This window comes from Centropristis striata, chromosome 22 (genome assembly GCF_030273125.1).
Source record: "Centropristis striata isolate RG_2023a ecotype Rhode Island chromosome 22, C.striata_1.0, whole genome shotgun sequence".
Classification (NCBI taxonomy): Eukaryota; Metazoa; Chordata; class Actinopteri; order Perciformes; family Serranidae; genus Centropristis; species Centropristis striata.
Genome location: NC_081538.1, coordinates 8614133 through 8758311, shown reverse-complemented (window position 1 = coordinate 8758311; position 144179 = coordinate 8614133). Strand labels below are relative to the sequence as shown.

The 144179-nt window shown below is 38.5% G+C and overlaps 7 protein-coding genes and 1 non-coding gene across 11 annotated transcripts; 4 read left to right on the top strand and 4 right to left on the bottom strand.

The window, feature by feature from the left end:
• Positions 1-46325: 46325 nt before the first annotated feature.
• Positions 46326-54424, bottom strand: pus7l (pseudouridine synthase 7 like). The gene is made up of 9 exons (XM_059325900.1): positions 53631-54424; positions 52426-52585; positions 52039-52258; positions 51043-51141; positions 50743-50824; positions 49440-49605; positions 47661-47769; positions 47066-47119; positions 46326-46974 (listed from the first exon to the last, which is right to left on the bottom strand). The coding sequence occupies exons 1-9, from the start codon at positions 54421-54423 to the stop codon at positions 46597-46599; spliced, it is 2061 nt and encodes a 686-aa protein (XP_059181883.1). The 5' UTR covers position 54424; the 3' UTR covers positions 46326-46596.
• A 3582-nt stretch (positions 54425-58006) lies between these two features.
• trnai-aau (transfer RNA isoleucine (anticodon AAU)) lies at positions 58007-58080 on the top strand. The gene has a single exon. It is a non-coding gene; the product is annotated as a tRNA-Ile (tRNA).
• Positions 58081-58866: 786 nt separating this feature from the next.
• recql (RecQ helicase-like) lies at positions 58867-74813 on the bottom strand. Of its 2 annotated transcripts, none has more exons than XM_059326402.1 (16): positions 74701-74813; positions 72497-72582; positions 70353-70589; positions 69349-69528; positions 68563-68669; positions 68086-68284; positions 67087-67253; positions 65777-65858; positions 65500-65648; positions 64547-64664; positions 64305-64443; positions 62566-62657; positions 62241-62457; positions 60939-61068; positions 59814-59943; positions 58867-59017 (listed from the first exon to the last, which is right to left on the bottom strand). In XM_059326402.1, exons 2-15 carry the CDS (start codon positions 72519-72521, stop codon positions 59818-59820), a joined length of 1968 nt encoding a protein of 655 aa, XP_059182385.1. In that variant the 5' UTR covers positions 72522-72582; positions 74701-74813; the 3' UTR covers positions 58867-59017; positions 59814-59817. The 2 variants fall into 2 exon arrangements, with proteins under 2 accessions (XP_059182385.1, XP_059182386.1); XM_059326403.1 differs by lacking the exon at positions 74701-74813 and adding an exon at positions 73689-73950.
• A 1258-nt stretch (positions 74814-76071) lies between these two features.
• golt1ba (golgi transport 1Ba) lies at positions 76072-89277 on the top strand. Of its 3 annotated transcripts, XM_059326101.1 has the most exons (6): positions 76072-76248; positions 77729-77820; positions 79281-79459; positions 80830-80911; positions 81468-81502; positions 85727-89277. In XM_059326101.1, the coding sequence occupies exons 1-5, from the start codon at positions 76224-76226 to the stop codon at positions 81474-81476; spliced, it is 387 nt and encodes a 128-aa protein (XP_059182084.1). In that variant the 5' UTR covers positions 76072-76223; the 3' UTR covers positions 81477-81502; positions 85727-89277. The 3 variants fall into 3 exon arrangements, with proteins under 3 accessions (XP_059182084.1, XP_059182085.1, XP_059182083.1); XM_059326102.1 differs by lacking the exons at positions 81468-81502; positions 85727-89277 and adding an exon at positions 83544-83606; XM_059326100.1 differs by lacking the exon at positions 81468-81502 and having other exon boundaries at positions 76080-76248.
• A 4680-nt stretch (positions 89278-93957) lies between these two features.
• On the top strand, positions 93958-97119 carry spx (spexin hormone). Its single transcript, XM_059326103.1, has 6 exons — positions 93958-94393; positions 94643-94726; positions 94846-94903; positions 95236-95298; positions 95427-95513; positions 96899-97119. The coding sequence occupies exons 1-6, from the start codon at positions 94388-94390 to the stop codon at positions 96961-96963; spliced, it is 363 nt and encodes a 120-aa protein (XP_059182086.1). The 5' UTR covers positions 93958-94387; the 3' UTR covers positions 96964-97119.
• An 801-nt stretch (positions 97120-97920) lies between these two features.
• Positions 97921-116956, bottom strand: gys2 (glycogen synthase 2). The gene is made up of 16 exons (XM_059326220.1): positions 116716-116956; positions 112943-113124; positions 111816-112007; positions 111469-111654; positions 108680-108824; positions 106321-106438; positions 105889-106009; positions 105616-105722; positions 104589-104648; positions 104388-104466; positions 102810-102923; positions 102232-102358; positions 101176-101271; positions 100898-101061; positions 100587-100667; positions 97921-98472 (listed from the first exon to the last, which is right to left on the bottom strand). The coding sequence occupies exons 1-16, from the start codon at positions 116837-116839 to the stop codon at positions 98290-98292; spliced, it is 2079 nt and encodes a 692-aa protein (XP_059182203.1). The 5' UTR covers positions 116840-116956; the 3' UTR covers positions 97921-98289.
• kiss2 (kisspeptin 2) lies at positions 113132-123279 on the top strand. Its single transcript, XM_059326221.1, has 3 exons — positions 113132-114047; positions 120988-121131; positions 122807-123279. The coding sequence occupies exons 2-3, from the start codon at positions 121020-121022 to the stop codon at positions 123070-123072; spliced, it is 378 nt and encodes a 125-aa protein (XP_059182204.1). The 5' UTR covers positions 113132-114047; positions 120988-121019; the 3' UTR covers positions 123073-123279.
• Positions 123280-127470: 4191 nt separating this feature from the next.
• ldhba (lactate dehydrogenase Ba) lies at positions 127471-140691 on the bottom strand. The gene is made up of 8 exons (XM_059326074.1): positions 140561-140691; positions 134237-134373; positions 132757-132874; positions 132284-132457; positions 131027-131200; positions 130706-130823; positions 130022-130145; positions 127471-128375 (listed from the first exon to the last, which is right to left on the bottom strand). Exons 2-8 carry the CDS (start codon positions 134363-134365, stop codon positions 128208-128210), a joined length of 1005 nt encoding a protein of 334 aa, XP_059182057.1. The 5' UTR covers positions 134366-134373; positions 140561-140691; the 3' UTR covers positions 127471-128207.
• Positions 140692-144179: the final 3488 nt, after the last annotated feature.

Genomic DNA, 144179 nt, shown 5'->3' with positions numbered 1-144179 from the left:
GCAGGTCGTGACCTGCACCCCTCTGATGCCCCCTGAACCCTGACACCCTCCTCGGGGTGATCGGTTTACACACACACATACACACACACACACACACACACAGAGCCTGGACCACTTGAAAAAGTGCAAGTGATAAGGTTAAACCCAAACATAAATATTTAAAGAAATTTGGTTTGGTTGCAAATACGGCAGATGCGATGCTACTTTATATCCCTGTATGCAGTATGAAGATGTGTTGAATTGTTAGCTCAGCTTAGCTTAGCCCAATTAGAGGATTCCTGTGGAACTAAGTACCACAGAGAATTTGCTAAATTCACCTTGACACCTCTCCAAAGATGGATGCTTTACCTCAGCTAAGCCACCTAAATCAATAATTTCAATGCTAACAAATAAATCACACATTAGATTCGATCCAACCCCGTGTACACAGATTAACTGCCACTGCAGCTATGTGTATTTAAAATAGCATAAAACATGCCTGTACCAGTGTACCACTGAACTAAAGTCCAAAATCCCTGGTCCTTTCAGCTTTGTTTTGATAGCCCCCAATTTCAGAAAGAAATATGTTGTTTGTTAGCTGTGAGATGCTCTAGTGTGTTCACCAACTAGCTGCAAACTTTGTCTGCCTGCTGTTTGGTACTTGGCAGGAAGTATACAGCTGTTCTTTTGGGGGATATTTGCCTGAAATGGCCATGGACTGTAAAACCAAAACAATGAACTGAAAGACACAAGAACAGTCTTTAGAACCGACAACAACAGCAAAGCTGGGTGTTGAATCTCTGTGGATTTGGGTTTTTACATTAGAGAAAGTCAGCTGATCCATAGTTCCTATCATCTAAAACATTAATGACATGACATGTCATTTCTCATTTCACACTGCTGCAGAATCTCTTTGTATCTGAGCATAGCTGCCACTTGAATTGCTTCATAACTCTACTCGACATCCAATAATTGGTCTAAACTTGGCTAATCTCCCCCTTAAACAGTCTACTTCCACAAGTAAATTGCAAGCAGATACATAGAAAACAGCATCCATGAGTTTGTCTGGTGAATGTTACTGATTTTCCAATTTACCCGAAGCCAAAGACCAAAGTATTATTAAAGTCCTTTGTTGGCAGAAAGTTTGTTGGCAAAACAATTTTTATTATTCTTCAGCAAAAAAAGAGTGTTTATACATTTTTGAATGAGTTTCACTGTGTTAAGTTATGGGGCTTACTGTCAAAGTTTAAGTTATATAGTAAGTCAAGTTGATTTAGGCATGCATTACTGATGAAAAACAACAACGGTGGAGTTCTCCACTCTATCCCTTCAAAAATGAATCTATGTCCAGGGATTTAGTCAGCATTACTTATGTGTCTCCACTACAGTAAACGATATTAAGCTCAATCCTGCCACCAAATTCAATGAAATAACTTTTTACAGATCTTGAATACACAGGAGTCAATAGGAGAAGCAGGAAGAGCTAGGAGGTAAAAAACTTCTCTTGAAGAGTTTACGAGTGGTGACGCCATTGTGCTGTGCAGTTTAATTACCTCTCTACCACCAGGCCTGGTTCCCATTATGTCTGCTAACAGCCAGCTCTCCTCTGCGCTGCTCTCCTCCCCGCTGCCTTGTCCTCAGTTGGCATCTCTTCCACCACAAAAAAATACTCATCTCAACAACTCTTTCATTCCTGCATTGAGACTCGCAGTCCTGTTTTTTCTGCAATAAGTTAAAAATGTAAAGTTGCACTTCTTTAAATTAAATACAGTTGGTGTGAAGAATTTTCTAATCCTACATGTGGTGTACTTATGTAGAATGTCAGTCACGATGGGATACCTGCATCGTGCTGTGCTATAAACAGCAATAATCAGTGTGCTTTTCCATATGACAAACTTGGCACTGAAACAGGCGCTGCATGTTGTGGATGTGTTTGAAGCTAAAAGTTTGGCAGTTCTCTGGAACTCACCCAAAATATATTAAGATGGACAGTGTGTGACTCCAACCTATGTGCATGTGAACTGAACAGCGCATTCATGCCATATTCTCCACTTTTTTCTCCCCCCCCCTCACATCTTCGAGGACAGGATGTGGACACAGTGTTATACCACTAAGCTAAAGACAAACAGCAATGAGGATTGAAATCAAACCGAGGGGATTTAACACAAGCCTTTACAGAGGAGAGGATGTGGTCACAACACCCCGTCTCTGAAACAAAATAGCATTATACCATACAATATCTGGATGACGTATGTACGGATGTTTGCAACACACTCTGAAAAGAAAGACAAATGTTCATTGTCCCAAAACTCTGGAAACAAAAGCATCCTTTTCCAATGCATAGACCTACGTTGTCTCAGAATGAGTTAGCATGATGTTCTGTGTTGAGAATGTGCCCATTCACCTAATTTGGTCCAGACTGAAAAGTCTCAACAACTATTGGATGGGATGCTATGAAACATGTACATTCATGGTCCCAAGATGATGAATCTTGTTGACTTTGGTGATCCCCTGACTTCTCCTCTTGAGGAACCATGAGGTTGACATAATTTTTGTTTTGATCAAATGTCTAGACAACCACTGGATTCATTGCCATGGCATTTTGTACAGACTATCATCGTCTCCAGAGGATGAACCCCAATGACTTTTTTGATCTCTGAAGCCATAGACTATTCGGTCCAATAATGATTTAGCCTCTGGGGACAATGGCTTATATTTCTGTGGTTCTGATGTAGCTAATGTATATCCAGGCCAAGACTTCATCATCCATGAGCCGGTCATTGTTTCCAATCTGATTAGCAACTTCATCAGTACTTTTTGTTGATGTTTTAGCTGCAGATGACGTCCCAGCTAATCTCTATAAACATAAATCTACATATAAATCCAGATAATGAAACGGCAAATAAAAAGCTACATCGTCATGAGACGATTGGTTCTGAGTTTGAATTTCTGCAAATTCATTCTGCCTCACTTGCTCTCCACATGGGCTGTTTACCTGCCTTCAACCAAAGCCCATTCAAATGTGATTGGTCAGTATTACTCGTACTAAAAAGAAAGTACAAACAAAATTTGTTTCAGATATTGGGGGCACTTCCTGCTCAGACCCGGAGGGTGCTGCCTGGTTTCAATGGCAATTTTCAAATAGTTTTCAACCTTCCTAATAATTTGCTTGCAGGCACGTTACAGTTTGTGGCTGCCCAATCACATACTCATATTCAAATTAATGTTGTCATTGCTGGCAACGCTTTGTTTCTCTGTTTGCACGCTTGAATGCAATTCTGGTTCAAATGACGTCCATTTAGCATCTTGTTTCTGCAGCTGAACACACATTTGAGTACAGAGGTGAGGATGTGCAGCCGAGGCTAATTTGATGACAGGTCATGATGCTTCATTTAAAATGAGCACTGTTTCCCATTACATACACTCAGCTGGGGGGAATCTCATGAAGCAAACAGTAAAATGGTGTAATTGCAAAACTTTTCCACAGGTTAATACACAGGTTAATGAACTGGAAGAGAGCCACAGGTTAATGCACTGCAATAAATTGGAAAATAATTCCTCCTGTACAGCCCAAAACTCTTTAGTAGGAAGGGATGTTTGGCAATGAATCTCACTTGCCCATGTCATCTCCTGCTGCCCCTTTAAGAGGTAACACCCCTCTGTCTCATTACCTGCAGGGCTTTAGGGTGAAGAGGATGTGGTCTGCTTAGCCAGGATTTACTAATGTTTTCCCCCCAACACAATGTGCAGACTCCAGCTGTGGGCACAGACACGCAAGTTCATGTACTTCTACATGTGCATGCACACACAGACACACACGATTAGCCCAAGACAACTGATCAGGCACGCCAAAAAAGATAACTAAATATAGATAGGTAGAGGAAGAGGGAAGTATGTACTGGCCTCTGAAGTATTATCACAAGTAATCTCACGCATCAGAGTACATTATTAAACTGAATGTGTGTTTATCAGTGTGAGTGGGGGTGCGGGCAGCCATTAGTTATTGTACCTTTGAAATACAGTATGGTCATGGTTGGGTCAGCCCATAAAAATAGAACGAGAGCAGAATATTACCATTCAAATCAACATAGCAGGATGGTCAGAGCGTGAGATTTTTATGTTTTGCCATGTGTGACCACACTTTCGTAGGAGCTTCTGTAAAAACTGACATGTTGTGGACTCACTGAGGAGTAGAAGGAAGAATCGAGAGCCAGCCACTAAATTAGTCAAATTGAATAACTTGATGCTTTATCCAAGAGTAACAACCTTTTATCGACTCATTTTCATGAGCTGAGTCCACATGGCAGACTTAGCTAGCTACCTAGCCAGCTGTTACACTTCTTACAGAAAATGAGCCAAACAGGGTGCTGGTGGCCAACGAGATCTAAAGGTCCCTCCGCTTCACTTGCCGCCACTAGGAGACGACTTACCAGGTGGAAAGCTATTGTCATTTCCTGAGACGAACGACTTGTACGTCTCTGAGCTGCCAACCGACTTTACAGCTCCACTGACGTGACTTATCACCATAACAACTGACAACAATCACCATTTTGTTACGTACCGGCCAGATAACTGCGGCAAACATAAGTCCATTCTACTCTTTCTATGGGTCAGGCAGCAGTGTGTAGGCAGAGACAGAGACGTAACTCATATCCCTACATGTAGGGCAGAAACACTGTGAACAGTTGGATTTACACTGTGAGTCAGGGCGTCACGGGGCATTTCCTGGCTCCTTTTTCATCTGAACTGAGAGTGGGAGAAAGACAAGAGACACATGAAATGAAAAGAGAGAGCAAGAGAAAGAAGCAGAGGCGTAGGATGTGACAAATGGGACAGCGAAATGAGGAGTAGGCTGTGGGAAATAAAGGAGGGGGAAAGATATGATTAGTGCTTAGCCTTAGCTCTCTTTGTAGCTTGTCCAGGCCATCTCCTTATCTTGGTCGGTGCCACATTCCAGCCAAATGCAGCACTATGTCTCCTCGCTCTGTCTCTGAGATGCTGCTAATGTAGCCATTATCTCTGTGATTTGATGATAGGGGATGTCCAGCAACACTCTTTCCACTTAATTATAAACTAGCCAGCCTCACCCAGGTCAGTGTAACCCGGCTGTCTTGTCAAAACGCTGCATCTGAAGAAAGTAATTTTGCTACGAATGTCCAAATGAATATGTAAGTATGAAAAAGATAGCTAGCAGTTCCCACATGACAGAAACTAATCACTACACCCTCCCCACATATGAAGTATTAGCAATTTGTATGAGTCACCGGAGATGTTGCCAGTTTTTGGAAAAAGGTCAGACATGCCTAATGCAAAATTTTGAGACAACCGAGAAGTGGAAGCTAAGTGGGAAATATGGCCTCCGTGCAGGATTGCGATTACATTGGAGAGCTCATCATTCATTCCCAGGAGGTGAAACGTAGCCGTGAGCAGAAGGACCAGCTTGACCCTCCAGTCATCTGAATAATTGCTCTAGTGAGGAGTGTCTGGTTTGATACTTGGGATGGAACGAGACAGAAACAAAGAGAAACAGAGTCCAACAAATGATCTATTGTAAAGAAATGTTGATTAATGTCAAGAGAAACTGTGAGAGAGAAAGAATGAGAGACGGAAAGATAATGGACTAATGGACTGGGATGGGCCCTAATAAGTCTGCAGGTAGGGCTGATGCTATCTCTCTGGCAGGCATTTTCCTCACCACAGCAGATAGTAAATCACTCACACTGACTCAGAAATGCCTGAGGGGGTTGGCCGTCCTCAGATGCTAAACATTTAACTTTACACTGTGTATACAGTACAGAACAAGTACAGGGTGAGACCTTAGCAAACCAGTTTGAGCTAACAATCACTAACTGTGAGCAAGGAAAAACATGACTCCTTCAACTGAAGGCAGAATAACTTTTAACAAGAAACATATTCCCCAAATGTTCCCAATGATAGTTGCCCATAAAGTTGGAAAAAAATATTTTTTCCCCTCTGTGACAATGTGATTTCTTATTGACAGGCTTGAATTAATCTTTGCCAAAAGTATCACAATGAAAATGAAACCACAATTACCAGAGGATTGTGTCTGAAAACAAAATTATTCCGACTTTATGGACGACCGTGTATTATTTGAATAAGTTGTCTTCACCGGAAGGTTTTGTTGTCAGCTGTGTGCAGCAAGGAAACTAAATGGGAGCTTGATTTTACGGGGTAATCCCAATGTTCCCTAATTTCAATTACATTTTCCTCCCAATCAAAAATAGGCCCTTAGGGTTGGGGCACATCACACCTTGTTTGGTGGAGTTCTGAAAAACTAAAATCTTTCTTACACAGTTTCCAGGTATCAAGCCTCCTTGAATAGCAGGACTGGACAATTTAAGCTGTTAAGAATAAGAATAATAATTTTCTAAGCTATTTTTTTCCATCTGTGAAAAGGCATGAAAGACAGTTCAAATTCATTAATCTGAGGGAATATTGACACGGTCCAGATTTTATAGTGAATGCACATATTGAAAAAGTCTGTATTAATACAAATGTGTTATCAGTTATCTAAATGATATTTATAGTATGTTATCAGTGAAATTATAAGAGAATTTAAGACTTAATTGGCTGAAATGAAGCTATAATCTGTATTTAACTTGAAAATCTGATGTGCCGGAAACAGACTTGTGCCAAGGAGCAAACTGGATTTTGTAAATCAGGCTGGCAAAAAGGTGGGTGCTTATCATAAGAAGTTCAGTTTGTTCCTTCAACACTTTGGCAGAATTTCCCCGGTCACTCATCAGGAGGAAATGAATGGACTTCCGCTGACTGCTGATGGTGTTGTTTGCAGTGTGAACATGGAGCTGGGCCTTGTGTCCACCAAGCGCCTCTTTTTTTCTTTTTTTTTAGCTCTCCATGTTAAAAGATGCTTCTCGGAAGTCATTCGAGATAAATCATTCACAACTTAATTTTGTATGTGCTCTGTGGACCGTCAAGAACAACCAAGAGTGCCTCCTTTTCTTTAAGACTATGGCATTGTATAGAAATTCCCAAAGCAGTCTCAGAGGGGTTCATACCGCCGCAGGATTCTGGCTCCGAACCACTTCTCATTGTAACACATAAGTGAATAAGGACACAGTTGGGTAACCAACATGTGTGTGTTTTTTCAAGAGTCATGGCTTGGAGGAAAGAGTTTTCACATTGGCCCAGACCTCCTGCTGCTTTCTGAGTAAGTGTGGAAAGGCTCATTGCAGAACACTTAGGAGGGCAGTATTTCTTCCTTTCAGTCGGTTGTGAACGCTAAACTTCCAGCCAGAAACTTCAAGCTTGTGTGCAGAATTAATTTGAAAAAAGAAGGGAGGAAATAACAAAATAGACAAGATAATTTAGAGCAAGAGAGTACTGGCAGGAAGAAAGTGGAAAATGTAAGAAACAAGAGGGTGAACTTTTTATTGCTTTGATTTAAGAGGCGGGTATCCGTCAAATGGGAGGAGGATGTGGTTTTTATAAGACAGAGCAGTAAAAGTGAGGTGGATACCTGAGTGCACTTTAAATCAATAAAGGGATTTTTGCACGGAGGAATGAGGATGGCACTGCTGAGGATATTTACCTGCTGGATCATTAAGGTGGAGCTGAATTCTATCAAATCAGATTTAATACATAACACCTTGCTTTATTGCTTCAATCGATTCAACAAACTAGTTTCACTGAGCACTATGGATCATTTGGTTTGTTTTTACTTTCTAGCAAAAACGTATCAAATGCATCAATGCAATCCAAGAAGCACAGGATGAACACCAAACCATAAACATTGCACACAGAATCATAGTGGTACAAACAGAACAACACGTGTGATTCATGGCAGCAGGCACGTAGCACGGCTGAGACGTACAATGTCAGCTGCCCCTTCCCTATGTGTTGTTTTACTGCTTCACCATTCATCTTCCCATTCACACAACTATGCACTACCATTTGTCTGTGTTATGTTGGAGGATGTCATAAATCTGACCACTGAGAGTGTGTGTGTATGCACTTATGTGTGTGTTTGCATCTCTGGTTTAAATTACAAAACAGATATGACTAAATGTGTTTCCTTGGATCCTCCGATCGCATTATCCCCATCAATCAGTTACCTAGCAACACCGTCACTAATAAAGAGCATTATGCTCATTTATCCATTTGAACACAGTTGTGCTTTAATCACGCCAAGGCCAATAATTGTTTTAAGATGCTCTTGTGCTTTCTGGCCATCTTGAGAGGTTTAACAATGAAAACCCTGCAAGCTTTAAGGAGCACAGGGGGATTTGGGAAACGAGAATGGAGGAATTTTGTTCCAAATTAGAAATCAACCAAATAAATTGCTACAGCAAACCTAATTGGTGGTACTGAGTAGAGTTCTATAGTGCTTCATTAAAAAAAAAGTCTTGCAAAATGGCAACACCTAAATACCTTTCTTAAATCCTTGGCTGGCAAGCATTTTTACAGAGTAGATCATGTAAAGCAGCTACAGTCAATATTTTTATATGAACAATAGATCACATAACTACATAACGACGCCATAACTAAAAGCATCTGGCTCCTCTGTTCTCACTCCAGCTTCCAAATTGCTGAGTCCCTCTCAATCTTTAAGAAGGGACTAAACACCCAGCTCTATCACTACGGATATTAAAAAAAGGAAAGAAAAGCACTTAGACGTAAGCACTTACGTCCTATTGGACTCAAACTCAACCCATGGCACTTACTCAAGTGTTGTCTTCTGACTAGTCAAAAGAGCTGGTTCTGTGATTGGAGCCAGGTTGGACACACTGGAGGAGGTGGTGGAGAGATGCACTGTCAAGATGTTCGAGTCCATCTTGAAATACCCGGATCAACTGCTACACAAAACCTTTATGGACCAAAAAAACAGCAGTGGACGGCTCCTCTCTCTCCGTTGCAGGACGGAGAGATACAAAAGATCCTTCACACTGCAAAAAAGCCAACTTGTATTTTTTGGCCTAAAACAGTGATTTAATTTGGTAAAACTTGGAAATATTACTGACATTTAGGGCAATAATGTAAGTTAGCACAACAAAGGAAGCCAGTTGTCTGCTCAAAAACAAGTTTGTGAGTTGTTGTTACTTATATCTTTAAGTTGGGGTTCAAAACAAGGGACAATAGTTCTGCTAACTCTTATTTCTTTGTTGTGAAATTCGGTCATTAGCGAAAGCTAGCGGCTAACTGATGCTAGCGGCTAACTGACACTAGCGGCGCTTCTTGTTACAGCTACAAGAGTATCCATTAGCGTATCAATGCTAACTCAAAATTGTGGTCACAACATTAGCTGACATTTCATAGCGGTGTTACAATCGTGCCAGAGAAATTCAGAGTTGAGCAAACTCAAAAACATTCAAAAACTCAAAATATTTAGTTTAATTGTCCAACTTAAAATTTTATTGAAGTTTGTTGCCTTGAAATTTTGAGTTCACCCAACTTTTCTTTTTTTGCAGTGCACTCCTTCAGCCAACAGGCTGTCTCATTCTTCCAGAGATTCTACCAGACTAACTGAATTTCCCCTCGGGGATAAATAAAGTAATTTTGATTTGATTTGATTTGACTTGATCTATGCTTGTGTTGTATGAACTCTCAAATGTACGTTGCTTTGGATAAAAGTGTCTGCTAAATTAAGAAGGGGTTTGCTCCTTATGTACCCATAGAGAACTCTGACCCCTATATTTGTAGTTCAACTGAGCAAGCTTGGTACTGGCAGAACATTACTTCAGCCCATTCCAAAAAGCTTTATTTAAGCTTTTTGAGGATCTGGTCTGGGTGTTCATTACAAATATTGAGGGTGATTCCAGATTTTATACAGTATATTCGATGGGACGCAATACCCCATTTCAGCTATTTACAGTTGGCTGTGAACTGAATGAAAAAGGTATCCTTGTCTGGGCATTTTAATCTAATGGATACAAACAATTTACAATGCAAAATGTCCAAAGCGGAGATACATTTTTACATGTTCACAGTGTGTAGTGTGGGTCAAGTCTCCATCTGTAACTTATTTGGTTCTATGTCACTGCTTTGCATCGCTCTTCCTCTTTTTTTTTGGATTTGATGTCAACACCTAGATACCTTTTTATCTAGTTTCCTTTTCATATTTGCACATTTTAACACTCATGTTGCAAGTAACACTTGCTTCTGCAGAGATCACACTGGTGAATTACAAGTAAGGGAACTCCTATTACCTCTCTCTCTCTCTCTCTCTCTCTCTCTCTCTCTCTCTCTCTCTCCCCTAGTCTGCGTGATCGTCTGGTATGGCAGGAATGTCACACATCACACACGCAGACGCAGCAGCCGTCACGGCGACCACACACTCCAGTTTACGGTCAGTTGACAAGTGGATTATCAGACCTTGGGGTACGGGGACACCAGGCACGTACACACACACTCAAAAGTATCTATTCAGAATTATATTTTGTAAAAAAAAGTACAATAACGGGCAACCCCAGTGGATTTTTTTCCTCTGCAGTATTCCCAGCAAGGCTTACCACCCATCACCTTCACACAGAAAAAGCCCGCCAGCCAATCCTTCCTGTAGACACTTCAAATGATAACTATCTCACTCCCCATATGCGTGTTGGCTCACTGTTACACCTCAGACACAAAGCCCCTGGAGCAGGTCAGCAGACAGGGGTCAAAGATCAGTCCGTGTACCTAATGAGAGACGGAGACCGATGGAGTTACAACACCAGAGTGAGATGATCTGCTATGACATTGAAGAAAAATGTCCGAAACATGGACATGAATGGAATCTCAGATGTTTTTTCTCATGGTGAAAAGGCCACCCAATTGGAAGACTGAGAGCTAACCGTAGACATCACGGAGCTGGTCATCATCCATCCTTGTAGATATGTTGATTTTGGATTCATCCAGAGGAAATGTCATAATGCTTTCTTAAGAGTTCAGCTCCCATCTGATGAGGTGCATATAGGCCTCATGCATTAGGTTAATGTGATTTCAAGAACCACTTTAAAAACATGGGAGTGGACCGAAGGGCCAGGTCTGTTTCTCTGAACTAGAGAGGGAGGAGAGCAAAAGATACAAGAAGTTAAAAAAAGACAGATGTATACTGTTTGTAGAGAAATTAAAAGCGTAGTAGGAGCTCATAAGGGAAGGAGAGAAGACAAAGGAAGTGGAAAAAGAATGAAGTGACAGAAATGAATTTGGAGGGGGCACTCACGAAGTACAGAAGAATGACAAAGCCACAATGACATTTAGATGAGACCAAGAAAATGGTTTACTCATTCAATACTGCCTTTATGGTTTTGTCTGATATTGCATATTTCCTAATTGCCCATCTCTTTTTCCACTGCAGACAAATGACTTAATGTTTTTCACATCAGACGCATTCCTTGAAGTTGTGAGAGCTTCGCCTGTGATGCGCTGTTTCCATTGTTGCTGTTTCGATTCAAAAGAAAGGAACTGTAGCTACACTGCAAAAAAAGAAAAGTTGGGTGAACTCAAAATTTCAAGGCAACTTCGATAGAATTTTAAGTTGGACAATTAAACTAAATATTTTAATTTTATTTTAGTTTGCTCAACTCTGAATTCAGATTTTTGTCAACTCAATTGTAAGTTGTACTAACTTATAATTTACATTGTAATAACTTTTAATCCCTACTTCTGCTAACTTCTGCAATGTGCTGAATTGGCACGATTGTAACGCCGCTATGAAATATCAGCTAATGTTGCGACCACAATTTTGAGTTAGCATTGATACGCTAATGGCTACTCTTGTAGCTGTAACAAGCAGCGCCGCTAGCATCAGTTAGCCGCTAGCATCAGTTAGCCGCTAGCATCAGCAAGCCGCTAGCATAAATTAGCCGCGAGCATCAGTTAGTCGCTAGCTTTCGTTAATGACAGAATTTCACCGCTTTCCCGCATTTCACAACAAAGAAATAAGAGTTAGCAGAACTATTGTCCCTTGTTGTGAACCCCAACTTAAAGATATAAGTAACAACAACTCACCAACTTGTTTTTGAGCATACAACTGGCTTTCTTTGTTGTGCTAACTTACATAATCACCCTAAATGTCAATAATTTATATTTCCAAGTTTTACCAACTCAAATCACTGTTTTAGGCCAAAATATACAAGTCAGCTTTTTTGCAGTGTAGACCAAGACAACACACAGCTGCATTGTATGTGGCTCAAGAAATGGTTATGTTTGTTTGGTCAGTAGTCCATCACTTTGTTCCCGACTGAAATATCTAGGGTTGCCAACCGTCCCTTGAAAACGGAATCGTCCCGTATTTAGAAACAAAAGCACCCGTCCCGTATTGAGGTGAAAAGGGACGCACTTTGTCCCGTATTATTGTGACAGTCAAAAAATAGTCAGTAAATGCCAATGAAAATTTAATAACAGGGCGCTTTATATGTAAACTTACGGTAAACTTGTTCCCAGGCCCGTCCTGCTCTGTGACCAATGAGCTGACAGCATATTCACACACGAGTATGACGATACAGAATACGCTCATCCCATTGGTCGAGGAGAAGATTGCAGAAGACAACAAAGCAGCATGCGGAGGTGACAGTGACACAGACGCCAGCCCGACACTGCTTTACGGGGCGCAACACCTTCGAGCAGCAATTTGTCTAGTACCCGTCCGAGAAAAAAACAGAAAAGGATACAAAAATACTGAAGAATGGGTAAAAGGAAGCACCTGGGTGGAAAAAGTGTGTGATAACATCTATAAAGCCACTGCACGTTGTGCCGGTGTTGTACCGTATTAAGCACCCCTGCCGTGAAAAGCACCCCCTCGTCGCGGGGAGTTTACTTAGGAGTTTATATTCAATGATAAGTAGACCAAGAAAAAAAACAACACACTGACACTTCAATATACATATACACTCACACAAACACATACTTAGGAGTTTATATTATATATATTTACAAATATTATGGAAGACAACACAGTAAGCAGGCTATTAATTAATGACATCAATAACCATTTACCCGATGTTTGTTATCTGTGACTGATTGTGGGAAAGTATGACTATTGTGGAATCCATGAGCGCATTTAAACATGAATCATTAACACAAAACTGGACGCTAAACAGAACGTGACATGGAATGAGAATATAATTTTTGTCATTGTGTGTACGTTGTCATTTGTAGTAAATTAAACATGAGCATTTAGTCCTTTTTGACATTTACTCGTGAATAAGAGATCTGTGGGTAATATATGTCCGTTTGGTAGTAGTTTATAGCGTCCTCTCCACATGCGCGACGAGGGGGTGCTTTTCACGGCAGGGGTGCTTAATACGGCACAACACCGGCGCTCTTTCTCCGTAGCCCATGGTGGACTGACTGATCTGAAACAACATGCTTCCAATACAGCGGTCACGCCATCTGCACTTTAAATTTTTGTGCGCAATTACATTGCACTTTACGGCCCGATTGTCAGCTGCATGACTCCAAAATAGCCATTCAATTGTATTCATGCTGCTCCAATAAAATAAATACATCAATTTGTTATCAGCAAACTCCAGTGCATTCTTGAAGACCAGGTCCCCATGTGTTCATGACATGAATTTAATGCCTTTTTACTGAACCAATTTGGAATTATGGAATGCTATAATCTTCCAAAATGGCCATTCAATTGCATACATGCTGCATTTTAAAAGCCAACAAAGCAGTGAATCAAATTGTTATCAGCAAACTCCTGATAATAGTATATAATATTAGATAATCATTTGTTTTCCATGTATTCATGTCACACAAAAATATGCATTCAATTCAGGTTCAAGTCAAATTGTTAAAAAAAATCATTTTACTTACAAAAAAGGGGCTAAAAAATTTCCCCACGCCAGGATGGGTGAAGGCAATCGGGTCGGCCGGCCCTGCCAATGAAGTGTCCCTTATTTATTTTTCGGGGAGTTGGCAACCCTAGAAATATCTTAACTGTTGGTTAAATTGCCATGAAATTCTGGACAAACATTCATCTACCCCCAATGCTAAAATTTAATGACTTTGATGATCCCCCCTGATTCCCTCCAGCACCACCATGAGGTTCTTGCGTGTTGTTGTGAATCGAATGTTTTGAAATATCTTCATCTATCTACTTTTGTTTATGACCAAATACCATAGACTGTATATAAGTAATGGACGTAGTCACCGTGACGTCTCCCATTGGTTTGTGGCCCGTTGGAAGCCTCGAGTTCAGCGTTATACTCGTCGCCATCTTGTTTCCGATACGCGGAGCAGACCATAATTGGACTGTGGCGGAGCGCGAGGGATCTGACGACACTGACTACACGCCTCTCTACACCAGTAACCCGACTGAGAGAAGCCGCTGCTAATTCATGTTAGCATTAACTGGAGCATTAACTGGGATGTTAGTTTTGGCTAGCAAAAAAAAAAAAAAAAAAATGTATCTTTCTTACCTCAGAAAACTGAGCAGCGACTCCTTGGAGTGTCTGTTAGTCCAACCAAACGCTGAACAAGACATTTTACTGAACAAAACGTTCAAATAAACTGTCATTAAGTGAAAATATAGTGTGAAAGGGTCAAAGTTATGAGACCAAACCGCTAAACATCCTGTTTTCTATCTATATAACGTTATATATAACTTTATTGACACGTTGCCGTGGATACGCTCTGCTTCTCTCCTGGTGACGGCTCGCCTTGTCAGTGACCTGTCAATCAAAGCTAGAAACGCCCCAAATCATACGATTCTTTATCTTCTATTTTCTTCTAAATGGGGCCATTATTAGAACTATTGACATCAAATTGTCTTGAAGAAGATTTTTTACTAGCGATTGAGACCATAATGTTGTCCCTGAAAAATTTTTCTGAGGTAATAAATCAAGTGAGAAGTTTTCAAATTTAGCACTGAAATGAATGGGCAGATTTCTTTTGCAGCCAAACTTAGCACCCCCTACTGGAATTTTCGGTGAATTGCAGGCTTTATGCACTTCCTGGTGGCTTCCATGCTCAGGCACGGAGATTGCCGCCTGCCAAATACCTACAAAACTAACAGCATTCCCACCCGCCTCTACGATACTTTGTGTTAAACTCATTGTCATTGAGAAGCTAAGTGTGGTGGCTCCAGCTGTCACTCACTGCCTAACTCCTCACTTGTCAAAAAATAAGCAAGGAGGTGGAGCATGAGTGAATTGAGGTGGCTGAATGCAGTGGCTAATCACCTGCGATTGTGCCTATCTATCACTCAAAGTGGCCATTCCCTTAATAATGCATAATTTATAGCCTTAATATCATTTTAAACGGGTGAGTTATATATTTAAAAAAAAAAATAAACCCCTTGCATGGTTCTCTTGAAGAGGGAAATTGGCTATAGAGGCAAAAACGTTTTATTTTTTATTTTTTTAATTTCAACCAGGCTGCAAACATAATTATTTGTGCTGAAAGTTGGTAATTTTAACATGGGAGTCTATGGGGACTGACTCGCTTTTGGAGCTAGCCTCAAGTGGTCATTCGAGGAACTGCTTCATCACTCCGCTCTAATGATGGCCACTTGGTTAAACTAAGACAATGAGCCTGGTAAATATTATCTTTTAAACATTAGCATGTTAGTATTGTCACTATTAGCACGCTAGGTTGCTGATAAATCGACCTGCACTTATATATCACTTTTCTAGTCGCTTTGCAACCACTCAAATCGCTTTACACAGACTGCACTCATTCACCCGTTCACACACACATACTGGTGGCCGAGGCTACCCTAAACGCTGCCACCTGCCACCTTTGGGAATTCATTCACACACTGATGAACGCAGCATCGGAGACATTTGGGGCTCAGTATCAGTTGCTCAAGGATACTTCGACATGTATGTTGCCACGGTCAGGGATCGAACCTCCGGCCTTCTGACCAGTTGGTGACCGATCTACCAACCGAGCCACACCCGCATATTGTCCAGTCCAATAGAAATATTCATCATTTCATTAATAAAAATTCATTTTTTGGGGCAGGCTGGCACAAAATCAGTCTGCTGAAATGGTTCACGGAAAGATCAAAAGAAATAATAGATGTTTGTGTCTTCACACATTTATCTCCTAGAAGTAGTAAAATACAACACTGTCCACATACACATCAAGTGAATGTTGCAATTATTTCCTGATTTATTGCTAAGAATAAAATAAAACATTTTCATTTATCATAACCATTAATGACATCGAAGATAATATCATCATCTATCAAACCCTATTAAAACAGAGTCATGCTGCTACAAAGCTATTGTGTCTGCCACTGAAATAATATTCAGTGTCTCACATCATGGCAGATTTATGATAGCGGAAAGAAATAGTTTTCTGGTTCACCCGGAAACAAGATCATATACACTCACACAAACATATACACACTTGGGCCTCTTTTAGGGAGATCCCTCCAGTCTGTCTGTCATAGTGGAATGAGCTCAGATTGATGAAAGAGGAAGAGAGAGTCACATTAGAGGGCTTGTCATTATATCACCAAGGGAATCACAGAAGAGGAGAGAAAAAATTAGACAAGAAGTGGGGGAAAGGGTGAAAGGCCTGGAGAGGGGGAGACTGAAATAGCCTTGGGGCATTCCTCAAACATCTATCAAGGCAGCAACATATGATTCACGGCATTGCCAAGAGTGTCTCCCACTTTAAAACAACACCCCCAGCAGCTGCCGAGGAAAGATTCCGACAGACAGACGAGCCAAAACCAGTCTCCCTTTCTACAGGCAGGCTCACAGACAGAAATAGGTTAAGGAAAAATATAATGAGTGGCGGCGGTTAACAACCGAACCGACAACTGACAGACAGGGAGCGAGGTCAGACTAATAGGTGAGGTTTTCAGTTAATAAAATGATGACTGATGAGGTGACAGAAAGACAGATGGAGAGTGTGCAAAAGGTGACAAAATTCACTCTTTAAATCTCATAATGTCAAGAATGCAAGGCTACTATACCATGCTTTCGTACAACAAAACAATTGGTACAGTGTATTTGTTGCTTTCAGGCCTTCATTCATCCTAGTGTTTTTTTTAATACCAATCGGGGCAAAAAAAGCAACAAGGCTACCAAATCTGGTTTCCTACAACAGATATTGTTGGCGAAATTCTAGCCGCCAATAAACATTTTGACACCTAAAATGTTACAATTAACTTTGTTGAACTGAAAAGACACCATGAAAGGGTAAAAGTTCTAAAAAGGTAAACACATACACCCCTTTTCTATCAACGCAAATCTAGTTCTAGTGCTGGTTCACAGTTGGTTCAACTTTCTCAGAACCTCTATTCTTTTCCGCAATCAAGAGAGCCATGTCAATACATCATTGTTTATGTCTCTGCTCTCAAGCATAATAACAACAATGGCAGACTGCATCGTCCATCCATCCATTCTCGTCTGCTTGTCCGGGGCCGGGTCGCGGGGGCAGCAGGCTAAGCAGGGCATTCCAGGCGCCCCTCTCCCCAGCCACAACGTCCAGCTCCTCCTGGGGGACCCCGAGGCGTCTTTACAAATGTGGCTCATGGCTTTGCGAGCCTACATTGGCATCCAAAGACGACTGGTACAACACATGTGTGCTGCTTGTCTTGGGCAGCGATTACGTCCTATTAACACTGAACACAAGATGTTGATGTTAGCCTTTATTGTAAGCTAACGTTAGCCCACTAAAACTAGCCTGTATTGATCACATTGCAGTTAAACAAATTAAATTAAATGAATGATACACGTTTAAGTTGGTCTTGTTGATCACGATAATCCTGACCTTAGTGCTCCGTGGTTCAAGACCAGCAAAGAGTTAGTGCCGCTCTGGAACCAGTTTTTCTGGAGCTGGTTCTCCAGCTGTCCAGACGTGAAGAACGGCTTCAAGATAAGGCAGCGGCTCCAAACCGGCCCTCGAACTGCCTTGGTGGAAAAGGGGTAATAGAGCACTGTAGTAGTGACTAATGACAACATAGCCACGCCCTAAAGCATACCCTGCTTCATAGTCTATTTTACTCTAGATGGGACCATCATTTACAGAACTTACATCAAGTTGTATTGTAGAAGACTTTAAACCATCAATTTAGACCATAAACTCATTAGGAAAATGTTTACTGAGGCAATAAATTAAGTGAGAAGTAGGGTTATTTTTTCATAGACTTTTATACAATCTGACTTCCTTTTGCAACCAGTGGAGTTGCCCCCTGCTGGTCATTAAAAAAAATGCAAGTTGAAGGCACTTCTGCATTGACCTGAGGCTGCTGCTTGGTAAAGGTAATGACGTAGAAGTTACCTTTAGCTTGCTAGCAACATAACCATGGGCGTTTTTCCCCCCAGCCTTGCTCCTTTATCCTCTTGTATCTGTATGTAAGTCATAGAGTCATAAAGCCACCAGATCAGCACACTAGTGCAACTCACATGGACATTTCTTCACCTCAATTTCCACTTGTATCTTTGCGTCGTCTTACATGCAGCCGTGCCACCACTAAAATTCCCCTCACGTTCTGTCTGGGGGAAAAAGAAAAATCTTGTGAACTCCTGCCAGCTTTTTCATTAGGCCCTACATCTCATGCAATCCACTGCAACTTTGTGTTCTTTGTATAAACATTTACATCTTAGGCGTCTCCCTGAATGCTCTTATCCAGAGTGAGAGCAACAATTGAGCGGGCTTCATTTCTCAGATGAACAAATTTGCAGCCAGCCAGAGAGCTGAAAGTACCCTGGAATAACCAGGCAAGTAACAGAATAAATGATAGTGGAATAAGAAACAATGTCAATATGCAGTACGTCCGTATGTTCCACAAGTTACCAAAAAGGTAAAGGCAAGTAAAGTTAAGAGAGTGAAAGTGTTGCAGAACAAAAGAGCAAGAAAAGAAGATAGAGTTAAGCCGGGCAAAGCCACAGTCAACACAACCATGTTGAAATGATCAGATAGACCTCTCAGCAGACATCTTATCAATCAGGGACAGCAGACCGCAGTGTGTATGTGTGTGTGTGTGTGTGTGTGTGTGTGTGTGTGTGTTAAAGAGAGAGGGAGAGCATGTGATGCGATCTACCAAGAGATGTTTGTCTTAAGGCTGAGCACAAAGAAATGCTAACAAATGCTGTGGCAGAGGTCCGAGTTGAGTGTACACAGACTGAAGCTTAACACACACACACACCCACACACACACACACACACACACACTTAGATACACACATACACACTGCAAAACACACACATATGCACATGCATGTGCAATCACACTGGGAAATTGCTCTCTGTAGGTCTGCAAATTTGATAGAGATCTTGCAGATTCAGGGCACTTAGCCTTGGCAGCTGAACAGACAGAGTGATTGCATCTGTGTGTGTTCATGTGCGTGTGTGTGTGTGTGAGTCTTCTTACTGAAGAGAACAGGAAGAGATGATGAAAAAAAAAGATGGATGCTCACAATGATCTCACAGCTGGAAACATGCACAAAGCCAAGGACAGGCCTTGTGCAAAAAACAACTTTCTTTTTCACGCCTCATGAAAGTTTCTTTAACTTCTTCAAATAAACGTGTCATCTGCCCTTGCATCTCTAAAAAAACTAACATTACTTGGAGGTGAGCACACAGAAAGAGTTTGTCATCCTTCACATGCTGCCAAATGCTCTCTACCACTCTGGGAATCAATCACTCTGACACAGCAAAAAGAGAGATATTTAATCCTGGGATTTGGGTTTTAACTCAAAATCCATGGCTTCAATTTATCGCAGTGCAGAGCCACACTTGGCCGGCCTTTCAACAAGGAGTCCATTCTTTATGGAGGGGAATATTTTAAGAGTCTGAAAAAGCCTGAAATGCAATGCATGAAACTCTTCCACCTGAATATCATCATTCAAATACATTTCTAAGGATTAAAGAGTTATTGTTCAGTCAAAAATGAAAGGGATAAAATCCTCTGGAAAAAGTATTCCATTTTGTGCTGTCAGACTTTTGATCCAGTTTAATCCATTTATAACGATAAAATAATGTCTTACAAGAACACAGATTTTACACTTAAGCTTTGGACCACAGTATGAAGGATCGTCCTGTGTGATGAGAGGAAAAAGCTATCATCACTAAATCTTAGGGCCTAAAAAATATCTGAAAGGCAGCAATCTCCGTGTCTGAGCATGGATGCCAACCAGGAAGTGCCTTAAGCCTGCAATCCACCAAAAATTCCAGCAGGGGGCACTAAGTTTGGCTGCAAAAAAAATCTGCCCATTCATTTCAGTGAAAAATTTGAAAACTTCTGACTTGATTTATTACCTCAGACATTTTTTTCAGGACAACAATATGGTCTCAGTCGCTAGTAAAAAATTATCTTCAAGACAATTTGATGTCAATAGTTCTAATAATGGCCCCATTTAGAAGAAAACAGAAGATAAAGAATCGTATGATTTGGGGCGTGGCTACCTTTGATTGACAGTTCACTGACAAGGCGAGCAGTCATCAGGAGAGAAGCAGAACAATGCGTATCCACGGCAACGTGTCAATAAAGTTATATATAATGTTATATATATAGAAAAGAGGATGTTTACCGATTTGGTCTCATGACTTTGACCCTTTCACTGTATTTTCAGTTAATGACAGTTTATTTGAACGTTTTGTTCAGTAAAAATGTCTTGTTCAGTGTTTGGTTGGACTAACAGACACTCCAAGGAGTCGCTGCTCAGTTTTCTGAGGTAAGAAAGATACATTTTGTTTTTGTTTTTTGCTAGCCAAAACTAACTGTTAATGCTCCAGTTAATGCTAACATGAATTAGCAGCGGCTTCTCTCAGTCAGGTTGAGGTGTAGAGAGGCTGTAGTCAGTGTTGTCAGATCCCTCGCGCTCCGCCACAGTCCAAATATGGTCTGCTCTTTTCTTACTGTGACGTGTCCATTTTTTAAATATATAAAAGGCGTCTTGTCCATATTTTATTCAGATTCTCTTGTCGGCCTTCAGCTGTTACCAGGCAATTGTGCTGGGGACAGTCTTGTGACTGAAGTGCTTCTCTTTCACCATGTTTTGTTTGTTTTGCTTTGCACATGATGCACTGCTTTAAAGAGCCTCTCTAAGTCCTCTGAAGTTATTCAGTTTATCTATATGAGTCACAATGAGTCAAGAGCTCAAACCCTTCCACATTGAAAATGAACTAAAATAGTTTGAAGGGGGCACAAGCTTGTTTTCATGCCTAACATAAAATTTAGGGAAAGTTTTAAGATTTCACTCACGTCTTTACAAGTTAATGGGTATTTTATACTTGCACAATGTGAGATAGTGTGGCGGTATTGTCTGGTCATGAAAACCAAATCAAATTTTCTATTAACTTCAATCACCTCTACGTGATTTGTTCCAGCATTTGACAAGTCAAGCTAATTAAATCATTTTTTTTCTCACTCAGCATATTTTGTCTGCATGCCTGACCATGTCTTACCTGCTGATGCTGCTGCAGATTGATTCATGCTCCATAGCCTGTCATCATGGCATCCATACTAAGTGGATGGACTTAATTTATTCACAGATGGCCTCTGATATGTGGCTGAGAAGCTGTCAAGGAGGGATGGAAGAAAATTTAGAAAGCAAGGCTGAGATTTTTGGGTTTTTATTAAACGAGGCAACCGAATGTAGAACTGCAAAGAAAAATAGCGCTCTGTTTGTGCTGAGTTACGAATGTGTGGAGAATCCTGGATGTCTCCAGCAGGATGCCACAGTTTATTGAGGCCCGAGCTGTTGACACAATACAGGACTGTGATTCAACCATCTGCAGATCAGACTGTCTTTATTTTCCAGCGCTCACGTGGACCCAGCGATTCTCCACACAGCTAAATGCACCCTCATGTTCCCCCAAAACAGAACCCCCGCTCGCTTCACCACCACATTGTCTGTCTCCCTCTCTGTTGCTCGTTCCCCCACTGTATTCCAGAAATTGCAGCCATATGTCTGAGGGGGACCCCAGGTTCAAACACCTTGAGAAACAACACTATTATCTACAATTGACTTTAAACTTCAAGTGTATAAAGAGAGGGGAAGGTGGAAGAAGAGATGGAGAGATTAAAAAAAGAGAGACAGACGGGGTTAAGAGGGGTGATCTCTCAATGTGTGCATGCATGTGTGTGTGCAGTGCCCCCCTGCAGTCGTCTAAATCCCAGGGAAGATTGATTGCCTTCCAAGGATAATCTGTCCCAGACACTTTAAAGCATTGCCCCCCTCCTCTTTCTCCTCTCCACCTCCCATCCACTTCATATTCCTCTCCTCTCTGTCTCCCCTTTCCTTCTCACCCTCGTCTACCTTCCTTGCCCTTTGCTCTCCCAGTTGCCGTAACCTCCCCATCCTGTCTGGGCACCCTGAAACCTCCAGCCCTCCCTTTAGCACTTTTCCAACCTCCCCCTTATGATTTGTTTTCTTCCTTTGGACACACACCTTTTTACGGAAGAGGAGGAGGAAGTGCGAAAAGCGTTGTCCAGATCCTAAATTTCACCCTAAATCTTTAGGTGAAGCAAAGATTTATGTGACAGTTCACTGAAGGAAATGCATCAAACTGTTTAAAAAAAAAAAAATACTTTCTCTGTCTCCTCTGCTGTCTGAGAAGAAAAATATCACACTCTTTCCATGGTTAGTGTCTTTAATAACCCTTGATTTCCGTCTCTCCATGTGAACCTATGTCTCAAGAATTTATATGACAGGCTGCGTAACAAACCTCTTCCATCTGGCCTTAAGATACAAAATGAATAAAACATCTGACAGACACAGAGGCACCTTTACTCCTGCTTCCCTTGTCCTCTTTGTCCTTTTCACCCTGCCACCAATAAAGAAATAAAGAACACAAAGGAGCACCTTTAGACGAAACATAAAGTAAAGGTAGCAACTGAATCTTTGCAGTAAACTAACAATAAAACGCCGAGCTAGTGGCTCTGTAACATACTAACATGACAATGTTAACATGCTGATGTTATCAAGTATAATCTTTATCATGTTCATCATCAATTTAGCCGTTAATTTAGCTTCTTTACATTTGTTAATTGGCAAAGTAAAGCCGAGGTTGATGGGAATGTTGTGTATGTACTTGACAAACTGAAAATGTTTACTTATGATGGCACTAAATTAGAAGTCTGAGGATAACCAACTCATCCTGTGGGGGACATGAATATCTGTGCCAAGATTCATGCCGATCGAGATGTTTCACTCAAAACCCAAAATGTCAGCCTCATTTTGTGCAAAGCTGCCTCTAGTGGCTGAAATAATTATGACAGGAGTAAATGTGTCAGAGTATAAAGAGCAAAAAAGCCCATGTAGGGAGCAGATCAGGTTGGATGGATGGATGTGACTAACACAGGGGACTGCTGTTTGTTCATGTGTGCCAAATCATCCAGCAGATGTTGTTATATTTGCTATATCTCCAACCTAAACGACAGAATAGGTTGTTGGTCAATACCACCAAAAACGACTCATATGAGCGTGTGTCAAAACGGCAAAATGGTTTGCATAGTGTTATATAGATAATGCACACGTCATTATAAATAAACGTACAATTCGGTTTGTAAATTCAAGGCTGCAGATTAGTTGAGTTTATTACTAGATTTAGTAAATAAATCCCGGAAGTGAATTAGTTATGAGCACAACGTGATGGAAGTGACATAGTTATGTAGAAACATGTTGCACAGTATGTGAGGCACGGAAATGTTTAAATAATTTTCTTTACTATTGTTTTCACACGCACAGTTCTAGTATCCCACTCCATTTATTTCCATTACCCATTTACTCCAGTTTCTTTTAAATTCTTCTTCTCTGTTTCTTAACTTGTAGGTGATTCTTTCCATTTCCTCAATCTCATCTACTGTTATTTTCCATTTGTTGATGCATGGTGAATTAACTTCCAACCAATTTCGTGTGATCTGTTTTAATGCAGCTATATGTATCACTGTATACAGATATTTATCTCCTTCCTTCTCAATTTTCGGATGGAATAATACCTAAAAGAATATTAAGTGGTTTTAATGACTTCTTTAAATAAAATGTACTGATGATTTTCTCCTGAACTGCCCTCCAGAATGTTTCTAACACTGGACAGAAATAAAAAATATGTACATGGTTAGCTTCTTGTTCTGGAAAAGCCCAATTTCTGTGCTTTATTTTAGTAAAAAAAAAGGCCCCCTTTCTGTCTGCAAACACCTGAATCCACACATACAGACATGTAAGCACACCTACCACCTGCAGCATAGTTCAGCCCGGCACAAAGAAACAAGAAATCAGACAACAGGAACTGGTCACACCAGATCTGATTCCGCCTTAATGCAGCTAATGAACACTGAGTTGAAAACCAAAAGCCTCAATCATGGCAAAGTGCCTCAGTACTTACAGCAAGGCTAATTGTGAAAATGATGCCCTGCTTCCCTTGAACTCCTGCTGAACCTGCTCACAGCGTTCAAATGATGCCCCTGTGTTTGTGTTTGACCCCTGCGTGGAAACAACCCTCCCCAGCTATCCTTGGAAAATTGCAGGGTATGAGCAGAGTTAGCCGGGAGCGCACATGGCTATCGGCTGCTGAGGCGTCTGCGGGGAGAGAAAACACATTGTTGCCATTAGCGTGTGACTCTGCTTTTAACAAACGGCTGATCTGTTGTGACATGCTCTTCCTTTCCCCGGTGGATCTGTGACAGGCATGTAGCAGAGATAGGCTGCTGTCGGCCCGGCGCGGCCAGCCGCAAACTGCTGTCCATGAGATTTGTTAAAGGGGTATTTAAGCCTGGTTGATTATCTGTAAGCTTTAGGTTTTGTTTGACAAAATTACAGCCACAAACTCTAATAACCACTTATTCTTTTTTAAGTTGAGGAACTTAATATGTTTTTCCTTTGAAAACATCTGTGCCTTTTTAGTTCCAATTCCTTTATCTATGTGCAAATGCTGACTTTAGGACAGCATGTATTATGATTAAAGTTGATTTCTGTCAGTATGTGATGCTATTAAAAGTGTACATTGCATTCATTTGGGTTACAAAATGTATTTATCAGAGAGAGAAGACATATTTCTCTCTACACCTACCAGACGTGCAGGATGAGCCGCATGGAATGTCTACTTTTGATTCTGCTCCATAATGAAAAAAATCCATCATTTTAAAATAACTGAAGTGACAGCTGCTCTTACAAAATGATTCACACCGAAGTAACCTCAGTGTGCTTTCATTTTGTGCTAAAGTTGACAAACCAGCAGGAGTTTTTATAGGCTCACGATAAACCGTTTGACAGTAATTTCCCTAACAGGAATGTTAATGTACACGTGTTTCCAATTTATGAGGACATTAACTTTAAATTTTTTTTTTTTTTAAAGATTATTTTTTTGGGCATTTTTGTTGCTTTATTTATAGTGACAGAGTGAAAGGGGGTGATAGAGGGGAAGACATGCGGCAAAGGGAGCTCAGGCCGGATTCGAACCCGGCTCCACCACAGCACATGGCATACATGGCAAGCGCTCTACCGGTGTGAGCCACCGGGACGCCCATTAACTTTAAATTTAAATAAAAAAATGCCAATGGATGTTTTTATCCTTATCTAATGCGTCAAGCGTTTCAAACTACGCCGTCAGCTAATTCTATTACAGTAAGTAAATTAATGCCACAAAGTATTTTCAAGTGTAGGTGTCAGTCTTGTCAGATGGAGGATATCTCATGTTGGCATGGACCTGCATTTGGCTTCAAGCAGACAGGCACAGAAGCTTTGAGGAGTCGGATCGCAAGATAAAGCTTTGTTTTGGCCTCACTTGGGAAGCTTACAGTCAGGATACACTGCAAAAAATGTGTCAGGCCTTATATGTTTTACAATGGATGTCTATTACTTCGTTTTCTTCAGAATTAAACTGTTTGGTTAGGTTAATGGAATTTCACTTTCAGCCAAATAAAATCACCAGTTTTCTTCAGGATAAGTATTATTTTTACTAGGTTACATTTATGCAACAAATGAACTTGGTTAAGTTGAGGAAAATGTTCATGTTTGGTATTAGAATAAGCATGTTTGTTATATAAATGAATGAAATGAGTCAGCATTGACTTTTGTGAACTTTCTCGCTCTTTATACTACATCACCTGACTTGCAGGGGCACTTGCTCTGAGTTTCTAATATTGCCACGGATGAGTTTATATTGGAGTTAATTGAAAGCCGTTATCAGACGCCGAGAGCCATGACAAAAACTTTATATTTTGTTTTCGGACTGCATTTTGTCTGTGTTGGAAGCGGTTTTCAGCAAAAAGGTATAATAATCCCACTATAGGCTACTTGCCCAGCACCATCACCAACATCAGATAGACAAAGCAGTTAGCTGGTGAATAAAGTAAAACAATTAGTAGCTAAAAAAACAGATATTTACCTCAAGACTTGGTGGAGACCAAAAAAGAGCTAAAAGGAGACCTGCATTCACTAGGCAGAAAACTGCTCTCCTTATTAATGCTAATGTTGCTACGTGTCTGTTGGATTTGTAAATAGGTAGCAGATTGCTTACACGTCTGCCATATAAACTGAAATGATTATTGTGTCAGCCTTGTGCTCACAGCTTGGTTTTGTTGCTCGCATGGAACCAAAAAGTCAGTTAAAGCAGGAATAGATGAAACTGGTTTGGAATAAACTTAGTATAGACCTTGAAATGCTAGTACCTATTATCTTACTATGTTAACAACAGTGAAAAAAAAATTGTGTACCTGCCCTGTGATTCTGATCCCCTTCCAAAATTGAATGGTTCTTCCTTAATCCATGCTACACCCTTTCAAGTTTTTCAGGAAAACTGGGTCTGTAGTTTTTCTCAAATCCTGCTGACCAACAAAGAAACTGAGTCAAAAACATAACCTCCTTGGTGGACGTTAGAGAAAACATGTTTTTTACAGTATGCAGCAGGTATACAGCAATAAGCTGTTGCCCATCCCAGTTCCCTAACACATGACGGAGCTTGGCAGTGAATTCTCCTATTACTCAACAATAACATCCATTAGTGACGGAACTATTAACCTGATCCAGTTTGTATTGGCTGGCTGCAGCTTTCACATGGCCAAGAAGGAAAAAAAAAACAGAAAAAAAAAAAAAAAAGTCGGAGGCATTAAGGCACTATCACACGCTAATTTAGACGCATTTCACTAAATCCTGTCGTATGGAGTTTAGTCTGGGACATTGCTCAGGCTCTTTATGGAGATTTAATCCAGGCTGAAGGTGATGGCCTGTGACACTAATAACCAGCCACCCAGTGACACGGACCACCACTTTGACAAAATGTCCTTACACTTTTTTTTAAATTCAGACTGAATATCCAGGGAATGAGATCATTTAATTTGTCCTCCAATGAAATTTGATTTTTAAACAGCAGTCCGCCTCAGTGGACAACCAAAGACCAGCATCTAACTGCTCTGAATCAGATCCATGGGTGGAGGCGTGCAATCAGGGTCATGGTCCCTTTGGGTTAAATAAGGGTCTAATGGCCAAAAATATGGAAATTATTGTTTTCCACTGTATATATCCCTTAAGTCCTATTTAATATGAGGAATGTTTTCCTATAAGTTGCAGACAGATTCCATGCCTCAGGACTATACAATACAATCAGTGACATATCAGTAACATACAGCATAACGGGCTCCTCTTATTCTCAACAAAAACCAAGGCCTTTGTGCTATTTTAACAGCAGCTCGACTGTTTTTTTCTTATATCTTTTCTATTGTTACAAGCAGATCTGTCCTTAATCAGCACTGTGCTCTGAGGGGTGGTTCAGCAGTACTTTTCATGATGAAACTGTACGCTCAATGGTAAAACCTCAAGCCAGAGACAATAAACATCACAAACACATGTTTGTTTACTCGCCAGCCGGCGCAGAACATGTGGATGTGGTGTCGTAAACCGGTGATACTGAGATGTAGAGAGGCTGATGCTTGTGGGAAATGGATTAGTTACAGATTTAGTGTAAGTCCCTCTTTTTTTTCACTCGCTCATGACAACTAACATACACGCACACGGAGCGACTAAATCAGGCACTAAAATCTTCCCTCAAAGGCATGTCTGAAGCTATTCTTTCCAATTGTAAAATGGCTGTTGTCAGTCTATTCACGTGACTGCTGAACTTTGACGGCCGTTTCTCACCCTTTACTCTCAACCTGTGGAATACGAGTCCCATGGGTGTGTTGTAAAAGCACAGGGAGGGTCACAATGGGAGCATGAACAATCACAGACAATTCCCAAAACTCAAGGACCACACAGCAGTGTGATGAGACATGTTGTCTATCACAGAAACTTCTGCATCTGGGTTAAAAGTCAGGGACTGTTTTATAAAGGAATAGTTCAACATTTTGGGAAACATGCTGAAGCCACAGACATAAATTTATTTTGGTTCTGCAGACAACTGTGGACTTGTATCGGTTCCATTCATATTCCAGTTGGTAGCAGTAATTCACCTTAAAAATCTAAATTGAAACATGCATATTTCGATGGCATGCACTTTCAATTCTTTCAAATGTTTGCACAGTTTTTTGCAAGGAATTCAATCGTATTTGGTCGTCCTTGTATTCCTTTTAGGATGACGGTGGATCTCCTTGCACAACCTCTTTTCAAAGCATGCGCCCATTTTGTTATCGTCTTCTTCTTTTTGGAAATCGACCATAGGGTTGCATATGCCACCCATGAAAATGAGATAAACTAGAGCATGCAAGATGACAAATTTTGGGCCAGACTTGGACTTCCATTTAAGGGTCCATGCAGACCAACACAGTCATAGCTGGATGGCGACATTTACACCATGCTAACCAAAGCAGACTCTCGCAGACACTTAAATATAATTTGGCCTCTACAGTTAGAGTGTAAATGATCTTCTTGTCCAACTTACAAGAAATCGAATGAGGCTATCTCCCAAAATGTAAAGAATTCCTTTTTCTTTTTTTTATTGCTGTCTGTTTTCTCTATATTCCCATTTTTACCTCCGTCTAGAAACCTTTTTGGCCTTTTTCTCACATGGATCTGATAATAATCTTAATCTGGTCGACAGCCTCAGCTTGTCTCCTCTCTTATCTCAGTGTACATGTGTGCATGCTTTTTTTTTTATTTCTTGAGCATTTTCCATGCTGTGAACTCTTACAGTCTGTACATGCACAAGGACATCTCGAGGTGGATCATCTGCGTAGGTGTCTGCATCCCTATCTACCTGGGCCAGTTCTGACAGAGGCCACGAGGCACGTGCGAAGCCAGGTCCTGCCCACCCACCCCACTCTCCCATGCCTGACTGGGAGTGTGGGAATGTGTCATCCGATATCATACCTCCAGCAGGACCTGTGAAGACAGAGAAGGGGTGCGTCCTGATCTGATCAACACAGTAATGCAGAGGAGACGCTAAGGGATATTTGACATATTTTACAGTGCACTAATGTTCTGTGTTACAATGCAGATGTGGGAACTTGAACTATGTGTCAATTTAAATTCTTTAAAAAGGGGTAACAGCTGCTCAGGTGCTGCAACCTGCCTATTCAGCTGCAATGGAAACACCCTCTCGGCTGTCCTTGACCTCACCCCAAACACACACCAGCGGGATAATTGAAATCAGTGTCACACACTTTATATTGAATCAACGCCAAAGTATACTGAAGCAGTTTTGGCAGTTTGTAATGTCCCAGCACTCCATTAAGACGCACATGTAGGTGTTTTCTTTAATTTAGGGATTTCCTTTAGTCCAAATCAGCAGGTTACATCATTATAATTTTTTCCAATATGTAAGTGCTTTAACGCACAGACTTAATGTATAGTGTGTTTGTCATGAGGGAATGTCAAACATCCTGTTCAAAGTGTAAATGAGAAACACAAAACTTTTTAGCTGCCGCATGAAGAAATCACCTTTTACGAAAAAACTAAGCTAAATTAAAAAAAGGAAAATACTCCATGTGCAAAGTCAAACCCTGATTCTTAAAAAAATCTAAATAAAACAAAGTTTTAATTTACTAATCCTTTGTGACATATAGGTCTATCCCATATCTCTGAACCTACCCAGGCGGGTATGTAAAGGGGCCACCAGGAAAGTTTTTAGTATATGTATTTCACAATTCCAATTGCAGGAGTGGCAACGCCTCAGTGCCTTTAATTGATCACATGCCACTGCGATTATGTCATGTCATCCATTGTTAAAATCGATAAAAATATTCAGAAACTTCCCAGCTTCTGATAAATGTATATCGAAGCAAAGTAAATGCCCAACACAAGAGGTCGAGCCATTAAAGAAAAATGTATTTCCAAATCAAATTATTGGAGGATTTATTGCCTGACCGCTGCTTAACGAGATGAGAAGAAATCCATCTGTTGAAGTTTGGTCATCTGAAAACTTAGCTCATTCACAGGCTCATAACGAAGTCCAACATTTCCTCTTAGATGTGTCAGAGGAGTAATACTATCCACTTTGTAGTTGCATTATGCAGATGTGTGACAGCACCTCGAGCCCAGCCTTGTCTGCCTGACCATCCCATGCTCTCCAAACCACAGAGGTCTGGCTTTCTTAAAAACCCATTCAAAGACCATTAAGCCATTCACTTAGCAGAGGGAAGAGAATAAAAAAGGGGGGTAAAGGAATAGAAAAGACAGAAAGACAAAGACCAGAGGCCAGAAAAATCTAAATGGAGACCAAAATGTAGACAAAGAGATTCTGTTGTGGGAACAATTGTACAATACAGAAACTATATGAAGTTAAATAAGGAACAGTCAGAGGGAGTTTGGTGGGAACAATCTGGATCCACCTATTTCTTGATCCTTTCGTCCCAATGAGGCCGTCACCATTGCTAATCCCAACTGAGCTGTTCACGGGAATTAAAAAGATGAGTTACGTAATTGCTCATATGCACACTGTTTTCTTTTTCTAACCTTTATCAGCCCATTCGTTTAGATAATGTTTCTTTAACCATCAAGTCTAAATATACCCAAGTAGGGTCATTTCCCTTTTCTCTCCTCTTCTGCTTTGTTCCCAGCGGAGCAACAAGAAAACATGTGAAAAAAGGTTGATGCAATAACTCAGATGTGACAGAAGTGAGGAAACCTCAGATTAAACAGTGTTTATACCCCAGCAGATGTTCAGATGTATTCAGTCAGAATCTGCCTGGAACATCCCTCGAATGCTGGATATTTCTACACAAGAGTGTCTCTTGATCTGCTCCGACATCTTCTACATCCGAGGAATTTCATCAGAATCTGAGTCCTGTAGGGAATCGACTATACATCCACATCCACTCAGCCCTTATCTCGATAAATCACACAGACTTCACAACAAAACTGAGCATCAGAGTCAAGAGCTTCAGCCCTGAGTCATTCCTGAACTCCTGGCCATGGCCGACACATTATGAGCAGCTTTTTCCATTGCCGTACACACGGCCGTACAAAGCAAGTAAAGCTGAACAGTGCTTTTGAAATAGGCTGATGAATTTCACACCCTGGTCTATTGCCAGTATCCAATATTAAATGCATGGTTGGAGTTGACATATGAGAGTCATTTTTCCACAATAGATGTACAGTGATTTGCAATGGAAGCCTTTATTTCATTGTGTGATAGTGATTCAGCAGTGTCCCATTGATTCCCATTGATGCTTTAAGGCCGTACGCTAGCTTATTCAAGTGCTAAGAGTTTATTTTCAAAACAGTAGCCAACCATTACTGAAATAACAACCTTATCCCAATGCACTGTTTGCTTCAGAGTTCTTACATTTTTACCTTTATTTGCGAATGGCAGTCTTTGAGCTAAATGCTAACATCAGCATGCTACAGTGACAATGCTAACATGCTAATGTTTAGCAACTATGTTTACAATTATCTCTATTTTAGCATGTAGGCATGCTAACATTTTCTTATTAGAAACACAAAGTACAGCTGAGAGCATTGGACTATTTAACAAAATGTTTGACCTGTTGATGGTGCTACATGAGAAGTTAAGGCTTCACCAAAGTTATTAGACTTATTTCAGATGGGAACAGGAACATATGTCCGAAATTTCATGGCAATACATCCATTAGTTGTTGAGACAATTCCCTTCAATCACAAATACCAACCCCATTGGTGGCTGTAGATGAAAAGTCAGGCATAACCGAAGTCAATCACCTTCTTGGAACCACAAATGTCTGTATCAAATATGCCAATCTGGCTACATGAGATTTTTGACCTGCTGGTGGTGCTAGAGATTAAAAACTAAAAAAGTGGGCAAGTTTGTGGAGCCAAAGTCAGTAGGGATAATTCTCTGGTGACCATGAATATATGTAGCAGATTTCATGGCGATCCATCTGATAGTTGTTGAGATATTTTAGCCTAGAGCAAAGTGGTGGCCCGTCCGACTGATCAAAATTGACCGAAATGCATAAGAGAAAGCTATAAATAATACATTGAGAGAGATAAGTAATGATGATATTTAAATATGTTTCAGTAACACAAATCTTTAGTTTCATGTTACATTCGTAAGAATATGATTTAAGCTCTTAAGCTTCCAGTAACAGCTTTCTTCTTGTTTTCTGATTGGCCAACATGTTCTTTACGTGGTTGGTCAACATGACTTTAGTTTCAGGGTGTCGATATGCAGCCATATGTGCCGCCTGTTGGTTTAGCATGCACTTGCCAGTGATTCATTTGTTTTTGCATTTATATTTGTATGGAGAAATGTTGGTAGATGAATGACCCAAAGTCTCTTCACTTTGAATAAACACTGCAAACACTTTTCTCTCAGCAACAGTGAGAGAAAAATCTCCAACTCAAACAGCTTATCCAGACCACAAGTCAACCTTGCGTTTTATGTTTATTATTTGACAAGCAGTTTGAGAAACATATTTAGTGACATTTTCGTGAGCATTTCTCAGGCTTGAGAAGTAAAAGTTTACCTCAATTAAACTGCTTTTTCTCCTCCAACTCAAACATCCTGTCAGAAAAGGACCCGGCGTCCTGTACTCGCACTCCAATGAGACTTCTTTTGACAGGTTGATGATGTTGACATTGGAGATAAATCCATTTGGAGGAAATTGGCTGTGAAGGATGTTCTCATGTCTCGATCTGAATGTGCTGAACTCCCATTGGAGATCATTGAAACATGCAAGCGTTGTACTCATCCAAAGAATCATGTTGGTGAATAAAGAGTGCATGGCGGTCCATTGAGCCTGTGTATTTACACGAATCATAGGAAAGAACTGATAACAGCGGGAAAATGGCTGAGGTGTTTGAATCTGTCATGCCATGATTGTGTATAATGTAGCTACGGAGTTATGCTTTATCATTTCAGAAATCTACAAAGAGCAATACTCATATCTGTTCCTCCCTGTGTGGCCTGGTATGTTGTTTCCTCCAACCAGCCGCCCATCATCCCATCTGTTGTGCCCAGTTGTTTTTACTCAACAGAATTCAGTGTGTTTTCATGTTCGTTTATGATGAATGATTTTTCTCTTTGTCTTTTTTCTCCTCCTAACTGCACCAAATCCATTTCCTCTGCAGAACAACGGTTTTAAAAAGAACCACACGCACAGATGCATGTCAGGTTTTTCCAGTTGCCCCGAGACAATGGCTCCATTCTTGGCAAATGTCCCCCCATACTAAATTTAATTAGACATTGAACTGTTGCATACTCTGTACTTTCTGTTCTTGCTTCTCAAGCCCTTTGTTTTTTGTCTTCTCTCCCTCTGTCTCTGCCCTATTCAGCAGCAGTTAGTGTCATCTGGGTTTAAAGACCAGTCGAGTGATGCTCAGTTTCTCTAGAGTGAGCACACATTTAGTTATAAGACACAGGCTATTTGTGAATTTCATAGAAATGTATGGAGGCTTGAATGGAGCATCTCTGTACTGTGTATCATTATATGTCACATCACAATTGAAGTCTAGGAATGCAATCCATTTTACTAACTCTTGGAAGGGAAATGATGGTTGTCTTGCATTCTTTACATTTATGCCATTATATCGTTTTCAAAAACATACCATTTTCAACGTTTTCCACCATCCAGAAATGGTTTCAGTTTGTGACACTCAGAAAGGACTTCCATCCACTTAAAGTTCTTTTTTTAATCCTGTATTGTTAGAGGCTAAATCTGTACTGTTCTCTGCACCATACAAGAGAACCAATTTGACATTTGCACAGAGACAGAAAAATTCAAAGTTTCATTAATGGATGCCTAAGGAAAATACTGAAAAGCTATGGGAGCGTACAAACCTCCAAAGATGGAGACGCGGAAAAGGATATGGAACTGAATTGAACACATCCTACGCAGGGATTCAAAAAACATCACCAGACAAGCACTCAGGTGGAACCCCCAAGGCAAAAGAAAAAGAGGAAGGCCACAGAACACCTGGCGAAGGAGCTGGGAGGATGAAATGAAGAAAGGAGGATATAGTTGGCGCACCCTTGTTCAAGCAGCACAGAACTGACCCAGATGGAAGCAAGTTGTCTCCGGCCTATTCTCCATGAAGGAGTATAAAAGGCTTAAGTCATAGGCTAAATCAGGGCGTACTCTATACGATTTAGCCAGTTTTGGACCCACATTTTATCCATACAACTCATTTAAGGGTCGAACTGAATTTTAGCTTTGCCTCGCCTTGTTTGCAGTGCAGTGTTCCAAGTCATCCTCATCCCAACTAATCAGCCCTTGGCGTGTGATACCGACGCACACGGAAACCCTTTGCTTCGGTTTTGGACATATCAGTCACGGTGTGTCACTTTCTGCTTGTTACATGCATAGTGGCTTTTCTAAATAAACTTCTGTGTTGACAGGAAACTTTAACCAAAAAACACAGACAAAGATTCAGGTAAAAGAACAGAGTTGGGCCTAAAAACAACCACTTCTACACCTAACTACCACAGTGATGCAGGTTGACTCCAAATAACAACATGGACCCAGGAGATCAGTGTTCGAGTCGAGTGCAAAATCATGAGTCAAAGTACTCCAGACTTTGATGTGTAAAATCAGTGGAGATCCCCTTTAAGGTTTGCAATATGTTTCATTTTTCATTAACGTAGCAAGTGACTCCAAAGATTTTTGGCACCTAAACCTTTCATGTCAAAGACTACTTGAATGAATTAACATGGAAGGGCTGCCAACGGCCCCTGCTTGCATCTGGATTACTACGGCTGAAACAAAAAATAAAGACGACTTGATGCTTAATGTGATGGATTCCTGTTCTCATGCTAGTTTCAGATTTCTGCATTTCTCTGCATTTTGAAGTTAATCTAAAACAATGGTAGCCTGGAAGGAAGAAAATCAATCTAAAAAGCTATACTGTGCTTTGGCAGTCATATGAGGTATACATGCATTGTGGTTTATTGTTTAAAGACAATGGGGCATTTAAATCCTTCTTAAAAACCATGGCAAAAAGGACCATAAAGTTTCTATGGAATTTTGGAAAAACAAGTTAAATCTATGCCTTGACAACTCATTCAACTACTTTTGCAGATGATTGCACAATTTCCAATGAAGTGAGAGTTTTTTCACTTCACAGACTTTCCCATAAGATTTTCATAAGCTTTTACAGTTACAGTTTCACGTCTGTGGCAGAAAAAAGACATAAAGAAAGTAGGGTGAGATTCAAAGCGACGGGAGTGGAACAGAGATCGAAACTGGAGTTAAAAGAAAGGGAGTAGACAAACACAGGGGAGATATATGTGCCACAGGCCTGATGCCTGACTGTTTGTATAGACACAGAGAGAGAATAACAGCATAAGTGCGTGCCATATCGAGTTTTAGTAGGCTCTAATGTGTCTGTTTGCTTAAATCTCTGATAAATAGTGCTTTTACTTTCCTCAACATATTATCTAATGGTCTAAGCATGGCTGGATGTGAGATAGCGTGTAGATAATTTGGCATATGGAGATATCAGCCGGCCATATGTAAACAATATCTGTCATTCCTTGGTAAAACAGGAGGGAGAGTGAGGGGAACTGGGGCAGGGGGCTTCGTCGAGAGGACTGAGAAAGTGAAAAAGATGAAGAGGGGGTAGGGCGGATTGGTGCGGGATATTTAAGAGCATCAGGAAATAACGATGGTCCCTCAGAGCTCCTAAATAACCTCTACCAGGACAGGAAGCGGCTCCATCAATCACCACGAGGACAGCTCTCTCTCTCTCCTCCTCGGGCACTGAACCCAACAGACACACCGGTGCAGCTGCTCCAAAGTGGCCTGCCTCCCATTTTCATTCCTATCTGTCTATGAACACACACACACAGACATATTTTGTAAATGCACACACACAGCTGGGATTTAGTCAACAAGGTAATTACAGGTCTACGGCCAGCCTCCAAACCAGCTACACCACTGAGACACTGATTGATGCAAAGGAGAAAGGTTGACGGCAATGAAAGGAAACTTCAGCAATGTGCCTCTCAAGGACTGTATGTGTGTGTTTGAGAGAGAAAAGTCAGAAAAACTCCCCTCGACGTACAAGACGTGTGTATTCCTTAAAGAAATACATTTGATTTTCACACTTGCTTTCTGGTCAATACCACACTCATGACTGCATGTATGAAGCTAGAACAAGGAAGCGGCTAGTTGGCTTAGCTTAGCATAAAAACTGGGAACGCTAGTGTGGTTCTGTTCTAAGTTGTGTATTAGAAAATGAAGGTGTGTTCGGACAGAATGAAGGACAGTTTTTGCATACAAAATAGTGGCATGTCCACATGTTTTTAACTGGGGTTGCCCAAGTGGAGCACTACACACACAGACACACACACTAACACTAACATTGCTGTATCTTAGAGTTTCTAACATGCCTGTGGTTAAAATCATAATTTAACTTTTCAAACAGTTGGTTGGTTGAAGTTAAGGTCCAGCCTTTGAAAGTTTAGGATAATTCTGCATCAAAGGGATGAGGAAATACATGCATTTGACTCAAAAAAGACCAGGCAGACCAAAAAGAAGGGAAAATGGCTGAGACTCCAAAGGGTTAATTGATAGCATTGGCTGGTTGGTGGTGATTTACAAAGAATAAAAGCAGGCTAGCTAATGATAGTGTTAGCGGCTGTCCTCATCAGGCTCGAAAACCACCCTCTTGCCCAAATATGGTCACTTCTGGCTCCAAAAAAAACAAGATGGTGGTGTCCAAAATGCCAAACTTGAGGCTGTTGAAAAAACTGTAGTCCACAAACCAATTGGTGATGACACTGTGGCTACATCTACTTTGTTTATGTGGTCTGTTTTGCCAGTATTGTGAAAGGTAATCAAACCCACAGTCTTAAAGCGATTAGAGTTATTGAATGTTATACGCATTGACTTTTTCCCTGTTCCCAGTCTTTAAGATAAACTTTAATTTCCTGGGTCCAGCCGCATATATAGTGTAGAGACTTAAGAGTGGTATTGATTTTCTCATGTGCCACTTGGTACAAAAGCAAATAAGTTTATTTTCCTAAACTACAGTATAGTTCATTTAGTAAACATGACATTACGATGTGAGTTTCCATTAAAATTTCTTGTCTGTTGTGTTAAATTTGCGAAAAAATAAATGGAAAATTACATTAAGATGTAATTTATTTTGTTAGTTGAAAAACATTGGCAATGGAAAAGTTTTAGTTTTCTTATGTGACAGCATGGTTGTATATGCTTGCATACATTTCAACAAGGTCTCAGTGTTGCAGTCCGGAGCTAGCGAAGATGGTTCGTCTCTCTCTCTCTCTCTCAAACCAGTGGAGGGACGCCATTAAAAATAATGAGCGTTCCTTCACCTCCCTGCGCTTCACAGCCAGTCAACAGATTCTTCCACTCTGGCACAGAGTGCTCTCTGTACCCAGGCAGAGGTTTAACAGTTTTTTTTTCTTCACTTTTACAGTGTGAGAAAAATTCCCAGTTGTAGCGAGTAACCCATTAATGGCTCATGTGCAAGCAGTTTACCACGAGTGGTGTTTGTGCCTGAGTGTGTTAAAAGTTGGGTTGTTCGTTGGGTCACAAGCAGGGCAGGAAATTAAGTTTTTCCATTGAGTGGACGCAGTGAGTGGTCCGATCCAAAAGTCAACAGCCACTTCTTGTATTTTAGCAGCCAGACGTTTTATGGCTTTTTATTTATTTTATTATAGAAAAAAGCTGTGCTGAATCTGTGCTTCATTTGCAGCCAGAGACAGAATTTACCAGCATATGGCTTCCAGTTATAACTTTAATTTTCCATCCTGGTTGCAACCTAACTGTGCCATAGTTGCTGTTGGGAATCATGAGTGGATTATGTGACAATGGACCCCTGGACAAAGACACACCAGAGGCCCCACCATCTTCCCTATATAGGAGCAACACACACACTGCAAAAAAGTGGTGTCTAAAAATAAGATAAAAACACAAGTCTGAGGGAAATTATCTTGCTGCATGGACAGATAATTTCACTTGACAAGATTTCTTGAATTAAGATTGTTAAATTTAGAAATAAGCATGTCGAATGCTTAAAATAAGTAATAACTCTTAAAACAAGATAAATTATGTAACACTTCTAAATCTAAAGTGTTTTTCATCTTGGTAAGAAACAAATAATTTGCAATGCACTCTGCTCGGGCCAGTTCATCGCTGCTTGCAGCTTTAATTTATCTTGTTAATTAGGGCCCGAGTTAGAAGAGGCAGGTAGCAATGGTGGAAAGTAACTATGTACATTTACTCAAGTACTGGACTTAAATTTTAAATCTTGATCTGAAAAGTAATTAAAGCTGTCAGCTAAATGTAGAGGAGTAAAAAGTACAATATTTGCCTCAAAATGTAGTGGAGTAGAAGTATAAAGTTACATAAAAGTACCTCAAAATTGTACTTTAAGTCCAGTACTTGAGTAAATGTATATAGTTACTTTACACCATTGCTACCTGCTTCTTCAAACTTATACATATCAGTTAAGAGTCCTCCTTCAGACACTGTATAAGGATTAAAGGGATAGTTTGTGCATTATTATACAAAACTTGGTACAATTATTGTCAATGCCCTCCTGAGGATAACCCTTTAAGGTTTTATTGATCGGCCCCTAGGTGACACTGTGGTGGCAGTCTAATTTCATATTTGGTACCGTGGCCACACTATAACACTTAAGGCAATGAAATTCATAGGGGTGGTATAGACTGGCCCCTGTAACGCAGACACCCCGAGGGCCCGTTCAGTACTGCTTGTTTATTATTATCATCTTTTATTTTAAGCGTACAACATGCTTATTTCTAGATTTAACAATCTTAATTTAAGAAATCTTGTCAAGTGAAATTATCTGTCCATGCAGCAAGATAATTTTCCTCAGATTTAGTGTTTTTATCTTGTTTTAAGACACCCCTTTTTTGCAGTGCACATACACACTTTGTGTTGGTTTTGCGTCTTTTTGCGTCTTTTTTGGTCATTCAGTGTGACTTTGAAGTTATTTGTTTCTTTATTTTGGTTGTCTTTGTAGTCATTTTGTGAGTCTCTTTATAGTCGATAGTGTCTCTTTGTAATAATTTTGTGTCTTTCATTATCATTTTGTCTCTTTGATGACTTTTTGTGTCTTTTTGGGGGGGTTGGTTGGCATGTCTTGCCAGGCATTGTGTGTCTCTTTGTAGTCATTTTGTCTTTTTTTCGTTGTTATGTGTCTCCGTGAGTGACATTTTGCAGGTGAAGTCCAGAGGGACCCTTGGGCCTTTGCCCAATAGGCCTATTTCATAATCCATCCATGTTAGGAATAATCTTTTAAGACCACCATTAAAGACACAAAATTTGAGGTAATCTTGAAAAGTTAATTGGGCTGAAATACATGATATGAACTTGTCATGTTTTGGTGTCAAATCCTTGATCATGACCTTTCCCGGGACGGCTGACTGAGCCTGCATGCTGTTTTTCACACTCATGCAGTTAGACACACTCACACCTGGAGGCTTTCAAGTGCAACTGCGGTTTTCCGACACATCTGCTGACTTTTTAATTCTTCATTTTTTCCTCTTGAACTGGTGAAATTTGAATTAATTTATATGACATTATATCAACTGACGTCATGGGAATTTCTTATGTTTGTCCTATGGATCCAGCTGCTCTACATGTGCAGGATTCAGTGATGCTCTCAAAGCACTGCGGCATTACTTTCCCCATTAATCAATCTCATTTGAAACAGTCATGCCTTTTTCTCCTTTCCGCTTGTCAATAGCTGTGCCGCAGTTATCAGGTCAGTGTATTTTCCACATGCAGGCCTCTCACATGTGGGACACTGACTGGAGTACACTGAATGGGTGACAGAGCAGCCTCTGGGCAGCACAGATGCTTCGTGGTTTTACTTTTGAACAATCCTACCCGATAATGGAAAGGTCACAGGTCAAGTCTTGCACATGGCACATGTGTCCAGCAAGCTTTACTTGATTTCTTAATACATGGATATTTCCAAGAAGGCAAGGTCTAATATGAGTTACAATTTGGTGCCGCGTTTTTGATGTGTTTAATGTGAATTTTTATGTGGTAAAACCATTTGCAAATAATTTTAACAGCTGGTTTTGACTTTTCCCTTTCCAACAATTACAGCCTTGTTAGATTCAATCTTTGCAATCAAAGCACCAGAATCCAATCCAAAAGCCTTTGTGCACCTATTCCAAGAATGTCACTTAAATGCATCAGTTAAATAAATCACATAAATAGTAAATCCCTGCAAGTGGAGCAGTTCTAAAGAAAACACTGGACGGATATTCACATTAATGTTAAAAGTAAAAAGGCATATACTGTATATAAAAAAAACAAGTCACAACAGTCGGAGAATGTGTTTTTCTTTTTTTTACTGAGATTAGTCAAAATGCATTGCTTATGCTTCCATCCAACCTTTTCTCGCCTGTGCTCAGCCACCTTGTGTACACAGGCTGTCACGTCTGGACAATCCTCCTGCAGCAACACGGCTGACAGGGGCCCAGAAATAACACACACTCACTGTTTTGCTTTGTCTTTCGCAGGCACAGACAAGCTCACAAACACACACACACACACACACACACACACACACACACATGCGCATACATTTTTCAAAATTCCCACATGCATTGTCCCATATCAGCGTCTGCTCCAGGAAAAACACGGGGAACCACTTGCCAATCAACTGACTGGAGGAGAGACAGCTAAGGCAGGTCAAAGGTCACTGGAATGTTTATATGTCTAATCATGAACGAGGAACCGTGTGTCTGTGTGTGTGTGCGATCCTCTTACATTACCAAAAACTCTGAATAGGCTGATCAAAACAGAATATACAGCAGCAATACTGGTCATTAGTTATTCACTCACTGAACTGAAACTGATTTACAGATTTACAACAGTGAGGGAAAAGATATGTCCCTCTCTCCTCTTATTGTCTTATTTTACTTCCTCCGTATGACAGGTGTTTCCAACATCACTAGTACGATCATTTCCTTACAAACCCATCTTTTCCCTTTTGCTCCCACACTGAAAAACTTTGATTGCTGCTTACTTTGGAGGTTTTCAAGAAAAATTGTAAGAATTGACACAAAGTGTAGTTTTGAAAATAACCTTAATAAATTAATCTTTTTGTCCAACTGTTAAACATTCAATGAATCTAAAAGCTATTAGAGTGTGGGTTTGATGGCTTTTGACAATGCTGCCAAAACACTGAATAAAAGAAGTAGACAAAGGCACGGTGATCTCATTCATGGTGGCAAGGCCAGGTAGCCTTAGCACAGCAAATGCTGGGTTATTAACACGGAGGCTATTTTTGGCTACCAGAAAAACAGACTTAAAACAAAATGTAACTACTGGCAAAAAATGACTTATTAGCATCTTAAGTACAACCAAATGCTAAATAAAATATTTTTAGGTCTGAAAATGTTACAATTCATTTTCATGAACCGAAAACAAACTGCAAAAGGGTCAGAAAGTTCTCATACAAAAACACGGACAATACCCAAAACCCAACTCATGGCTGTTGTATTGGTCACAGTGTCATGGATAAGCACACCCTACTCTATTATCTACTCTGACCGGGATTATAGTTTATAAGATGAACATCATGCTGTATTTTTAGAAGACTTCAAACTAGTGTCTGAGACCATAAACTTATTAGGAAAATGTTTATTGAGGTAATAAATGTAATAAATCAAGTGAGAAGTAGGGTAATTTTCTCATATACTTCTATACAATCTGATTTCTGTTTGCAACCATTGAAGTCGTCCTCTGCTGGCCATTACAAAGAATGCATGTTTAAGGGACTTCCGCATTGGCTTCACTTTTCGGACCTGGAGGTAGCTGCGTTTTGCAGAATAGCCAAACAAGGTGTCCATTGCTATTCTTGTTGGTGCACAGAAATATGTGGCTTCAGCTTTTTCCATCTGAGCTCTGCCCACTTCAAACCAATGAGAAGAGTACACTGAAAACCCCAATTCCAGAAATCTCCCAACTGAAATGACCAAACTGTTGTAACTTTGGCAGAAAACTACATATAGAGCCTCATTGCTCATAGTAAGAGGCTGATTGAGAAAATATGTTTTGGGGTCTTTATAGGAATGCCAAAAAAAAAAAAAAACTTGGCCAGAGAAAGCCATACTGCTCTGTGTCTTTCATAACCCTCGGTTTCCTCCTCCTCCGTCTCTCTTTGCGAGGACAAATATATCACTGTACGTCCATGGTAAATGTCTTTCATAACCCTTGACTTCCTTCTCATTCTCAAGCCCTTTGCTCTGCTCTTCAACGAAGCGAGACGTGTAGTAAAGTTGTCATCTTTGCCTCTGAAGTGGGTCAACATTTATCTAGAGCCGGCTGGAGCGGGATTCGGCCCGAGGATGTGGAGAAGTCACTTGTCCATTTCTGTCAGCGTAGAGGAATTATATCCCAGCAAGTTATAGCCCCATTCTCACTATCTGTAATGTAGAATCAGAAGGACTATTTATACTTTTCAACTGCAACTGTACTCACAAGCACGCTAAAATACATTTCATATATTGTGCAAAGAACAGAAAACAAAACAATTTACTAAATAGGTGAAACAGTCATTGATAGTATCAGTGGTGCAAAATGTGATTCTAGAGAAAGATAATTCACATTTCTAAGGGTTGGTGTTTCTGGGAACAATGAACTATTTTCCATCAGAATCACATACTGCACCTTGACATGTACAATTTTGAGACTTGATTCTTAACTTAGTATTGGTACTAAAGTTGGAGTTGTGCAATACTGTCCGACTCAATTCCTTGAATGCAACATTAGATGTGTAGTGTAGTCAGTAGTCCCTTTCAGAATGTGTTCCTGCAAAAGTCCCAAAAGTGCCCTAACAAGCTCGGCATTTCACCTCAGGACATTCATACAAATTCCATTCACATTGCAATCCGACATAGCGGTGTAAGCACGCAGAGCAGTAGCACAGTAGAACAGTACACATACTGCCGTTGTCGCACTATGTGTACAATAAGCTGCGGTAGTATGTCTACGATAATCGGCAGAAGTACATGTACAATAAGCTGCGACAGTACGTGTAAAATAAGCTGTGGCAATATGTGTACAATAAGCTGCGACAGCATGTGTACAATAAGCTGTGACAGTATGTGTACTATAAGCTGCGACAGTACATGTACAATAAACAGCGACAGTATGTGTAGAATGAGCTGCAACATTATTTGTATAATAAACCACAACAGTATGTGTACAATACGTGATGGTTCAGTTTAATGCACTTGCTGCTGCCGTTTCTCACTGTAGAGATTCTACATAATCAAGCTAAGTTGTTCTGCATTTGCTTCATATTGATCCCACCTCCAACAGTCTTGCGAAATGTCACAGAGGTGTCAATATCGCAGCTTGAAACTGCAGTCTGAGTGTTTCATGTGAAAGGAAGTCAATGACGAACAGACAGAACAAAGACAGAACTACACATGGTACCACTCTTATGTTTGTGTGAGTGGTAGCGTTCCCCAGTCTCTGGCTGATGAGTGATGAGCAGGCTACAATTACTGTTACTTATTCTTTAATCTTCTTTAATCAAGACCAACATCAGACAGACAACGTACAACAACTAACTTAACTCTCCTGGAGTTCACAGCTAAAAGCCAGTATTGCATCCACTTGACTACTGTCCCCAAAAACAAGGGCAGGTAGGAACTAATTAACCTTAGGCCAAGGTGACACATAATATCAACTTAAACTGTAATTTATTTATCAATTTTCATGTGTATTATTTAAGTGCCATACATAATAATGAAATAATCATTGTATATAATAGTAACTTAAATCATTTAAATAATCCAAAAACATATTGTATCTATGAAGTGAGGTTACATTTGCATGGTACACATGAAGCCACAGCGAGTAGCTGGTTAGCTTAGCATGGCCATGAATACTGGAAATCGAGGGAAACTGCTAGCCTGCTTCTGCCAAAATGAAACAAAATTCACCCATCAGCACCTCTCAAGCTATTTTCAAAAACATATTTTACTGTTTATTTTCACAAAGACTCTCATCTTTAACTGGTTTTGTGTGATTATTGGTCGGTACATTCTGGAAATGGCCTGTTTTAGTGAAGACATCTGCAGGCAAAGTTACATAAAAGTGCTGAGGAATTAATGAGACTAGAGAGCTCAAGGAGTTTTTTACACTTTAAATATGCAGCCTTTCTACCACCTGGAGGGGATTCACCAAGCAGACTCAACTAATGTCAAAACACAAAAATCACGATAATATTATGAGTGTAACAAACGTGAAGAATTTTATCTGTTAAGATTAAGTTTGACTCTCAGGGCTAGTGCACTGATTTCAATTATCCGTCCTCCTTTCTCGTGGATAGTGTGTCATTTTGCAACAAAACTCTTCAAAGAGTGAAGAAACTCATTACTGCTAATGCGTCTCCTTGGCAGACAGTTTAGCTTACAGGCAGGCACTTCATCAACCAGCGCTATGGGTTGATGACAGACTGCATGTCAGAACCCACCTCCAACTAAAACATCCATATATTCACTTTGCTTACAGTAACGGGTATTAATAATAGCCTGCAGGTACATCCAGCGTGCATGAGGGAGGTTTTATATGCTGCTGTCTTTAAACGTTCTCATCAAAATTGCATAAATTAGTCACAGGAGGCAAAGCTGGCTCGCGTTTAATTCAGATCGAATGCTGCCCCTCAGCACCGTAATTACGCCTGAGTTTAATGCTTCATTATTTTTTATGCTGGTTCTGAAATGCCTCTCCTGCTGGTGTGCAGCTCTTTTTTTTCCTCTTTTACGTGAGAGTGGATCATATGAACAGACACAATGGATTTAGTCCCAGATTAGGAGTGTGATACGCTCCTATTAATATAATGAACCTTGTGGTGCAAATAATAAAGTGCAGGTGCTGTTTTCACTCAGATAAGGACCTCAATATAGTGCAAACATGGCTCAGGGTAATGTGGTGGACACTAAGGAAATTACACATTTTACAGATAAATTTAAATTATCTTTTTACATCAGAGGAGCAGAAGTGCCTGTATGACTTGTTATTGTGTGTTGTCTCCATCTAGTGGAGATAAGTGGGAATTACAACAACTAAAAATGAGTGAAAAGGAGAAGTGTCCCAATTTTGTAAAGTGCAAAGTGATAAAATTCAGGGGAAACACTATAGATGAATTGGATACCGTTTTAACAAATAGATGACACCATTAAACTATTCCAGTTAATTTCTTACATGAAGGCAATTATTTTTGTATTTCAAGTTTGTTGAAATGTATGAATATGCTTCTTAAATATGTGCTGAGTTAGAAAAAAAAAACAAATTTTTGAGCGCTGATGAATTGACACTGTTTTCCCACAAAGCAATGCACAAAAGATGGTCACAGCTGGAGAAATACATCTAAATGTGAATGGTAGGGAAGCATTACATTTTAATTTTAAAAATATTTTTGTTCAAAATGGAATGTTACATGGCTGAATTTTATTTATTTATTGTGGATTAATCTGACGATTTTCTCAAAACATTTTCTTGAAAATCAATGTTGTTTGATCTATAAAAAATCTGAAAATGGTGACAAATATCAGTGTTTCCCAAAGCCCAAGACCGCATCCTTAAATATATTTTTTCCATAAATCAAAGAGGAGTAAAGACACCATAAAATATTCACATTTAAGAAGGTGGATTCTGAAAATTTTTACTTTTTTATTACTATTTAACCAATTCATTACAACGTTGACAACTAAACAATTGATCTTTGCAGCGGTAGAATATATTGTTGTTATTACAATTACTAAGAAAGAAACATAGTTTATCTTGATCTTGATTAAAGTTATTTCCTGACCAATAATCATTAATTTTACAGTGAGAAATTACCAAAAAAAACGCAGTGGAAGTGCCCTCTTGGTCCCTGTAGTGATAAAACATGACAAAGTGTCCTTTTATGCGAAAGGAGCCCCATTGGAGCCCCATTGCTTATAGCAGGTGACCTTTTTTAAAAAAAATAATTTTCGCTCCTGCCCTTCAAACATCCTGAGTCAGCCAGTTATAAACATGTAGAGATGGGTCTAAATAGCGTCGGTGTGTCAAAATGAAAGAGCAAAAAGTTGCAAAAAAAAGAGAGAAAAAAATAAAGATTTCAAAAAGTTTTATTCATGGCACACAACACAGACACAGTTAACACTGTTTTACATTTAGATTTGTTCATTTATCAATTGTACTTTAGGCATTATTTCTATTGACTGTATAAACACAGTGTTATGCTCATTACTTCGACAACAAACCAAAAGGCTACTAATAATGTATAACAATGATGGGTTACAAAACAAAAAAAACAAACAAAAAAAACTCCTTTTCTTCTGCAAAGTATGTAGAAATACAGCAGGAATAATGTCCTTTGACCTCTAGGGGTCACACTTCATGGTCTCTCTGAGGCAAATTGTAGCGTAGCAGGACGAGTCCAGGTCCAAGTTTAACGTGAGGGTGAGTGCGTCCTGCTTTCCTTCTTCTGTTGTGCCATTTAGCTGCCGGTCACTATGTCTACTGCTGTTCCCTGTCACCTCTCCTCTTCCTGCCTCCCCACAGGCTGCTCTCTGCAGCTGGTAGCTGACGTTACGTGGCATGGCCAGCAGGGGGCGGTAGCAGCCAGGAAGATTTAGCTTGAGGTTGCTGACTCTGAAGCGACAGTCGCCCAGTCCGTCTCTGGCCAGTCTCTCCTGGAACCAAGTCCCCATGGTGTTTTCTGGGTACTTTACAGTGTTTCCTGGCATGGGCAGTAACACCTGACAGGATAATGAAAACACAGTAGCACCAGTGGTGAGAAAAGTAGAAACAGCAGCATTTAAAGGACAAGTATTTCCCTGCATTACGTACATGTGCCAGTGTGTACACTCCTTCTTGCTCCTCTTGCTCCGTCACCACGTGGATCTGGAAAAATCAGAGGACAGATGTACCAAGATGTGCAAACATTTGGAGATTAAACTATTTAACCCTTTATCAGGCGAAGAACCGTATTTGTTAACTTCAGCGGATATCCAAAATAAAAATATTTCGAGAACAAAGTTGCAAATTTACTAGATTAAAGTGGCAGATCTACAAGAAAAAAAGTCACAGATTTAAGAGATTTAAAGTGGCAAATCTACAAGAAAAAAAGTCGCAGATTAAAGAGATTTAAAGTGGCAAATCTACAAAAAAAAAAGTTGCAGATTAAAGAGATTTAAAGTGGCAAATCTGCGTGGAAAAAAGTCACAGATTTACAAGAAAGAAGATGGAAAAAAGCAACTTTTTTCTCACAGATTCACCACTTTAAATCTCGTAAATCTGCGACTTTTTTTCTTGTAGATTTGCCACTTTAATCTAGTAAATTTGCAACTTTTTTCTCGACCCCATTATGATATCCACTGAAGTTACCAAATATAGTTCTTCGCCTGATAAAGGGTTAATTGTGTGATGAGATTATTATTATTACCTGAGGCGGGCCGGCCTCTCCAATGTCCTCCTGCATCCACACCAGGTCCCCCCATCTGGCACTGTGGCCCAGAGTAGTCAACCTGTGAGCCACGGCCTCGTTCCATACCCTGACAATCACAAACACATTAGTGGAGCAGAGAAGCAAACTAATAATGCTCTCTGCTACACTAAGACACACATCAGCTACTGACCTTATGTCACTGCGCCGCAACGTGGGTTAAGAGATGCAGTCATGAAAACATTATTCAGTCAAATTTAAAACGTTAAATATAATGTGTTCATTTTTTGTGTGTGTGTGTGTGTTTTGGGGGTAGGTTCCCCCATTCAATATTTAAAATATTAAATATGTATAATATAGTGTAAAAAATCTTTATTTTGCAGAAGGTCTGTCTGTGCGGTGTACGTGTAATACGAGCATATGAATAAAACATAATTGATGTTTACCACTTGTAATGACTGCAAAAAAGCTAAACAAAATCAAAATTGAACAGCCTGAAATTTGTTGCCTTCTGCCTAGTACCAGGGGTTAAACCTGAAATGCCTCCACGTCTGAAAATAAACTTCATGGTCTATAGAAACCATGGAAGAAGTTTCATGCTTTAGTCATAAAATGCACAATTCCTTCCATATATAAGCTCATCTGCTCCACTATATTAGCACAATTATCGCTACCCATTTAAAAAAAAAATTTTTTAGGGGGACAGGGGGTCTTTAGGGGGAGATAGTAGGTCAACTGTAGATGCCACATAGAAGTGTACATCATTTGAAAGCTGGAAACCTGAAGATTAATTTGAGATGCAGCTCAGCACTGTTTGCGTTCTAGTCAGAAATATGTAAAACAGTTTTTGCTAGATGCCTATTCAAATGCTGAAAGAGTACAAGGCCTTTATGATGTGAGTATATGATGGCCATTATCATGCTCACTTGTGTCTCATAAGTTGTTGGAGCAATGTTTGAATATACAGTAGTGTTCAAAATAATAGCAGTCCAATGTGACTAACCAGATTAATCCAGGTTTTTAGTATATTTCTTATTGCACAGCCTTAAGAGCTGCATATCACGAATACTGGGTCTTGTTGGTTTTCTGAGAATCTACTGCACCTACTGGTACCTTGTTTGCCATGTAGCAATAAAAATACACTAAAACCTGGATTAATCTGGTTAGTCACATTGGACTGCTATTATTTTGAACACTACTGTATATACCATTTCTTACACAGATTTTGTGCCAAATCTAAGCAAAATGATCGAACTTGCTCCACAACATCACATTAAGACACCAAGATCTTGAGGAGCAGCACTGTCAAATCTATGCTGCAGCTTGATTTCAACGCAACATTTTGGCCTGGTTTTTGCACCAAACTGTATGGGATTAGCATAAAGAATAGGGAGACTTGTTGGAAACCATAAAACACATTTTCATTAAGATATCTTGAGGTCAGAGGCCCCTGAGAAAATGACGATGCCAGTTTTTACCTCGCCAAAATTAAGCCTAACTGTAGAGCATCTTTCAGTTTGGCACAGCGTTTTAGAAACAGTACTGTTGGCTGTGATGAAACATTATGATAATACATGAGATGGATAGGGATGTGTTAACCCTGAAAGCAAATAGATAATGTTGTCTCCTTTTTCAAATACCTCTGTCAAAATGTCCTTATCTCCCAGTTTCTGCAGTAGAGCTAAATAACCAAAAGTAAAAAAACTACAATATGTCTGTTTGCGCAGGGCAGGATTCCCATTAAAAAGTGTGTTTTGGGTTATTTTCCCTGCAGCTGACCTGCTGCAGTAGGCGTGTGGGTAGAAGACTCTCATGCTGTGGGGCAGGCTGAGCCAGGCCTGGGTACAACCGTCTGGACCGGTCCCGTAGCGGTTCAGGGCCCGAAGCATCAGACGCTCCCTGGCCTTCGACAACGGCATTAACGCCAAACACTCCTTAGCATTATCTGGTGGAGAAGGAGGAAAACAAGACAGGGATAAAAGGACCCAAATGAGAAAGAAAATGTTAATACTGAGGTCATTGACAGTGTATAAAGATACTAGAACTCTTATTTCTGAAACCTGTAAAAAATGTACTTTATTATGTGTTCTCAACACTACAAAAATGAAAATGAGTTTTCTCCACAATAAACGGATTTTTAGCAATTTTTTAAAAATAAATTCAGGAACTGGGTAGTTGCTTTTAAGTTAACAGGGAAGGCAGGAAATCACCCATAGAAAATTAGTTCCTCAGTCACAGTTCCTGCAACTCACCTTTTCCAGTCATGTCGCCTCAGTTACCCGGTCATGCCGCTTTGCACTTTACAACATCAGAAAAATCAGACCTTACCTAACTCAACATGCCACTCAACTCTTGACACAAGCTGTTGTCATCTCAAGACTTGACTACTGTAACGCCCTCCTGACAGGCCTGCCAGCCTGCACAATAAAACCCCTTCAGATGATCCAGAACGCGGCAGTGCTCCTGGTCTACAACCATCCAAAAAGGTCACATGTCACACCGCTGCTCATTGAGCTCCACTGGCTACCTGTTGCAGCCCGCATCAAATTAAAATCTCTAATGCTGCCTATAAAGTTGTCTCCGGTACTGCTCCTACCTACCTGAACGCCCTGATTCAGACATATGCTACCTCACGACCGCTGCGCTCTTCCAATGAACGGCGCCTGGCTCTGCCCCCCGTTGGTCCAAGGCAATCCAGACTCTTTGCACTTCTTGTTCCCCGCTGGTGGAACACACTACCAGTTCCTACCAGAGCAGGGGCGTCCCTCTCTACCTTTAAAAAAACTCCTGAAGACCCAGCTCTTCAGAGAGCATCTTCTCTCCTAGCACCACACAATAATTCTACTGCTTAAAGAATTGTCACTAGCACTTATTGATGCACTAATAGCTCTTATTGCACTATACCTTGATTGTTTGTTTTTATTCTTCCTGTAAGTCGCTTTGGATAAAAGCGTCTGCTAAATGACTAAATGTAAATGTAAATGCTGTGTTGAAAATTTCTTTGAAAGCACATTTCACATACTTTTGGTCATTCTCTGTAAAAATGAACTTGTTGAAATGAAATTGTTGTCCTCGCTCTAACCTGTTTGGAGGAAGTGTCTCTTGGCGTGGCTCTGAGGATCGTTGCTGTCGTCTGGAGTGAAGAAGAGACGCACAGCGCTCACCTGACACACACACAGGACAACACACACACACACACACACACACACACACACACACACACACAAACAGGACAACACACACTGATGTCAAAAATTTTAGTTATTTCACATTTCATCCTGGAAGTGTTTCAGGCTTCATGCAGTCGCTGATACCCCTTATTTCACAGCATTAAGCGTATTAGCATCTGGCCATGTATATAATAACTGAATGCAACACTTACCATGTCTTCTTTGAGTAAAGCCAGCCCCACACAGTCAGACTGAACACTTTGGGCGCTCCCAAACCTCTGTGGTCCGTAATAGTTGACAAAACCTCTGGCCTGCAAAGAGCAACAGACCAGGTGAGAGTCGTTTGAAAGATCACTGGCATATTTCACCATTCATCCACCATAAAACAGCAACAACGTGTTACTTTCTCTGTAAAAGCAGTCGGTCTTCCCTGCCCTATCCGTAGCTCTTAACAGCAAGTCCATTGGTTACTACTGAAGGCATAAATCTTGACAAAAATGTCACATATCTGGTGTAATTAAAGAAATTAAAGAAAAGTTTCAATTAACGTATTCCTTTAGAAGCTATATGATTTTTGGCTTAAGAACAAACATTTTAAGTTATTTTTGTGTTTTTTATAACAATGGAGCTCTATGGCATAGATAAAAAAAACTTGAAATGACTCAAATTATTGAAGTTTTTTGGTATTTTTATGAAATTTAAAAAATAAAATATAATCAGACTTCTCATTTATCGCTATAATAGATTTATAGGTTTAATTTTGTGTGAATGGAAAAGAAATGTACAGGAAGTAACACATGTTGTAATATCCCTTTAGTATACACAATAAATGTAGTAGTAGTAATAGTAGTAATGTGGGTATACATTTTTGATTGATCAGATATTATGATATAGCTACATTGTGTCTTGTTTTGATATTCCACTGCTGTATCAATGACCTCAGTGTCAAAAACTAGAAGAAACATCAAGATAGATAGATAGATAGATAGATAGATAGATAGATATTCAAGTACGATAAAATACAATAAAATACAATAGAATAAAATACTGAGGTAGCATAAATAAAAACAACAATAGAAAAAAAAACACAGAATAGAACAAGGACACTTAAGAAGTTAAAAAAAAGCAGATCAGTTGGTAGGTTGGCAAGATGATGGTAATAATTATAATTATACTGATGATATGATGAAACTGAATCTGAATGATACCTTGACGTTCTCCACTGCTTCCTTCACCAGCGCTGCCAGGCGAATGTGTGTCTCTGCATGAGACGCGTGTGCGTCGCTGGCCCCGTGTGGTCTCAGGTCCCGGACCACCAGGTCGAAGTGGTTCCCCTGCAGTCGTCCCAGTCTGAGAGGCTCGCTGACGGAGCGGATCTGAGACAGACGCATCCCTCTCTTCTCAAACTCTGCTGTCTTCTCTTTCAACCTAGGGATAAATAACATCAAATAAATAAATAAGTGGTGGATTTCTGGCATTAATTCTGAGGCTTTGAAGGGAAATTTAAGAGCCATAACATCTCAAATGGCAGCTTTTTGTCTCACCGATTTGTGAATAGGGAAAATGAAAAATCTGTAAAAGAAATGCACAACTACCGCTGAGTTGAGACCTTCTTCACCACCATGGACTGGTAGGTGATGGCTCTCTTGTCCTTGATCCCAGCATAGGTGAAGTCTGAGGGTAGGACTCCGAGAGCAGCTGCCATGTAGCTGATGGCCTCCAGAGTCTCCAGGTTCTCCTTACGCAGAGTGAAAGCTGAAAGAAGACACACACAACACAGCTGTGTTTTCTTTTCTACATGTCTCTTCTGAGAAATCTGAAGACAAAATGTTATATTATGAGTCAACTACCTAAGGGCATATAAAGTAGAAAAAGTAATTGTCCTATGTGGACATAACTTTTTTTGCAATTTTTGAAACTTCCATTTAAGAATATTTGCTGGCTTTGATTCTGTTATATGTTGTTGTAAAATATCCCAAGGAGAGGTCGACAAATTTCCTATTTTGTCCAGTTCTGAACCTGAGGACATTCAGACATTTTAAAGGCACAATGAGTCAGATTTGTCTGCAACTAAAACATTCAAAGTTGGCCCCTCCTCCCTGGCTCAGCAACATCTAATAGTCAGTGGTTTTAGTGTTGCTTAGTCTGACTCACTAGTCAGGTGTGCAGCCAGACTTCTCCACACTGACACACCACCACTGTGTTCTATGCCAGACTAGTTTGCTAATCCTGGGGAGAATAATGAGGCAGATTTTGAGTTTGAGTTGCCCCTCCCAACAAAGGACTGAATGGATTATCTGTAGGTCCTGGAGTGTAAATATGTACTAAAACAGTATGTTATGTGTGTGGTTGTCCACGTTTTTAAAATTGGTTAATATTTGAAAATCCTCCTCAGGCTTAAAGTCATGGTATTTGTCTCAAGACAGAATAACCTATAGAAGCAACAAATTGAAAAGAAGAGTAAATTAACAGACAGCAAATTCTCTGCAGACACAGACATGAACACACACTTCTCCTGGGTCAGAATAAATGTTTGCATGTTTGTTCTCCCTGTGTCAGCATCGGTTTCTCCGGGTCCTTCGGCTTCCTCCCACACTTCAAAGACATGCAGCTTAGCTTGGTAATTCTAAATTGCCCATAGGAGTGAATGAGAGGATTTGTCTGCCCTGTGACGACCTGTCCAGGGTGTACCCCGCCTCTCGCCCAATGTCAGCCTGGATCGGCTCAAGCCCCCCATGGCCTAAGTTTGGGTAAGCGGTTAAGGATAATGCATTAATAAATGAATAAATCTACACTTTACCAGTGTAAACTTCCTCTTCTTTACGTTCCTCTGCCGTTCTTTTCTTCGGCCTCCCCTGCTCCCTCAGCCTCACTGAGATCGCTGTCGTCCCCTGGTCGCTGAAGCTTTTAGTCTCCACCAGTTTCCCAAACCTTCGGCTCAGGAAGTGATGGACCGTCGTCCTGTGATCCTTATCGTCGTCAGGTCCAAACGTATAGGATGATCCTCGCACTTTGGCATCTATGAACCTGAAGAAGTCCTCTGCTTCGTCCTCCGTAACCAGCTGGGAGAGCTCCCTGTAGTCCGGGTCTTCCCTCACCCTGATCTCCGGCTGAATGGTGACAGTCATGAGGAAGGGGAAGCGGTGTCTGACTGCTCGGTGGACGTTAGCTCTGTGGTGTTTGTCGGGGAAGGATCCCAGAGACAGCTCCTGCTTGTTTGGCTTTTCTTTGAGAGTCAACACAAACTGCTCGAGCTCGTCGCTGACCGACTGGCCTAAAATCACACTTAAATCAAAACTGCCTGGACTAGGTATGGTGACATCCAGCCCACAATCAGCTGGAACATCAGAGTCCTGTGAGACTGAGGAGTGATTATTCCACTTACATTCTGCACTCATTGTTTCATTGTTTTTATTATCTGAGCAGGACCTGTCTGCTGTCTGAGTGGCAGCTGCTGTGTTAACACGCTGTCCACTGATGTCTATCTCAGTCACCACAAAGTCTTTGATAAAGTTTTTGATGCTTCCCAGAAACCCTTCATGGTTTGATATGAAGCACGCAGGGACATTGGCAGCGTCGCCGTCCTGCTTCATGGTTCAACCAACACTGAGAGTTTACTCTGTTGGGAAAGGATAAAGTTACAATGTTAAAGAATTCAAACCCAGACATATCTATTTATATATCAGATCCATACACTTAAGGCCATGTCACGGTGCTTGACATGTACTTATGAGGAGAAATACACTTTAAAAGAGAGAATGTAAAAACTAAGAACATTTATACCAAATCAGACACAAAACAGGAGATAAACAGGCGATAAACACAGTAAATGGACACAGAGCATTCAGAGTCACGGTACACCTTAAACACAATGTGAGGAGGTTCAGAGGGCTGATAGTTGCTTCATTTCTGCTTACACGGTGCTATTTCTGTTTATTTCTGCTTACACCGTGTTAAAATGTTTAAAGTCATCTCTGAATCATTAATCCTTCACAGAGCTGACACAGAGTCTGTCGGCTGTAACAAAGGAAACACAGCACATACCTGTCTGTAGAGCGGAGATATGCAGCTACTGAGAAGAAATCTTAATGAATTAACTGTTTGTTTACTCTACGCTACGGCTCCACGCGGTACGGCAGAGATGAGCTGTTGGTAAACACAACAACGGTGAAAACAACTCAGGCTGCTTCCGCGTCATGTGACAGTCATGTGACCTTTCTTAAAGGGCCCGACACCAGTTTGTTACACAACTGTTCCGTGAAACTGCAACGCTGCTGATATAACCATAGAATAAAACCACAGTCTATGGATACAACCATAGGATAAACCCATAGTCTATGGATAAAACCATAGAGTAAAACGACAGTCTATGGATAAAACCATAGAATAAAACCAGAGTCTATGGACAACACCATAGGGTAAAACCAGAGTATATGGGTAAAACCATGGAATAAAACCACAGTCTATGGATAAATCCATAGAGTAAAACGACAGTCTATGGATAAAACCATAGAATAAAACCACAGGATAAACCCATTGTCTATGGGTAAAACCATAGCCTATGGATAAAACCCACAAGATAAAACCATAGTCTATGGATAAAACCATAGGATAAAACCAGAGTCTATGGACAACACCAAAGGATAAAACCAGAGTATATGGGTAAAACCATGGAATAAAACCACAGTCTATGGATAAATCCATAGAATAAAACCACAGGATAAACCCATTGTCTATGGGTAAAACCATATTCTATGGATAAAAACCACAAGATAAAACCATAGTCTATGGATAAAACCAAAGGATAAAACCAGAGTCTGTGGATAAAATTACAGTCTATGGATAAAACCATAGTTTATGGATAAAACCACAGGATAAAACCATAGTCTATGGATTAAACCATGATAAAACCATAGTCTATGGGTAAAACCACAGGATAAAACCATATTCTATGGACAAAACTATAGGATAAACCCATAGTCTATGGGTAAAACCACAGGATAAAACCAGAGTCTGTGGATAAAACTATAGGATAAACCCACAGTCTATGGATGAAACCACAGGATAAAACCATAGACTATGGATAAAACCATAGGATAAAACCATAGTCTACGGATATAACCAGTCTATGGGTATAACCATAGGATAAAACCATAGTCTATGGATAGTATTTCATTTGTTTGATGAAGTTGCTTTCACACCTTAACTCTTAACTGAGATTACCCGAAGGACTGCAATGTAAACATTTCAAATTAAAAATACAGCTATTTGTCCAGTATTTACAGACTAAGTGAAAGGCTAGATGAAGACAGATAACCAGCACTTACCTGTGTGATCTATTGTGTGATGTGTGCAGTCCACTGTGTGGTGACACTCTGATCCCCCTCACTCTGGGATTCACATGTTGCAGAGAACTAATCGTCTTCGCTGGAACCTTTTCATTTGGATTTCCAAACTATTCCCTTAAAACTACCTTCAATAATCTGAGGATGTTGGAGTAATACACTCCTCTGCCAACGACCTTGACCATAGAGGTGAATGGCTAACCAGTTTATCACTTACCTTTCCGAGTGTGTTGTTGCCCACAGTTCCCTTGATTGATGAGTAATCCTTTGTGTTCATTTTAAAGTACAAAAATATCTTTAAGTTAGATTTTGTACCCTGTTGCATGTCCAGAACTATTGCAAGAATGCCACCTATTGTTATATGGTAGGGTTACGATGTAGGTTAGATTAAAAATGCAGATCCATGAAGGAGTGCTACAGGACGAACATGTGCAAGGGGCTGTAGATACAAAAGATATAATTAAAACAAGCAGTACTGAACGGGCCCTCGCAGTACACGCGTGTCGGGGCATGCTGCCGTAGGGGCCAGTCTATACCACCCCTATGAATTTCATTGCCTTAAGTGTTATAGTGTGGCCACGGTACCAAATATGAAATTAGACTGCCACCACAGTGCCACCTAGGGGCCGATCAATAAAACCTTAAAGGGTTATCCTCAGGAGGGCATTGACAATAATTGTACCAAGTTTTGTATAATAATGCACAAATTATCCCTTTAATCCTCATACAGTTTCTGAAGAAGGACTCTTAACGGATATGTATAAGTTAGAAGAGGCAGGTAGCAATGGTGGAAAGTAACTATGTACATTTACTCAAGTACTGGACTTAAAGTAAAATTTTGAGGTACTTTTATGTACATTTTATGTAACTTTATGCTTCTACTCCACTACATTTTGAGACATATATTGTACTTTTTATTCCTCTACATTTAACTGACAGCTTTAGTTACTTTTCAGGTCAAGATTTAAAATGAAAAACATGATACATTTAAAATGATTACCCATTTTTATAAATTAAACCACTTAAAAGTTTATTAGGTAGTTAAAATGAGCGGAGTGGAGTCATTTCACAGTGTGGTATTAGTACTTTTACTGAAGTAAAGGATCTGAACACTTCTTCCACCACTGTCTGTTTTACTTCTTTACTTTTTTTTACATTTATTTTTTTTTCTTTATTTTCTTGAATTTTTTTATTTTTTCTATTTTATTTTATTTTATTTTATTAATTATTATTTTTTTCTGCGTTTCTGCGCATGCGCTGCTTTTTGCGGTTCTGCACATGCGTGGGCTTTCTGGACAAAAAAAGAATAAAAAAAAAAAAGTAAAAAAAAAAGTAAAGAATTGTGGAAGAAGTGTTCAGATCCCTTACTTCAGTAAAAGTACTAATACCACACTGTGAAATGACTCCACTCCGCTCATTTTAACTACCTAATAAACTTTTAAGTGGTTTAATTTTATTTTTTTCTGGAAAGAAAGATTGAGGGTTCGAGTCCCTTCGTGGTTAGAAACTAGAGCATAGTCCAAAGAAACAAGGTGTGAAGGTGCTTTATTACAACCTCAAGATCAATGTTTACAGCTACACTTGTGTAAGGGGAAACCACCTGAGATGAAACAGAATTTTTGCTCTGTAGAAACAAGTACTTTGGGTCAAGTTTGGTATTAATTCCATTAATGTTCACGTCAATTCTACAGTCGAACAATTTAGCTTTCCCCCCTTAACCAGGTCAAAGTTGGGATGTGACCACATCTTACTGACATTTAAAGATTATTTTCGTGCATTCTGATTCAGTTTATTTCTGGAAACAATTTTGATGCAAAATTCCACCAAATCAGGCCGGTTAGCTCAGATGGTCAGAGCGTGGTGCTAATAACGCCAAGGTCATGGGTTCAATCCCCATACTGGCCAGAAACTTGAAGTTAACACAGCCAAGTACTTGAGGAAGCTTGATGTTTATTTTCCAATCCTACAAATATGTCAAATATCTGGGATAACTAACCAGGCCACTGCATGAAAGATGAGCCTGTGTAGATCCAGTGAGATGCCTTTTTCTGCCTCCAACGACCAGATACGCTGAGCGGAAAACCATGGTGATCACACCTTGTTGACATTCAAAAACTTTATATGGAAAATGTGAAACATTTATATAAACAGTATTTCTTAGATTTCCTATTTTTCTGCATACTTGAAATTAGTCCTTTACCATTTTTTTTTGCTTGATTTTATTTTGTTTGTAGAAAAACAAAAACAACCATGTTATTTGTAGCTGTTAGTTGTATTCATAATTGTTCCCAGGTAAGATCTGTGACATTACCACCAGGAGAATAGTGGCTTATTTGACTGTGACACCAGGAAAAACAATGTTAAATACAGTTTAACAGTAGCTGCAAATGTTTCTTGATTTATAAAAGTCATAGGAGCTGACTTAACTTTAAACCATGAAATCTCTGGTGAACCAGCTTCCTCCTCCCACTAACTGCAGGCCATCTGGACAATGGTCCCCCTTTGGGGCGGATAGAGACTCCTCATAGGCTCCAAGATACAGGCCAGTACTCCTGGCTCTGATGGCTGCCCCACATATTCATTGAAAACATAATTTATTCTCCTCTATAATATTTCCTCAGATAACAGAGCTCTTGGCTGCAGTCAAAGAGATAATTTTTATTGTCCTCCTCTTCAGGTCTGTCTGTCAGCTGTTTTTTTTCTCTCTCTGGTCATTAACATGTTTGTCCGACAGGTTCCTCTGCACTTTTAACAGCTTCTGTTTGGGTTGTGTGGGGCAGCTGTTGTCCATGACGATGGGTTTAGATGTCATATCAGTCTCCTCCTCCTTGGCTGATGTGTCCTGTAACCATGTGACAACCTAGTGTTAGTTAACTACAATAGAAAAGTGATGCCAGTTCAATAAGTCACTATGAAAGCCATTACTTACTGTCCTGTTACAGTAACATGCTATTAAAATAGGTAAAGCGACAGATAAGCAAAAATATATCAAGAATATAGCTATTTTTTTACCCTCTATGCATTCAGAATGTAGTAGATAATACCAAAGAATTATGTCAGGCACAGCCCCAGTATAAAGAATAATCTGTGATTCAACAGCTTCTTTTCTGAACTTTATCTAGTCTTGATTTGCAGTTCTCATGTGCAGTAAATATGTTAATATTTCTAATCATGTGAATGTGTCCCTCTTTGTAAAAAAGCAGCATCTGTAAACTATAGGTAATTACTATGCTATGAACTAATGGAAAATTACAGACAGAGCGATACTCCAGTATGTATGAGTTCAAAATGCAGCTGCACAATGTTTCATCAAGCAAGCTGGCTAGTGACTCCCTCTTTAAGAAGAGCGTATGGATAACAGATTAGTCGACTGCCCATTTTCTTGCAATTAGAGTCACCAAGATCAATAAAGAAGCTGAGTTGTTAATAGTGCCCTTTCATCACCAAGCCTTCTGGTTATGAGCAATTACATGATATCATATTATTTTACAACTTATAAAAGCATTTTAAATTACATAAAAACAGATCATCAGTGTTTACTAATAAAAAATAGTCAGCACTCAGACTATCTGATCCAAATCTGAAGCATGAAGTAAACATGTGAGAGAAACAGTAGTGAAGAGAATGAATGACTGTACTTTGTCAGCTCGTCTTCTCGGCGGGTTCGGAGTGATCTGTCTTGACTTTCTTGGAAGCCGCGGCGTCACCGACAGTTTGAACTGATCTCTTTCCCGTTTTAGCTTTGCCCTTGCCAGACACAGCTTTTACCTGTGGGTCATCAAAAAACATTTTTTAGCTGACAGGGGCAAAGACCTACATTTCTGAAGACATGTCCTGTGGTCTGACAAAACTGTAATCTGGCTGTTTTATGTTTCTTTTGGAGTAATGGCTTCTTCCTGGCAGAGTGGCCTTTCAGTCCATGTCTCAGGACTCGTTTCACTGTGGATAATGACACACTTTTACCAGCTTCAGCCAGCATCTTCACAAGGTCTTTTGCTTTTGTTCTTGGGTTGATATGCACATTTTGGACCAAAGCACGTTCATCTCTGGGACACAGAGCCCATCTCCTTCCTGACCGCTATGATGGCTGGACATTCCCATGGTGTTTATACTTGGGTAATATTATTTGAACAGATGAATGTGGAACCTTCAGGCATCTGGAAATTGCACCCAAGGATGAACCAGACTTGCGCAAGTCTACAATTCTCTTCCTGATATCTTGGCTGATTTCTTTTGACTTTCCCATGATGTTACACAAAAAAGCAGTGTATTCTTTTTCCACTTTTTTCTCGTAAATCTGTGACTTTTTTCACACATATTTGCCACTTTAAATCTCTTAAATCTGCAACTTTTTTTCTTGTAGATTTGCCACTTTAATCTAGTAAATTTGCAACTTTTTTCTCGAAATATTACCTGAAGTTACCAAATATAGTTCTTTGCCTGATAAAGGGTTAATCGTCGTAGAATTTAGCAGGACGGCATTTTGTCCTCCCCTCTTTTGATATAGTTTAGGTTTATGCCTGCTTAAAAAAGTAAAACATCTTTACTTTAGCAGACAATAGATCAGTGATTATACTCAAGTTGTGGCCCAGGAAACCAATTTGGCCCACAATTAGGGTGCCAGGTGGCCCATGGATGATTAACAAGAAGATTCTCAATGGGAAATATTAATAGTAATATAAAATTTTCTAGTTGTGTTATAATAGATACGACAATCTGTTTCATTGTTATGTGATACATCATTGTCCAAAGCATTTACTCACCAGAGCAGATGTAGTCCCTGTTGTCCTCATCTTCATGTGAAGTGTGTGAGTCTGGTTCTTCAACAGAGGAGCTTTCCGGCCCAGCTTTACGTAGAAATAGGTTGTGTATGGAGTGAAGCTGAAATCCTCTCTGAAGATAGCAGACAAAATAACACACCTCTGTCAGACAGATTTTGAACTGTCCCAAAACGTTTTCTTAACAACATCATATTATTGTGATTACTTACAATACAACTACTAGGAGTAGCCCAATCACCTAGTAACCGATATACCCAATATTAACATGTAGGGCACATGTCCTGTGTGAATGAAAGCAACGGGTCCTGAATGTCCAGATTAAGTTTGTGTAATAAATTATGGAAGACTCTTACATTTGCGGAATTTGTTACACTAACTGTACAGATGAATGACCAATTGGCGAAATACTATCATACAACCCCAAACTACCAGCATATTTGCTTCATTATATGTTTAACATAGCTGAGTTTTTTTAGGAAAACATCTATATAAAATGAATATATTATATACTAGGGATGGGCATTTGGAAGAAACCTCGAGCATCTATAATGTTAATGATCAATTAATTGATTAATGGCTATGTTTATATACATACTCGGGTATGCATAAAGATAAAAACATGCATACATGGGCAAAACAAAATAAATATAAATATAGTACTGTGCAAAAGTCTTTGGCCTGTTTTAATAATGGACACCTTTATTTCGAGAGGACAAAAAGAGACTTTCTGTTGATCGTAAAACTAAATCAAGATAACGTCAAGGAGTTCAATGTTTCATGTTTTAGCACCCCCCGAAGAGGCATAAGGTTAGTTTTCATAGTAATCTTACTTATTCAAGTATTTTTTGTGTTTACTTAAATCTTGGCTCACTGGCTTATTCACGTATGGCCATTCTTCATTCATATCTCTGGTTAAGTACTGAATGATTAGGAGAACAAAACTTTTGTACTTGTCTTTTTAAAGAACGAATTCTAGTGAAACATACATTAGTGTGATAAGAACTACCTTAAATGACAGAAACCATCGCTGGGGAAAAATGTATTTGACATGAATTTTGAATTTTTAGTTCAGCTAACATGGAAGGGTCGGGGTTTATGTCCTATACTGCAGCCTGTTGAGATTTCTTGGCGTAACTTATAGGTTTTATGGGGAGAATAGGTCGATGAGTCTTGTCAACGCAAATTTTGTTATCCCAACTAGAAACAAATTTGAAAAAAAATCAATAATGTAAAAATAAAAACAATAGAAATAAAAAAAAAAAAAAATAGAACATGACAACTCACCTAATGTATCCCTGCAGCAGCAGCCGCAATATCACAGCTTCAGCCTGCAGCCGACACAATGTGGTGGTCTGGATCATTTTCCTGCGCTTGGCTGGGCCTTTGCCCATCCATGTCTCAACCAGCTTTAGAGGAGTCACATTCTCATTCATTGATGTTGCTAGCTCCACTATCTGCACCACCTGCTTGGCATGCTGGGTAATGTCCACATTGGTGTAGTCTGGAGGTATAGAGATAAGATGATTATTAACTAAAATTTAGAGAATAAAGGCCTTTCACATCTCTAAGACACACGCACCCTTGAATTCTAAAAATATACGATACACACCTTTCGCATGGCGGCAAGTATCACACATCTTGTTGCATCCTTCATCGTCCCACACCTCGTCAAAATGAACAGCCATGAGAGAGCGTCTACACCTTTACACATCAAACATGAGACCAATTAGACATTTAATTTGTGGTGTATAAGGTATCATTTACACGTATTCATATGAAGAAGTGAGAATGTGTGTGTGTGTGTCAAGGTCACGTTTATTTCTAGAGCACCTTATATACAACCAAGGTTGACCAAAGTGCTTTACATAACTGAATAACAACAAAAAATCCAATCCAATACAAGATACATAAATGAATAACAATAAACTCACAAAATAAAAATAAAAGACAATTTCATCTAATAATATATGAGATGAGATGTACAATACAACACACAGAAACAACTTTCTCCTCACGCAGGTTTGAAAGCCTGGGAGAAAAAAATGAGTCTTAAAAGAAGATTTAAAAATGTCAAAAGTCTTTGACGACTGAATATGCAGCGGTAAACTGTTCCACAGCTTCGGGGCAGCCACTGCAAAAGAGCGATCGCCTTTTGTTTTTAGCATTTAGGCACATCTAGGTAGGAAACATTAGCAGACCTCAGAGCTCTGGTCGGTCTGTGAACCTGTGTGAGTTCAGCCAAATACGCTGGAGCTAATCCGTTTAAATGACACATACCGGTTGACTGTTCCCAAAGTCTGCACCGTACTCGGTAAACAGGCTTTTATGTATCGGGCTCCCTCATCCTGGAATCTGCTCCAGAGCAGCCTCAATCTGCAGGACCTTATTACGGTCACATCCTTTAAAAAACTCTTGAGAGATCTGGAAGCAGACTCGTATCGCCTTTGCACTTGTTTTTTATGATGTCATGATCTTGTGCTGTCCATGCCAATCTTACTGTGTTGTCTGGCTTGCTTGTATTTTACTGTAGGTCCATGTTTTATTGTCTGTTCTTGTCATGATGCACTGTCTGTCTTATTGTTGTAACTTTTAACCCTGCTGCTATCTTGGCCAGGCTTCCCCTGAAAAAGAGGTCTTTGTGTCTCAGTGGGACCGACCTGGTTAAATAAAGGTTAGATAAAAATATATATACACTACCGGTCAAAAGTTTTAGAACACCCCAATTTTTCCAGTTTTTTATTGAAATTCAAGCAGTTCAAGTCAAATGAACAGCTTGAAAGGGTACAAAGGTAAGTGGTGAACTGCCAGAGGTAAATAAAAAAGGTAAGCTTAACCAAAACTGAAAAATAATGTACATTTCAGAATTATACAAGTAGGCCTTTTTCAGGGAACAAGAAATGGGTTAACAACTTAACTCTATGGAGTCTTGGGCTATTTTGTCCATTTTTGAATTCTTTTCATGTCTTTGTAAGTAATTTTGTGTCTTTTTTTAGTCATTTTGTGTCTTTTGGTGTCTTTTTTTGTCATTTTGTGTCTTTTTTTTAGTCCTTTAGTCCAACATAATATGTGATTTTGAATCTTTTTTTTTTTACTTTCAAAACACTATCATGCTCAATTAAGAATTTTAAATGTTGCAAATGTGCATTAATTTAGAGTACACTGAGACATTAAACTACATCATTTTCAATTAAATTCTGGAAAAGTTGGTGTGCTCTAAAACTTTTGACCGGTAGTGTATATATATATATTTTTTTAAAACAAACATCAGGATCTTAAAATCAATTCTGAAACGGACAGGAAGCCAGTGCAGAGAGGCCAGAACTGGGGTTATGTGTATGTGTGTGTTACCTGTCAACATTCTGGCAGTAGTCGACCATTTGCAGCAGCTTCTGTTGACCGGTGTTCTCCATTACCACCATGGTGCTAATCCTGAAAATATCAGAAAAGCCAAAGTAGATGATGCAGTCCGCCTGACAGTCGTCTCGACCTGGAGACACACAGACAGAGGGATTTTATTGAGATATATATCCAAAAGAACAAGCGCTGTATCAACTAGTACTCTGTCCTGATAGAACTGAAACAGTGTCTACCTGCACGTCCACTCTCTTGGTAGTAGTTCTCGATGGACTTACTGATGGTGTGGTGGATAACAAACCTTACATCAGGCTTGTCGATGCCCATGCCAAATGCCACTGTGGCTACCACCACCTATAGGATAACATCATCGTACTGTGTCATGCCTTTTTCAGACCCTACTACAGAAATGATGCATTGCTATGTAGAACAGAAACAATAAAATTACAGAAACATTAATTGAAGAAAATGGAAAATGAAAATGAAGAGATGCATTAAATTAACCCTTTATCAGGCGAAGAACTATATTTGGAAACTTCAGTGGACATCAAAATGGGGTCCAAAAAAAAGTCGCAAATTTACTAGATTAAAGTGGCAAATCTACAAGAAAAAAAGTTGCAGATTTAAGAGATTTAAAGTGGCAAATTTGTGCAAAAAAAGTTGCAGATTTACGAGATATAAAGTGGCAAATTTCTGCGAAAAAAGTTGCAGATTCATGAGATTTAAAGTGGTGAATCTGAGAAAAAAGTTACTTTTTTCCCCCACTTCTTTCTCGTAAATCGGTGACTTTTTTCCACGCAGATTTGCCACTTTAAATCTCTTAAATCTGCGACTTTTTTTCTTGTAGATTTGCCACATTAAATCTCGTAAATCTGCGACTTTTTTCGCGCAGATTTGCCACTTTGAAATCTCTTAAATCTGCGACTTTTTTTTCTTGTAGATCTGCCACTTTAATCTAGTAAATTTGCAACTTTTTTCTCGAAATATTTTTATTTTGGATATCCGCTGAAGTTACCAAATATAGTTCTTCGCCTGATAAAGGGTTAATAAAGCATGAATTCCCACTATATAAAACAGACCTTGTCTTAAGACATTTTTCACTTTGTGGACTTTTTATTGGCTAAATAAAAAGTATTTTGATTGTTAAATCAAATTTCAAAGAGCTATTACCAGTAGGTGTTACAAATACCTGGATTTTGTTAGAAGACCAGCTGGTGTGGATGCGGGACTTATCCTCAGGGTCCATGTGAGCATGGTAGGGATAAGCCAGGATCCCTCTCTTTTTGAGTTCAGAGGACACTGCCTCTGCATCCTTCTGAGAGAACACGTACACAATCCCTGTAGCATAAAAAATATGTCCGGTGAATATACACTTCACAAATACTCTATTCAGTCATATCTTTAGCTTCAATGTGATTAATTAACTTTTATTTTTTGGGTTTATTCAGTCCTGTTTGCTGCAGTACCTGAACGATCCTTGTATCTGTTCTTTATCAGACAGGCAATGTCACTGATTGATGCATCATAGCAAGAGTCTTTAATACGAACCTGGGAAACAAGCAGACTGTTAGTGTTAATGTAACATTTCCTTAAGAGGTGTGACACTGAGTTGTTGAATTTGTCAAGTTTGAAAGGGATAGGGTCTTTTCCAAAGAGTATTTATAGAGAACAGTATTGTTTCTAATAGACTAAACCAGGGGTGGGCAATTAATTTTCCCAAGGGGCCACATGACGAATACCATGAAGGTTGCGGGGGCCGGACCAAAACTCGGAACTAATGCTAATATTAATTTAATCGCTTTATAAAATATATTAAATTATCTGGTTTTGAGCTGCTACTGATAGGAATACATGTTATGATAAGACTGTTAATGTGGAGTAAATCAAATATAGCAGTAAAATGTAGTAAATACTCCAATCACTATATCACTTTTCCATTTATAACTGTAAATGACCTTTAGCAAGGTTCCTATTGGTGTATTTGTATTATAGAGCTTGTTTTTTCATGTTTGTAAATTTTCTAGGTGTTTTACAATGTTGTGATGCTTTTATTTTGAAAAGGCGCCATCCAGTGTGAAACGGGTGCTTTCATTTTGAAAGGTAGTGACAGGAAATAACAGGTAGCCCGGTAAAAATTAAAAACGAACGGTAAATAATAACGAGTGCGTCGTAATTCATATAAAGTTGATATAAAGTATGAAAAAGGTTTCTATAGTGGTTGGTTGACAGGGGAACAAGGTTTGTTAAAGTTTATTTTCTTCTGTCATATTTATTAGTGGCTATATTTGTTGTCTTAACTATAGTAAAAGTGCTTGTTTGCTCAAGTGCTAATGCTAATGTTTGTTAGCTCTTACGGTGGATTCACAAGGTGACCAAGGAATTTCTTTAATTTTTACGTTCATGGAGTCTATGAGCTACGATTTTAAATAAATCTTGTAAACAATCAGTTAAAGAGTCGAGTTTTTGCAGGGGGGTACGTAAACCGCCTTCAAAATAAAAGTACTGCGGTTGTATTGATTTCTAATTTCTGGGTAACCTCATGCGGGCCCGACGAGGACAGCCAACGGGCCGGATGTGGCCCGCGGGCCGCCCAATGCCCAGGTCTGGACTAAACATTCAAAAACACCAGTGTGGTCTTTTATGTTTTGCAAATTGATGCAAGGCAGTGTGGATGATATTAAAGGGTCTGAGGGGTGTGTAAGCAGGTGCCTGTAGTGCATGTCAAAACGTGCTTGAGTTTAATGTGTGAGACAGATGCTGTTGCCATGGTTATCACCTCATAGTAAAGGTTGGTTCGGTTGAAGGATGCAGAGAGTGTGATTGGCTGTGGCACACACAGGATCTTCTCACAGTCCTTGAGGACATGGCTGGTTGCAGTGGCTGTGAGCCCGAGCAGCGGCACTTTGGGGAACTGCCTCTTCAGGATGCCGAGCAGTTTATAATCTGCCACATATACAAATTAATGGTAAATAGACTGCACTTGCATAGCGTTTTGCAACTGACAGAAATCGCTCACAAACCCATTCACACACTCATTCATACTGGTTGTAGTGGCAAGCGTAGATCTTAATTCGAAAGCCACTCAATTTATTAGCAGTAGGCTGGTACAGCTCATATGTTACTGTTTTGTGTTCCTTAATTACACACAAACCACCGGAGTCAGTTCGTAGTTTCGTTGGTTTATTTCTCGTTGCTGAATCCAGGTATTTCCATTAATACAAACATCATTCCAAGCATCTCTTGGTTTTCACAACGGTCCGCAAACATTAGGAAGTAACTGTAACATCTGAAAAGAACTGTAACATCTGAAAGTGACGGTCAAAAAAACTTTTTTCCCTGTACCTCTTAGCACTCTGCTAATCCACCTTTTTACCTTTTAGCAAGTCCTTCGGAACAATAATGCGCATGAGCAGCGCCTACTTCAGGTGCTGTGGTAAATTTCAACTATACAATAAAAGCAATAATGTCATAACACAACCAAAACCAATATAAAACACGCTGTAATCTACAGTAAAAATCTCAACTTTCTTTAACATAATATTGGCTCCTACACTGGTGACCGAGTATAGCCTACATGGGCCACCTGCCACCATCAGGAATCCATTCATAGCGGGAATAATCTGGGGTTCACTATCTTGTCCAAGGATACTTTGATATGTAGGCTGCCGTGATCAGGCCATACCTTTATTAACTTTAAAGATAAACCTCAAATTGAATATGAATGGGCCTATTTAGGTTGCCTTGTAGTAGTTCACCAGTGAAGAAGACCTCTCACCTGGTCTGAAGTCATGTCCCCACTGGCTGCAGCAGTGCACCTCGTCCACAGCAATACGGTTCAGCAGATTTGCGTTATAGGCTTTCTCAAGACGAGACATGAGAAGCTTACTCTTGGCGATCTTCTCTGGAGTCACATACAGCAGCTTGAAAGGGGCATTGGGATCTGTCATTCCAGCCATGACAGACTTGGCATGTTCCTAAAAAAATGTAATACATGTAGCTTTTTTTATTTTTTCACAGTATGAAAGCTGGAGCGGGAGCAAGAAAGTAAATCCAAGAAGAAAATCCTGTGTTCATGACTAGTGTACGTTTCTAAGAGAGAAAAATTGCTATGCAACGGTAGAGTTATACCGCCACTATAGCTACTGTTAAATGTTCGTGCAGTTTTGTCAAAGAATAGCATAAGAAGGGATCAACAGACTGGAAGGTGAGCTGAAATTGAATAATTAAGAAGAATATGGCTGCCACTAATTACCTTGCTGCTGGATGCATTCACCATGACTGCTGGCACATTGATGGATGATAGGTACATGTTCTGATCCTCCATCAAGGACACCAGGGGACTGACAACCAATGTAAAACCTGGCGCAAGAAAATATGCTGTGATTACAATAGTACAGACTGAGTCAATAAGCATGTATGTACTCGCAAGATACACAAAATTATCAAAAATCTGCAAAAAATGGTGAGCCTTACAGCCCATGAAAAAAAATCTTTTTTTCACACTCACTTCCTTGTTGCACACTCAGACTACCGTAGAAACTCTTTTTCTATGTAGTAGGTTGGTAAGGTACTTCTGTCCAATCTACCTTGAATTTGAAGCCGCCAGAAAATGTAGGCTTACTTAAATTTAGGTTATAAACTCAAAAAATCAATTATTTATCACACATTTTTATTGCACATTTTTTTTGGGCACGACACACACATTAAGCTGTCTTGCTCATTCCATGAATGCACAAACCTTACAAGTTGTACCTCGTTTTAAAGGTGAGTAATCATGTTAGCCAACGATATATGATACAACACCAATAAGTATTATTAAAGGGGAGAAATAATTGACCAAAATAACATTTCCAATTTCTTGTTGAGGAGTTTATGTCATGTGGTATACCAACTGTGTTAGTTGATCTGCTACTTTTAAATAATAATCTCACAAAAAAAAAGGACATTTTCTACACTGTGTTGTGTTTTGTGACCTGACTGCAGTGGCATGCATGCTATAGCATCATCTTAAGGTAATTGTACACATGTCTGAATATACCCTTGGAGCAGACTGCAGGCAGCTGGTAGCAGAGGCTTTTCCCCCTTCCTGTGGGCATCACCAGAAACACATCTTTGCCTGACAGCGTCAGGTTTATGGCCCTCAGCTGCAGCGGTCTGAATGTGGAGAGATGGAAGGACTTCTTCAGGTGCTGCTCCACTTCTATCGACCAAGGAAAATCTACCAAACATCAAAAGATTAGCACAGGTCAATAGACACAATGGGCCAAATAATGAAGCAGACAACAAATAAAACATCTATCTGTCTGTGCATTTATATATATTTTAATTTTTTTTTTTTTGTTACTTTTAATCCAAGTCCTTTGCTATAAGTTTAAAAGTCCATTCTGACCTCCTGTGTGTGTAACAGTCAGCTTCAAGCCAGAGACTCCCTGTAAAGTAATAACTTACACTAAGTTACTACACTAATTTGGGATTTGTCAGAAAAGACACAAAATGACACAAAAAGACCAAAAAAGACACAAAATAACCAAAAAAAGGACACAAAATAACCAAAAACAGATACAAAATGACCAAAAACACACAAAAAGACCAAAAAAGACACAAAATGACCAAAAAGACACAAAATGACCAAAAACAGACACAAAATGACCAAAAAAAAAAGACACAAAATGACCAAAACAAGACACAAAATGACCAAAAACAGACAGAAAATGACCAGAAAAGACACAAAATGACCAAAACAAGACAGAAAATGACCAGAAAAGACACAAAATGACCAAAACAAGACACAAAATGACCAGAAAAGACACAAAATGACCAAAACAAGACACAAAATGACCAAAAAGACACAAAATGACAAAAAAAAAAGACACAAAATGACCCAAAAACACATTAGATGACCAAAAAGACTAAAACACATGAACACTTTAACACAGCTGAGACAGAGCTGACTTCCAAAATGATTTGGCGACCCCCAGAAATCATCTTGCGACCCCAATTGAGGTAAGGACCCCAAGGTCGAGAATAGCTGATGTAGAGTACCTGTGCCATCATAAAGCTGCATATCCTTTTTGCTCATTACTGGATCAGCTCCAGAGGACTTTGAGGAAGATGATGACGAAGAGGATGATGGTTCTGCAGCAGAACAGGCCTCCTCCAGCCGTTGGAGCAGTGCATTTTTACGAGTAGTCAGATCAGCCTGCTTCTGCAGAAGCTCTGCGATCTGCAGCTCCACTAACTCCAGCTCTGCCTCCACTGAATCCAACTCTGCCTGCTCACCTAAACAGGAAAAAACACACAAGGAATGCTGTTAGGAACAATGGGCCTCATACACTAATATGTGCATAGAAATGCTTGTGACTGTCTGGCTACCCAATAAATCCAAATCCACGCAGTTGCCGTTTTGTTACATTTTAAAATACACAGACAAAGGCCATAGTTCTGGCATTAAGCTTCCTAAATCTATGTAACACTTCCGGTTTTCATTGCCAGGTATTTCAAAATAAAGGTCATGTATAAGTGTTAAAACATTACAGAAATGTTCTTACTTACGCATAAAATTAGTGCTTACACAAAATTACTGACAGATTCATGACACATGCGTATCTGCCTTTTTTTTATCTTATCGCTGTGCATATAATTTCTAAATTGACAGCCAGGTGCCCCCGATTTGGAATCAACATTCTGGCACTTTATTGTTTCTTTGGAGGAAATGCAATGAGGTATATCATGGAAAATGCGGAGATGTTGTTGCAAAAGAGAAGCGTTGCCCTAAAGCAAACAAGATTCATGTGCAAGTCACAGCTACCCGTTTGTGTGTGGTGAGTAGGTTTGCAAAGGGTTGAAAAAAAGTTCATGTACATTTTTGGTAAATTTTCAGGTGAGCTGAGCGTTAGTCAGACTGATCTAAGATTTTTCAAAATATCATTATTTCCGTGTTGCAGCATTGCGCTGTTTCCGATAGGACGCCTTTTAGGGGAGCTCCGCCCCATTGTGTGATAGGCCTACACCTGGTCAGTAACACAATTCATTCTGGATTTCCACCCTGAATCATCTCATCTGTAAGTCTATTTAGCCTACCTGTCTTTCAGAGTTTTAAAGTGCGCTACAAGGTTCGATTTTCCAATAATTTTCAAACAGTTTCCAGCGTATATCAATTCTCAATGTGTATGTGCTGGATGGTGTTGTACCTTATGAAAAGTAAGTGTTTTATGGAGTTGAAGACGTTGTAGAGGTCTGCATGTAATGTGCAAATTCTGTTATTCGCGATTAGCATGCTATGCGGAGATTTAGCTTTATTCACTTCTTCTGTTATGACAGTAACATTCAACTAATATGTTACTAATATGTTGCAATTTATTTTGTTTTCTTATTTGATTTATTTTTCTCTGCTATATCTGTAGCCGGATGATTCTTCCTTTTAAATGTTCTCTAATGAAATGATAAATGATAAGTGTATACAGCTGATATTGACACTATAGACATCTGAATTAATGATTTTTACAGTATAACATTTGTCGGGTAAATATGAATGTAGAATTTTTTTAACAGTATTGCATATATGTATTAATTGAGTTTGTTATTGTTTTTCTTGTATGTACTGTTTTTGTTTATGTTGTTTGTATGTCATGTTATATGTCTTTTTAGGGACCCCAGGAAGACTAGCAGTCGCCAAGGCGTCAGCTAATGGGGATCCATTCAATAAACAATAAACAATTCACAAGCCTGGATGATTACGCATGACTTGTAGAACTATAGTCATACATTAGTTTCCTATTTTTGGAGACAACCCTCATTTTGCAACTTTGAGCACAAAATTAAGTTATTTGGCAAAAAAATATTTGGCAAAACAGTGCTGCTCCTCAACATTATCAGAAAGTGATTCAGTAAAATGTGAAATATCATAAAAATTCCAAAATACACTGGAGAGGGGCTAAAAGCCCAGAAGATCACACCTCCACATTTAACCTAATTTATTTTCTTTGTTGCTGGAGCAGAGTGTTATCTGTCATCAGTCTGAATGGTGTCTAACTCCTCTCATACAAAAACTGCACAATTATCGCGGAGGACTGTGTGACTGCTTACATCAGCTTTATTTCCACGAAAATTTAGACAAACCTTATTTAAGCACAATGTATTCCAGTGAGTAATTATCTCAACAGTTTGTTTCTCGGCATAGAACTTACCATTACTTCTGCCACCACTGTCCATATTTTTGAGACTGATTTGCTCAGAAAGATGAGCAGACTTTCAGAGATGTTGATATGATTCCCTGCAAGACAGAGACAAGAAATTCAGGTTTTGAAGTACCATTTCCTTTTAACGTTTGAATAGAAGGCACACACAGACTTGTGGATGATGCAGACTCACCCAGGAAAGATAATTAGCTTCTCAGTCATTTATTTATAGAGTTTTATTTTACCTCTCCAAATTGGATCTTATTTATGTTTCCTAAATAGCAGCTAAATGTTAATTTCTTCTTTTGTGAGGATCAATCTAGCTGATCAAAGCAATTCATTTTAGGAAACACAGGAGGATCAAAGATACAAATTGTAAGAAATTAAGTTCAGATGCACAAAAAGAAGATCCTCTTCTGTGCATTCCTGCATTCCTCAGTTTGAATAAACTGTGATAAGGACTATCTAGACCGTGAAAAAAAAGTGGGGGCTGTGTAATTCGAATTAAATAGTGTTTGAGGCAATTTGATTTGTCGTTTGTTTTTGCTTTTTTGCTGATATATTGCCTGTCCTTGGTTTAGAAAAAAAAAAGTATACTTGATTTATATATATATATATATATATATATATATATATATATATATATAAACATTTACTCAGAGCCTCCATTTAAACAAAATCAACGTTATTAATGAACGTATATAACTAGGGCTGCAACAACCAGTCAATTAAATCGAACAAAATCCATGATTTAAAAAAAAGTTGGCAACACATTTAATCAGCGATTATTTGGATCTTTGTTATGATTTTACTCCTGAATAGAGTTGTGATTTTCAGCATTAATGTGAAAAATGTTCATTCATTCCATTGTACAACTCATGCAGCCAAGAATTCTGTTTATGGGAATAATCCAGTGTAGTTAATTCAAATTATTTTCTTAATCGGACTACTCTGTATTTGTGTACATGCATGTAGACAGAATTTTTCATTTTTTTCTCTATGATTGCAATTGAAATTGTTAATTTTTTTATTTTGTATTCAAGTTCCTAATTAAGCAAGAAAATAGTCTGTACTTTTCATTTATTTAATTGATGCAGGAGTAAACAAACATAGGCTTTACATGCGGTTATTTCTTAGACAATTCCCTTATTGAAAGCATGCAATATTGTGAATATGCATCATTATTGAGACATGCAATTACCTATATTGGTATGAAGGATTTTGGCAATAAGCCTTGATCTCTTTAATGAGAAAAAATGACTGATGCCGAGGCAGAAAGAGGGGGCCGGCTTGAATGGATCAGGGCAGTCTGTGGCCTAGAGATTAGAGATTCTGGAAGGTCGCTGGTTCAAATCCCAGGACTGACAGTCAGATCAAGGAATAGTATCATCCTCAGCATGTCCCTCAGCTGATTGCAAGACATTCAGATGCATTATTTCAAAATTGAGGCCTTTTGATTTTCACATTATCCACTATTTGTTTTTTAATATCAGATTATAATAAAAAGAAAACCGTCCGGCTTTAATTCTGAAATTATACATCAGAATGTCCTGAAATCATCTGAGGGACATACTGATGTCCACTGTCCACCTGCAGTGGAATAAGTCTTTGATTGTAGACAGTTTTCTTTTTATTGTAATCTGAAATTAGAAAAAAAAAAAAAAGTGTATTATGCAACTTTTCAAAAGGCTTTAATTTTGGACTTTAATCAGAATGTCCTGAAATCAGGCGCCACCTGAAGTGGAATGGGTCTTTGATTATTGATTGTTTCCTTTTTATTGCAATCTGAAATTAGATGGAAATACAGTTAAACCGGAAAACTGCTTGTATTTTAAAGGCCGTTGTAACACATTGGTACCGTAATGTCTAGTAAATACATGCATCGCGAAAACAGGTGGCGGGCTGGCGGCTGGCTTGCCTGTTATCAGACCTGGAGATGTATCCCAGCCTCTAGTTTGTATACGGGTCGCAGGTGAACTCATCCAGTTAACGATAGAAAACCTACAGCATCCCGCTGCACGGCGTTTCGATTAAACATGTCGTTTGATCCAAAAAGTTTGAAAATCTGAGTTTGAACGTGCCCTTGTTTATTCTTGCTTGTTACTGTTAGCTCGTATAGCATTTAAAGAAGCATCAGTTTAGCCGGCTCTCTCACATCACACGAATACTTATGGGACAACACTTTGAAAATGCATAAAATACAAATGACTAACCATTCCGCAACTCCGTCCAGATCCTTCTCTTTGTGGTAAATCCCTGTCACTACCACCACGGGTGGCTATATTTTTTTCCTAGGATGGCGAGAGCAAGTCTTCTTCTTCTTCTTCTTCTTCTTCTTCTTCTTCTTTTGGGTTTTTCGGCAGGCTAGACCCAACAGAAGCTTCTTGCTGCCCTCCACAGGTCACTTTAGTCATTTAGACTGTATCAGATCCTTACATAGTAGTGATGCTTTTTAGTGAGCCGGATCATTTGGCTCAGCTCACCAAGAAGAGCTGGCTCTTTTGGCATCCAATGGCTCTTCATTTTACCACTTATACCTTTCATAATTCAGCCAAATTTAGCGCTGTTAAGAGCCTGTGTCTTTATTCCCAAGATCTCTGCCTCAGGAACTCTCCTCTTGCATCTCTATGCACCAGAGGTGGCCAGTCTCTGTCTGGATACATACAGATAAATCCAGAGCTGCAGTTTTGTACCTCTACAGCCCCTGTCTTATGCGACACAGTATCCAAAAATGAATTAAAACATCAAACCACATAGTTTCAAGCCTTGGTCAACCATGTGAGATGAAAAGTCAGTGTGCAGTATTTGTCGCAAAACATGTGAACTCAATAACACTTCTGACAAGCTTGATTAAAAATAAATAAAAGATAAACTCCAGGTTGTTGTTGTTGTTGTTGTTGTTTTGCATTATCATTATTCTGAGACTCTTATTGCCAAAGGATTAAGGTAACACCAGTGACCAAAAAGTGTAAAAGATTAATAAGAATGATAATAATAATTAATGTGTCCAGGCTATGTATAAGCCAATTAGTTACGTAATAACATGGCCTACATCTAAATGCTTCATGAGCGGACATTTGTGTAAAATGACCTGCAAAATGTGTGGTTCATGTCCTGTTTTTTTCATTTTTTTTATTATTATTGTTGTTGTTCTTTGACTGTGATAAAACGTGCTGAGGAGTTTATTTGTAAATATATAAATAAAAGTCATTTATTTCATTAAGCCAATCTGTTGTGTAATAATGCTGTCTAGGTTTACATTTGAGAGAAATAAATACATTTTAAAACATCTGTTGCTGTGAAATACTCCTGATAGCAAAACGGTGCATAGATTGAACGTGTCCTGCACCGCAGACAAACATTGTTACGATTGGATCAGCGCGATTGACACTGCCGCTGGATTGGATGAATGAGCTGATGAGCCAATGAGCGTTCACGGCTCAGCCAATGAAAGGCGGCGGAGGGCGGGACATACCGTCTTTGCCTTCATCCACCTATGAATAAAATCACGGTACCCCGTCTCCAACTTTGCAACCGTACGTCAAACGTCGCTACGTTGAATGCGACACGGCGCGGCTCCGAAAGGTGACAACGCGAGAAGAAGGCGTGTTTCCGGAAGACGTGGCTGTTGCTGCAGTGGCAGCTGTCATCCAAGTTATTCTGGAGAAGATCTTAAATCTTACTATAATATTTCCTCTACTTCTATTTTATCAACACTCGTTTATTCGGCGTCAAGATGATTTCGCTAACGGACTCCCAGAGTAAGAGCCATTGTGTATTTGAGCATGTTTGTCGGTATCTTCCCTCTCTGTGAAACCGGCTCCGTCTCAGCTGCAGCAGGTTAACTAGCAATTAGCACACATTGCTAGAAAAGTTAGCTTTATGTTATTCTTCCATAGCGAGTCATAACCCGAGGCTCAGATAGCTGACAGCTACTTCCTTCTATTAGATGACTGGCTTTTGGCAAAGCCCTTTTCTTGAAAGTAACATACCGTATAATTCCGTAACGTTACCTCAAATGCTTTGACTAACAGTAGTCCTGTTAGTATAGATTGGACAATGGACGTCTAGTGGAAGCTTCAGTAAATTACAATTAATGTTGTTACTTTCACTTTTTTTTTTTTTTTTAAATATCGACTAGTGCGGGGTGATATGGCCTAAATTTGATATCACGATATTTTCCCCCTTATATATCGTCACCCTGTTAAAATAATTGCCTAGCTCAATTTTTAAAGTTCTGCAGGAAACACAAAAAAACTTAACCAAAAGTGTAACATATAACATTTATTGATCATTTCACTTAAAAAGGATGTAACAAAGGATGGCTATTGGCATATTAATAACACTGTGTAAATTATGTAACTTAAGATAAATAAATGGCTTGGGCAATTTTTTTCAACATAACTTTGTGACTTATGCAAGATATGGTAACACTTTATTTTGAAGGTGTCTACATAAGAGTCACACAAGCCTGTCAGAAACATGACATGACAAGTATCATGAGCATTAATGTTACTTCAAAGTGTCATTAATGTTCATGACACATCCCATGTCATGTTTATGACACGCCCATGTCACTGTTATGTAGTATAGCTTGCCTTGTTAGTGACCTGTCAATCAACGGTAGCCACGCCCCAAATCATATGATTCTTTATCTTCTATTATCATCTAAATGGGGCCATTATTTGAACTATTAACATGAAATTCTCTTGAAGATTTTTACTAGCGATTGAGACAGTAGTGTTGTCCTTAAAAAAAATTCTGAGGTAATAAATCAAGTTTAGAAATTTTTCATTGAAATGAATGGACTGATTTTTTTTGCAGCCATACTTGGCACCCCCTGCTGGAATTTTTGGTAGAATGCAGCTTAAGGCCCCTCCTGGTTTGCCTCCTTGCTCAGACCCGGAGGTTTCCGCCTGGTACAGCTACTGCCATTCGCCACCTCATTGACCAGTTCTCATTATTACTTTTATTCCATTTTCTCTGATAGGAAGTCAGGAAAAGTTAGCAGGGTTCTTTAGTATCTCTCTTGGACAACAAGTTTTGTCTGATTGACCACCCATAACAATTTAGATATCACTTTTTAGGCTATTTCAATATATTCTTCAGTGTTGAAGAGCAATGGCATGCAAGAAAAAATAAAAATAAATGGTGGTCAATCATATTTCAGCTAATGGTGTCCTGCTCTGCCATTTAGTGGAACATTCAGATGAAATAATATAATCTTTCTGTGTCCTGCAGAGATTGGGATGGGATTAACAGGTTTCGGCGTGTTTTTCCTCTTCTTCGGGATGATCCTGTTCTTTGACAAAGCACTCCTGGCTATTGGAAATGTGAGTGTTCCTGCTTCATTGAACTAATGTTAACTTATACATTTTCAATCATTCATCTTGCATGTTCTTAAGTATCCGCAAAATGTTTTGCAATATATTAGCAATGTGCTGTAGTACCTAGATAAATATAATGTGAAACACCACACACTATACCCAACAGCAAAAAGTACATGAGATCAACTGGGTTATGACACCTGGAAAAAGCTCCTCCAGAGGCACAGAACACAAATTCATTGTAGTTGTAGTAGTTGATAAATAAAACTATATTGATATCATTTGAGTGCACCATTAAAGTAGGCAAGTGTTCTTTTAGTGCTCACAAAATTCACCATTTTTCATCACACAGTTGCTTTCTTTTAAAATGTTTGCTTGAACTCAAAAATCACATTCTTGTGCTCACATTTCTTCTTCTTGGACACAAACATTTCGCTTGCACTCAAATAAGTGCTTGGTATTGGTGTATATATTGGTGTATATATTGTCTTATATATATTATATATTATTATTATTATTATTATATTAAATTAAATTGCATCCTTAGTCTTGGTATTAATGCCAGCAGAAACTAGCCTGGCTAACACCAGACTATATCACAAATGAGATATAGTCTGGAGACCACCTGTTCATTTTCCGTAGAGGAGGCGTGGTTTACGATCGTCCAATCATATCAATTATACCAGATGACGTATGTAGAGCGACAGAAATTCGACAAGGAAGCATCGAGGAAGAAGACAACTGATGTTTACATGATGGCGCCGAACGATTATTGCCGTTTGTGCAAGATATATATGAAGGAAGAAGGACACTCCACATATGCAAACTCTTCAGACATATATTTTTCCAAAAAACAACAGGCACATCAGAGAGGTTAGCATTATTAGGAGTGATAGTTGCCCAAGAGGCAATCAATGGCGAGAGGGCCACAACGACCGGGGTCTGGCCAAACCCCATTAGTTTAGCCACTAACGGGGCTAGTTGGTAGATTAGGCATTTGCCAAATCCTGTTGGAAGCAAGGCTAAAACATCCTTTTTGGTGGTGATAAAGGAGTGTAAAGCCAAACGTTGTTCTTCTTTTAAAATTATCTAAACTATCAAGAACACTGTCTACAGCTAGATCAAAAGAGAGCTTCGCGTCTGCTGCAGCCATGTTGGATCCGTAAGCAAACTACAAGCTTCCGTCTGTCGAGTACGCGTCATCATCTTGCCGTCCCTCCCCGTTCTGTGATTGGATCCCAAAAGCAGGGCTAAGAATCGGCCATGGACACCATGCCGCCTGGCAGTTCGAAACAAAATTGAGCGTGCAAGGCAGCATGGATATACCCAGGCTAAGCAGAAACAGGAACTCTAACCAAAATAGACTCTTAACTCAAGATATAGGAAAAGGCGGATGGGCTTCTGTGTTTTCAAAGTACCAATATTTGACGACTCTAATGTTTGTAATGTCCTTTATTTCACTGTAGATCCTGTTCGTTGCTGGACTCGCCTTTGTCATTGGACTGGAGAGGACCTTCCGCTTTTTCTTCCAGAAGCACAAGATGAAGGCCACAGGTTTCTTCCTGGGAGGTGTGTTTGTGGTACTGATTGGCTGGCCCATAATTGGAGTTGTGCTGGAGATCTACGGCTTTTTTCTCTTGTTCAGGTAAGAGGAAAAAAGGGACTGAGAAACTGACCAAATTTATAACGCTCATATTATATGTACAGTGGGGTTAGGAACTACAATGTTCAGCACACCTGCACAGTAGGGTGAGGACCTGTGGGTAGTGCAGTAACCTCCCATTGAAGCTCATCACTGGCAGGGAAATAGTGTGATGATCATGAATATTGCCTGTGGTTATCTTTAGCTGCCACAGGCGAACAGTAGGTTTAATTAATTTCTGTTCAACATACACATACAACTCTGTCCCTCATTTCGAATAAGGAAAAAATCAACCCAAAACATAGAAGGAACGTCAGAGCAGCTGAGGAGGGATATATTGGATTGCATTTATTTCAGTTACAATACCAAGTTTTCTTGAACATAAAATACATTTTCAGAGATGTAATCCTGTAAATTCTACAAGGAACCATCTGTATTATTACAAATATAAATTTTAACATTAAGAAAAGTATTCAGAGATCCAAGATCCACGCCACTCTAAGTGAGCACTGCGTCGCTTTTTGTTGTTGTGTCATAGATGTGACAAGAATCCTGCTTGCAGCTTGATATGATGAATTCATTGCATTTATTTTTTTTGTTCTTATCTCTGAATTCTGAGGAAATGTCTCTTCAAAATTCCTATGCTTTGTCTTATAATGCCGTTTCAAATTGAATATCTGCATCACAGCTATAGTCTCCTGGCATATTAAGCACATGGGTCTTGTGCAGGTTGGAGGGAGAATGAATGCAAATTTTTCAATCCATTCTTCTTTGAATTACCTATTTTCACTGTCCACCTTTCTTTTAGTAGATAACTTGGAACACTCCATTTTCATGCAATCTTTTTTTCCATGCAATCGAGGCTCCTACAGCTGGCAAAGTGTCAATATGCCAACCGCTCCAAAAACGAACGTGAAGTCCTGATGTACCCGTACTGACCCAACCAAAACCCATAGTTAAGAAATAACAGTTCATGGGCCGCCTATTGAGTACCGCTGTTGTACATGTTCAGACCCTTCCTTACACTTGTACTGAACAAAAAAGTGTGAAATAACTGAAAACATGTCTTATATTCTAGTAAGCAAAGGGTGGCTACTTTGAGGAATCTAAAATACAAGACATGTTTTCAGTTATTTCACACTTTTTTTGTTAAGTACATAATTCCATATGTGTTCATTCATAGTTTTGATGCCTTCAGTGAGAATCTACAATGTAAATAGTCATGAAAATAAAGAAAAACGCATTGAATGAGATGGGTGTGTCCAAACTTTTGGCCTGTACTGTATTCTTTATTAGAACTCTGACTAACTTTGCTTTCTCTGTCTTTGTCTCTTCACCTCCCTCGCTCCCTCTTTCACTCTTATCCAATTCAGGGGTTTCTTCCCAGTTGTGGTGGGCTTTATCAGAAGAATACCTGTCCTTGGTTCAATTCTAAACCTGCCCTTCATCAGTGGAGTAAGTATTATCCAGCACTGCAGAAATTCTGAAGCTATCCTTTGTTAACACAGCATTTTTAGAGTCCGAGCCTCGACATCGTCGTCGAGGAACCTATTGAAATTGTAGGAATTATTATTATTATTATTATTCCGATAAATGAATAGCCTTTTTGAAGGCTTTCTCATAGTCAAAAAGTTGTGACATTTTGAACTTATGTCAAGCCTGGTGAAAAATTTTAGTTTTTTTAAAAGTGGTCGACGAAGGGACTTGGCAAATCGGCTCAGTAGCTCCCACTAGAAGATTGGCTGGGTGAGTAATCCACTTGGAGACTGTCTATAAATGTAGTTGGAGATTTATTGAAAAGGAATCAGACTTTACATTGCAAGAATGCTGTGGTAACAAAAACAATAAAGGTGTTTCAGAATTGAAGTTATATCAGGGTCATCTACGCTTTTAACTAAAATGAAAAGTTGGCAGACAGATTTGTGGCTTATGGACATGCGCCTTTCATGCTGATGTGTGGGAAGCTTTGTCTTGAGGTGAATGTCTCTCTGTCTTTGTTTTTTTATTAAAGCCTTCATAAGGCTCTGAGGACAATCAGCAGTCGTGGTCAGTCACTGCCGATTTTCCCTTGCATGCAAAATATTTAATACACTTTACAGTATTCAAAAAACAAGTGTCCCATGATAGAAGGGAAAGCATATTTTATGTATATTAAGGAGACGGCTATGCTTTTAAGAAATTATCTTAATTTATTCATTTGGCTTTAAAGGCACACACTGCAGGTAAAACAATATTTAAAGGCAAATATGAATTCCAAGTTATCTGTTTAATAATACTTTCAATATTTTTGTAGCCTTTTAAAAAATATATATATATTGTATGTGGGAAGTGAATGTTGCAGAGCAGAATTGATCAGTGCATCCTCGCCAAACTGGTCCCGCTGGAAGGTTGATGGCATGGGGACGGCTACGAGGTCAAATTGGTGATAAAGCAGATAAGCTTAATATTTAGTATTAAGTTCGTATTGCTTGATTACTATTTATTGTTATTTTATTGATGCCTCTTTCTATTTCAAATATAATTAATTTAAGAGACATACTTGTAACATGATCTCACAATTTACAGGAAATAATTTCTCTCTGTGAATTAGTTTACTGTTGCTTTGTCTCTAGGTCTCCCTTGCAAAGAGGATCTTGACTTGAATTTGATTTACCTGGTTAAATTAAACAATACAGGACAGCTCCCTTTATTTTGAACTACATTTTTTTAAATACAGTTATAAGTAAGAAATGCATTTCCTGCTGAATTTGCGTGTGAAAGCTGAAATTAATCACAAAATATTTCTAAAAATGCAGAAATATGAAGCTAAAAATGTCAAACTGACAACATTGTTAGGTAATGCAGTTAGGTTTAGACTCTTAAAAGCTAGAATACATTAAAACACAGGGACTTAATGATGCATCGCGAGACGGCTAAAAAATCAACACAAATGTGTGGCATTTTTAAAACTGTTCAAATGAAAAATTAATTGCGATACCCATTTTCAACAGCAGAGGGTGTAATCTACTTTTGATTTCACACATTAACTTGCTAACAGCCAACAGAGGACATGAATGTGCATAGATCTCAGCTTCTGCTGAGAATGATGATATGCTGATCTTCCTGGGAAAAAAAACAGTTGTTTATTATCTGAAGACATTTATGTATTTGTATTATTCATTTTGTTATATTGATGCGGGATTTGTTTTAAAGATCAAAATGTTTTATTTAACATAAAATAAAATTTCTGTTGTAATTTTAAGGACATATGTTGTTTCAGTTTACCTTACACTCAGATAAATAAAAATGGATTCTCTTTAATTTGTTAAAGATAAGAGAACATATATTAAGTCGTTTTTATATATGTATTTATATATATTCAAACATTCGTTGCATAATTTGTCTTTTGTAGTTACACCATATCTCAGAAATGTTGTTTTTTGTCTGAATATTTTGTTATTACTCTTAAGCTCTTTTAGTTATTTTGCTTTCTAGTGGTGTTGAATGAGTATGTCACTGTTGACCTATAACACAAACGATCCAAACAAATTGAAACAAACATTGAATACATTTTTTTTTTGTTTTAAAACTGTTAGAAAGGGGAGATTCTTGGCTTTCTTATATCAGTATTATGTTTGTACTCCAAATATTAAGCAAAATATGTTGAATTACATAGATTTTTTTTTTTATTCAAATGTATCATCCAAACATGTTAACACAAACGCATACACTATAATGTTGACCCTTTGTCACTTACACAAGTTAAGGTTCAACTCCAGTTTGCATGTTCTCCTCGTGTCAGTGTGGGTTCTCTCTGGGTTCTCCGGCTCCCTCCCATCGGCCAAAAACATGCAGCTTAGGTTTAATTGGTGACTCTAAATTGTTGTTGATTGGATGAACGCTAAGCGGAATGTGACGTAGTACTCGACGCCACAACAACGCGCACCATTTTTAAACGCTGGCGAAGTAGCGAGTTGTCACAACAATAATTTTGTCATTCGTCTCTTCTTGTCCATAATCATCGCCACCATGTGCATGAACACAGCGACAAGAAACACAGCAAGCTCCGCTCCTTCCATCTCGGCATCAACTTCCTTATTGTTTACAGATATTGTAACCTGCAAGGCATCCCTGCCAGAGCCGCAGGGTCGTCAGCTGGGAGCCACCCTTTACAGATGTTTCCCCTCTTTGATCCCAGAACATCTCTGTGTGGCGGGGCAGCAATAGGGCCTACGACTGGCCCAAGGATCCTTGGTTCATCCACTTAAGGTCTCTTCTTCTTCATGGTAGAGATTGACCCCAGGATTACGTCTGGCTGTAGTAAAGTGGTGTTTTTTTCCAGTGGAAACTTGAGCCCCTTGTTCGGGTCAACCTTCATCTGCCACTTGCATCCAGGTGTCAGTACAGACTGCTCCTTCTGGGTGATTTTTTCAGTTCCCTGCCTTGTGAAGCAAACCCGCAGTTTGGAGGACGATGGGCTGGATCTGTCGGCTTTAAGCAAGCGTTCCTCCAACACCTCTGACAGTTTTCGGAGCAATTGGTCGTGGCGCCGTCTGTAACGGCCTTTGGTCAAAGCTAATCAATCCATCCATCCATCCATCCATCCATCCATCCATCCATCCATCCATTTTCAGAAATTTCTGAAGAACTGAGGACTAGTATCCAATGCAACATTAAGATCTAACAAGACAAGTACAGAAAGAAGTCCTTTGAGGCATTTAGAAGTCAATTTCTAATTTTCAACAGTGCTGTTTCTGTGCTCTGATGCTCTGAAAATCCTCCTTTAAACTTTTACGTAGCAAGTCACAAAACAGATTTGGCACTGCTTTGTCATTGGTCTTAGAGAAGAACTGAAGGTCTGTAGTTGGCTTTGGAATCCAGCTCACCTAATGTGCCCAGGTGTCTTCAGTCAGGTAACTTGTTGTTGAGTATTTTAATTTCTGCAGATTATTTTTTAATTTGTTCCACATCCTAAAACTCTCCACACTTTCCTACTGAATTTCCAGGAGTGGTGGTATTCCTGGGTGAATGGTTTTCTGCCATTTCTGAGATTTGGAAAACTTTATTGTTCATTAGATTTAACAAAAGACAAAGTTGACCTCTGCAACGAAGCTCTGTGTATCTTTATTTCACCTCTGTCAGCAAAATTAATTGAACACTGCTTTTTCATTTAAAAAAAAATAGTTTCACTCCAAAATTTCTATCATGCTGATGTTACTAGGCCCTTGATGTGTAAAAAATAAATAAAAAAATAATAATAGAAGACACATTTCTGCGTCCTTTAAACAGTAAACTAAGTTATACTTCAAAATTAAAATAGGAACCTGCACTTAGAATTATTGACAAAAAGGGTTTCACATGTGCACAAATTTGCACATTTCTTATGAAACTATGTATAATTTTAGTTAGATACACTACAGTACAACCAAAAATGACCGGGAGTAATTTTGTCTGTTCTGTTAACCTGTGGTGTGTCTCCTTAAGTCATGCATGCTTTCCATTATAAAATGCTTAACCCTTTATCAGGCAAAGAACTATATTTGGTAACTTCAGGTAATATTTCGAGAAAAAAGTTGAAAATTTACTAGATTAAAGTGGCAAATCTACAAGAAAAAAAGTTGCAGATTTAAGAGATTTAAAGTGGCAAATCTGCACGAAAAAAGTGGCAGATTTACGAGAAAAAAGTGGGGGGAAAAGCAACTTTTTTCTCCCAGATTCACCTAAACCTCATAAATCTACGCATTTTTATCTCGTAGATTTGCCACTTTAATCTCGTAAACTTTTTTTCTCAAAATATTATTTTCGTATGTTTTTTTTTTTTTTACACATTCTGGCTGTATGTAATATCCTCCAATATTCTCTAGGGTTGAAATTTGGAATTTGCAAGTATTTCAGGTGCCCTATTAAGGGTTAAAGTGGTGAATCTGGGAGAAAAAAGTAGTTTTTTTCCCCACTTTTTTCTCGTAAACCTGTGACTTTTTTCGCACAGATTTGCCACTCTAAATCTCTTAAATCTGTGACTTTTTTTCTTGTAGATTTGCCACTTCAATCTAGTAAATTTGCAACTTTTTTCTCGATATATTACCTGAAGTTACCAATTATATTTCTTTGCCTGATAAAGGGTTAAGGACAGTGGGCAGAACAGTGCAGTCCAGGCATGGGTTTATTCCACACTAACACTTTGCATTTCATCGAAAGCTTCCAGGTATGTTTGTCAGATCATGCAAATGAGAGAAGCTGAAAATCAATCAGAAGACAAATCACTAACAAGGTTTCTATTTTTTCTTTCAGTACGTGGACAAAGTGGGCGAGAGCAACACCATGGTATAACAGGGACTGTTTGTACCCAGAGAACGCTGTTTTAGTACAGCAGGTTTTATAAAGCAACAATATCGCCCATCGGACTGATACACATTCAGATTCCTCCCCACTCCAGCAGGCAAAGACTGCTTTCTGTCCATCTGCAATATCAGTGGTCAGTGCTACCAATCAAAGTTTCTTTGGAGTGTCGCCCAACCAGTCTGTTACCGAATGGAGTTACTAAGGTCACTACAAAAAAATATTTCCAATTCTATTGATCCGTTGATCATTGAATGCATATTGAATCAGAAAACGGAGGATGGAAGACTCGCAAAGCACCATTGACTCTGTCTACGTGAATATGGATGAAACAAACTAAATCCCTGTCCCTCAACAAGGATAAGGAGTCAGACGTCAGTTTGCCATTTTGCCACATTCTGTGCCTGTGCTTCTACTTTATTTGGACAAAAGCTTTTAAGCTCAGAATTTTGTCTTATTACAGTAATTCTGTGACACTTTATTTTTGCGTGTCTATTGTAATATTTTCTCTTTGTTACATGTCATTTTGTTTATGGTTGGCCAATGAGTACTTCAGTATAAATTATTTTTTAAATGATAAGTGCTTTACTTCATGGAACGTGAGTTAGTGTAATGTCATACTAGTATTTGTTACTATTATTATTACAACTGTTAAAGTCTGGTCACACCAGAAAATGGCAACACCTAATTCATCATGATATGTGGATGATGAAGTTAATTAAAGTGATGTTAAAATATTTAGTAATGTGGTGACTAGTCGTCACATTAAATGGGGCAGTGCAGCAATTCGCAGCAGAGTTGTGTGGCGAATGGGGACTCTCACTTGAATAACCTGTGTGACGCGTTGTTCAAACCCTGCTGGAGTACAAGTAGACTTAATATTTCACCTTTATTTTGTTTTGTCAGGGTGTCTATACAGACAGGGGGACTATGTGTTGGAGCTTGCTGCAGGAAACATACTGTCAAAACCCAGAATTATTCTAATGAGTTGTTACTTAACCCCTTAGCGATTTCCCCCTTTTTATAGAAAGTTGTTGGGCAGTGGATTTTTAGGGGGAGATAGCAGGTCAATAGTAGATGCCATATAGAGCTGGTGGACATCTGAAAGCTGGAACCTAAAGATTAATTTTATTTGCATTCCAGCACTGTATGTTAAGTTGTTCTTGTCATACATCTGTAATATATATAATTTAATTAATCATAACTAAAGATATTAAGTTAATGTTCAACTATGTCCCATAACTTGTTACAGCAGTTTTTTTTCTGTTGAGACCATTTGTTCAACATATATACTGCTGAGCAGATGCAGGCCATTTTTTTTAAATATTGAGAATGGATAAAAATGGTCGAAAAACACTCCGGAATATTACATCCATACACCAAGACCTTTGGAACAACATAGAAGAATCCAAGCTAAGATTGTTGATGGTTTCAAAAACTTGAGACATTTTGGAGATTTCTGTATTTTCGGTGATTGGATTACGACCACTTCCCATCTTTAAACTGCTGAGAACCCCCTTATTGTCAACATACCCAGGAAAGTGTTACAGCTTCTGGATGCTCTAGGTCTCTAGTTTGTGGATGTAAAGTTTCATGAGGCTGTGATTATCCTAGAAGTCACAGCAGCTCATTTTAAGTCAGGTCATTGCTTGTGTTTTGTTTTCCCCTTATAGCTTTTTAAACTTTCTGTTCTCTCACCAACTCACTGGTTACATGATTGCCTCAGCATGATGTGGAGCTGTGTTTCTTCAACAGTTGAGTATGCTTTGACTTTTATGTCTCATACGGATGCTTTTTTTCCCCAATCATCCCATGCGACGCCAACTACTGCAGACCACGCACTACCCCCTCCCGAATGAAAGGGATTACTTGTGTTTTACCAACTGCCAAATTAAATTTTAATGCAGCCTGAGGCTAGTAAGCAAACTACTATAGCTGGAAAGCTAACACCTAACACACAGCCAGGAACATGCTAGCAGTACACTGCAAAAAAGCCAACTTATATTATTTTTTGGCCTAAAACCGCGATTTAAGTTGGTAAAACTTGGAAATATAAATTATTGACATTTAGGGCAATAATGTAAGTTAGCACAACAAAGGAAGCCAGTTGTCTGCTCAAAAACAAGTTTGTGAGTTGTTGTTACTTATTTCTTTAAGTTGGGGTTCAAAACAAGGGACAATAGTTCTGCTAACTCTTATTTCTTTGTTGTGAAATTCGGTCATAAGCAAAAGCTAGCGGCTAACTGATGCTAGCAGCTAACTGATGCTAGCGGCGCTGCTTGTTACAGCTACAAGAGTAGCCATTAGCGTATCAATGCTAGCTCAAAATTGTGGTCGCAACATTAGCTGACATTCATAGCGGCGTTACAATCGTGCCAATTCAGCACATTGCAGAAGTTAGCAGAAGTAAGGATTAAAAGTTATTACAATGTAAAATTATAAGTTAGTACTTAGTTATAAGTTTGACAAAAATCTGAATTCAGAGTTGAGCCAACTCCAAAACAAAACTTAAAATATTTAGTTTAACTGTCCAACTTAAAATTTTATCGAAGTTTGTTGCCTTGAAATTTTGAGTTCACCCAACTTTTATTTTTTTGCAGTGTAGTCAGTCACAAAAGTTCTCTTGCTGGTTTGCTCACTGTCAGTAGCAAGCTTGGTAGCTCAATCGGCATCTCAACAGAAAGTACTGAAGGTTCAGTTTATTCAAAAACATATTTTTATCATCATATTCTGCCTCATAACCTTCTTTCAACCTACAAAAAGCACTTGAATCAAGAAAACATTTTTCAGAAGTTGTAATGGATTATGTGAGCAGCATGTTGAATTTAATAGCACACTGCAATGGACCAGTGGGCTGCCTTTAAGACAGAAAACTGTTCTAAAATATATGGTATGTTGTGGGAAAATAGTAATATAAAAGCTACATCATATTAGCCAAACCCATTAAAGTAAGTAATAAAAATATTAATATAAAAAGTACCCTATAATGGACTAAAAAACATTTAAAACACTGGTATGATCCTGATATCTCGCTCATAGAATGTATTGTTTATTCAGACATTATTTCAGCGGTTTCAAGCTTTTCAGTTTTTGTGGAAACAAATTAACCCTTTCCAAACATGAAAACTTGCACACTAAAGCACCTACAGCTTTATTTATCATTGGACCTATAACTTTTAATATCTAAATGAGCATTAGTTTTATTCTTGAGGAAAAGCTAGAGTTATCTTCTCATTCATGTCATTTTAGTGTCCTTGAGCTCCAAATGGTCAACTTGTCCTGTTTTTCCTTATTCCTTTCTGTTTCTTCTTTTTTTTTTTTTTTTGTTGAGAAACACATTTCTGCATTGCAGACATCAACCCCCACAACCCAGAAACTGAAAAAATGTGGGTCTTTGTGTCCAAAGTACCACCAAAATTAAAGTTACCTGTGAAATTTCAATGTTTTGCTGTACGTGATTTTGTAAATATACTTTGTAGGTTTGGTTTGTACCTGCCATTGAAGTCGTTTCTGTTCATTTATTTCTCTCTTTTCATGACTCATTACATACACTGAAAATTGGATTCACATCCACATACTAGATATGTTTACATACTGCAGAAGTAAACTTAGAAAAAAAGCATATGTACATCATGTGACATAAACACCTTAGAATATATTGAAAATCTGAGAATATATATTAAAAGCTTCGGTTAAAACCTTCAATATATATTCTCAGGTTCCAATATGTATTCTCAAGTTTCAATATATATATATATATATAATGTGTATATATATAATATATATGTAGGGGGAAGGTTAATACCTTCATACCACCAGTACATTCTACTGACGGGGAGAATCTATAAACTCTAGAGAACAACTCACTTACTTTTGCCACTTATCTGTATCTGAAAAGTACCAGACATTTACCATTTGGTATTGATAGTTAGGTACTCCAGAATAAACTAATGCTTTTGGTTACCCCTAACCTTTTCATTAGCACTATCGAGTCCAACTTTCCAGTTGAAAACAAAATCTAATGGTCAAATAGGCATAAAATGTACATAGTTTAAGCAACTACAATTAAATCAGGAGAGACTTTGGGCGCTTTCACACCTATCTCGTTTGGTCCGGACTTTAGGACTTTTCAGTTTGATCCGAACCTAAATTCCAGGTGTGAAAGGTGCCGTGGTCCACGGTCCGCACCAAAGGACCAAAGTTTGGTCCAACCAAAAGAGGTGGTCTCGGTCCGGACCAAACCAACCAAGGTCCGAACCTTTTGCAGTGTGAAAACAACTTTTTTTATAGTTCGTACGTTCGTATCAATGACAGGAAGTGTTTTTCTTCTTCTGCTCTCTAATTACGGTACAGGAAGTTACGTCATGCCGTACATAATCAGCCGTTACAGCAAAACACAATTAGCCTAGCAGATAAAAAAAAAATATATGACAAAATGAGCTGCGGCAGTACATGGGGAGGTGAGGAGATTAGATGCCTGATTGAAATCTGTTCGGAGGACTTCATAAAGAGCCAACTGGAGAAAACATGTAAAAATAACAAGACTTTCAACTTGTTTTCTGAGAGGATGAGAGAGCGAGGTTTTGAGAGGACAGGTGAGCAGTGCCACCTAAAGGTGAAGAAACTGCGCCAGCAGTACACAAAGACTTGTGATGCTATGAGAAAAATCGGTGCATCTACAAATGAGAGATACAAATGTCCCTTCTTCAACAAGCTTGATAGCATCCTGGGTACTCGCCCGACAAGAACACGGACCTTGGTTCGGACTTTCAGGTGTGAAAACGCCCTTAATAGATACCATAAAGTGCTTAGAGAGAATATTGGATTATTATAACAGATGATATGTGATGATTGTAACAAATTACGTCATCATTTTAGAAGATGAGATAATTTAGTCTGGTGTTTAGGCTGTCTTCAAAAAATCCATAATCTGCTAGAAGATAAAGCCTAATGACCAACGTACAGATAAAAGAGGTTAGTCATGAAAACAAATAATTGAGGGTAGAGAAGAGAACAGTGAACCAAGATGTGTGTGCTAATGAAAAGAAAACATACTGCAAGCAGCGTATTCTAAATGGAAACAGAAAATCAGTCACGAAAATGACTCAACAATAAAGCATGTTATGGTTATTCTTTCGTGATGTCAAGCTAGACCCATGAATGCAGTGCAATTAGTGAGGCCATGACGGATCAGTGCGATGAGGTCACAAAGGACTATTGCAGTAAAACAATGGTCATGATAGACTAGAGCAATGACAGAGGATATGGCTGACCAATGATTGAAGGCATCCTGAAAGTGTAATGAGAGAGAAGTTGCCTACAACTTAAGTGCAATGACTGATATCAACTTGAAAAAATTCAAATATGTGAAGTTTCGATAGACCAGTGTAACGAGAGAAGTCAACCTGGGATTTCTGCAATGAGAGGTCATGTTAAACCAGTACAATGAGTGATGGTAACTTTGAATATCTGAAATGAGTGTGGTCATGATAGACCAGCATCTATCTATAAAGCAAGAAGCTTCTGTGAGTGTGTGTGTGTGTCTAGGTCAAATCTCACTGACCGTTAGTCAGACTGACCTAAGATTTCGTATGTGGCTTGCGCATGGCACGAAAGTGTGCATCCTCGATTTTGAAGATTTCTGAATTCATTTTTCAAAATATCATTATTTACGTTGGACGTGTTGCACTGTTTCCGATCAGACGTCTTTTAGGGGAGCTCCGCCCCATTGTGTGATAGGCGTACACCTGGTCAGTAACCCAATTCACTCTGGATTTCCACGCCTGACTCATCTCATGTGTAAAGCCTGATTTCCACCGGGCACGTTACAGCAGCGGAACTGCAGCGACGCGGTCGCCGTTGCAAATCGCTGCCAGTCTAATCAATGAGAGCATTTCCACCGGGCGCGCTGCGAACATTACAGCAACGTCTCAGCCGCGGCTCTCCGTGAGCATTAGCTAGCACTTCTATTTTCTCCGCGAGCCGATGCTAAACCGCGTAAATCTCAACAGAGCAGATCGCACCAGACAGTTCAATGTGTATGTGCTGGATGATGTGCGTACCTTATGGAAGGTAAGTGTTTTATGGAGTTGCAGACGTTGTAGAGGTCTGCATGTAATGTGCAAATTCTGTTATTCTCGATTAGCATGCTAAGCGGAGATTTAGCTTTATTCACTTCTTATGTTGCATTACTATGTATTTCAGGTATGACATTCATGTTGCTTAGCATAATCATTTGATATGAGATACGTACATGCAATATAGTATATCAGCTAACTGGGTTCATGTTAATGTACTTTTAGTGCAGCATACTGCGCAATGTGCTATCTCACGATTAGCATGCTAACAAATACAGACTTCCTACGGGCACTGCACTAGTGTCATCTAAAACATACAATGCATGCAATGAGTGACGTTACTTTAGACCATGTGCCATGTAAAGAGTATGAAATAGAACAATATAATAGCACAATATAATCAAAATAGAGTATCAAAAACAAATTGTACCACCACCAATTACATACAGGACACTAGAGAATTAGGACTATTAAAATGTGTGATTTGCAAGTATAGTGTTAATCTGCACTGAAAGTTTTGTTTGTTTGTAATGGAGAGAGTGAGAGGGAGGGGCATGTCTTGAACGGCTCAGTTTTATTTTATACAGTCTATGGTTTTAACCCTGCTTGGCACTTGCGGTCTAGAGAGGGAGCGAGACGGGAGAGAGTAGAGCTCAAATAAACTTGACAAATTAACTTTTCAAGAAGTTATTTAGTTCGGTTAATTCGTCCAAAAGATTTGTTTGTTTTTTAAAGAATCGTTCGCAATACATAACTAATCTTCAGTATAGTGTTAACTTCAGAATGAATGAACAAGGTGTGGGCAGAGGATGAGCAATGGCCCGGTTGTTGCAGGAAGGTAGTTGAATTGCTTTGATTGGAAGCAGATGAAGCCATCCTAAATGAATGCCCTGAACAGTTCTGAAGGAATAGGTTTCTTTTGGTGAGCATTATTTTTTTAAATGATAGCTAAACATGCACCTCCACATTAGAAAGGCCAGCTAAGCAATGAAATATTTAAATTGGAAAAAATGGCGATCAGATTACCTGCATAGAATGTCCTGAGTAGCAGGTGAGGCTACCGGAGCAGGAGAAGTGGGAGAATGTTTCTCCTCTTGCTGGGGAATCGGGCATGGCTGTTACTACAAACAAGAGACTGGAAGAGGTACATTCATGAATGTTTGTCATTTGTGATTATTAGCACTGAAATCACGTCCGGAAACAATGAAGTAGAACAGATTAAACTGCGCAGCAGTGTCGATAAGCTATTGGATATGTGATCAGCTGATGAGAGCATCTGATAATGTGATTAACAGCCCCGGACAATGACAGCAAGGAATATGAGTGAGCATGTTTGAGGAGTGAATGCTGAATGTATGAGAATAAAACCACGCCAAAGCATTGTCTTCCTCAATGAAATTCCGCTAGAGCTTAATTTATCGGTAACGCTTTATATTAAGGTCCTTGTAATAACCTTTAATTAACAAGTAATAAGGCCCTTGTAAGTCCTTACAAGATGCTTATTAACATTATTGTGTGTTTATAAGCTTATATAAGTGTTAATAATGGCATTATAAACACCCATGACCCACCCATTATGTCTTTGCCATGCCTTTATTAATCTTATTTTGTTTGTTTATTGATATTAAAATATACATTATTGCTCATCTATTATAAGTTTACTATGAGTTAACTATGCTTTTTGCACCTACCGGATCTAAAGCGAGAACAATGCCTTATTACTTGTTAATTAATGGTATTATAAAGCGTTACCAATTTGTCTGCCTTTTTACATATAATTAAGTGCTTAGATGCATACCTGTAGTTTACTTTATATCTACACCAATTCCACAATAACAATTTTTGATTAAAAACATGCAGCTTTTGCATGACAGTATAATAAACCAATGTACAACAGTATTGAGTTCACTCTTTACTGGGGAAGTAGAGATGGGGGGTCTTGGCTGTCTTGTGTCTAGGGGGATGATCTGACAGGTAATGGTACTGCTAAAGACTGATATAATTGACAGAATAAAATTGTGCTCACAGTTTCACTCACTCATGTAGGCTTTGGTTAACTACATTTATAATTGAAACTGTGGCCTTTTGATTCAGTTCTCATTTAGCCATGATCTGCTCCAATGAGCAAGGTGCAAACATATTAATATTCCTTCAAAGTATGGAATATTACTGCTCGTATCGACAGTGGCAACATCAGAACCAATCCACATCTGCAGCTCCAACATGCGTAATTTTGAAAAACTACACAGGAAGCTGAATATGCTAATAGAAGCTGGTTAAATTCAGAATTACAGCTCCCAATGAAAGGATCTGAATCGATCTATGGCTCTGCTCATTTACTCTCATCACCGCCCCTGTTTCAACAAATTGGCGTGACCTATTGTTGCTGGCATCATGAAGGATCGAAGAGCACAGAGGTTTCCCCCATCCCAGAGGATATAAATACAGGCAAAGGGATCACCACCGGCAAGTATCCAGAGCATTTTGCTCTCTTATCCTCTCTGCTGGATATCAGGCTCGCAGGATCTCTGACACCATGAAAGTAAGTGGGCTACAATGCGTGAAATGTTTGAGTTTAATTAGATGAAGAAACTCAGGAATTCTTAGAAGCCCTAGATTTCTGGCAAGTTAGTTAGTACCCGTAATGCCTGGGGAAACTATTATTTATGCGTGTGCCTTTTACCTAGACTACACTTCAAAAAACATGTCAGATTCAGTCTTTCTCTGAAGGGTTTTGTAGCGTTACAAATTCTGAATGAAATATTTGTTTCTTTTCCCTTATCTCTCACAGGGTTTGAGGGCAATCACATTAACTTATGTACTCACGCTTTTACTGCTGGCATCATTCATATCGCAGTCATGGAGTGCACCAAGGGTAAAAATGATCACTTCTCTATAGTTTAAGATCTGAAAATGACCAATAGTCAATTGAAGGGCAGGATTAAAAAGCAAAAGCATAAAATGCAGTTTTAAGATTTGCTTTCTTCTTTAAAGGGCTCGTTCCAACGGAGAAACTGGACCCCACAGGCTATGCTGTACCTCAAGGGCACTCGTATGTATTTTCCCTGATGATCCCATGTCTGTATGGAAAGTGTTCAGTATTAAATTAATTGATAGGATTATCTGAAATAGTAATTTCAAATGCAATTGTGGCATTTTATCACCCCAAAGTTTTATTTCATAATGCCAGTTCTTTGTCAACCAATTAAGACAAACATGCATGATTTTTTTTAAGACTTAACTGATTAACCTGTAGCCCTTTAGTATTATTTTTTTACTTCACAATGCCTTGTTTATTAATTTAAAAACTTGGTCTCCATATTGCTCTAGATCTGTTTCCAAAAGCATGTGTTGGATGCACCTTTTCTTTTCTTTTTTCTCTAGAGGGACGAAGGTTCATCTCAGAGGACCGAAAAGAAGGGGATGTTTATGACACGTTACACTTAGGTACAATGAATGTTACTTAAAAGTAAAGTTTAATACATGTGTTAACCTTTTTTTTAGGCTACAGGAAATATCATCAAGATCTTTATCCCATGTAGTGTACAGATATTGCAGTGTTTTTTAATTGTCAGAAACCCGCAGTAAGAATACAGAGAAGCTGAGCATGGATCAGGCAGCCACCGTCCTGCTGAACCTCCTGCAGCAGACCAGAGAAGGAGGTGAGATGGTTTCAGTGGTGTGTGTGTGTGTGTGTGTGTGTGTGTGTGTGTGTGTGTGTGTGTGTGTGTGTATCCAATGAAATATGAGCCTGCTGCTACTTCTCAAGTGATTTAATACCGCAGTTAACATTCTCATGATGACTTTATGGTCCGAATGGTTAGTTTTAGTTTTCTTCAGCATGACAGTCAATGGACAGTCTTTTTGTAAATTATTTAGAGTAATATAGTAGATAAAGCAGGATGTGGCTGCCACATGATTGACATGACACTAATTAGATCTTTTACCCTTTCAAAGTTTGTTTTCACTTCATCAGAGTTAACTGGAACATTTTGATCAAAATCATTTCCAAATTTTGCCTGCTAATAATTTTAGCTAGCGCTATTGTTAGCTGATGATGTAGTGTCATGTAAGCCTATATTTTTACCAAGTTGGTGACTGTTAAAATGCCAGACTCAAGGCTTCAAAATCAGATTCCACATCAATAGGTGATGTCACAGAGACTATGCCCACTATTATTATACAGTCAGTGGTTAGGCCATATTAAACTGCTTGCACGCAGAGGGGACCGGGCTTTCTCTGTCGCTGCTCCCAACCTTTGGAACATTTTACCTTTGCACATCAGGCAGGCCTCCTCACTGTCCGCTTTTAAAAGAAATCTTAAAACCCATTTTATTCACTGGCTTTTAACTCAACATGAGCCTTTGCTCTGTTTTATTTTTTGTTTTTATTTGTTCTTTGTGGGGTTTTTTTAAATGAAGATTAATTTTAAAACCCACTTTTATTTACTGTTTTTTTGTTGTTGTTGTTGTTGTTGTTTTACCCAGCATGAGACTCGCTTTGTTTTAGTTGTTTTTGCTTGTTCTTTGTTTTTACTGTTTTTATTGTTGGTCTGTCCTGCCATGTACAGCACTTTGTATCAGCTAACACTGTCTTAAAGGGCTCTATAAATAAAGTTGATTTGATTTGATTTGATTTGCACAGACAACCCAAACACCAGTTTTTTTTTGGGTCAGGACACACTAATATAGTAATATTGGTCACACACCATCACTGGATAACTAATCTACATGTTAGTGTTCACAGTTTGTATGATGTTTTAATGGTTTTAAACACAAGAAAACAAATACCTGAGAAAGGTTTCCGACACATTTTTGACAGGTGAAAGAGGCACAGGATTCCCACAATTAGAAATCAAATTTATAGTTAATACTTGAAAATGAAATTCAATTCCATGTCTAATTTTAAGTTAAAAAAAAAAAATCAATAAAAGGGTCGCTTAATCTACTGACCTTTAAAGACATTTAAGGAATTCACATGCATGATTATATAATTTGCTCTGTCTTTGTCTCAAAGCTTATATTTCTATTCTTTTTCTGTCATTTAGCTGATGAAAACCCAGATGAAGTGTATTTCCAGGAGCTGCCAGTATGGAAGAGAGAATACTTCTGATCATCTTTCATACAAGCTGCCAGACAATAACGTCCTGGTTTTTGAATCGAAGGTGTTCAGTTCTGTGTGTGGGACAAGAACAGTTGCTTTGTAAATATGAATTCTCTGACTATGTTTCAAATGTGATGTTTTAATAAAAAGTTTCAATTCATAGCACTCTTGGTCTGAGACTCTGACTTTTTTTGAGGAAATATTGAGAGAAACATTACACTTTTGTGGTCTGTGCAGTGTTTTCTCTGAGAAAAGATTCCTTGGTGTTTTATAACAGGGTAAAGGAAAGATGCATGTTACATATGACCAAAACACCTAATTTCTTGATGGGCCTTGTGGTACAATGTATATATCTGTCATTAAGAAGAGTTAGGCTGCTGATAATATTAGATTGCATTATAATAAACTGTATGTTATCTGCATAGCAATTAACCCATAAGAACCCATGGTGACACCCTTGTAACAAACACTTTAAATCTTCTAAAATCTAAGATTAAACCCATTTAACAATTCTAACCTAACTAATTCTAATCTAATTAATAGGCTGTCCTGTATTGCATTTCACTTCTTCTGACCATATTTCCTGTCACACTTTTGTTATATGTTATGGAGATGCAAACAAAAAGGCAAATGGTTATTTGTTTTTATTTATTATTCATTTGTTACTTAAAAACAAATCTGAAAAATAATTTATTGTTAAACAGCACTATTAATGTCACAATTTTGATAAATGTTGTTGAGTTGCAAAGAAAAAGGCAAATTTGTGTTTCTGTAACCAGAAAATGTGTCTAGTTTATTTATTTTAAAATAAGAAATATTATGAACACAAATACCATAAACGCCCAATGTATTGTATATATGTCAAATCACAGATCTTTGACATTTAGGGGTAGTATTTTTTTTTTTTAAAACATCATAAATGTGTTCTAAGTGGTCCACTTGGTCCCCATCATTTTACTTAGGATGAATAGGTCTGGGTTCTTGTGGGTTAAAGACAGCATGTTTGTTCTGTATAACCTGACTAAGAGGATAAATTCAATTGAAAACACCAGTGGGCCAAGATTGGTTAACAGCACGATTAAACGTGCTCCTGGCTTTACAACAGGAGAGTTTTGTGATGGACCTGGATCAGCAGGGGGTATAATTCAAACCAGCACTATTAAGACTATTCATTTCCATAGCACTTTACGGCCTTTTATTATTTTTATCTCAATTTCACAAACTTTCATGGTTTAAATTTTTCTCAACACATCAATCAAAAACACTGGGTGACTTCATTATCTGCAGCTACTCATGGTAAATTTCAATTTCCTGACTGTCCGGGTTGCTTCTTCTTTATGGCACGGTACCCAGCGCAAAGGGAGCCTTGATGTTCAGCCGGTCCCTCTCAGCCTCCTCATCCTCATCGTAGGCCTCTTCATCATCATCATCCTCATCACTGTGGTGGGGGGTGGAGTGAAGGGAAGCAGAGGGAGACGGGGGCACTGAGTAGGGCCTCGGGTAGCGGAAACCCTCTGTCTGTCGAGACAAAAGATTTATTCCTAATTGCTCACTTCATAAAGTATACTGCAATTATACTTTATACTGCAATTTTCTGCCATTCAAGCAGCTTTTGTTTCATTCATTCATTTCCACCTCGCAGAGATGTCAAACTTGTAAATAAATTATCCATCAAAATCAGTTGCTTCTTGGACTTCCAACCCATTGTATACTTGCATTCAAAATATTTAGATGGTGCATTCATGTGCTGCTTAGAGCAGCTATTCTCAACCTTGGGGTCCAGACCCCAATTGGGGTCTGAAATTATTTCTGGGGGTCGCCAAATCATTTTGGAAGTCAGCTCTGTGTTGAAGTGTTAATGTGTTTTATTCCTTTGGTCATTTAATGTCTTTTTTGGTCATTTTGTGTCTTTTTTTAGACATTTTGTGTCTTTTTTTGGTCATTTTGTGTCCTTTTTTGATCATTTTGTGTCTTTTTTTGGTCATTTTGTGTCCTTTTTTGATCATTTTGTGGTCAATCGGTGTCTTTTTTGGTCATTTTGTTTCTTTTTTGGGTCATTTTGTGCTTCATTATTTGTACAAAATGTGTCGTATCAACTTAGTTTGTATGATCTGAACTGTGAGATTGTGTTCAGTGAGCGGGGGTCGCGGACAACATTCATGTTAGATTGGGGGTCGCGAATCAAAAAGGTTGAGAACTACTGGCTTAGAGGTTGCAACATCAGGGATCTCAGACATCAATTGTCAGCCTTTTTTCTCTTTTTGTATCCATCCATCCCTTCTAGTCATTGCCTCCTTCCCTTCTTCCTTTCTTTCCCTTTTATGGCTCTCTGCCTTGTTCCATTTCATTCTACTCTTTACTCCTTTCTTGCCTTTGTGCAACTTTCTTTCATCCCTTCCTTCTTTCTTTCATTTTTTCCTTTGTTGGCTCCTTAATATTTTCCCCTCACTTCTGTCTTCCCTTCATCCACTCCTTCCTTCATTTCCTCAATTCTTTACTTGCTTTTCTCTCTCTTTGGTTCTCCCCTCCTCCTTTCCTTTCACACTCTCTCTTTCCCATTCCCCATTCTTATTCTTTCCTTCCCTTATTCCCCTCTTTTAGTTTTCCTTCTTGGTATTAAAAATGGTTTGCCAGGAACCAGATATCATATTTATCATGGTCCTTGAATCATAGAAGGACGAGCAAAATGAGATGGGGGAGTCTTGTTTACGTTACTCTCCAGGAACTGGCATCAGCACACTCCACTGTGATGTCTTGTCATTCATCCAAATGTTAGGCTGTCAATTAAAGCCTGACAAATGTGGGAAAAATCCAAAAGTATCCACTGTGTGTTTCAGTCGCAGTTAGAGGAAGACTTTGTTAAATATTCTTAGAAAGCATTTCACTATGAGACGCCAATAGATGCTTTTCTATTTGAAGCACCATTTAGAAGTTGTGCTTAACAACTTAAAGGTGTTTGAAGTTGTTGCTCCCTTGTTTCTTCAGTGAGAACTCTTGCTAGATATACTATATAATACATTTGATAGGGCCTTTACCATGCTTTTGAATAGGAGTGTCAGACCTGGGTACAGAATCAAAGAACTGGGAAACATTTGTTAAAATTGATCTAAACACTAAACACATGCAGCTTTCAAAATAAGAGCACATGGATGTGTTAACAGGATCCAACACAAAAGAAGAAGACTGATGAAATATGATGCCTTAAATAAAACATACAAGAAGAAGGGTGGGTAGGTGGGGCCCCAGGACCCCCCTACATGGTTCGGGTCCCCCCACCATAGTCTCATAACATCCTATGGGAAACTTTCCTAAGCCCCAATTCCTATTTTGTGGTTAGTTAAATATTATACTTTGTGTAGGCTACTTATGTTTAATTAGATGTTTTGTGATTCCTTATTTCTAATTTAATATCTACTTGTTAACTGTTCTGATTGGGCAACTTGCTTTCTAAAAATAAAATAAAATGTCATAGACCAAGCTATTCAGTTTCTTGTGTGAGTATATGTAAATTGGCAGTGAAATTTACTGCGATGCATAAAATCTTGCCTAGGACGCCAAATTGGTTAGGGCCGGGACTATTTGCAAGTTAGTTACTCATTCACAAACTAATTTTATTGTTCAATATTTCTCACCTTCATAGGGGCCATGGGGTCCATCTTGAATTTGTCTGGGAAAGCTCTGTTCAATGCGAGATGGCGGGCATGTATGTAGAACTGAAAATCACAAATCAACAGAGATTTTAGTTAACAACTTAACAAAATTTGACTGAATATCTTATTATGGTATACTCATTTTACCTTTAAGTGTACTACAATTTCATTACAACATGAAAAAGGAAGTTGTTAGGCAGGAGGGGATACACTGAGGACTAAAGACACTACAGACTATAGGTTATCATTACTATAAGTATGGGTGAGTAGGGGCAACCTAAGCAAAAACAGACCCGTCCGAGGTATCTCCAGTCCAGCAGGTCAGACAGCCTCTCAGTACGGTTCCGCTGGATGATGCGCTGACGCAGAGACTGCTGGCAAAAACTGAACATAAACTGGGTCAGCTGGTTACAGGACTCTTCCCCTGAACGGAACCGCCGGTCCACAATGTAAACACCTGATAGAGACAGTGATAAATAAAAGAGGCAGTGGAGGAGAAGCAAGAAATATAAAGATTAATGTCATCATGTTGACAGTCCAGTCATGTGTGTGTGAGTGTGTGTGTGCATACCATATGCAGCAGGGTCTGACACATGCTCCTCCATGAAACAGCCGAAACCTGACAGGTTGGTGGTCACACTGGGAATTCCCATTACAGTACATTCACCTGGGGAAGTACAGCACAGCTCAGAAAAGGTATAGCTACCAAAATCTGATTGCATCTGTGTACCCAATGTGACATGGCCATCTAATTACATCGAACAGTATGCTAGATTGTGGAGATAACAGCTCACTGTTAGGATACCAGCAGGGTGTCATGTTTACATAGAATGTGAAGTCTAAGCCAGCCTGCCTTATTGCAAAGCGCATGATGAATAGATGCTGCATAGAGTATGTGTCATGTTTGTTTGAACTGGTTTCCAGGCTTCATAGGCTCACATAACTTGCCTTATTACAAAGTGTATACTGAATATACAGAACTTTGACAAAAAAAAAATCCAGTCTCATGTAGCTGATCAATGCTGTCTCCATAGCAACTGCTATGTTATCGCTTTTGACATTCCAGCGAGCTGAGACACGGACTGATTGGGTGAAGGGCAAAGGCGGGTCTCAGGCTTACACACCCAAACTCCTACACATAAACATATATGCAAACATCCAACTGCCCCACCCACCCCCTTATCCCACGCCTTCGCCGTTTCGTACCCCCAGCGAGACAAGCTGGTCTGTGACCAGCGCCTCAATGGCTGCAGGACCTAATGGCTGGCTATGACTATGCTGGCTTCCCCCTCCCCTGTGGCATGTCATAAGTCTGTTCATGTTGTGAAGTGTATTGTGTATGTGCTTATGTTGCTGAGGGTTTTTTCATAATTTTTTCCTCCTTTCCTCTCCTCATGTTGTGCTGTATTTCTTTCCTTTCATCTAGGTCTCCCTGTCCTGTCCACCTCTGTCATATTGTATGTGTGTTTTAAGTATACGTTTGGACGGGCTGATGGCTAATTTCGTTGTTCTAGTACTTGTTTCACAAATGTCCACATCAGAATCAGAATCACCTTTATTGACATTGCACTCTGTATTTTGCAGATACATGTGTGCTTGCTTATTATTGGTTACAATGTAAAGTTACCAGGCGTGTATCCCCATGGTTCATAGTAGGAGGGGAACACTCCAAGGTTACAGCCACGAACAAAGTCCTCATAATCCATCGGCAGCAGAGGACTGGTAGAGGACAGGAACTCAGGGTGGAAGATAATCTACGAGAAATATTGCAGCATGACATTTTTAGAAAGATTTAGAGTTGAAATAAGAGGTTCTGGAAATAAAAATATTTAGTTTGTACTTTGTCACCTTTGGGACTTAACCCTTGCGTTGTCCTAACTTTTTGTATACACCACTTGTCCCAAGGGTCAAAAATGACCCACCTTCACTAAACCCCTTAAATAAAGCAGTTTGATTGAAATTTAAAAAACAAATCTATTTTGCATGAAGAAACAACCTGTCATTCATCACAAACTTTGTGAATATTAAGGTTTTCCCCTCTTACAGTGCAGGAAAACTGGATTTATCAGTGGAATCCACTTTTTAACACACCTGTCATATTTAGTTTTAATGGTTTTATGTCCAAACGTTTAACTGCATCATCGCCAAGAAAGTCATGACTTAATGAGGTGCGTGTAAAGGAAGTATACAGGATATGTTGTCTACCTTGATGCGATCATTCCTGGAGTTGAAAAGGCCGATGCGTCTCACGTTGGAAAGGATGGGATCTGTTGAGTCGTCCAGCATGTTGTGAGTGGTCACTGGAGGCAGGCCGTGTCTCTGCATACATAGTTTGTTTAAAAAGCAGCAAGTGGTCAGTTGGTATCTGGATTGTGTATGCTGGGATTTTCAATCACTAAATTTACACACCTGACAAATTATATGACCGTTATTAGATCTACAACCATGATTCCAATGAGTTGGGAGGCTGGGTAAAATGTGAAGAAAATGTGACGATAATCCCTTTTGACAATGACTTTGAAGAATGCTCAAGAAACAGCTGTTTCAAACATTCCTCAGGCAAACAGGTTAATCAGTAACAGGCGATAGTTTCATTGGGTATAAAAGTAGCATCTCGAAAGGTTTACTTTTTCACAAGCAAGGATGGAGCGAGGTTCAACACTCTATGAATCTAGGATGATAGTGGCAGTTTTCAGATGGGCCAGAACAATAGCATGCACCAGGCAGAGATTGAAGATGTCAGTAAAAACTTCTGCGAGCTGGTGAGCACAATCCTTGAGAAGCCTGCCTGGGATACCATCCGGGTAGGGGTGGGCGATGTGGCCCTAAAAGAATATCACGATATTTCAGGCTATTTTTGCGAAAATGATATTCTTGACGATATTAGGAAATATTTAAAAAGTATTTTTTTAGTCTGTTTAAATAATTAAAAATCTAAAATGTAGTTTGAAGTGCAAATCTCAACAGTTGCCAAATACAAAAAATTTACTCTTGACTCTTGAGTATGAGCAAATAATAAAAATAACCATTTAGGGGTTCCGGGGGGCATATTTTAATGACATTTTGTAAAGGAGAATAAAGGTTCTTGTATGTTTTATTTAAGGCATCTTGTTTTGACAGTCTTGTATTGTAAATTCTGTGGTGGATTCTCTTAACACACCGTGCTGTTATTTTGAAAGCTGCATGTGTTTAGCAACAGGGAGTGAGTAGCTTTTTGTGATTAAAACCATAAAATTTAACCATTAAATAATTTTAACCATAAAAAAAAAAAATACCGATATTATCATAAACGATACGATATGGCACACCTCTACATCCGGGCTTGTTGCCTTCTTGGCATTCACAACAACAACAAAAAATTTCCCCTCAGGGATTTTTATGTTGATCAATAATCAGTCAATTAATCGTGTGTTCATTGCATCAAGATTAATAACTAAAACCACTGGTCAGAGAAAAATATTGAATTTAATCTGGTTTCTCCTGTATGCATTTGTGCCTCTTCAGTAGTGTGTCAGCCACATTTCCATACATGTAAATTTAAATTAACGCTGGTTACACAAATTCTATAACTGTAACAGTTATTTATTAATTTAAGAAAGCAGCAGAAATCTGAGTGTGAGCACAAAATGTGAGGCTGAGGTGAATAAATCTGACCACAAGAAGGAGCTGTTTCACTGAAAAGGAATGAAATCATGCTCTCAAACTGAAAATCTACGCTCTTGAATAAAGATAGGATATTTCTTCCATATGTTTCGTGTAAACAGAGGAAGAGAAATGCCCTACCTGAGTAGCATAAATGGCTCTCTTCATAATGGTGAAGTCGTCTTGATCTAGAATGGCATTCATGTCGGGAATCTGCCCCCTGAGTACAGAGAAAACAATAAAACACAAACATAAAACCATCCATCACAGAGAACCAATGTTGAACTACATAGTGTAAACTCAATAAAGCTGTGGGTTTACTTACAGTTTCCATTTACTTACTTTAACAGAGCATCATACAGCTTTTTACCAAACTTCTCCTTCACAGTGTGAGCTGTATCCCTGTGAAAGTCGAATGAAAAACTTTTTTCTTCGTTTTTTAGAATTGTACCTTTTCATTTACTGTTTTCCCAAAAATCCTAAACTTCACCAGCATTGCTAATCCAAACCCACATCCATGTGGTGAACCTAATATTAAAACAGAATCCCGAGGTATTATTATTATTATCCTTGAGGTCCAATTTTATGGTCTAGAGATTTCTAAAAACTTGATTAGGGAGGTTTAGGTAGTCTGCATGGAACTGATGAGATTGCAGCTGTACTGGGCAGTGTCCTCACCTTAATTGCTGTAATTGTAAAGTTGAAAGTAAAAAAAAGAAGCTATGCTGTCACTGACACTACCCTGGTCAAATAAAGATTTATAAACACTAACGCCAGACTATATCACAAATGAGTTATAGTCTGGAGACCACCTATTCATTTTTCCGTAGAGGAGGCGTGGTTTACGATCGTCCAGAGCCATTTTTTGGGCGCTACGAATGTCTATCATAAGCGTCTGTACGTAGCTCTTAGCCAATCATGTCAATTAGCTTAGCCACTAACAGGCTAGTTGCTTTTGCCAAATCCTGTTGGAAGCAAGGCTAAAACATCCTTTTTGGTGGTGATAAGAAGTGTAAAGCCAAACGTTGTTCTTCTTTTAAAATAAACTTTCGCTCTAAACTATCAAGAACACTGTCTACAGCTAGATCCAAAGAGAGCTTTGCGTCTGCAGCAGCCATGTTGGATCCGTAAGCAAACTACAAGCTCCCGTCAGTCGAATAGTACGCGTCATAATCTTGTCGTCCCTCCCCGTTCTATGATTAGATAACAAAAGCAGGGCTAAGAATCAGCCATGGACACCATGCCGCCTCGCAGTTCGAATCAAAATCGAGCGTGCAAGGCAGCATGGGTATACCCAGGCTAGGGGATGCATGCTTCATTCCTTGCAATTGGATCTGGATCTGGGTTAGAGTGTTAATCAAATACTTACCAGAGCTGCTTTCGTACTGCCTGTCCCTTCAGTGACTCCACGTTGAAGTTGTTGGTTTTAGCTGGCATGATGAAGAAACATATCACTGTCATATCATTTCTGTGGACCTGTGGAATTTTAAAAAAGGGGGGGAATAGGAGGAATTGATGGTTTCAACAGGAATGCAAGCTGAAGGATATAGCCTTGTCCTTTCTCTTTTCTTAAAGTTATACATCTGCACATTTTATGGATAGAGTAGAGTGCTTGTGAATGCAAAGAACTAAAGGACCTCACCCGCAGTAAGTAGTTGAGCCTGGACAGTGATTCAAGGAAAATATCCGCTCCTTTGTTGGAAAACTCATATCGTCCGGCGATGAAGAAGAAGAGGGTTTTCTCTAGGTTGAAATCTAGATGACTGACGGAAGGAAAATAATTAACAATTACAATGAGCTTTAAAGGTAAACATCTCTCCAGTCAGGTTTTCATCATTTTGTGAATCACATTGTTTCAGGAAATATGGAAACAAGCAGATATTTGCAATAGCTTCGACCATGAATTCGCATGCATCCATGCGTATCACACACACAAACACACACACAATATTTCAGGCACTTGACCTCTTTGACTAATTTCACCCTCCTAAGAAATCTGTGGCTGTGAGAGGGTGAGGAAAGTTCTTCAGACTGATCAACCGACCGTAGAGCATCTAGTCACAGCTCCACTCACCCATAGAAGTGTCCTCTGACAAACTCCTGGATGCGGGCCTTGCTGGTGGAGTGCAGGTTCTGAAACTCATGCATGGCTGAGAACTTCTTCACATTCAGCCCATTTGGGGTCACCACATCTGTATCAACACAGTCATAGGAGAGCTATTTGGTAAGTATGTCCTCATGGTGGTGCTGAAGGACAGGTGGAGGGGATCATTTAAAATATTTGGCTTTATCCTCTGGGGAACATACATTTTAAACTTTCATGTTAAGCTGGCTGGTAGATGTCTGGATAGTTGGCTGAATAGATCAACTGATTGATATCACCTTGCTTAAAATGAAACATAAATGCTTTGTTTTAATGGTGGTTCCACTTCCTCTCATTGACTTACCCTCAACCCTTGGTATTACATAACACTACACATCATACTGAAGCCAGCTGGAGGGCAGAGGGAAAGAGGACATCTGACCTTGTGCAACTTCAGCCCAAACTATCAACGGGTGGATCAACAGTGAACCAAATTTGGAAAGAGAAATTCCCATGTAAACTGGGAAACCTAAACCTAGGCTTACATGGAATAGAGAAAGTCTGATTTCACACCTGTCCTGGGCCAAACTATCAGTATTCTCCCTTTGTTTTAAATAAAGAGTGTATAGATTGGACTTCACTTCCAATGAAATCTCACCTTTTCACACCTATGTGCCAAGTCTGACACATGCTCAAACCCTGACCCCACCCTGGATCAGTTGAGAGACTGTGATGTGGCTGTGACGTCACTGCAATTTCAAAAATGACGTCTCTCCACAGTGACTCATCATCGCACCAGGAGGTGACAGAACGCTCATGTTTTATTCCACCTAGTTAACAATCTTTAACTTGCCGGAAGAGCAACCAACTGTTTTCTTTCCTTTTTCCCTTTTTGTTTTGTGTCCCGCCATACTCAGTACGATTTGTTCACCTTAATGTTTCTTTCTTTTGAACGAATCAACTGTTAAAAATTGCTGTCTTTTTAAGCTGACAGACCGCCGAGTCCTATAATTTCCTTGTAATTGTGGCTTACGTTTGAACCACTTAATTTGCTGTGACTTATTCATGCATGCACAGTATATTGATTGAATGAATATGACTAATGGTAATAGTCATAGTAGCAATTCATAAAAAATGACAGTAGAAGTGACATGTCCAAGGTTAGTACCCGTCCTCTTGCCCAAAGTCAGCTGGGATTGGCTCCAGCCCCCCACAAGCCAAGTTTGGATAGGCAGTTAGGGATAATGAATTAATGAACAGTTGATACTCAGTCTTTGAAAGCTTGAAATCTAATTTAAAAAATTGCAAGATCAAAACTTTGGTTTGAAGTGTTGTGTAATGAGATTCCTGACCAGCAAGTCAAGTGATTTTTTGGCAGAGTTGGGCTGAAACTCTGAAAACCATGGTCTGAAACTCTGATAGACGATCTGAAAAAGAGTTGTGATTGACAGGCTGCTCTGCCAATAGGCTAGGTCCACTGACTTCCATTTCCTAACGCTGTTGTTTCTGGTACCTATGGTACTTGAATATTTCTGCGTACTGGGAACCCTAAACAGTCTTGGAATTGCAAAAAGTGGGTAATATTGGAAGCTGAGGCTCTTGTGGATTCAACTGGCCCAATTTTATTTATGTTTGATGATGTCCTCATAGTAGCCATTTCATTTTTGGAATCATTACCTCGCTGTACCTGTTGTGACATCTTCACAGCTTCATGAAACTTTACAAACACATACTAGAGACCTATTAGATCCAAAGATGTATGACTTGCCTAGGTATACTGATAATGAGGGGGTTTATGAATCGGGTCCTACAGAGGCAAGGCAAGATTCCATAGATCACACACACACACACACACACACACACACACACACACACACACACACACACTAATGAAGTGGCCTTGCAAGTGTGCAGGTGTGCCTCATTGTGCGACAGGTCCTATGTTCAATTCAGCACTGCAATTTTAAAACCAGTGCTCGACATGGATGTGGTTTTGGCATTAGTGGGTTTTTTTTAAACATTTTTGTTGAAATGTAGGAAGAAGTAGAAAGGGAGCTGAATTTGGCCGCTACTCAGTTTCACAAAAGGAGCAGCGCTTGAGTTACCATGGAGATGGGTTCTGTAATGTCAGTCACCATTTTCAAAACTCCCAGCAGAGAAGGATACATATAAAGACATCCTTGGAAACACACTCTGTCCTCGATTGAATTCTGAGTATGCTTGACTACAGTTCGTTGGCAGGTGTCTATGACATATTATGGTTCAAATTCAACTATTTGAGGATCCTTTTTTGACTCTGAGACTCACCTACAGCCTAGACATCAAGGTGCAACAGTGAAAATTTCCCCACCTGGCTTCCTGTGGAGCATGTGCCCGGCTTCCACAGCTGTGATCTGGGAAACTGTGGTGAAGACGTGAGCACAGTGGACCGCTGCTCTCTCCAGGCAGTAACGATGGTAGATCTGCCTGTCACCGGCCTCTTTGTCAATGTTGAACTAGGACACACACAGATTCTTATAATATATTCCATATCCATTACAAAAATGACATGGCATTTATTTAATGAAGGGCTTGAGGTTTTATAATTCTTTAAATTTCTTATATTTCTTTGTCATTAATTTGTTTCCTAAGGTAATTACAAATTGGCTGGCACATGGCTGCATCCAATTTATTCAACATTATCTTGTAAAAGCACACTTGGCTGTTACACACGTTTCATGAATCCCGCTTTTTGTTGTTCACACAGCAATAAGAGCAAACTAAGAAGAAGAAAAAAAGAAAACATTCATGCATGAATCACAATCACAAAATTCCTTTGAGTATCAAATGAACCTTAAATATCTCATCTGGCAGCATAATAATGATAATAATAATAATAATAATAATAATAATAATAATATTTTTTACAAAAAACAAATGGGTTCCTCGTATTTTCAGTTTTGTGCTCGGGCCTTAATAAAAGTAATATCTAGAAAACGAGGAAAAAGAAGAAGAAGAACATGTAGGAAAACAAAAGGTAGCTGCAGACCTGCTACACTGCCCCTGTATTTGAGCTCAACTGTGTATGTTTATCATATTTTGCATGTGGCTAAAGGTGTGTAAACACATTTTTTTTAACAGAGAGCAACGTGAACAAGTGGATGTCAATCAAACTGCAAATTTAGTATTCCACTGCTAATTAAACTTCAAAAGTTTTGATTATTAAAACTACACGTCATATTAAAACAAAAAAGGTGAAGATTGTTTTACCTTTTTTATTTAATTTACAATATCTATTTGTACTACTTTCTCTCTGGTTTCATGTTCTGCTTTGTTTCCTCTATCCTGCTGCTTAGTGTGTCACATTCAACAAAACTGAAAAAGCTTATTGATATGATTCCATAAATAGAATAGATGTTAAGTTCCTCTTGACTGCCTGTTCAGGCTGAGGGTAACAAACACCTATCAATTATCCAGTCAGCAAGTGTGTGGCCTTTAGCTCCATGCTGACCTTTAGGATGCGAGCAGAGCAGAGCCAATTACAAATATCACACTAACCCCTCCACACACAACTCAACATCACTAATGAGCTCTAAGTGGCTGTAAAAGGCAATGTTTTTTTGGCCTGAATCTTTGAAAGTGAATATGTATCTAATGAAACAGAGGAACTATGAACTATGTGTGCCACTGAGTTCAAGTTCACAATTTTTTGTTTAAATGTATGTCCAAAATATAAAGGATAAAGCTATTTTCATGGTTTGCTGATTTTGATATGTTGCTCATTTGGACAAGTTAAAATAAATGGGAGAGCTCTATATCCATATGGGAATATATAGGTTATTGGTAAAAGATGAATAATATTGGGATTTCATGTGTTTTTTTCTGACATGGAGTTACATGTGAGATCATTTTCTAACCACTTGGACCTTTTCAAAAACCTGTAGAATGCTTTCAGTTGTTGCTGAATAACTTATAAAGCAATTTTAAAAAATATGGACTTTTGAAGATACCTGTTCTCCCACCATGATGACTAATGAAACGTCCCTTTGAAAACATTAATCATACAACCACTGACATCTACAATGTATTAACATAAGGAATGTTTTGGACTGTAAATGTTAATTCTAATCCACTTTCAAGTAGATATTTAGTTTTACAGAGAAACAGGATTTGATGGACTGTATACTGGGAAAAAAAGCATCAGAGTGAGTTTCAAACTAAGTGCTTGTTGCCAAACAACATCTTAGACACAGAGTTGGAATGGGCCCGATTTATGCAGTAATTTATGATGTGTGCAGTGGTAGAAAGTAGGCAGGATTTAAACTCCCCTCTCTCCTTTTAAATTCTTCACATTAAAGCATTTGTCACTTTTCATGCAATGTGGATGCAGATGGGAGAAAGTGACCACATTCTGCCCCACCGACATCCAAATTCAACATTATGCACACCAAGCTCAATGAAGCCAGGCATGTTTTGGATAAGGCAAGTTCCCCATCAGCCCCAAGCCACAATGGATTACCCTACAAGCTCTATGAGAACTGCCCCCAATGTGCTACAACTGCTGTGGTACCTCATGATAACAGCCTGGGAAAAAATCAAGCATTCCATCTCAGTGGCACGAAGCAGTAACATCTTGTCTAGCATCTTCATCCCCAAGGAACTGAAGCCAAAGACATCAGCAAGTTCAGGAGCTTCGCCCTGATAAATGTTGAAGGTAAGATCTTTTCTGCTTTCAGCCAAAATATACAAACAAACAGTGTAAATGTTATTTAGTCTGTTCACTGGGTGTTGCTGTGGTAGTATCCAGAACTAAAGTATTTAAGTGGCAAACACAATGTTGTTGCAAGTGACTGCCGTGATAATAAAGATTGTTTGTACTGCTATGAATTGAATGTACGATGTACTAATGAAAATTGACTTTCACTTCATGAACAGTTGAGCCAGTAGAAGGACTGTTATTCTGCAACGGAGGACAAGCATGCTGAGTCTGTATTGAACAAACACAAAGCAAAATGCTGCTCTTAGTGTATGTTTTCACCAAACCAAGTCATAGTTGGGTTAGACAATAGCTTATACTCAAAGACTTGACTCCAGGTGAGAAAACAATGCAGAAGCTGCATTTTCATGTACACTCATATGTGTATCCCCCTGACCTTTCACCTTGTCTAGGTTGTTGTAAAAGTCAGCATTCCCAGCACAGAGATATCGTCCCAGCAGGGTGGCATGTGTAGTGAAGATCGTTGCCATGGGAATCTTGCGAGAGCGACAGAGAATAACCCCTGGACCAGCCTGCCATTCATGGAAATGACCAATGACATTGGGCTCGTCTCCCAGCTGGTCTGTTAACTGTAAAACAAAATATTGCATATGAGTTGGAAAGAGCAGTGTCCAAGTTTATATTGTAACTAACTTAAAAGCTGTGGCTTGTGGTAGTAGAATATTACAAAATAAAAACTGGCGTATTCATTAATAAGCACTGTGATTAACAGTATGCTGAAAACGCTGACCTCTTTGAAGAACCAGGCGATGAGGGAGCCCAGGATGAGCGAGTCGTTTGCCTCTCGGTCATGGTAGGGGAGGCCTATCCTGCAGGTCTCCCAAAGGTCTCCCTTCCAACGGTCCAGGTTCCAGGCTGCAGAGCCTATGTCAAACAGGATCACAAAGGGGCTGCCCTCTATCAGCCAGCGGCCAAAATGAACCTGCAGGATCAACATTGGGAGAAAAAAAAAACTGTGAGAGAGGTACCATTTTGCTGGGGTACACTGAAAATGGACTCTGATAAGAGCACCCTTGAGATCACACATTTTTTTTGCCTACATTTATGCAAATATCTGTAACAATATTTAGATCAACAATGTATGCAATTGGAATTGTAAATATAAATTATTCCAAACAACAACTTGATAGCTCGCATATATTGTACTTTTTACTCCTCTACATTAGACAGCTTTAGTTACTTTTCAGGTCAAGATTTAAAATGAAAAACATGATACATTTAAAATTACTACGCATTTTTATAAATTAAACCACTTAAAAGTTTATTAGGTAGTTAAAATGAGCGGAGTGGTGTCATTTCACAGTGTGGTATTAGTTCTTTTACTGAAGTAAAGGATCTGAATACTTCTTCCACCACTGTCCTTTTTACGTTTTTTTTTTTTACTTTTTTAAAAAACTTTTTTTGTAAACTTTTTTTTTTTAATCATGGTTTTACCTTTAGTAGTTGCTAGAATATTAGTAGTACTGCTTTGGAAAAATTAACTCGGCATCACAGTATATATCTGGCAGAACCTTCTGTCCAAAGTGACTTACAATTTTTTTTAAGTTTTTTTTTAAAGTTTTTTGTAAACTTTTTTTTATTTTTATTTTTTTATTGTGACTTACAATTTTTCCTCTCATAGTCACATACATTTGGAGCAATATTGGATAAATATACAGCTCAAGTACACTTTGACTTGGAATACAAAATAAGTCCAATCATATAAGTAATGGATGACCCGCTCTAGACCTAATCTAGACTTTTTAGCAATTATTTAAATATTACAACTAAGACAGCACTCGACACCTTCTGAAATACATTAGACATAAGATATTTTGTCAATGTCTAACACACCCACACTCACTCACTCTTTCCCACCTGGCAGCCGTTTTGGATGAGAGCGTCCATGGCCTTCCTGATTGCAGGGTTTGGAGGCTCGCAGCCCTCCACCTGGGTCTTAAAGTTATGTTCGAAGTAGGGACCCATCATGTAGTAGTTCTCACCCCATTCATCCACTGTGATCTTGGCTTTGGTCTGGATCACTGTGTAGATTCCTCCAACTGCAGGTTCAAATAAAGTGAATGGAAAAGACAGTTCTGAAGTTGTGTGATGATGTTTTTTTTAACTTCTTCTCCACATTTAAATATTCATATGATGGACATGTGCACATCAAAATTTGGTTGAAGCTTTGAAGCATTTACAAAAAACTTTTTTTATTTTCAATAAACCAGAAGTGTGCGGGAGTTTTGACATCTTAAGGCTTTTCCCCTTCTCCATGCACCAGAACAGTTAAAATGTACCTTGGTCAAGGTCCTATGGCAGATGTTTTCATGCAGATAAACAATAAAAGTTGTAAAAATTGAAATAAAAAACTGGTCCCATGAATCCATTCACCTGTTCAATGATCCCTTTCACTATGGCCTTGTTATCCCTAGTTGAAGAGCAAAATCATTTATACCTTTTAATTTTCTTTTGTCTCCTTCATTAAATTGAATTTCATTTAAAATGATGATGCATAGTTTTTCAGAATTTACTGCTTTATTAATTTAATTAATTTACAAATTTATTGCAAATTTTAAAGCTCTTCCTGTTAAACCACCCACTCCCTTGAGTAAACGCTAATAAGCCATTGAATTATTTCTGTTAAATTCTGGACGTGAAATTACTGCTACAGGTGTCAGTCTGTAGAAAAACTTAAATGCAAAGTCTGTGCTTCTTCTATGTTGAAATACTCTATATGAAACATAATTGCTCAAATCGACCTCTCGTAAACCTTGCTTGACTATTTTGTGTAGTTTGTCAAACATTGACAAAACTTTATCTTACAACAGGTCAAAACATGTGGAACATGTGTTTTTTTTTCTATCACGTGGCAACAACTTGGCAAATATTGATTTGAACAACCATCAACTATCAGTGAGCCCATAATGACGTCTTGACTGCATCAGAGAGCAGGCTTGGTGGCAGCGAAAACACAAGAATGGTAAATAACCTCCAAACAGTTTGACAACTATATACTGCATAGAGGCAAAGGGACTGATAGATATTGAATATGCAGAGTTCAGAGATGCTAGTGCTGCAGTTGCTATAAAATCAAAATCAGTTTACAATAAAGAAAGCCATTTCAGAAACACTTTAGAGGTTATAAGTCTACATATGGCTTTTTGGATAAAAAGTATTTTTGCTATTTAGTTAAAAACAATTACGAGCCAGCATATTTTTGCATACATGTATATACTGTTTATAAAGATGTTTTTAAAATGTAAGAGCTGATATTTAGCCATTTCCCATGGTTTTCTTGATGATAACCAAAATCATTATCAAGAAAACCATGGAAAATGGCTAAATATCTGCTCTTAAATTAAACTCTTATGAGTTATTTTTGTTGTAATCATTATATTTGTCCAAACAAATGTAACTTTAGTTGTACAAGGCATTAAAATGAACAAGAAAATTAAGAAAACATGGGTGGTCTAATATTTTTTTCCATGACTGTATCTGTCGAACTCTATTAGAGGGATGGATATCAATCTAATGAGATACTTAAGCCATATAAGATACTTTTTTTTATTATCTTTGTGTGTCACATACTGGTGCCAAGACCAAAAGTTGATGGAGTCATCCCTGATTCTCAAAAGTACAGACAGATCCTCAGCAATCTCTTTAGTACAGCTCTGTCTCATTCCAGGCTTAGGAGAAGTAAAGGTATATATAACCATTATCAGTAGTGACATACATCACCAAAGTTAGCTCATTTTGAAACTTCTAGTCTAGGAATTTATTCATTCAAATTGTTCACTGCCATTGTTTGATGTCACGCAGGTCATTCATTTCAGCTGTCATAAGACTGTACAACACCAGCACAACCTGAACATTTTTGCATATAATCTGCACTCTGCACATTCTCCACTTAATTTGCACTAAGCTGTATATATATTGTTGTATATTGTATATTGTTTAATGCCTTTTCTTAGATTGTATTTTTTTTCTCTTTATCTTAAAAATTGTGTGACATTTTTTGCGGCTGTAACAAAGAAATTTCCCCACTGTGGGATTAATAAAGACAAATCTAAATCTAAATCTAAATCTGTGCTCAGGCACCAACTGAGTACACAAAGTGTTATTGGTTGTTTTTTTATTGACACAGGAGGCTCAAGTGGCCAAAGTAATTTTGTTCCTCTTTTCACTACTATCTGTCGTTTAATGTTTAACTCTTCAGTGGGGGCAGACTCAGTCTCCATGCTTACTGGATTTTTATATTTGCTCTTTAACCTCTCAGCACCCCAAATGGCTACCATGGGGACCAACATCATTACACATTAATAAAATTGGGCTCACTGACACAAGAATCTTAGCTTACTAGTGTCCAATTTATGCAATTCTCAGGCTGTTTAGGGACCCCAGTACAAAGAAATAATAAAATACAGAAAAACACATTTTAATGCAAGAGGAAAACTATGTGGTTTTTGCCACATGTGTCGGTTGTAAAGAGGAGACTTGTGGGTACCCATAGAACCCATTTTCATTAAGAGGTCAGTGCTTTGAAAATCTCCTCGCTAAAATAGCCCAACTTTGGTACGTTATTTCACCCCGTTAGATACGGATTGGTTCATATCAATGGATTCCATAGATCTTCTTGTTTCATTTGATATCAGCATCCTTTTATCTTTTTTTAGCCTTAAAACTGAGCCCACTACAGCCTCTTCAAGGGGAAAAAAATGTCCAAAAAAGTATGCTGTCGCTAAGGGGTTAAGGACTTATGGGAAGAGACACAGTTTTACACTGAATAAAAACAATTCTACTGACTGAAGCGCTAAATTATAAGCATTACACTGCAAAAAAGCCAACTTGTATTTTTTGGCCTAAAACAGTGATTTAATTTGGTAAAACAATATTGACATTTAGGGCAATAATGTAAGTTAGCACAACAAAGGAAGCCAGTTGTCTGCTCAAAAACAAGTTTGTGAGTTGTTGTTACTTATATCTTTAAGTTGAGGTTCACAACAAGGGACAATAGTTCTGCTAACTCTTATTTCTTTGTTGTGAAATTTGGTCATCAGCGAAAGCTAGCGGCTAACTGATGCTAGCGACGCTGCTTACAGCTACAAGAGTAGCCATTAGCGTATCAATGCTAACTCAAAATTGTGGTCACAACATTAGCTGACATTTCATAGCGGCGGTACAATCGTGCCAGAGACATTCAGAGTTGAGCAAACTCAAAGACAAAACTTAAAATATTTAGTTTAATTGTCCAACTTAAAATTTTATCGAAGTTTGTTGCCTTGAAATTTTGAGTTCACCCAACTTTTCTTTTTTTGCAGTGTAGTGGACACATTGTATTAATTAGATATTATTTCATGCAATTTCATTATAAAATCAGAGAAATCTTAAGAGAAATAATACATTTTACTGCCAGAATTATGTTTTCAACTCATTATAGCTCTTGGATTCAGACTGTGTACTTAAATTCTTGAAATTAATCTGCAGCACCTGTTTTAATTATTGTAAAATTAAATATACAATATTGGTATCGTTTAATTTTGGAATATTTTGGTCTACTGCACTTTAACACATGCTTACTCCATGGATACATCAATTCAAACATTTAATTTCTTTCCAAAATGAAAGCTTTATTCCACTTGTAATCTGACCTTTGTTGGTGACCTCCCAGGCCACCTCGAAGAGCAACAGGTCCTCTATCGGCAGCTCATTGTCCTCCCAGGCGGGCAGCACCCCGCTCAGGGATGTCATTGACAGGGAACGAGTCAGCGGCATTTTAAAAGCCTGGGGGGCAGAAAAATACTACCTAAACCGTCTAAACTGTGGCAGTCTGTGGAGAAATCCTTCCAACAGACCTAAAGGTGGAGGTCCTCCAGGACAAGATAAACAGGACTGATGGGGGCAAAGAACTTACACATTACCTACTAAGGCTGACCTCCAGCTAGCAGGAGGGAATATTTGCATTACACACACACACACACACACACACGGGGTTGCTTGATTGTGAAATGTAGATGAATAAAAGCAGGCCTGCCTACTAGGACAGGGGGGACACACCCACTCTAAATGACAGTTATTCCTGGTCAGATGTTTAAAAAGTCTTTAAAGATATGGAAGCAGGTAATAACAACTTTGAAAATGCCCAAAGTTTATTTGGATTCTCCTATTTGCTGTAACCATGCATTTAAACCTGCACTGGATGATGTAGTCTTCTCAAACTGGAGAGAGAAAGGTATTATCACATTGAGAAATGTTTTATTGAGGGTAATTTTGCTGGCATTCCAGCTCCCAGCTTCCAATTTTTTCCGATAACTACAGCTTAGACATTTAATGAGGACTCATGTTCCACAATACGAACATAAACATCAGCACGTAGCATTAGACAGTTTTAGTCAAATCAAACCATATACGAGAGGGGCAATATCTAAACTCTATGGAATCATACAGAATGTGAATAACACATCGTCGGACAAATTTAAAGAGGCTTGGGGGAGAGAATTAGATAGGGAAATTTCAGTTGAGATTTGGGAGAATTGTATCAAGAATATCCATGGTAGCTCAATCAATGCAAGACATCATTTGATACAATTCAAGGTAGTACATAGACTACATGATTCTCCCTCCAGATTACAGAAAATATTTTGGGATATGTCACCCCAATTTATTAGGTGTCAAAGTGAAGAGGGAACACTATCCCACTTATTTTTGTCATGTCATAAGCTACAACCATTCTGGTCATCCTTGTTTGAGTTCTTCACTAAGGCCCTTAATCATCCATGTAACCCAGACCCGTTCACCATGTTGTTTGGAGTGGCTAATCCAGATAGTGTAAAAAGTAGTTATGAAGCTAAGGCTAGCTCCCTTTCAACATTGTTAGCCAGAAAGTTAATTCTACAGTCTGACTGAATTAGTGCTATTCTGTTGCTGTGCCATTTATGTTATACCCTTGTTTTGTTTGTCTAATGTCAAAAACTCTGTCAAAAAAAAAAACATGTGTTGTTCTGTGTAGCTCCACCAATTATCTCTAATTTGTATATATAATTTGTATATATGTTTCTGTTATGAAAACAATAAAAATATAATACAATGACATAACAAATGAATACACTGTAAAAGTGAAATTTTCCTAAATTGGTGAAAACCTGTCAATACAAAAATACATTAGTTGTTTGCATTATTCAGCTTCATTATACAGTGTAATGATCATGTTAAGCAGAGCTGTTTCTTAAAATGTTGCAGGGAGGGGAGGGGCCAATAAGAATTTTAGCGGGCATATCAAAGTCCTTAAACTCAAGTTATTATTTTAGTGCTCTGGGGTCTAGTCTCTCAAACTTAATTAGGATTTTGTGTGGGTTTTTGGTTTGATGCCTGAATTAAGGTCTGTGGTTAACACAAGCTTAAAATTTTTACAGTTTTACATGTCCTTAAAAAGACGGTTTCTAACAATTGGATAAATAAGACTACAGTGGTTCTCAAGGATATTAAAGGGACACAGACGGAAACTCTCTCATTAGTCTTCCCTACAGTTTCTAGTTGTGTTTTTAATTGTTCTTGCAAACTCTTGTAGATTTTAAATCAGTAGTGACCGTGACATCAACCGTTGGTTTGTGGACTGCCATTTTGAGGCATTGAGTTCGGCGTTACACTCGTCGGCATCTTTCTTTTCATACGTCACCATGTTGTTTTTTTGAAACTGGGAGTTGACCATATTTGGACTGTGGAGGAGCAAAAGTGAAGTGACTGACGACCCTGCACTACATGCCGCTGCTGCTAACATTTAACAACATGTTAGCAATAAATGTAGCATTAACTGGGATGTTCATTTGATTTTCATATGATTCTTTATCATCTTTTTCCTTCTAAATTTGACCATTAGTTACACAATTAAAATCATAATGACTTGAAGAAAGTTTTTTTCCCTAGCGACTGAGACCATAGTGCTGTCATGAGAATTTTTTCTGAGGTAATAAATCAAGTGAGAAGTTAACTGATTTTGTATTGAGATAGAAAGGACCAATATGCTTCTGGAACCGCTGTCAGCGACCCCTGTTGGAATTTTTGGTAGAATGCAGTTTAAGGCACTTCCTGGTTTGACTCACTGCTCAGACCTGGAGGTTGCCGCCTGTTTGCATCAGACTATTGACCATCTGGCCAGTAAAACTACTTTTGTTTTGCAGTCCAATAGAGCCCTCTGGCTTGTCATAAGTGTAGTGCAACAGTCTTTCAACCTCTGTTTTTCCCATGAGATCATGCCAAAAATCATATGACCACCCATATTTTGTGGAGAACTTGATGACTAAATAAAACTTCACGATATGTACTGAAAATTAGAGAACATTAAAACAGCAATAGCTTATTGATGTATAATTTTAGCTATGTTCATTTTCAAGTTGATAGAATGGCTGTGAGGCAATTAAGTTGAAATTAGTATATTAGTAGTACTAATATAGTCTTAATTGCATATTTTTGGAATCCCTTTCTATATTCTCTTTCATGTAATTGTTTCAGTTTTCTCACAACTATTTCATGACATTCAGATGTCTTGTGATTTTGAAATTGGCCCAGGAAATAATAATTCACAGAGTCACTATTGTTATCGCAATTCATGTTGCAAGATGTTTTACTAAGACATGTTTCTTTATCTAAATAAACCTCTGGGAGAGCAACAGAGGAGGGATCCCCCTCCCAAGATGGACAGACCTGCAACTGATGTTGTTTGTACAGAACAAATGAACAAAGCAGAAGAGAGTAGATAGAGTGTGAGAGAAAAGGAAGGTAGGATAGAGGGAGAGGGGAAAGAACCAGAGAAGAACAGGATGAACAATGACAACATGTTGGTACTGACCCTACAATGAAGTCCGTCACTAATGATGGTAGATGTGGTGCTGGTAGATAAAGTAAAAAGACAGCAGTATTAACAGTTAACCCCTGAGTCCGCCACTGCATCCTGATGTTTCAGCCCTGTTTTCCTCACTTTTTTGAGTTTAAAATGTTCCTAACTTAGCCATTTTTGCCATAACATACACTGCCGGTCAAAAGTTTTAGAACACCCCAGTTTTTCCAGTTTTTTATTGAAATTCAAGCAGTTCAAGTCAAATTAACAGCTTGAAAGGGTACAAAGGTAAGTGGTGAACTGCCAGAGGTAAATAAAAAAGGTAAGCTTAACCAAAACTGAAAAATAATGTACATTTCAGAATTATACGAGTACGGTAGGAACAAGAAATGGGTTAAAAACTTAACTCTATGGAATCTTGAGCTATTTTGTCCATTTTTGAATTATTTTCATGTCTTTGTAAGTAATTGTGTGTCTTTTTTTGGTCATTTTGTGTCTTTTTTAGTCATTTTGTGTCTTTTGGTGTCTTATTTTGTCATTTTGTGTCTTTTTTTGGTCATTTTGTGTCTTTTTTAGTCATTTTGTGTCTTTTGGTGTCTTATTTTGTCATTTTGTGTCTTTTTTTGGTCATTTTGTGTCTTTTTTTAGTCCTTTAGTCCAACATAAAATGTGATTTTGAATCTTTATTTTTACTTTCAAAACACTATCATGCTCAATAAAGAATTTTAAATGTTGCAAATGTGCATTCATTTCAGAGTACACTGAGACATTAAACTGCATAATTTTCAATTAAATTCTGGAAAAGTTGGTGTGTTCTAAAACTTTTGACCAGTAGTATATATAACATTGCAGTGGATGAATGGCCATAGCAGCAAACGGAGAAGCCATTTCACAGAAGAGCTTGTAGGTGATACATTACAGCAGCACCAGCAGTGGAGAGCGCCGCAATTTACAGACGGCTGTGATTGGCTGTGAGCTGCAGGAGCAAGAGGTCACCTGGTTGAAATATAAAACAGCTCTGATAGGAGTGACATGTTAGAACTTGCTGAGTAGGTGAACATAAACACTTTAATCTGCATTGTTTGGACAGGAAGAAAGAGGATTTCCATCTTTTGTCCAAACATGAGACTTGTGGCTCTGGTTGTGGTGTACGGACTGATTGCTGGTCAGGATGGAGGGAGTGTGGCAGCAGCTCGACCGGGATTTGACTCTGCACAGAGGACACATGCTACAGGTGGGCAACCTTACCTAAAAACTAAGTAATGTTATTATATGTTATTATTTATGGAAAGAGTAACCTACATTCGTCAAAAAATGTGGTTAGATTTTTTTTGGTACGATACCACACTACAATAATAATAATAATTTTGAAGAACTTGTGCTATGCTTCAATATTTCCTTTTTATGCCAATTTCTAGCATATGTCAGAGGGAAGTATTATTAATAATAATAATAATAATAATAATAATAATAATAATAATAATAATTAGGGCTGCAACTAACGATTATTTTCATTTATCGATTAATCTGTCGATTATTTAAACAATTAATCAATTGATTGAGTTGTTTGGTCAATAAAATGTTGAAAAATATCAATCAGTCTCCCAAACCACAGGATGATGTCCTCAATTCTTTTGTTTTGTCCACAAACCAAAGTGATATTCAGTTTATTGTCATAAAGGAACAAAGAAACCAGAAATATTCACATTGAAGAAGCTGAAATCAGAAAATTTGGAAAATTTGTCTTTAAAAAAACAGCTCAAACCAATTATTCGATTATCAAAATAGTTGACGATTAATTTAATAATCGATTATTGTTAGATTAACCAAATAATTGTTGCAGTTCTTATAATAATGGTAATAATGATAATAACAAAAAGTCGTTATAATAGTAAAAACAATAAGAAGATGCTATAGTGGGACATTATTTGTAATAAGTAACTTTATTACTATCACAGACTTTCTAGAATGCGTGACTTTTGCTTTTAATGAGCTCTACTTTTGGTTTTAGTGATTTGAGTTACTAACGTAACATGGTGTGCAGTCTTCTTCTTTTTTTTAAGCAAAGGAAAAAAGGGTTCCGGTTCTGCAGCAGCGTGTTGGAAACCAAGATTATACAGAGAATACATACATACGTATATATTTAAATAGAATAAAGAAAATGGCTTTTGCCTGAACCATTTTTAGAGATTTTTCTGCTCATGCATCTTAGTGTTATTACATCTTCTCTTTTATTTATTTATTTATTTATTTGCTACTATTTATTAGTCTTTATTAATCTCTCTATATATATTTTATCATGCTCTAGTTATCTTAATCATTTATTTATTGTTCTATCTTTTTTACCTATCTTTTTATTTTATTATATGTATTTTATTTGTATTTTATTCTATTTTATTATTTTATTTATATATATATATATATATACTTTCCATTGTCATTATTGACTTTTACTTTTTTAATTTTTTAATTATATATATATATTAATCTTATTTTATCTTACCTAACCCTTTTCTAATTTATTTCTAACCTGCCTCCAGTGTTTCCTCACTGCTCCATGTTGAGATGGCGCTTGCTCAATTCCTCAGTTTGTGCTTTGTTTTTAATAGGATGGGTGGGATGAAGGAGGGTGTTTGTTTCTATGTCTTGTTATCTTTTTATTATCATTATTTTCTCCTTTCTTTTTTATGTAAAGCTCTTTGTGTTGCATCTCGCTTGTATGAAAAATGCTATACAAATAAAGTCTGATTGATTGATTGATTGATTGATTGATTGATTGATTGATTGATTGATTGCTTGATTGATTGATTGATTGATTGATTGATTGACTGATTGAAAATATAAGCTTCACTCAGCAGCTTGTTGTCTGTGTCCAGCTGTGAGCTGATGTTTGCTGCTGTTCTTCTCAGGATCAGTCCTCTCTGGACTCAGGAGGAGAACTGCAGGAGAGCTTGTGACGGAGGATGCTAACCCGTGTTTCTCCTTGAGGGAGAATGAGGAGCAGCGGCAGCTCCTGTGCTACGACCGCAGGAGTAAATTCAACTTCAACCCGTTCGGTCTTCGCTTCGGGAAACGCTACAACGGCTACATTTACAGAAGAGCCGTTAAAAAGGCCAGGACAAAGAAATTTGCTCCCTTTTCTTTTTTCTCGCGAGAACTGGGAGTTCCCACCTGAAAAAGAGACATGCCTTACTCTGAGCGCTTGTGTCCCATTGATGAAAAGTCAACGTAACAACTGTCTTTCCATATGTGTTTGATAAAGGCATTTTAATTCAGATAGAAGTACGATTTCTGTGAACAAAACTTTTGTAACAACCTAGAATGTTAAATGAATTATGAGATTCATAAACGATTCAAATAAAAATACATTTAGATAAAGAAACATGTCTTGGACAATAACATTTTGTTACATGTTTGCCATTGATTATCTCAGCAATGGACCGTTCTCAGTCTTTCATTTGACAGTAAAATATATTATTGGTAATGCTTTTTCTTAAGGTCCTTGTAATAACCATTAATTAACAAGTAATAAGGCCCTTGTAAGTCCTTACAAGATGCTTATTAACATTACTGTGTGTTTATAAGCCTATATAAGTGTTAATAATGTCATTATAATAAAGCTAATAGCAGGCTATAAGAGATGTACAATAAGAACATTAATAAAAGCCTCATGAGTATCTTATAATTCTTCATAATAGCATTACAAACACCCATAACCCACCCATTATGTCTTTACCATGCCTTTATTAATCTTTTGTTTGCTTATTGATATTAAAATATACTTTATTGCTCATCTATTATAAGTTAACTATGCACTTGTTAACAGTTAACTATGCTTTTTGCAGCTAAAGGGATCTAAAGCGAGAACAATGCCTTATTACTTGTTAATTAATGGTTATTACAAGGACCTTAATATAAAGCGTTACCATATTATTATATTTTTTGTGACATTAAAAATGGTTACAGCTTTTCTCAGTCACTTTGGTGCATTTCTCACATCACTATTTACATTTGCACAACAGTTAATACATTTCTCAAAACAAGTACAAACTGCAAAACCTGGTTGATAACCATCAAAAGCCTGTCACTTGCTCAAAACGGATAGCTCATTCCTCAAAAGCAAGTATTCATGTCAATGAAAGTGTCCGAGACATCAAGATGAAAAGTCCTGACACCAGTGTTCATGAACAAGATAGTCAAATATTAATTTTAAAAAATGTCATGTTTTCATTATGACAGTTTACTCTGTAAATGATTTCCAATGCAAAAAAAGTCAGATCTTGGTGACATTACCTGGAAATGCTCAAGACAGCACGTTATACTATTCGCACAGCCATTTGAAAACTACAGTAAATTTACACATGACTGTATTTAGTGAGGTAAATGAGTACAACACACTGAATATGTATGTTTCATATTTTTATTGCATATGCTCTTTGCAATTCTAATTTGTTTACAGCATTGTGCAAAAAGAAAAAAACAGCCTTATTTACAACAAACATAAACTCACTTTGGGTAGAGCTGTGCACAGTACAGTGTCACAGTGTTGTAGAAATCGTCCATGCTATGTCCTGCTTGGTTCATATATGCTTATAAAGTGTTTATGGGTTTATGGGACTCAGCTCTGAGTGATTGTAGAGAAGTGGCTTATCATTGATTGCAACTAATGCGTCACACAGCCCTTCTCATCAGTGAAAGCTGAGCTTCACCTGAGATAAATTGTTCAATTCCGGAGACATTTTCAGTAAAAAAAATAAAGATTTAAAAAAATGTATAGAATTTGCTTGACAGATTTTGACAACTAGTTCAACATTTTTGTATGTAATGACTCAAGCAATGAAATGCGGACTATTAGTTTTATATGGAATGACTATTCAGCATTCACAAGTATAGTTAATTTTTACTGACATAAGCAAATAAAAATGTTATAAAACAGCAGAGAGTTAAATGAAAGCCCTTGATGCATGTCCAAAAACATTTGCAATTTGTTGGAAGGAATGATAAAAAACTGCTACTATGATGTGCACAAATGACTAAATGTTGTGGAGGTTGAACTAACTGTTGTGCAAATATTAATATTGATGTGAGAATTGCACCAAAGCGACTGAGAAAAACTGTAAATGTAATTTTCTGCAGTGGCTTCATCCAAACATAAGACGGCACTGCAGTGCATTTTTACATGGCATACCAGGCATTCAGTACAGATGTCCTTCAGCAGCATACATGGTGCATTCATTCGTTTATATAAAGCCCCAGTGTTCGGGAAGCTTTGAAAGCAGAGCTTTGCAATCTACCAACTTTTGGTTGAACTACAGTAAAGCTACCCAAGGGAAAAATCTAGTTTGGTCAACTGAAGCTTTGAAGTGGTTCAAAATAAAAAATGATCAAATTAGATATTTTTCTACCTACACTGAAAGAAAGCCAACTTGTATTTTTTGGCCTAAAACAGTGATTTAAGTTGGTAAAACTGGGAAATATAAATTATTGACATTTAGGGCAACAAAGAAAACCAGTTGTATGCTCAAAAACAAGTTTGTGAGTTGCTGTTATTTATATCTTTAAGTTGGGGTTCACAACAAGGGACAATAGTTCTGCTAACTCTTATTTCTTTGTTGTGAAATGCAGGAAAGCGGTGAAATTCGGTCATTAGCGAAAGCTAGCGGCTAACTGATGCTAGCGGCTAACTGATGCTAGCGGCGCTGCTTGTTACAGCCACAAGAGTAGCCATTAGCGTATCAATGCTAACTCAAAATTGTGGTCGCAACATTAGCTGACATTTCATAGCGGCGGTACAATTGGCCAATTCAGCACATTGCAGAAGTTAGCAGAAGTAAGGATTAAAAGTTATTACAATGTAAAATTATGAGTTAGTACAACTTACAATTGAGTTGACAAAAATCAGAATTCAGAGTTGAGCAAACTCAAAAACAAAAATTAAAATATTTAGTTTAATTGTCCAACTTAAAATTTTAGCGAAGTTTGTTGCCTTGAAATTTTGAGTTCACCCAACTTTTCTTTTTTTGCAGTGTACAGCTTGCCATTTAGTAGGTATCTGTATGTCTGTACAGTATATATGTGTCCATGTGTCTTTTTTTCCACCCACCGCATTACTGTGCTTTGCCCTTGGTGATTTTCATGTTTTTACTATATATTATATTATAATTTCTTCATCTGTATGTTCCTACAAATCCCATTTGGAACTAGGAAAAAATATTTTCAGATATAAAAATATAAAGGTTTTACTTCATTCGCATTTTTCAGTTTAACAAAATTTCTGTCCAAAGAATCTGTTTTTTTGTATTATCTGACCACAACTAAAAGAGTTATGAAAAATAGGTTTAACTGACCATTGACCTACTTTCAGCACTGGTTTAAAAAATGAACACATAAGTAAAACATTTTAATGAATAGAAAACCCAATTACAAAAACAATATTTAACTATAATTGAATATTAGTCAAACAAACAATTTATAAAACTAAAATAACGGGTAACATGTTCAGGGGATTAATCAAACAACTCTTCATAATAACACATACACAAGGTCGCCCGCAAAGTTGGAAAAAAATGTTATTTATCTCTTTCCATGAAATGATAAAGTGAATATCTTCTCAAAACTTAATTAATCAATCTCTTTCAAACATATCACAATGAAAATGAAACCACAATTAACAGAGGATAGTGTCTGAAAACAAATGATTCCAACTTTATAGGCAACCATGTATATACACTTTTTGTTGTTGGGTGCTCTTAAAGAATTTATGTCTAAATTTTATTTTATCAAAATGAAAATATATAAGGAGAAGCCAGCAAAAATTGTGCTTATATATAAGAATTAATTCAAGTTAATGTGACCTTTAAAATGTATGGTTTAGTAACAAATGCAACAGAATGTCTTATCTGTTTATCTTTCCAAAACATAATTACAGGAAATAACAACATACAGTAAAAAAAGAAAAAAAAGAAAATTAAAAGGAATTAACCACACTTCGTCCATATTAGCTAATTTGCTGATTCCCAACAAATTATTTCCTGAAATGTTTTGGATTCAAATAAAATTACTTAATTAATCAATGTGTCATTGGTTGCTGCACTGCAAAAAAAGTGGTGTCTAAAAACGAGATAAAACACTCAATCTGAGGGAAATGATCTTGCTGCATGGACAGATAATTTCACTTGACAAGATGTCTTGAATTAAGATTGTTAAATCTAGAAACAAGCAAGATGAACACTTCAAATGAGAAATTAACTCTTAAAACAAGATAAATTATGTAACACTTCTAAATCTAAATGTTTTTTAATCTTGCTAAGAAACAACTAAGTTGCATTGCAATCTGCTGGGGCAGTTCTTCGCTGCTTGCAGCTTCTATTTATCTTGTTATCATATCTCAGTATCTTTTCTACAGCCTCTAAAAAAGGGGGATAAGAACCATTTACCACCTTTTAAATATAGTAGGTGGTAGTGTGTTCCATGAATAAAAACATTTCAATCCTACTTCTGTTCCAGCTTAATTAAAACGGTGACTATTTTTCCACAAAATAATTTTTGAAAAAATAAAACTCCAATACACATGTTACGCTTCATCGGGTTCAAATTTATTAATTCAAACACAACACAAGGTCAGACAGTATAAATTGATTTTTTTGTGAAACAATTTAAGCTAGACATTTCCATTACTCCCCTGCTACTCTATTTCCCTTTGCTAACACTGAGGAAACAGGAGGGAAAGACACATCCACCACCACACTGTGTGCACAACGTCACATTTCACTGTTTACTGTCTGTCTCCTGCACAGTACTTCCATATGAAGGCAATGAAGGCAGGAGGAAAACAACATCCTTTTGGACATTTAGGGTCTTTCTCTTAGTGATTCCCTGCTGGTAACTAAAGGAAGGACTTACTACAGTAAGTGGTGGAAGAGGACATTTTTGGCTTTCTGAGGGTTGCATTTGATTGTGGTCCAAACAGCTGAAAGAGAACACAGCAACTAACACAGTAACTTCAGCCTACTGACTGTTAAAGAGCAGTCTTTCTATTTTCTAAAGGAGACTACCAGTGTTTCTTAGATTCAAAGGTAACAGAAAAGAAATAAAGTGACATAATGCAGCACTGATAAGAAAACAGTCAAATCAGGCTGGAGGCTGTATAAACTAAAATCCTCACTGGAACAATCTTTATAAAACACTGATATTCTCCTATAAAATAAGATCGATATATTCTAAGTGAGAGGGATTTTAAAAAAGTAGTGTGTGCATGTCGGCAGGCTTCTCTGCATCATCTGTGCGTTTCGTGTGTGTGTGTGTGTGTGTTCAGATGTCCTTGAGATCCTTCTGGATGCCCCACAGCGTGTCGGCACTCTTCTTCAGCTGGCCCACCTCGGCGTCCGTCAGGGTCATATTGACCACGCTGCTCACTCCATTGCTGTTCAACACACAGGGCAGAGACAGGAAGACCTCCTCACCGATACCATACATGTCCTAAGAAAAAGACAGACACAGATACATAGAGGTAGGTGAGGAGGTACAAAGAAAAACATACACTTTAAAGCAGGGGTCCCCAAACTTTTTTCGGTGGGGGCCAAATCAACTTTTCTTTCTGTGATGGGGGGCAGACATTATCCAGTCTATAACAGGAAATGATATGGGCCAAAGTGACCACCAGTGTTATTGTGTAAATATAACGATCATTTGTAGGCCTTGGCACCACCTGTTGGTTTGCAACAAAGTAATAAAAAAGTCTTCGCATGTTTATTTGAGGTACCACAGATATTCCTTTTATTTTGTAGAAAATAAAAACACAAGCTGATGGCAGTTAACAATGAGGTGATGTGATTTTGTAACAGGTACAGGTAAAAATAGATTCTGCATTCAGAATCTATTTTCCGTTTCCACATTTTGTTGACCGACTCTCTTCCGTTAGCTTGCCTTGCCCGCGAAAACTTGACGCTTACGGCTTGGCATCATGTAGATCGGAATATACCATTGTGTGAGGGGGTGAAAATTAGCTACTACTGTAAATAATTCACAACTAAGGTCAATTTTAATTAGAACGCCTACCTTAATCATTACATGTGGATATTTTATAAATTAAAATATAATAAATTTAAAATTTATTTATTAATTAATTTCAATTTTAAAAAAACAGGCCATGTTTAGAAGGATTGTTTGGGATAGTTAAGTGGGCCACTCCAATTGCTTTGGTGGGCCGGAAGTGGCCCGCGGGCCGTAGTTTGGGGACCCCTGCTTTAAAGGCATATAAGCATAGTAGATGCAGCTTAATGTATACCACAGGAGACAGTATAAACTATATAGTTTTAGGATTAGGAAAAACTTAATATTGTCAACTTGTACTTATTTGCTTTATTTCTGAGAGTGAGATGAGAATGTGAATATCAATCCCATGTACATGAAGTGTGGAGCTAGAGGAGGACATGGTTAGAATAAAGACAGAGAGATACTGCACTGAATGTTCATGAACACACCAGCTATTGTGCGCTCATTAGGACAAATCATACAAGTGGAGTCAACCATGACAGAAAAGAACGGCTTTTGTTCCTGATCATTTCTGATCCAGACATCAGGCAACAATAATCATTGAGAGATAACAATTCGATTGAGTTGAAGCCAGTGTGTTTATAGATAAATAAGACAATCCCAGTGAGAACTGGTGCATTACAGCGTTTATGGGGGCTTTTAGACTTTCATTTTCAATGTCCTTTGCTTGGGCAATTGTGGGAAAACAAACAAATGGCAGATTTTGAAGGTTGTGATCATTTGATAGCAAGCCCCAAAAGATAACCAAGTAGCCACGACATCCTACTTTATTTAGGCTATGGGTTTTCGTGCAAGACGGGATTACCAAACAGGCATAGCAGGAAACTGCCCGAGGCAGACCCAATATTCCTGGTTTCAAATTTAAACAAATTTAGTGAGTTGAAAATAAGCACCACTAAGGCACAATGTAATTTAAAATGCATTGTTACCTGTCTTAAAAAAGGGCAACTGTGACAAAATGTGCATTATGGGTAATAAATAACAAATAAACTTGTGATAACTCAAATTGCGTATGTGTGTCTGTTTATGTATGGGTGTATTTTCTGTGTGTGTGTGTGTGTGTGTCACACCTTGACCATGGTGGAGACAGGATGGACACGGCTCATGTTCTTGACGATGCTCTCCGTCAGGTCTGCCACACTCAGGCCGATGGCCCAGTTAGTGTATCCTTTCAGCTTGATCACCTCGTAGGCACTGCATATATATACACACACACACACATATATATTTTCAAGTGATGATGTCATGAACATATTTACCATTAGTTTTTTTAACAACAATCTTATGGGTGTAACTGTAACAAAACTCTAATAATGCAGGTTGTTGAATAATAACCAGCTTTGATTATAAAAAGAGACATTAATATTTAACGAATGACCTGACTGTCTTTGATGCACAGCCCCTAATGCATGTCGGCCTGAGCTCTGATGGGCTGTTAGTGATTGAAGCTGACAGCGTTGGAGAATGCATTCCCTTTGGGGCTAGTTAAACTAAAACTGTAATCATTCATGGCCATAGAACAGAAGCACTCACATTTCTAACCATTTTAACAATCTTGTCACCAAAAGATATGACACCCAAAGGTTTGTGTGACAGCGATGTCCATACCAGAGATTAGATATTCAGATAAGATATCATTAGATATCATTAATATTTCTGAAACATAATCCTAACAATCCTTTTGGTTATTTCTATCAATTATACTTATTTCTCTCTGGGTCCCTCTCTTTCACATTCAGTCACACAAGCCTTACCTGTCCACTACAGCCTTGTGTGTGGCCTTCCACTGTTCCTTATCACCATCAGTGCCAATATCAGGATTCAGCTTCTGCAGATTGACTCCGGCTACATTAGCACCGCTCCATACTGGCACTAAAAAGAAAGAAATACACAAACACATACAGTTAATATGGTGCAATGTGTGAATTTTTAAGCCAAATTACATTTGAGTTTTAAGTGCAGACTCAGTAGAGATATCAGCCTGATGATGCCCGGCAGGCAAACATATCAAACAGATATTTCTTTGTTTATTAAGTGAGAATAAATATCAGAATCTTCCCCCTGTGTTTACCCACCACTGGTGTCTCCATGCTCTCCCAGCACCCAGCCGTTAAAGGAGCTGGCGTGAATATTGAGGCGTTCGGCCATTAGGTAGCGGAAGCGGGCTGAGTCCAGGTTGGTGCCGCTGCCGATGACACGGTGTTTGGGCAGACCGCTCAGCTTCCAGGTCACATAGGTCAGCACATCAACTGTGGTGGATGTGTCACAAGCAGGAGTTATTGATATGCAATATACTCTGGATTGATAATGTAAAATGTAACAGCCCCACCCATTTAAACTCAAAATGGCAGCTTACACTCATTTTGCTCCCCGAACAAAAGCTTCGATCCCTTAACATGGCAGGCTACATGTCAAAGTGTGCTTGGGCAAGATACTGAACCCTGAAATTGCTCCTGATGCTGTGAATGAATTCCTTATGGTGGCAGGTGGCATCGTGTAGGGTAGCCTTGGCAACCAATATATGATTATGTGTCTGTAGTGTAAAACTCTTTGAGTGGTTGCAAAGACTACAAAATATATATATATATATATGTTATTGATCAGAAGCCTTTTAGGGGAGCTCCGCCCCATTGTGTGATAGGTCTACACCAGGTCAGTAACCCAATTCACTCTTAATTTCCATGCCTGACTCATCTCATCTCTAAGTCTATTTAGCCTACCTATCTTTCGGAGTTTTAAAGTGCGCTACTATTATCATGTACTGGATGGTGTGCTTACCTTATGGAAAGTGTTTTATGGAGTTGCAGACGTTGTTGTAGCGCGATTAGCATGCTAAGTGTAGATTTAGCTTTATTCACTTCTTATGTTGCATTACTATGTAATTCAGGGATGACATTCATGTTGCTTAGCGTAATTCCCATATTCATTTGATATGAGATACTTACATGCAATATAGTACTGTATATTAGCTAATTGTGTTCACGTTAATGTACTTTTAGTGCAGCACGATTAGCATGCTAAGCGGAGATTTAAGCCCTCTCTGGTTTCGGTACATTAAATACACTCATTACTAAATATTGATATGGTCATTTCATGTAAAGTTATTAAGTTAATTATTAATCATGATTTCAAATGGATAATTTAGTAAACTTTTATGAGACTGAGTTAGTTTATTTGCAGATCCTTTGTCTGTTTTACAGAACTGTTTCATTTTAACACCTTTTTAAACTGTGAAACCCAATATATTATTTTGGTAACAACAAAGCATAAATGGTGCCTTTTGCCACAGGCAAATAATTTAAAGAAAATAACGTGTGTTTTATTATATTCACCAGGGTTGGAGACCACTATGAGTGTGCAGTTGGGGCTGTACTTCATTATTTGAGGGATGATAGCCTTGAAGACGTTGACGTTCCTCTGTACCAGATTAAGGCGGCTTTCACCCTCCTGCTGGCGAACGCCGGCCGTCACCACAACCAATCGAGAGTTGGCTGTCACTGCATAGTCTGGAGGAAAAAATGGGAAAGTGAAACAAGGTTAGATGAGTAATGTCTTGAGACATTTATCTTGTGTGTGGTGCAGCGTTCAAATCCCGGTACTGACAGGTACTAGGACTGAAGTGCCCTTGAGCAAGGCATAACCCCCCTGCACAGCTCCCCAGGCGCAGTAATGTGCTGCCCACTGCTCCTTGCATGGTGTGTTCATTTGTGTGTAAAAAAGGATGGATTAAATGCAGAGGTTGAATTTCCCCATTGTGGGATTAATAAAGTAATCTTCTTCTTCTTCTTGAGAGACAGGTACTAACCCTTGTCAGCGACTATCTTGGAGGTCTTCAGGAAGAGGCTGCCATGCTGCAGGTCCATCAACTCTCCCTTGAGGCGATCCTCCATCACATCCACGAGAGCCAGCTCATCACACAAGTCCTGTTCAGAGGAGGAGGAGTATCAGGAGAGATGTAGTCCATTTCACATTCAATGTGCCAGGGTTATATGCAAAGAAACATCAATCCCAATGCCAGCGGTGCTGGGAACCCTATTGAAATCACTCAGATTTTAATTATTATTTATTTATTTATTTTTATTCTTCCATTGATCCACTGAGACTGTTCAAAATGTGATGTCAACCAGCCACTAGGTGACACTGTACCAAAAATGCAAATACTATACTGCCCTACAAAGTCTAACTTCAGTAACCTCGCAAAGGGTAAAACTGAGAAAAACTGTAGGTAAGTGATATGACACTTATTTTTACATGTATTGATGATGTAATTTTAATGCTCAAAAATCATGATGATTTTATATTTTGTTTTCAGTGAATAAACATTCTCAAATTGATTTTGTTATAAGTGTATTTAAAAGTGTTTAACAACTCTATTAAAGTATTTGTGTATTTTAGATTCATTATTATAAAGTAATGCTATATTTTAGTCTTAATATACTACTAATAATACGTTTTTACTTAATCAGTATCTAGTTAATATTTTTCCAATCAAATAAACTTATAATTAGGGCCTCGGGGCAATCGCACCGAGCACTGGTCCCATACAGCAATAGCTGTAGGGACCAGAGATTGGAGATTTTTAAACGTCTACTTCTCCGGCACATCTTTTGATTGCCTTTGATCTTTGATGTGATTACAGTTACAGATACACACACACACACACACACATGCGCGTAAGCACGCACACTCCTCACACATGCATACACATGCTTCAAACACACGCACGCACGCACGCGCACACACACACACACAGTAACTTTATGTGATTTTAATTACGCACACACACACACACACACACACACACACACACACACACACACACACATTTTGAGGTTAAAGGGCATAGTTTGAAATCTCTGAAGAATCTGATTATAGTGTACACACACCGGCAGTAGCCCCCGTGGCCCTTTCAAAATTTCCCCAAAGGAAATTTTCTAGTTTCTAATATTCTTGTCTTCACTATGCAACACAATGAAGAAATTCAAGGCCACACTGTATCACAGTCAAAGTGAACTGCTTTGGTTTTGAGTTGGATTTTGTAGTTACTGCAATTTTTACATAATTATTTCTCTGAAATAAAGCAAAATTGAAATCTAAAATTTTGTCACAAGATAAAACAGACATCAAGGAGTTCATTTTTAGTTATCACTCAATTTTGACTAAAAATGTAGTTACTGCAGTTAGGCTTCGTAGGGCAGTATATGTAATTCACACTTATGGTGATGTATGCAATTGTTGTCTTGGTCCTTTTCTATTTTCCTCTTGACCATGCTGTTGTGTCTTACCCGCAGCAGGATGCTGACGGCACAGGCCATGCCCACTTGGCCCACGCCGACCACCGTCACCTTGTTCCTGGGAGGCTCAGCAGGGCTACTGGCCAGAGGGCTTATCAGCTTCTGCAGCACTGAGGACATGATCACAGCTGCAGGAAGACACAGAGAAGACATGTTCTAGTGAGCTGGTCCCAAACAACAGCAGCTTAGACAGGACACAAACTGCTTCAAACTGTCTAAACTAGTTATTTAGTATCTTTTTTAATACTTTATTGCAAGGCTTCTTCCTTGCATTTTTTTTTCTCCCCTTTTTTTCGAAGTATATATTCACAAAGTAAATAACAAAACATAGGGTAAACAGACAAACATATATACAAGGCAAACTGGTATTCCCCAAATGAGGAACTCCAAGAAAAGGAATAAACAACAAACTAACGACACAATTTTTTTTTTTTTTAAATACTAAGATATACTAAAATAGACTAATGAGAAAATAAGGGCTGTTGCATGTATGCGTGTTCATGAATCTGTGTGTGTATATGCATGTGAGTGTTAGTGTTGGGGAGGGGACCATTTAGTTCATCTCCTTAATTTGATTAAATATTTCCATTGTTTTTACCAGCCTTTCTTTACAGTATAACTTATTCCAAATATGTATTTGTTCCCTCTTTCTAAAAGTTAGTCTTTCCATCTCTAAACTTTGTTCTGCTGTTAATACCCATGCTCTTAATTTTGGTGTATTTGATTGTTTCCATGCTTTAGTCACCTGCTTCAGGATGGTTACTCTCAATAAATTAAAAAAATAAATGTCCTTTGCTCTTATCGTTCCTTTTAAATAAATACCTAACCAATGTTGTACCTGCAAAGGCTCTTTGAACTCAAAAATGTACTTTAGTATTTCCTTAACTCCTTCCCAGTATGTTGTTACTGATGTTAGTATCTTATACAGCCTGCAGACTGAACAACAGCAGTGAAACTAGATGGTGTATCGACACAAAAGGCAAGGTCACAGAGTTGCCTCTCAGAGGATTGGGTCAGTCATAATTCCATCTTGATGTAGGGTAAAAAGCTCATTCATTTCATAGACTGTGACATAAGCTGACTACATAGACAACCACTGACTCAAGCATAAAAATGTAAATGAATAGTAGGCTTGCAACTCAATATTTCTGACATCATACATGAAACTCTGGACCAGTTTTCCATTTGAATAATGGCTGTAAAATGTAAAAACAGAACATTTCCATCATTAGTTGACATTGAGAAATGTATCATCATATTATAACATTGGAGAAGCTGGAATGTTTTCAAATATTTTTTTCTTAATAAATGACAAAAATAGTTACCAAGTTATCTGTTGCCACAATTTGGCACTCAATTTCACAATCTTTAATAAATATTTGACTATATACTGTACACATTTCCACAAACATGAATCTAAATTAACAAGTAGTAGGTGGAATGAATATTTCCATTATTGATTAATCTACTTTTCTTATTTTGCTTAATCTATTTGATGGTATACAATGGCATAAAAAGAAGAAAGGCAAGCAAATACTCATATTGTTAGATGAAACCACTGTGTGTGCCATTTTTGTTAATTGAAAGACTCAAATTAATTAAACTGATGCTCAAAATGTCTTACTGTTTATTGATTAATTGTTTTTAAACAGATGAACTGCAGTTTTTGTTATTTTTCTAAACAAAGTAGCGACATATACATTACATATAATCCTATATATAAGGGGATCCATCCAAGTGTAATTAAGTGGCAAAATAAAGTATGTTACACAACAAATCCTGATTTGTATGCTACAGGATAACAAAATACAAGCAGATACAACACTTAAAGCCCAAACAAATACAAACACAAACACTTACAGGAGGACGAGCGGATGGGAGTCAAAAAGCGTGACATCATGATGAATGCAGGAACCAAACCAAGACATCAACGACTGACTGGCTCAAACTCAGTGTCCATTTTAAATACTGAAGTCTTATCAGGACTGTCACAGTCATCATTTTCTTCACTTTAAGAAACAGCATCATCACTGTCCCAATATGAACAATAGTTGCTAAAACAACATACTAATCTGAACATACACCCTGTTCACCCTGGCCATTATCATATCCATTCGCTCACCAGTGTCTGTACTGTATGTATGCAAGTAAGAGTAGTTATCAATTCTGATGCTGCTGTCCTTTGATACACAAATGGCTGACTCAGAACCTGACATTGATAACAACAACATGGTGTTCTTCATAAATGCTTGATGCTCCAAAAGGCCAGATGAAGCCAGTATTGGTAAAACTGGGAAGTACATTGCAAAAAAAGAAAAGTTGGGTGAACTCAAAATTTCAAGGCAACAAACTTCGATAAAATTTTAAGTTGGACAATTAAACTAAATATTTTAAGTTTTGTTTTTGAGTTTGCTCAACTCTGAATTTCTCTGGCACGATTGTAACGGCACTATGAAATGTCAGCTAATGTTGTGACCACAATTTTTGATTTTTGATATGCTAATGGCTACTCTTGTAGCTGTAACAAACAGCGCCGCTAGCATCAGTTAGCTGCTAGCATCAGTTAGCCGCTAGCTTTCGCTAATGACCAACTTTCACAACAAAGAAATAAGAGTTAGCAGAACTATTGTCCCTTGTTGTGAACCCCAACTCACAACTCATAAACTTGTTTTTGAGCATACAACTGGCTTCCTTTGTTGTGCTAACTTTCATTATTGCCCTAAATGTCAGTAATTTATATTTCCAAGTTTTACCAAATTAAATCACTGTTTTATGCCAAAAAGTACAAGTTGGTTTTTTTGCACTGTACGGTTTTTTTTTTTGTCTTCATATGCCCCAGTATTTTTGATGGCTTCATGTGATTATTACAAAACACAGGGGGGGTATTTTCCCAAGTTAATTTCCCTTAAGTTGGATGTTATTGAAGCTTAATCTCTGTTAGTATTATAAGTATTATATTTCTTATCATTGATTGTAGTTACAAATGACTGAAGTACCTTTCCTTTACCCGAGGACTATTTTGACACCTGTGTCCTAATAATTTCAGCTGATAGAAGAAAAACTTTAGTAAAACATGAATATCCTCTAATTTAAAAACTGTTTGTGTCTGTAAAGATACAATCATACACTAATAATAATAATAATAATACATTTATATAGCACTTTTCTAGACACTCAAAGATGCTTAACAGGCAATAGGGGTGGACAGGACAGGAAGACAGGGATAGCCATCAACTCATCCACACATATAAATAAACATACATATAATACACTTTGGATTCTCTGTTTAACAAACGCCTGCACATGAATAACAAGCTGCATTTTGTATTTATACTGTAAACTGTGTCCTGCTCAGGGACACGGGAATGTGTAAATATTATTTATTGGTAACACTTTATATTAAGGTCCTTGCAATAACCATTAATTAACAAGTACTAAGGCCCTTGTAAGTCCTTACAAGATGCTTGCCATGCCTTTATTAATCTTATTTTGTTTGCTTATTCATATTAAAATATACTTTATTGCTCATCTATTATAAGTTAGCTATAAGTTAACTATGCTTTTTGCAACTACTGGATCTAAAGCGAGAACAATGCCTTATTACTTGTTAACCTTATTATTATTATTAGTAGTAGTATTACTATTATCAGTGTATGATTGTATCTGTGCAGACACAAACAGTTGTTAAACTATTTGACCTGGGTGGCAGCTACTCAGCCGTATCTTCAGTACTTTTAGTGATTGCTTCTGAAAATCCTTTTCTTGCCTGACTGCCTGCCAATACATGTTTCCTTGTGCTCGGGAACACCTTCATTCTGGATCACTGTCTCAAGACTGGCCCAGTGCCCCCTCCTTCAGCTGCAAGTCTCAATAAACTGTTGAAACCTTTCTCTGTGCCTCCTGTGTCTGTGTTCTGCTCTTGGGTTTCCTTGTAATTGTTACAAGAACAAGAAAAGAAACTTTGGTGAGGCTTTATAATAAGGTCCTTAATAACCATTAGTTAACAAGTAATAAGGCATTGTTCTCGCTTTAGATCCGGTAGTTGCAAAAAGCATAGTTAACTTATAGTTAACTTATAATAGATGAGCAATAAAGTATATCTTAATATCAATAGCAAACAAAATAAGATTAATAAAGGCATGGCAAAGATATAATGGGTGGGTCATGGGTGTTTGTAATGCCATTATTAACACTTATATAAGCTTATAAACACACAATAATGTTAATAAGCATCTTGTAAGGACTTACAAGGGCCTTATTACTTGTTAATTAATGGTTATTACAAGGACCTTAATATAAAGCGTTACCGAAACTTCCAACTTGTGTCACAAGTTAATCTTGTCCTAGACAGCACTGCATGTTTTTCTGTAAACAAGTAATATCAACGGTAAAATTAGCCGTCAAATAAATCGAAAATAATATATATAATTGTAATTATAAGGTCAAATGTATATTCAACTATAAATTACAGGAAGCAGTAAAACTAAAAAATATTTGCACCCAAAAAAAAAATGAAATCAGTTGAGTCAATCTCATTGTGCATAACTCAAACACAGTACTATTCATCTTTCAGCAAATAGGCAATGGGACATTTCATATCTTATAAAGGTCAAATTAACAGGTTTCCAGTGGTGGGACAACAGGATGAGAAAAATGAAACACATCATACAACTGACCACAGAATTCTCCCAACTTTCACCAGCCTTGAAAAATATACAATACTACAATGTTGTATATGTATTTAATGAAAACTGTGCTGAGAGAAAAGCATACACTGTAATAAATAATTCTGTAGTCATTTCATTTTACTTAATATATTTGATAAAATGTAACAAATATAAATGCATCCTTGATTTTGTGGCAGTTGTTTAAGTAACTTTAATATAAAAATGTTTGAGATAGAATCTACTTATTTTGATCACATTAAATATAATCTTTATGTGTTTGTAATTCTAAATCAAGAGAATTTTGAATGAATCCAACACAATATAATTAGTCCGTTTTTAATTGACAGGCACTTCCTGTTAAGTTGTTATTAACTAAACTTGTAACTTAGTTAGATTTAATTAATAATATTGCGTGCAATCTGTTGCCTCAATTTCATTGAGTAGCTATTGTTTATCTTTTTTTTTTTTTTTTTTTTTTACAGTGTAGTAGGTTATAATACATTACACATAACTTTATATATTTTTTTAAAAAGGTCCCTGGAGGCCTCTGTTTGGGAGGCACTGACCTTGGCTATCAGTATGCATAAAGGACAAAGGACTGGGAGCTCTTGTTGTAATATTTAGCCTGCTGACAAGGGCTGCCAACAAGTTAAGATAACTCATATCAAGGTCATATGGATAGTTGAAATAAGTGGCTGAGGGGAGGTGGTTTGTGTCCAGAAATGGATACACCTCGGAGCTCCATGGGGCTCTCCAGCTGTCTGCCACTTACTGGGCAAACAATAGAGCTACTGAACCACACAATGCTCAATTTCAGCCTCCTAAAAAATATTTAGGCCTACATATTCGGTTCAGCACAAGTCTCAGTCTTGCATCACTAAGTGTGTGATACCTACCAATACTGGCATATAGAGATGTATTAAAATTATGCTTTATTTTTTTAATATTATTATTTGTACACCGTGATTGTAGTATTACTGGGGTTATGTAACAGCTCGGCCTGCAGTCGCCCTCGATTTTGGTGAGCATGATGAGAGACCAGGCTCCTCAGATTCTGGAGATAAAAACTTAGATGTGCAATTATTATGAACCTCGCGCTTATAACGCTTAATATGATACGAAGTCCGAGAGGGGAAGGGTTCAAGTTCGTTGCGAGTTCACAGGGATGTTTTGTTCTTCTGTCTGTGCGTCATTACAAAATGTAGATACACCTACACTGCCTATATAGCCTCAAAGTCGAGGGCACAGAGAGAATAGGCTACTGTAAATATGTGTCGACGTTGAAGGTGTGCCAAATAAAAACCGAATTATGTGTTATTCTTATATTACTTGCAGCACTTGGAAGCCAATTAACTGAGCAGAGGCTGAAACCAATCACATTTCACACGTGATTAAAAAAGACTGAATTGATAATGGTACACCTGGGTTTTGTAAGTCGCAAAACATTAACCGCACAGTTGTTTAAAACTTGTTAATGACGTCGAGTTTAACTTGCCATAAATTAAAAATGGTTCATACAGCTGGCGTTTCAACCCTGAGCATCCATTGCTGCTGAGGCTTTCAGCACGCATCACTGTGTGGCAGCATCGACCGCGGACACACAGCCTGTATATATAAATACATATTTGAATGACGAGGGAATACTTACATTATTCCACACGTTCAGACTGACTATCTGGGAAGCGATCCGATGGAGGAGACGGAGCGGAGTCCAGTGGCTGGCGGTGAGACGGGAGATAGTTAGTGAGACCGCACGGGCTGCAATGAGGAGAAGGAGGAGGAGGAGGAGGTAGAGGAGGAGGTGGGCTGCCAATGTGACCAGGACGGCTTCACATGTAAGGAGGGGTGCAGAGCATCATGCCAGGCTGCTTGCCATGTGCGCATCTACCCAGGGGCGGAGATGAGATTTTTGAACTGGGGGTGGGTGGGGGTGGGGGGATCAAATGTGTTTTATTTAAACATCTTTATATGAACCATAGTGTAAACAACAACCAACATACGGCGGCTGTGGCTCAGTTGGTAGAGTGGGTTGCCCCCAACGAGAAGGGTTGGTGGTTCGATCCCTGACTGTCGCAGCCTACATGTCGAAGTATCCTTGAGCAAGATACTGAACCCCAAATTGCTCCCGATGCTGCGTTCACAGTGTGAGAATGAATTCCCAATGGTGGCAGGTGGCACCGTTTAGGGTAACCTCTGCCACCAGTATGAATGTGTGTGCATACTAACAGAAATAAAAAGAAGTTTGTACATGAAATTCCCAGTGCAGCCAAACAAATTTACTGTCTCAACAAAGGACCCAAACAAAGTAGGGGGGTCCGATGGCATGGTTCCTTTGAGAATTTTTTTTTTGCCCTAAAAGCCTAAATTTGGTGCCTCTCACACATTCTAATGCCAATATTCCATTTTAATCATTGCATATTTTTTAATGAATTATTGTGAAGGAAAAAAAGGTTTCTGTTTTATTTAAGACATCTTATTTTGACAGTCTTCTTGGAAATTCTGTGGTGGATTCTGCTAACACATCCATGTGCTCTTATTTTGAAAGCTACATGTGTTTGCTTTTAATTTTGAAGGCTGGTCTTCTTACTGTAACGCCTTATGGTGTGTTCAATTTACACTGAAAGTCGGAACTTGAAGCTCGGGACAATGACAAAAATTCCGACATTCGTGTAGACCTTGTGTTGTCGCCTTGTGTAGGGAAAGTGGTGGGGATGGACCGGGATCACTATGAGTCTATGAATATCCCCCCATCCCTAGTGCCATCTGCGTGCATGCATCTATCATGGAACATTTTCTACTACCGTTACATAGAGATTACATGCAAACATGTAATTCATTATGCCTCACTGTCTCTAGGCCTAAAATGCCTTTTTTTTTAACTTCTAGTCCTCAGTCAAGCAGAGACACAAATTCCAACACTGGATGAAAGAAAAGAAAGAAAGAATGCACTGCCTGTTGGATAGCATCTATGGGACTGAAACTCAACCCCATGGTACTTTCTCATGTGAGTAGATCTATGCTTGTTTTGTGAACTCTCAGATGTAGGCTACATCGCATTGGATAAAAGCGTCTATTAAATTAAATTGTAACATTGATTCAGGCTACAATAGTTAGACTCCCACTTCAGGTAAAACATCCCTTTCTGACTAAAGTCACAAAGCTCAGTTTCCATTGTACTGTCAACACAAATGCATCCCCATACATAATACGAATTGTTTCACATTAAAATTGTATTACATTTTATTTAAAAATGCATTCTTAAATATAAAATTCTATTAATAAACGTGGTAAATGTGCTTAAAGGTGCTCCCATAGGGTGCTCCGCAGTATGTAGGACTGTTAAATAAAGGACAGATCCATAATTAACCTCTCCCGGGGTTTCTAATGTCACCAACACAGCATCTATTCATTCTTGTAGCTGCAGAAGCCATTCCAAACAAAAAAAGGACACAATAAAATATATAAAACACATTCATAATAAATAACATAACTATGAAAATACAAATATTCATATAGCCTAGTTTTTTGGTTCATTTTTGTACTGATGATACTGATGACTGGCAGTTGTGGAACCAAGTATTTTAAATCTGTCAGCCTACCAACAGGCCGTCAGTAAGAGGTTGTAGTAGACTACAGAGAAGGTAGAAGGTATAACTTCTGACCTGTGACCTCGAGATATCCAAATGAACAAATCACCTCTTTATGTTCATGCCTAGTTAATGCGGATCACACGTAGTTAAAGGCAAAAACCACATAGTTTTTGTCATGCATTTAAAAGTGTTATTTCCACCTATACTGTACTTCAGTATATCTGCATACTGGGCTCCCTAAAAAGTCTTGGAATTCCATAAATTGGATATTACTGGAAAGCTTTCCTAGGTAGTTTACATACGGTGGTTTCTAAGCAGTGTACACAACAGCTAAGCTACATCACAAATTAATCTTTAGGTCCCTGGCTTTCAGATGATGTACACCACTTTTGTATGGCACCTACTGTTGACCTCTATCATCTCCTAAAAATCCACTGTCCACCACCCCCAGTTCTCTGTACAGTTGGGACAAATGACAAGGGGATATTCACTCAAGAAAAGTAGTTCCTCAAAACTGTAGCTAATTAAAGTACGAGTATCTACTTTTGTCTATTCAATTATTTTCCCCTTTTTTAGTGTATTTCTGAGAAAAATATTTTTAGTTTTAGTTACTTTATAGCTCAATCGCCCAGTGTCAGCTCAGGTTGTCTCCCTGCAAACGCTGTTGCATGCTTGGTGCCACCATGTTTGGGAAAAAAAGATTGCCCACCCCCTATATTCAATAAAACATAATAATGTCGCCTCTAGACTGCCCTCCCATGAGGAAAACTTGATTCAGGGACCTCTCACCTGCCCATCCAGTGAAGAAAGTGTGTTAACATAATGATGTGCCCTATAGGTTGGCCTACATCCTAGACAAGTTAATGCATGCTGGTGCCCCACTGTATGCAGCTGGTGTGCTTTTATATTTATTTTTTAACTCTGTCCCTCTAATAGCCTGAGACCGCCACTGTCGGCACATGTGAATATCATCATCATCTTCTGCCACATCTTCCTAAAAAGGTTTAATTTGTTAATTAGCCTTGTAACTAGATAATAAAATATCCAGCAGTCACATTTGGGCTTTGTGACTTGTGACATGTGCCTATCAACAAGGTTCAATGATCAAAACATGTGTGGGAACCTCCTACTTCTTGGTTGATTTTTAAATAATTTTCTACATTTACCTTCATTTACTTAAATAAAGGAGGCAAGATGTCCTGTGATTATATATTTTAAAACAAATTATTAAATGTTGACATTACACAGTTAATTACTGGGCATGTATTCCTTTTTGCAATGTGAATGGTGACATCCATGTGAACATGCTGTTCTCTGCACCCCCCGCCCCCCCACCCGCTGATGCTGCACATGTCACGATGATGATGATAGTGGTGATACAGGCTGGCACCCAATAGGATGCTGCAGTTGTGCCTCTCTCTTGACCAATGGGGTGACGAAACCCCTCCCTTAACGTGCCCACTCAGCTACTTCAAGGGCCATTGTGTGTGTGTCTCTGTGTGTGTGTGTCTCTGTGTGTGTGTGTCTGTGTGTGTGTACTATGGGGCTGTTGCGTGACGAGAGTGATGAGGGGATTAGAGTAGCAAGTGGTGGAGGTGGGGCTAACAGGCTGTTATATAACACAAAACCGCCTCACTCTGTCTTTATTTGTGCGTGCTTCCCTCCTTCTTGATATCT

Bases quoted from the DNA above. Each gene is read 5' to 3' on its own strand.
- pus7l (XM_059325900.1), bottom strand. From the start codon at position 54,423: ATGAAGCAGGACGGCGACGCTGCCAATGTCCCTGCGTGCTTCATATCA. The intron at 50,825-51,042 runs GTAAGTGTTGCA...TGTGTGTGTCAG, and splicing joins CTTTACTCAAAGAAGACATG to GTGAGCGCTGTGCGTCTCTT. The intron at 46,975-47,065 runs GTACGTAATGCA...TTATCCTGTCAG, and splicing joins GAGTGTACACACTGGCACAT to GTGTTACTGCCCATGCCAGG.
- recql (XM_059326402.1), bottom strand. From the start codon at position 72,521: ATGGACAGTGGTGGCAGAAGTAATG. The intron at 65,859-67,086 runs GTGATAACCATG...CTTGTTTCCCAG, and splicing joins GAACCAACCTTTACTATGAG to GTTCGTATTAAAGACTCTTG. The intron at 65,649-65,776 runs GTACTGCAGCAA...TTTATGCTACAG, and splicing joins CAGATACAAGGATCGTTCAG to GGATTGTGTACGTGTTCTCT.
- spx (XM_059326103.1), top strand. The intron at 94,727-94,845 runs GTAAAAATGATC...TCTTCTTTAAAG, and splicing joins AGTCATGGAGTGCACCAAGG to GGCTCGTTCCAACGGAGAAA. The intron at 95,299-95,426 runs GTACAATGAATG...TTTAATTGTCAG, and splicing joins TTATGACACGTTACACTTAG to AAACCCGCAGTAAGAATACA.
- gys2 (XM_059326220.1), bottom strand. From the start codon at position 116,839: ATGCCGCTGACTCGTTCCCTGTCAATGACATCCCTGAGCGGGGTGCTG. The intron at 102,359-102,809 runs GTAGACAACATA...TATTTCTCGTAG, and splicing joins CCAGGAATGATCGCATCAAG to ATTATCTTCCACCCTGAGTT. The intron at 101,062-101,175 runs GTATGCACACAC...TGTCTCTATCAG, and splicing joins GTCAGACCCTGCTGCATATG to GTGTTTACATTGTGGACCGG.
- kiss2 (XM_059326221.1), top strand. From the start codon at position 121,020: ATGAGACTTGTGGCTCTGGTTGTGGTGTACGGACTGATTGCTGGTCAG. The intron at 121,132-122,806 runs GTGGGCAACCTT...TGTTCTTCTCAG, and splicing joins ACAGAGGACACATGCTACAG to GATCAGTCCTCTCTGGACTC.
- golt1ba (XM_059326100.1), top strand. From the start codon at position 76,224: ATGATTTCGCTAACGGACTCCCAGA. The intron at 76,249-77,728 runs GTAAGAGCCATT...TGTGTCCTGCAG, and splicing joins TTCGCTAACGGACTCCCAGA to AGATTGGGATGGGATTAACA. The intron at 79,460-80,829 runs GTAAGAGGAAAA...TATCCAATTCAG, and splicing joins GGCTTTTTTCTCTTGTTCAG to GGGTTTCTTCCCAGTTGTGG.
- ldhba (XM_059326074.1), bottom strand. From the start codon at position 134,365: ATGTCCTCAGTGCTGCAGAAGCTGATAAGCCCTCTGGCCAGTAGCCCT. The intron at 131,201-132,283 runs GTGAATATAATA...CATCCACCACAG, and splicing joins CATAGTGGTCTCCAACCCTG to TTGATGTGCTGACCTATGTG. The intron at 130,146-130,705 runs GTAAGGCTTGTG...ATATATATGCAG, and splicing joins CACAAGGCTGTAGTGGACAG to TGCCTACGAGGTGATCAAGC.